The 124,292-nt window shown below is 32.6% G+C and overlaps 3 protein-coding genes across 3 annotated transcripts; 1 reads left to right on the forward strand and 2 right to left on the reverse strand.

Annotated features, from left to right (window-relative positions):
* Nucleotides 1-50,578: 50,578 nt before the first annotated feature.
* Nucleotides 50,579-89,093, reverse strand: LOC127706028 (DNA polymerase delta catalytic subunit-like). The gene is made up of 25 exons (XM_052210417.1): nucleotides 89,052-89,093; nucleotides 84,799-84,904; nucleotides 83,727-83,821; nucleotides 83,098-83,217; nucleotides 82,505-82,677; nucleotides 81,459-81,552; nucleotides 80,429-80,597; nucleotides 77,873-78,117; nucleotides 76,503-76,669; nucleotides 75,051-75,296; nucleotides 72,990-73,100; nucleotides 70,680-70,871; nucleotides 69,250-69,338; nucleotides 68,091-68,207; nucleotides 67,127-67,240; nucleotides 65,965-66,112; nucleotides 60,726-60,821; nucleotides 60,082-60,219; nucleotides 59,265-59,437; nucleotides 58,852-59,004; nucleotides 58,501-58,603; nucleotides 55,717-55,849; nucleotides 54,279-54,392; nucleotides 51,865-52,015; nucleotides 50,579-50,900 (listed from the first exon to the last, which is right to left on the reverse strand). Exons 2-25 carry the CDS (start codon nucleotides 84,849-84,851, stop codon nucleotides 50,804-50,806), a joined length of 3,291 nt encoding a protein of 1,096 aa, XP_052066377.1. The 5' UTR covers nucleotides 84,852-84,904; nucleotides 89,052-89,093; the 3' UTR covers nucleotides 50,579-50,803.
* A 13,796-nt stretch (nucleotides 89,094-102,889) lies between these two features.
* LOC127706033 (ADP-ribosylation factor-like protein 1) lies at nucleotides 102,890-111,902 on the reverse strand. The gene is made up of 6 exons (XM_052210426.1): nucleotides 111,819-111,902; nucleotides 108,407-108,541; nucleotides 107,512-107,593; nucleotides 106,112-106,223; nucleotides 104,882-105,057; nucleotides 102,890-104,313 (listed from the first exon to the last, which is right to left on the reverse strand). Exons 1-6 carry the CDS (start codon nucleotides 111,820-111,822, stop codon nucleotides 104,283-104,285), a joined length of 540 nt encoding a protein of 179 aa, XP_052066386.1. The 5' UTR covers nucleotides 111,823-111,902; the 3' UTR covers nucleotides 102,890-104,282.
* A 3,911-nt stretch (nucleotides 111,903-115,813) lies between these two features.
* Nucleotides 115,814-117,444, forward strand: LOC127706032 (complement C1q tumor necrosis factor-related protein 3-like). The gene is made up of 2 exons (XM_052210425.1): nucleotides 115,814-116,222; nucleotides 116,990-117,444. The coding sequence occupies exons 1-2, from the start codon at nucleotides 115,814-115,816 to the stop codon at nucleotides 117,442-117,444; spliced, it is 864 nt and encodes a 287-aa protein (XP_052066385.1).
* The last annotated feature ends 6,848 nt before the right edge of the window (nucleotides 117,445-124,292 follow it).

The following is a 124,292-nucleotide window of genomic DNA, read 5'->3' on the forward strand; positions in this document are numbered from 1 at the left end:
TGATTTAAAGACACAGAAATCATATTTACCGTTATCAGCAGTATAATAAACGTACATATCTTAAACACCCTTTAAAAGCTATACAACGTATTCGTATGTGATTTTTTTTCCAGTATATTTAAGGCACCAACCATTCACCACTCACACTAGTTCACGCGCAACTTCACATACCCTTAATTGTAGTACATTAATGAGTCATTCATTCACGTTCGTTTACTCCCTCTCTCGCTCACTCACTCACTGTCTGACTTCCTCGGTCACTCACTCTCACACTTAATACACTCACTCACTCACTAACTGTCTGTCTTCCACTACTCTAATTCTCATACGCACTCAATACACTCACTCACTCTGACTCACACTCTCACTCGCACGCTCTCATTGAGTCGGTCACTCACTATCATTATCATTCACTCTCACTTACTCACACTGTCACTCACTCATTCACTAGGTCGCTTGCTCACTCACTCTCATGCTTGATCACTCACTCACTCGGTCGCTCACTCACTCATTCACTTCCTCACTCACTCGCTTGCTCAATCTTATCTAATCACAGACTAGCACACGCTCCTTCTTCCTAACACGCCATTCGCACATGCTCACTCACTAACTCACTTGCGCTCGCTCACTCACTCACTTGCACACACAATATCCCTCGCAAAATAATATATTTGCCAGTAAATTGTCAGTATAACAGATAAACCTCTCCGTATTTTATACAACAAATTCAAATCGGCTATAACAGTAAATGGGTTGTACTCCTTCGGGAATGTGACAATCACATTCCAACAGGGGAACACTACAGCCTACTGTACGCTGTTTTTTCTGGCAAGCATTTGTAATCTTCCCTTCAGTTTTTCCTTCATTAGGTTAGAGTACAGTGAAAGAGAAATTTTAATAAAGACATTGTATTGCATAATTAATTATATAATTTGTGGTATTTCAACATTTTACATTTTGTAATTATATTTACAAAAAAAGAATTCACTTTATTTTTCGTTTCTTTTGCATTTCATATGTTTATTGGTCTATTGCTTTTCTTGTTTAGTTAGTCATTACATTGCTCTTATTTGTGTATCCTTAAAACAATTTAACGCGACGAAATAAAGGATGCTAACTGTGATAATCATTAAAGTTTATACTTCATTGTGATTCAAAACAAATAATGATAAATTATATGACTTTTAGCATATATATAAGTTCAATTCACTTACAATCAGTGAAGTTTAAAAATGTCATCATTGTTTCACACTGTAAATGATATAATAAAGATTTTTCTACCGGATTAAATAAAAGTATAATTTCAAGAAGAAAAGAATCTTTTTGAATCTCCATTTGTTAACGGTAACTCTTGCCCACAAGACATAATAAATAGATTTTCTCTGTTGATAAATAAAGAAAATGAAATAACTGCTAATATTGAACACATATTTAAAAATTTAATAAAACATCATCAACTTACTTGTTAAAAAAAAGCAACCATGATTGCAACAATGAACGTTAAGCAACAAAAAAACAAAAAACTAGAACATAACTGTCTCCTTGTCGTATTGTTATACATTTTCAGGGTTTATTAAAGATTGCATTTCTACTATGTTTAATGCTATATAATCTTCAATAGCTTGGTCTAATTTGGCGTCTTTTTAGGTTTACAGTTTACTATAACACACCCGCCCATATGTCCAAGTGAACTTAAGATTAAGGATCGGTACTACTAAATGCAGAAGGTCTGCTTCATATCTTGATATTTTCCTCGATATTGACAGAGAGGGCGACTTCAAGGTAGAATCTATGACAAACGTGATAATTTCAATTTTCCAATTGTCAACTTCCTATTTCTCAGCAGTAACATACCCTCGGACTCGTCATATGGCGTTTACATGTCTCAACTGATACGTTACGCTTGTGCATGTTTACACTATACGGACTTCATTAGCAAGGGTGTGCCTCTTACACAAAAACTGTTCCAACAGAGTTATGAGAAGAACGACTGAAAAAGAGATTCGAAGGATATCAAAGGGACATTCAAACTCTTAGTCGAAAATAAACTGACAACGCCATGGCTAAAAAAGAAAAAGACAAACAGACAAACAACAGTACACAAAACAACATAGAAAACAAAAGACTGAGCAACACGTACCCCACCAAAAAACTGGGGGTGATCTCAGGTGCTCTGGAAGGGTAAGCAGATCTTGCTCCACATGTGGCACCCGCCGTGTTGCTCATGTAAGTACACTGAAATCGACACTTCATAAGTTTTACGGTCACCATCATGAATTGGCTGACCGATACGATATGTCTCGACTCACTAGCGCCATGTTGTCGCAGTCTTTAATATCTATATATCAGCTAGAATAGTCGTCTAATGTGTAATTTTTCTGATGATGATATTTTACTGACTGTGGATTCGCATGGCGAGTGATGCATGCATAGTAGGAGTCGATAATCCTATCTACTCATCCGGTATCTCTCCTTTTGGAATTAATGCGATTCTCCATCAATTTATCAGATTTATTGAAATATTACTGTTGTCATCAGAACTTAATTAACAGTCATCGAATATGTGTGACACAGATGACGATTGAATGATACATAATCTCCTCATCATTTTCTCGTAATATGACATTCCCTAATGCGAATTGACCCTGGATATTTGCTTATCATGAACCATACAAAGGGTGTCACCTGTGAAGCATTAACTATATACCTTTCCGCAGTACTTGCGTACACAACGATTTTTCATTCGATTTAGGTTTAGTTTGCAATCTTTGCTTAGAGTTTTATGGATCTTTGTCCTTTGTCTTTTTTTCTTTTTTCTTTTGCTCGTGATGGTGTCTGTTTTTTATTCAACATATCGTTTTCGATTGCCTCTTTGGTATCAAAGAATTCGTAACCGTCTTACCAGAAAATGGACAGTAATTTGCCTAATTGCTGTTTATGAATAATTCATTAAATTTTAAAGTTTCATATTAACAAATAAAAATCGATGAAAACAAATTTGAAAAGGCAGTTGGCATCTGAAAGGAGCGTTACAGACAGACGGTCAGACGAACTGAGAAAAGATAAAACTGAGCAATAAAACCATCTATTTTTTGTTTATTAACTATAGTAAAAATATCATTATTTTGAAAATTTTGAGGAATGAATAAAACAAGCCTGAGAAATTTAATAACTGCAACAGTTGTCAATAAAATTTATTGACTCTTTTCATAAATCATTGATGCAGGTGATGTATAAAAGGAAACATTATATAATTTTATAGATTTTTGTTTCGTATAAATAATTACAGCCTTAAAACACTTAAATGTCTCTTATCCTAATAAAATTGGTTTATTGGTGTTGTATACTTTGCTTGGTTTTAAAGAAGAAGCATGATCGCTCATGCTTCCTGTTTTAATTTGTATCGAATGGCTCTCGCAAAGTCTAATCGTATCGCGTCATGCTATAACTACATAACAATTAACTTTGCATTTTCTTTCTGAGAAAAGTTTGATATTTTTCATATTTACATTAAGTGAAAATTTATTTCAAAATTCTTTTTTCCAGAACAAGTATTTGCGCAAAAGACGCAGCTCTTATAGAATAATATATAAATAACACATAGCTGAAATTGTTATAGAGCCGACTGTAATCGCGAGAAAACATTGTCAACCGAGGAGAAGACGGAAACGTAGAACTTGATCATTGTCTTTAAAATTATTGATGTAAATTCAATTCATTTTCCTTTTTTTGCACGAGAGGGTGACATTAAGAAAGTTTTCTCCTTCTGAGCCATGCGATAGAGATTAACACATCAAAATAAGAAGTATTATGAACAAAGTTATTCTATAAGAGCTTCGCCATATACGCAAAGATTTTTTCCGGAAAAAAAAATTAAAATCAATTTTCTAACAACTGTAACCGTTGCTAAAGATGTTCGCTCCTCTATTTAGAATAACAAACTTTTTAAAAGACTGTTATAAATTGATAGTATTTAAATAACAGAGCTTAAAAAGAAGAACAAATTACATGTCCGTGTCCTTGTTTTTGAGATATAACCAATTAAAAATTTGGCGGGATATAATTCTCTCTCTAGATTTTTATTAAATTTAACATGGGCACCTTTTTTCTTTAAAAAAAACTATGAAAAAATAACAAGAATCTAATAAGATTTTGAAAAATGTCTTTTTAAACAAATATGTAATAAAATTATGAAAAGAAAGGTAAGGGTTAGCGGGCAAAATTTTTATTGACACTACATGGATAAAACTAGAGGATTCCGAATATCTGACAAAAAGTATAAACAAGAGTAGCGAACATCCTTAAGTACATGACTCGCTACAGTTGACAAATGTTTTCTCGGTGTTACAATCTATTCTATCTATTTGAGAGTTGTGTTTGTGTTAACAGTCTCCGTTATATAAATTTGCTTAATTATGACGTATCTCACCTCGGGAAGATTTCACTCACAAGTTTATCCATATTTTTTCTTAGTCGGCATTTTTCATTGGCTTACATCTGTACTAATCTTCGTACCGAATGGGCCAGTATAGTACTAAATAAAACTTGACTGAATAAAATATGACTTCAGTTTTGCTTCTGCGGTGGGATGAAATATCATTCATACAATTATTTTCTGTAAATAATTGTTCATAAAATGTTAAAATCATTCGAAACAATTTGAGGTTTTTATACCCAAGTATATACGATCCTCGCCTTATTTTGGCATATTTTGGGAATAATTACACCATTTCGATGAATTCAATCAAAAATAAAATAATGTGTGCATTTAATACATCAATGAGACAGCAACCCAACGACAATAACCAAGAAACATCTAGAGATCGTTATACGATTATAAGGCTAGCTCGTCCCTAGAGCCTGAACAAATTTAACAGACATTACCAAAATCAAGCCATAACCCAAAAGAAACAAACAATGACGAGATTCCTCACTTGCACGGGAAAGGCATGCGAACATGTCATTATTTCATTTGCAAATAACAATATTATAAAAATCAGAAGATGTGGTAAGACTGCCAACGAGACAACTATTCATCATGGTATTTCAATGTCACATTTTGGATAAACAAGTTCACGGAACTGACCAACTTATCGCGAGAATTGTACGATACATACTTTATGAACACACCTTTATCTTCTTGTCACTGTCCGTTAAACAAACAAAAATCAAGCATTTACTGTAACATATCTACTTACCACTGTACGTGATTGAACTTGTTTGCTTAACATCTTGTTTCGTACATAATCAGGACAAATAAAAATATAAATCAAAATAAAAGCTCCACAAGTACTGTCATTTTAATATCCTGTAGAGAAATATACTTTGGCGTCAAAATATCGTTACCGTATGTCTGAAAAGGATTTGTGCCTGTTGTTTGTCTGTTGGTCTTTTTCTTTTTAAGCCATGGCGTTGTCAGTTTATTTTCGACTTATGAGTTTGAATGTCCCTTTGGAATCTTTCGCCTGTCTTTTATACATGCATGATGGAAATATTTAAATGAAAACGATACATGCAGTAAGTAAGTCATTTTGGTTCATCATACAGTATGATTTGAGATAAATTTAGAGTACATAATTCTCAAATCGTCCATTTATTATTTGCCGCTGGACGAGCAATCATCAAATTAATATCAGCCATGGTAGTTATATACCAGCAACAGATATGTGTGAATAATTAAACCATTAATTGTCAATTCACACAACAAGATGATAAACACGTTGGACTGGATCTGTATATAGAATTATACAACAGACGACGTTCGTGTACTTTCCATAAAACTCAAATATAATGTAGCACAAACATATTAGCATGTACTTTTACACTTTTCAAATCAAAATTATTAAAAGTGCATATTTGTTTAGGGGCCAGCTGAAGGACGCCTCCGGGTGTGGGACTTTCTCGTTGCATTGAAGACCCATTGGTTGCCTTCGTCTGTTGTCTGCTCTATGGTCGGGTTGTTGTCTCTTTGACACATTCCCCATTTCAATTCTCAATTTTATAATGGCGGAACATAATTTTTTTTTCGCTGACGCAAGTGAAATACCTTTTAAAGCAATTATTAGATAATTAAAAAAAATATATATGATTTATTACAGACATTTTCTCTGATAAGTTTTCATTTGAAGACGAAGACCTGACAGCTTGTTTGACGTACAACAAAACAAAATGTCTTCAAAAGTATTGTTGAAAAATTAACGCGATGAAAAATTTATATTTGAAATTTTACTTGAAAAAACTTATGAAACAGTAAATAACATCGAAGTATAAAAGAAATAACATACCAGGAAGGATATTCAATTGATTAATTGATGGTTGCTTAATGTCCAGTGAAAAATATTTCATGTATGTTCAGGGCAAAGGAAATTCAATTGAATAGTTGTGCATGATGACATTCTACCAAAACATTCTTATTCAATGATGTTATAGAAGTTTGTCAAGAAATTAATTATCAATTAATTTCCGTCCTCTTTTCCTCGAATATGATAACAACGAATGTGTACTTACATGCGCAACACGACGGATGCCACATGTGGAGCAGGATCGGCATACCATTCTAGGGCATCTTGTATCTTCTCCGGTTTTTGGTGGGTTTCGTGATGCTCAGTCTTAAGTTTTTTATGTTATGTTTTGTAGACAGTTGTTTGTCTTTTAATCGTTTTTACAATGGTGTTGTCAGTTTGTCTTAGACTCATGATTTTGAATATCGCGTTGATATCTTCCGCCTATCTTTTACTTCAAATATTTTGCCCCATAACACCCATTTTTCTTTTCATATAAGACTTCAATAGCTCATAAAATGGTCATCGCCAAAATTTAAGCAGATTTTAGATTTCTTTTCTTTCGATTTGAGACCCAAATACTACCAATGCAAATATAAGATAAAGTCCGAGTCAGCTTTTTCCCGCCATTTTTAAAAATCAAATATCTCGAAAAGGAGCTCCATAATCTATCAATATTTTTAGCTTATTTTGTTCGTTAACAAATGTTCTTCTGACTTATAGTATCAATTTAAAATTTTAAATTCTAGATTTTTTTATTTCACCTAAGTACATCCTTAAGTTGTTTTGCCGATTTTCTACTTACGTGCAGGTCTTCATAACGATCACGTGCTCAATTACTCGTTTAAGCAAATCAAATCACAAAAACTAGAGTCTTATAATAAGATATATTGAATGTTTATATTCAATTAACCCACTAAAGTTACGTTCACCGAGAAATTTAAAAATATATAATCTATATTTTATTAAAGAATTTTGTTCAAAAACTTAGAAATGAGATGAGGATGTTTGAATAATCCACTTCAAAGCTTTTACGGCATTTTCCTCTCTGGTGAAGCTACAAAGCACGCAATTCTATAACGAGCAGCTAATATTAAACCATTAAATTACAAAAAGGTTTTAGCTATAATTGATCATAATTGCATAAAAGGATTTAAAACTATTTATACAGTTTTAATTATATAAAACGGTGCATCACCTTTAAAACAACTTTAACCATTAATGGATAAAGCATCTGTTTCATATTGTTCAAATTAAATTGAGTATTTAATCTAATGTTGAATCAGTGTGTGATGGTCATAACAAGCAGAAGAATATAGATATTCAAATAAAGAACTCAAAATAATAATTGAGAGTCTGGATCGGTTGGTCCCTCATTACTTTATACTTCATTTTTTTAGAAAATTATTCTCTATTCCTTATATTTTTGGCTATTTTTCGCTATACTTTTCCCCCGTTTATTCTGCACTTTTTTTATCATTATTCTCTATTCTATAAACCCTATCCAGACCCTCATACATGGAACAAATTTGGATAAGACTACCAGTAACTTACAGGGGCGGATTCAGGCGGGGGCGTGGCGGGCGTGCGCTCCCCTAAAATTTGCAAAGCATGTGTTGTCTTCAGTTTAATTCAAGCTAATTTTATCACAAAATATTTCTCGCCACGCTTCGCTTGGCGAGATATCTACATTGCACCAACTCTAGAAGAATATTTGGATAATTGTACCTCAAAAAAATTCTCGCCTCGCTCCACTCGGCAAAAATTTAAGTTTGCGCCCCCCCCCCCCCCCCCCCTTAACCTAAAATCCTGGATCCTCCCCTGAATTATTAAAGTGGTCATGAAAATAGGGTTCATCAGAAACCTTCCTTTTTTAATGAATGATATTTTAATCTTGATTTGTTTCATTTTATTACAACTTAGACCTTTTCATTCAAGACATAAAACGGTACTTCGATTTCTATATATTTCCCGTTTTCCGATATTAAATCCACTATTTTATATATTTCTGTATTGAATAGATCAATGCAACTGATGTATATTAATCGAAACGACCCCAGGCAATTAACAATTTTCATAATTGCAACGTAACAATTGTAGTCATTTATCAGTTCAATTATTAGATAATTCAAGTCATATAAGGAAAGCAATTATCGAGTTTCAATTGAAGTAGAGAGTATTTCTGATGCTTGACAATGTTGACATTTCCTAATATGACAATAGAGCTCACGGAATACATGCCTGATTTGTAATTATGAATCTAATCAAACTTTGCAGTGATTAACAGACACTAAAATAGATTGGAACATGTAGTAAAGTAAAAGTACGTCCCAATTGAAACAAACCTCTTTTTGATCGAGTTAAGCCATTTCAATTTATATGTATAGTGTTTCTTTTTATGTTGTAATGTTACACTACTGCTTCATGTTAGGGTGAAGGTGGGCACCTGTTAAAGCGTATACATTGCATTTGTATGCACCTGTCCTAAGTCAGGAGCCTGTTGTTCGGTGATTGTCGTTTGTTGATGTGGTTCTTAAGTGTTTCTCGTTTCTCGTTTTTTTTATATAGATTAGACCGTTGGTTTTCCTGTTTGAATTGTTTTACACTAGTCATTTTGGGGCCCTTTATAGCTTGCTGTTCGGTGTGAGCCAAGGCTCCGTGTTGAAGACCGTACTTTGACCTATAATTGTTTACATTTTACACATTGTGACTTGGATGGAGAGTTGTCTAATTGACACTCATACCACATCTTCTTATTTATATATACTAACATGGAAACAAACGGGTTGCACAAATATCAAGCATGCAAAATTGGATTAAATGATTTGTTGTTGTTGTTTGCTCAACGTCCTGTGGCAAATATAGCATGCATATTCAGGACTAGAAAGAATATACAATAAATTCAATTACAGGGAGGTTTTCCAAAGGTCGTCCGGATTGTGCAGCGGGAAAGCGATATCACTGCAAAAAAAATAGCAAGATAGGTAGGTCAGACGTTTTGTCTGCATCCCAAAGAGTTGTTATAAGGGTTCCTTAACGTAAAGAGAGTGGCACTCTCAATACACAAGGTATTGGATTGAACGTCCCCATTACCACCGATTACGTATACATCCTGCCCAATAAAACAAACCGCCTCTCTTTTGAATGTTGTTTTTTGTTTTAATACCGGATGGCAGAAGTCATGGTGACCTTTTTGTCTATTCCAAAGTCAACACATGGATTATTATCGTATGCAAATTAGTGGGAGTATAAAGACTAAAATAGTTTTAATTTCGTATAACAAGATGGATCATAATTATTTTCACAATACATACGATATCAATTTAATCCAAGGTTCTGAATTATGAGTGTCTGGATAGGATTAACAGAATAGAGAGTAATGTGGAAAAACTAGAATAATAAAGGGCAAAAATAAAAATAGAGAAAAAAGTTAAAAAATAAATAGCCCCCCCCCCCCCTTTTTTTTTCTTCTGCTGTTAAATATGATTCTCTTGATAAAAAAAAAATCCCAATAGATTTTCCCAAGATTTTATTTTAAATTCACTGTTTATACAACCTCCTATCCTGTAAATTTATGAATGTCATTTTAAAAGATCAGAATGGTCAGATAATAAGTCAATTTGTTAACGAAAGAAATACTGAGCACTGTAAATTCCAATATCATTCAGATCTATCGCAACTCGCGTGTTTGTTATATAAGCACAGACAAATCTCAGATCTATACTTTAGATAGATTGTGTTATTTCGTGGTTGCCATTTAAAAAAAAAACAAAAAAAAACACATATACATATAAAACCAATAATACGTTAACGAGTAAAAGCACTGTTGATTCAAGATTTGAAAAAAAAACAGAAATGGATATAGAGGAAATCAATAAGTTGACAAGTAAAAACACTTTTTAGAAGGAAAAGTTTTAGCACACAAATTATTTCTAACATAGAAAGTATATACATTTTAACGAAAATACTTTTCAAGCAAAATTTTCACGGAAACGATTCTGAAAGAGAAACAAAATACAAAAAAACGGAGCAATAACAAAGTATTCGACGAAGAAAAACTTGAAACATCATAATCTAAAGAAAACTGGCCAATAGACAAATAACACTTCATATAAAACTAAATTAAAAACTAACTATTGAGCAACAAGTACCCAACCACAAACTGGGGTGAATTGTGGTTCTCGAAGGGTTTAGGCGTCACATGCACTTGTCTCTGATTTTTTAGCAATGTATCTTTATATGTGCTATATATATTAACGTATATAGGTAAAAAAAATATTCAGAAACAAGTGTTCCTGCTCAGCTAGTGAAACTGATGGATGTAAAAATTTACATCCAACCATCTACATGTATTATGCAATATTACTCCAAAGCAGTTTAAAGAAGCTAGGTAATTCAAATATTTGATTAGAGATTTGTTTAATTTTGCTACTTTTTTGAAGTATCCTTGACCTTTTTGGTTTTATAGTGAGGTGAACATATCTCAGGAATTGTGATTTATGTATAATTCGTGACTATATCAAAGTTATCGAAAGTAATGTTTTAGTTAACCTTCGTGTTTTTTCCCTTCTATACGATTAGCATATTTGTGAATCTCCGTTTCTCTTCGATCGATGTTTTTTTATCCTCCCTTTTTTGTAAATCTTCTCCCTCTATTTCTTACTTGATGGACCAGATATCACTTTGTAAGCAAAATGAGTTTTGTATCTTGCAATTGGTTTCATTATAACATTTACACTGAGGTTAAGCTGATGATAAAATGTTACGTCAAAAGGGTTGACAATTGAAAACATTGCTTTCATATGTAGAGACATTCCAGCAGTACCGGCATATGGAAAATATACATCTCTGTGTAGTTACGACACTCCAGAGTATGTGTTTCATATCAATGTTTGAGTTCTTTAGGAAAATTTTCTTAGAAGGAAGTTGATAATGAAGAGTTGTAATGTACTCGTTGCAATCGTTATTTTGAAATTAAATTATTTGTTGGTCGTTACGACATTCGGTATTATTGCAATTTGTTTTACTGTGCTATCGTGACAAAAGACTGATTAAACAAGAAAGCTTCCCGATTCAGATTATACGTGTTTGTATATCTTTTTATTGCAGGAAAATATATCATTGTTATGATTTTAATCTCGAGGAAATGTTACATTATTTTGTTATATTTGTTTTAATTGATTTGATTTAACTCCTTCGGATAGAAAAACGTGACAAATTGTCGTGATCAATAACAATTATACTTATAATAAGTATTTCAACACGTTTTTCCTTGGCTTTTCGATTTCATTGTACTAGTATAAGGCAAAACTTACAGACTGTAAGTTTAAAATCGACTTCATTGATTCTGATCTGATTTGTAAATCATCTTATTCGCTGAAAGTGATGCGCATATATTTATTTTCTGCATGCAAATGTATTGGTTCTTTTATTTAAGACAATGTGTTATCTTGTTCGTTTAAATGCATCATTCAGTGGTTTACTATGCAAAAGAATCACCATTTGTTGCAGGATCAAGCGATTAGGGGTTTTCTCATGACCACTTGATATATTTTTTTGAGAATTCAATATGAAAAAATATATAATTTAAAAATTATAAAAATGTTCAAAATTAATAAAATGCTACATATTTATTATGAATGATTTTTATATTTACCTGCGTTACCTGTAAAATGAATGCGCGCAAATGGAATACAAATATGCGCGCAATCGTAAAATGCAAATGTAATGCACTAATAATATTTGCTCTCAACATTCTGTTCAAACTTGACATGTTCATTGTTTAAATCTGGAAGTCAGATCATCAAAATTGATTTATTTAATATATCTTTTTTTTTCATCCTGCCATGCTGTGTCTACGCGATCATTCCGGATTTTAAGATAGTGCAGAATTCTAAATTGAAGAATTGTTATGTTTTATGACTTGCCGAATGTATAAATAGAATAGAAAATGGAAGTAGGAATGCAGAAAGTATGAATAAAACACCATTTTAATCATTCACTACAAACTTTTTACATGTAAAAGAAAAGGTCGAACAGCTACTAAATTTTAGATATACACTTGCATGTAGTTCCTTTGTAAATCAAAATCTACAAAATATTACTATTTATGAATTGATGTAAAAAGGTAAGGTATCAAATTTAAGCAGTAGATAAGAATTATGAAAGTATTTTATCAGTATCTTATTCTTGATTTAGTATTTGAATAAAATTTGTTACAAGCTGTGTATTACTATCAAAGTAGATTCCCACACCTTTATTTTAAATTCTATTGTTCCAATTCTTTCCTAAGGTGTCTGCCTCCCAAACAATGTAGCTAGGTTAGCCACTAAATTTATCCACATTGAAATATAGTTCCAAATACTTTTCATGTCTACTAAAAAATGCACAAATGGACTGTAATAGAATTAGGTTTTATCTTTAGAGCAGTTTGTACTAGTATTATATCTTAGTTTCATCTAAATACTGGCTAGTTTGGCCATTTTTAGTATTAGATAAGAGCACTGATCCAATGCTACGATGATTGACAACTGTCTTGATTTACAAACAATTACACTCGAATTTCAATTTTTTTCAGCACCTCATTACGTGATACCATGCTTAAATTTTGCTGTATGCCAGCAGACGCGCGTTTCGTCTACAAAAGACTCATCAGTGACACTCGAATCAAAAAAGTTAAAAAGGCAAAATAAAGTACGAAGTTGAAGAGCATTATTCCGAAAGGCTATAATAATACAGATCGAATGGAATCCCAGAGATAAACAAACTTTTGTTATGATAGATTGCTTTATACACAGAGGAATAATAATACGCCAACCAATATAGAATATTGCCATTAATAAATGTAGTACCGGTATTTATGATGATTTGTCCTTTTTATTATGTCAGTTAAATTAGAAAAACTTGACATTTTCCAACATACTGTTTGATTCGTACGCAAGTAATTTGATACATGAGGGTCTTCGTGGGGGATTCTTCAATCAATTGTGTATTCTTTTCTTTATTCTATATAAATTTTGCACTTTGTTTTCTATGTTTTATGTTTTAGCAGCCCATTATTCTGTATTCTTTATTTTTTTTTTTGTAATATATGCTTACAATCCCGGAAAATATATAATATATGGGTACTCGATACGAGAAAATAGGAAATAATCGGCCAGAATCGAGTCTCTTCCTGCTTGTCATGCTCGTTTGTTGCTGTATATCATATTTGTATTTCGTTCATTGTTTTATTTTACATAAATCAGGCCGTTAGTTTTCTCGTTTGAATTGCTTTACATTTTTCATTTCAGGGCCTTATATAGCTGACTATGCGATATTAGTTTTGCTCATGGTTGAAGGCCGTACGGGGACCTATATTTGTTAACTTATTTGTCATTTGGTCTCTGGTGGAGAGTTTTCTCATTGGCAATTATACCACATCTTCTTATTCTTATATCGTAAATATCAATTTCATATTTTAGATATATAGCTGCGTATGTGAAGTGATTACTGTAAAATAAATATGCATCGAGTGTGATACGATATTTATCCACTTGAGACAGTAAAATTTTCAAATTTAAAACGCGAGCGTTTTGATATTTGAAATTTAACTGTCGAGAGTGGATATATATCGTATTGCACGAGATTTGGTGGTGAGATCTGTTTCTCTAATGATTTTTAGACGATATGCAGACAATCTTAGTCCTTCTTTTCGAACGACCTGCAAAAAGATGTGTTCTTTCTACGTGACGTCATTATGCATGGTCGCCGTTTTTCATGACGTCACAATAGGAATTTCAAAGGAAAGTAAGAATATTTGACGTCATAATCGAATTTTGACCAATGAAGAACTGAGATCAAACGAACCACACGTTGATTAAATAAAAATAATCAACAGGTCAGGAAAGGGATAAATCGAGTAAGAATTAGAGAAATATAGATTTCATCACTGCAACAAGTGTGTTACGATATTTCTCCACTCGAGACAGATAAATTTTAGTATTTGGAGCGCGAGGCTTGCCGAGCTTTTTAAATAATTAAAATTTAACTGTTGAGAGTGGAGAAATATCGTAATACATGAGTTATAGTGGTGGAATCTGTTTCTCTAATGTTTATTATTCTTCAGAAAGTTGTGTTCTTTAAATGTGACGTCATCAGGCATGGTCTCCTTTTTTCATGACGTCACAATAGGAAATTCAGAAGAAACCAAGAAAATTTGACGTCATAATTAAATTTTACCAATAATTTGCCGAGAACAGATATTTCACTAGTGAGGAGAAGTATTTTTCTCACACCGATCAAGAAATATGAAAATAGCGCAAAAATTAGAGAAATGTATATACGTAGGACGCAAAAAAGTTTGCAATTACAATGTGACGTATTTTGTTTATGACCAAAAATAACAAACAGTTTCGACCTCTTTCTGCAGAAAACTCTTATGTGTTGACCACTGAACAATTAGTGACCAATAGTACAGCCATAATAGCTATCAGAGTCATTACTGTACAATTCCATCATGTAAATATATATTCCTTTTGGATCATGACTCGTAACATTTAAAGTGCATTTCATTTTTTTAAGCCACTGAAACCTAACCCGAATGTCATGACCGTATATTCCAATTACTAAGACCATTTAGGAATTGAATCAGGAAGACAGGTGCCGATAGTAGTATAGCTGTAACAATTTGAGATAGATAAAAACATGAAACGCTTGTAATATAATATACTTGGTAAAACACTTAAATTCCATATTAGTCTAACTTGTTGCAATTATCTGATAAACTGCTGAGCAGCTTCAACAGGGCAAGCTTATAGTACTAAACCATTATTTATGTAACATATCAGGTGCGTGTCTATCTTAGTCTGTACTATTTTGTTTTAGCCGTTTTGATTTTCTTAAATCAATGCAAAATTATATAACCGAAAGACTATTTAGATTCGTTTTCTGTTTTAAGGATGTTTGCTCACCTGTTTGAAAATAACAAGACTGTTTTGAATTGGTAGTATATAAATAACGGATCCTAAAAAGTAGGAAAAATTGACAGGTCCGTGTCCTTGTTTTTTTTTGGTTTTTTTTTTTTTAGATATAATTGATTAAAAATTTGGAGGGAAATGATTCTCTCTAGATTTTTAAAACATTTAACATTGGCACATTTTTTCTTTCAAAAACTATGAAAAATAACAAGGTTTTTATAAGATTTTCAAAAATGGCTTTTTAATCTATATAAATAAAATTATGAAAAGAAAAGTATGGATTAAATTCTAAGGACTTTCTCGGGTGTAAAATCGCTGTGGTCGCGAGAACAATATATTTTCCGATTTCAAAAGGGCACTAGTTTTAGTCAACCTGATATAAAAAGCGGATGCCGTCAAACGTTCGCTTGAAATGAAGTAAGGAAACAGGATTGTGCAACAGAAAAACAGCCCTAATGCATAAGCGGAATGGCCGAAGAATAATTTTTAAAAAGTGAAAGTTTGTAAGAGAAATTAAAATTTTAAATGTGTGCATTGTGCTGTACTTTTGGTACTGTAAAAATAAGTCTCTTCGTCGGATATTGTCTTTTTGCTTCCATAAACGGCATAAAACGTTACTCAGTACTCAGAAGTACAAATCCAGTATTTTGATTGGTTGATTTCAGAGTCTGCGTACGATATTCGTACTCAATTTTTTTTAGTACTGTAATGCTTGGATATCAGGAGTAACAAAAAATACAGCTAATGCGAAATGGCCTACATGATAAGGATCAAAGCCCATGCTGAGGATATGATATCTAACCATGTATACAAATAAAAGGAGATATTTGAAAAAGATTTCAACCTTTTTTCATTTATCTTAACTCTGGACAAACTGTCAATACACCTTATTTTTAAAATATGAGACCTTGTCATCATTGTCCATATGACCAACTTGTCTGTATTCAAAACGTATACATGTTCACATGTTCTTATATGACCGCTTTCGTACAATATATCCTCTAGTATTATTAAATGAATGATACCGAGACTACGATCATAGGAATGACTTTACAGTGTTATTAATGAATAATTCAGGATTCATATACTCTAAAGTAATCGGTTAATTACCATTAATGAGAAATGAAATAATGAAACCCAAGTACTAGGAATACAAACATTGCATGCATCATTAGCCAGGAAACAATATATAAATAACACATAGGCGAGAGGGTGATAGAGCAGATTGTTACCCCGAGAAAACATTGTCAACTGAGGCGAAGCCAAGGTTGACAATGTCTTTTCGAGGGGTAAAAATCTGCTCTATCACCCTCTCAGATATGTGTTATTTAATTCATTATACTGAATGTTCTGTTATTACTTTATATTAAATTTCAAATTCAAAGTAATAAACTATGTCGTTTTATACATAACAATCATCCGTATTTATTAAAGCGCACACTTGAGCAAGCGTCTCCGTGAAGGGTAATCGAGTATTTGCCATGGGATAGAGTAAATTATTATACTTCACGTCAAAATGCCAGATTTTGATTGGTTAATACGAGGGAGACAATTTACTCTATCCTATGGTAAATACTCTATTACCCTTCACGGAGACGCTTGATCAAGTGTGCGCTTTATTAAATACGGATGGTTGTTATGTACAAGTCGTCATAGTTTATTACTTTGAATTTGAAATATAATAGACAGTAATAACAGAACATTCAGTATAATAAATTAAATAACACATATCTGAGAGGGTGATAGAGCAGATTGTTACCCCTCAAAAAGACATTGTCAACCTTGGCTTCGCCTCAGTTGACAATGTTTTCTCGGGGTAACAATCTGCTCTATCACCCTCTCAGATATGTGTCATTTATATATTGTCTCCCTCGTATTAACCAATCAAAATCTGGCATTTTGACATGAAGTATAATAAATGCAAATAATATGACTTGAATTTGGTACTAAAGTACTTTGTCAAGCATAAACATCAACTATAATAATTCTTACTTTATACTGACTGTACATGGAAGATAAAATATTAAAAGGCATTCGTTTTGCCCTTCTATTCGAAAATCCAAAAGTATTATAAATCTATCAAATAATATCTCTCAAATGTTCTGACGTTGTTTAGTCTTGTAAGAGATCTTTTATTTTTAATTTGTCTTGTCTTATACCTATTTACTACATGACTTCAATTCTTTTGTTATAATGAAACTGTGAAAGCTGTCAATATAGCATTTTTAAGATTAAATTTATGTATAAGCCACAGCTTTGCACAAAAAATATTTTTTACAAAATGTCCTAAGTATACAAAGATGTTACTGTTGATAAAATATTTCATACTGTCATAAGGGTCTGGATGGGGTTTACTGAATAGAGAATAATGGGCTAAAAGGGCCAAAATTATACAGAATTGAGAAAAATAGGTTAAAAAATAAGAAAACCGAATAATGGGTCGCAAAAATATAAAGAATAGAGAATAAGGGTAAACAAATAAAGAATGGAGAAAAATGGTCTACAAATTAAAGAATTGAGAATTGAATTTCCCCCATCAAAACCCTCCTATATGTTATTCTTATCATTTATCATTAAAATTAACATAATTTTGAAAGGAATGAATATTGTTTTTTATTTTATAGGTCAAACATCCACTTTTTCCTCAGTGCTTTGTGTGTTTGAGAAGTCAAAAATGAGTAAAACGCACTGCGTTTACTAACAAGTATATATATACCATAAACATGAAAAATATCAGCTACTAGATTATTGGTGGTTAGCAAGCTACCTAGAGAGCTTTGATATACAGCTGATAAGAGTTTGGATGTGGTGTTTACAGAAAAAAGGTTTATTTAGTGAGAGCTGAAATATAAAGAATAGAGAATATTAGGGCATATAATTAATTCAGAGGAAGTTTCTCCTACCTCTTTTGTTATTTTTCCGGAAACAGAGGTTCCGACTCACTCTGACTCAGTTGATCTTAGATCGTTCTGTCTAAAAACAATTGCGTCAAATTGTGTGGCCATGTTTAGTTGATGTGCGATTTTCTTCCTGGCTGGATTGAAGGTTTATTGAAGATTTAAGAAAACGCAAAACAAAGGAAAAATAAACATGACCTTACCTCATATACTATAGAAATATTAAAATACAAGGTGGCCACTGATGCGAGTATTCCTTCCATACTGAGAATTCCAAGAAGGGCACGGTGACTGGCGCCATCCGAACCTGGAGAAAAGTCGTATGCACAGATGAAATTGTCGTCGTAATATTTGTACGGTGCAGCAGCAGTTCCAAAAAACGGGAACATCAACTGGAGTAGCGTTAGCGCTAATGTTGCATAAATTGCGATTTGTACTTTGAATGTCGTAATATGGGATCTGTAGTATAACGGTTTTACGGTAGCTAAGTAGCGCGTGACGGACATGACGATCACAATCCATGCCGACCAGACGACAGCGGTTGTGCTTAGCCAGCCCAAAATAGAGCACAAAGCTGGTGTCATCATGCATCCACATTTAATCCACCCTCCAATCCACATCACTGTAAAGATCAAAGTTGAAAATAAGTCATTGAGACTTATCGTTGTTACTAAGTAATGGTTGATTTTCTCACTCTTTTTTCGTATTTTGAATAATACAAATATGGCTACACTATTAAAAACTAATGTAAGTATCAAAAGAACCGGAAGTTCTGCTTTTGTTAGATCAACATGACAGTGATCGCAAATCTCTGGCACAGTTGAATTGTTCATTGCCGTATTCCTAAAAAATATCAAATCATACTGGCTAATTTTTATGATGTCATCGAAACGTTTTACATAAGTTTTTTTTGTATATATCTCTCCAACTTTCCTATGGCCTTGTTCCTCTGCTGCCTTTTCAATAAAATAAAACCAGTATTTAGTAAAATTCTGTCAAGAATGAGCGGAGTGTCATGTATTGGCGTTTCTGACAATTAAGCAGATGTGTCCTTATAATTAGAAGTATGTAGGTATAAAAGATCGATTTTTCGATTCGTGTGAAAAACATCTCTATTTTCAATAAATATATTTACATCTCGATTGACTGTGTCACTTCTGGAGAGTACTGATTGTCCAATATTGTTTTGAACCTGTAAATTAATTGACAATAATAAATTATTGACCTGACGTAATAACGATATCAGGATAATTTAGACTTAGAAACGGGGAAAAGGCTAGGCTCTGTAAATGGTTTAATGCTGGATTCAGCTGAAAAGGTGTTTGGATCGTTTAGTTACAAACAACATAAAAAGAAAAGTCGAAGAATATTTATTAAACCTTGATTAGACCATATGTTTGGGGAAAAGTTTGTGCGTTCGAATCGCAAAAAGGAAATATAAATACAATAAATAAAATTGAGAATGGAAATGGGGAATATGTCAAAGAGACAACAACCCGACCAAAGAGCAGACAACAGCTGAAGGCCACCAATGGGTCTTCAACGCAGCGAGAAAATCCCGCACCCGGAGGTGGTCCTCAGATGGCCCCTAAATAAAACTGTGTACTAGTTCAGTGAAAATGGACGTCATACTAAACTCCAAAACATATAAATGAACTAAAATTAAAAAAACATGCAAGACTAACAAAGGCCAGAGACTCCTGACTTGGGACAGGCGCAAAAATGCGGCGGGGTTAAACATGTTTTGTGAGATCTCAACCCTCCCCCTATACCTCTAGCCAATGTAGAATAAAGAAACACATAGCAATACGCACAGTAAAACTCAGTTTAAAAGAAGTCCGAGTCCGATGTCAGAATAGGTAACAAAAGAAACTTAGCAAAATGACAATGATACATAAATGAAAAAAGGACTACTAGCAGTTACTGACATCCCAGCTCCAGACCTCAATTTAACTGATTGAAAGATTATGTCTTCATCATATGAAAATCAAGTACAATCCCTCCCGTTAGGTGTTTAGTATCATAACATCATAAAATATATGAGAAGAACATAACCCGTATCAAGCCAACAACTGGTTTTCGAATAAATGTGTTTATTTCCGATGCAAAGACCCTATGAGTGAATCAATATTAATACCAAAATATGCAATCCTTAATGACTTGACAACAGTATCGTAACTATATCCTTTCCGAATAAGTCTGTTTAAAGTTTTGGTTAGCTTTTGAGGTGAATGCCGACATGTTTGTGCTTTGTAAAGAATATTACCATAAAACATTGGATGTGAAATACCTGAACGTATAAGATGTCTGCATGTTGATTTATATTTACGAATGATGTCCTTGTACCGATGATAAAATTTAGTAAATGTTTTGACTAATTTGTGATATCGAAAACCCTGATGTAATAATTTTTCAGTAATACAGAGATTTCTTTCGTTGAAATCAAATACGTTGTTACATACACGAGCGAATCGAACAAGTTGAGATATATAAACACCATAAGATGGCGACAAGGGAACGTCACCATCTAAAAATGGATAATTAACAATAGGAAATGAAAAATCTCTTTTATCATAAATTTTGGTATTAAGCTTCCCGTTAAAGATAAAGATATCAAGATCCAGGAAAGGGCAGTGTTCATTGTTAGTATTAGCTTTATTTAAAGTCAGTTCGGCAGGATAAATCTCTTTCGTGTACATACTGAAGTCGTCATTATTGAGAGCCAATATATCATCTAAATATCTAAAAGTGTTATTAAATTTTTGAATCAGATGTTGTTTCGATGGGTCTTTGCTGATTTTAGTCATAAATTGTAACTCATAACAATACAGAAACAGGTCCGCAATAAGTGGTGCACAGTTAGTCCCCATGGGAATTCCGATAACCTGACGATATACGGAATCTCCATAGCGAACAAAAATGTTATCTAGTAAAAATTCAAGGGCAGTTATAGTATCAAAGCAGGTCCAATTGACATACTAAGTAGTTCTTTTGTTTGTTGTTACTAAAAAATGACCTAAAAGAGTTTGAACATATATATTCGCATTCCGACTTTTTAAATGCCCATTTAATCAGGTGTGTGAATTTTTTCTTAATAAGATTATGAGGCAACGTGGTATATAGGGTAGAAAAATCAAAACTTTGAACAGATTCGAAATCACCAATATAAGCATGCAATTTATCAAGTACTTCCAACGAATTTTTGACACTCCAAAAGTAATTAATTCCACTATTTTCAAAGGCCTTATTTGAACAATTTATTACCAGGTTTTTGATTGTACCAAGTGTACTAGTAAGTAGAATAGATAGTTTAGTAGTGGAACAATGGCTTGAAGACGAAATAAATCTATATTTGTAAGGATTTTTGTGCAGCTTCGTAAGCCAGTACATAGTTGAAACTTTCATTGTATTTGGTTCTGCTTTTAAAGAGGTAGCTAAAAGTTTGTTTGTTACAGATGTCATTTTCCGAAAATGGAGTCAGTTGGAATGTTGGTGAATTCGTGATTTCTTTTTGTAGAACATCGATGTAAAATTTACGTCAAACAATAATGATATTGTTAGCAGCCTTATCAGCCGGGACAAAAATATATTCCTTGGCGAGTTCTTTTAGCTTATGTTTGATACGGGAAATTGGGCTATTATGGTTGTTGTTAGGAGTAAAATGATCTTTAAAATGTTGAATACGTATATCAACTATGTTCATTACCGAATTAAAAAAAGAATCTAATGATTTCTTGTCAGCTTTTTCTCGTTTTGTCCATTTAGAGTAGTAAGTACGGAGTGAGTCGTGGATTATGTTACGACACTCATTCCAATTAATAATTGACGGGGGACGATATTTAGGTCCTTTACTGAGGAACATGTTTAAAAAGAGTAGAGGTGAAGAAAACAACATGAATATAAGAGGAAAATGAACACTTATATAAATAGGCATAAAAAAACATGAGAAAAATAGGAATGTCTTAAAAATAGTAATTCTAAAGAATTTTGGAAGTTATTTAACTCGTATAAAGAGAAAAAGAACAAATATTCCTCTTGATATACTTTTTGAATTTTTCAAAAATGTAGATTCGTCAGATTCTGACGATAGTAAAGTAACTATTTCAGATGAGAATATCGAACTTAATTCATTGTTCATTCACCTGCCAGACGGACATGAACACCTTACAATAAATCCTTACACCAAATATAGTGGCCCTATTCCTAATGGTATCTGAGAAAAAGACCAGACCACAATAAACTTAACATTGTTCAATGAATCATAAAATTACGGTCAAGGTCAGATGAAACCTGCCAGTCGGACATGTACACATTACAATCATTCTATACACCAGCAGTTGACCTAATGCTTATAGTATCTGAGATACGGACTTGACCACGTAACTATAAACTTAATCACTGATCCATGAAATGAGGTCGAGGTCAGGTAAATCCTACCTGACGGACATGTAGACGTGGCAAGGAACCTATATACCAAATATAGTTATCCAATAGCTCATAATAAGTGAGTATTTCACTTGACAAAAAAAATTCAAGTAGTCACTAAACCATGAAAATGAAGTCAAAGACAATGGACATATGACAGACGGAAACTTCGTAACATAAGGTAAATTAAATTTTTTAGGCCATTCTTCTCTTTTCTTTATATGTTTTGCCCTTTATTCATTTTGACCATTATTCTCTATTCTTTATATTTCAGCTCCCTCGTTATTCTCTATTTTTATTTTTCTTGTCTATTTTTTTTTTCTATTCTTTATGTTTTTCACTCAATTTCTAATCTGTAATCTCCCATCCAGACCCTCATACTTAAACAAGGAAATAAAAGACTGAATATAATTTGGAGAAGCAGAGTTCTCGTTGTCCGAAAACCGATTGTAAATGACCGTCACAGTTTCTCAAATATTTAAAAATTTCACAAGCACTCTGGTAAAACGGAGAATAAGAGCTACAACCTCAAGAATTCAAAGCCTTGGTTATTTATATATTATGGTCTTTTCAAAATCGACTTTGGCTTAGCAATATATTTATTAAGATTCTCATTTGCAGATCGTAAAAATATTACTAAGCTGCGATGCTGCAACCTTAAAATACCAATAGATACAGGAAGATAGAGAATAAAGACAGCCTGTCATCTCTGCTCTTTGTCAATTGGAAATGAGTTTCACTACCTATTTCAGTGCCAGTCTGTTATTGTTAAAAATATAAGAATTAACCATATTTCAGAATATTACCACAGGTCTCCATGTGTCGAGAAAATAAAAGGGCTGCTTTCATTTTGCAATATTAAAGTTATGAAGAATTTTATCACTTTTCATTGACAAACTAGTTAAAACATTGTAATTATACTCTCTTGGATATATATATCTATATATTACTATCAAATACTTATTTCTGTGACTGCATCTTACGATCCTTTACGACGGATAATTCAGCTAATCTGCAATAAATTCCATCTTCATGCCTAATCATATCATGTACTGTGTTACAACTCTAGATTCTACTGACGAGGAAAGGTATCACTAGGCCACCGAAAGCTGAATTTATAGTTCAGTCTAGGTGGCCGAGTGATCTAGAACGCTGGAGACAATGCACAGAGGCGGATTTAGAGGGGGCCAGGGGGTCCGGGCCCCTTTTCTGGGAAAAATTTGGTTGATTATATAGAGAATCACTGAAGCATGACCGGAGCGGGTCCCCCTCTTAGGCAGTCAGTGGGCCCCCACTTATGAAAATTTCTGGATCCGCCACTGATGCAGGCGGTTTTGTCACGATATCCTAATAGCATTAGTTCGAATCCCGGCGAGGGAAGAGCAAATATTCGCAAATTCGCAGATTTAACATTGTTGTGCTGATATTTAGAGTAATTATATTTAAATATATGTATATATGATTATGTTAACATTGTTCTGCAGCAACCATAAATATGATTATGTAGTTTGCCTCTTGTTACACATGTATATGTGTCTGAGAGTTTCAAAATAAAGTATATTGTTATTAGTTAACAAAAGACGTAAACTGGAATGGACAATAAGGCACGTTGACAATACCATTTGATAATTGTAAAACTAGTGAAAACCAAAAACAAAGAACAATAAAAACTATAATATAATGTTGTTTTGAGAAGGGCTGGTCCATCTGTATCATAGTTCCAGATTGACTTGCATTCAATTCTGAAATGAAACGGCCGAATTTCGTAACAATCTATAAGATATATGTAGGATTTTATACTTATTTTAATTATCTTGTTTAGAGTTATTCTAGTAAATTCTAATATGTAAATGTTCTGTTAAAACAGTTATTTTAATCCCATATTTTTTTTCCCAGCCAGTATTTTAAGAATGTTGATGAAATAGACCAATGCGTTTTTCAGAATATTTGTATACAATTGCGTTATATATTTACATTGTCTCGTAAGTCAATTTGTTTGGCTGGGTATTGATTATTTCAAATACTGCGTATGTTTAATCGTATTTTGTTAAAATTTTAATCAATACGCGACATTTTAATATAACAATTTATTAATAATTATTGTTATAATTGAAATATGAATCATTTATCAAAACGTCATGGCATATTCTTTTTAATAAATTGTCATGAAATAATTAAATGAGTGTAGGGCTTCATCACTTAAAAGAACAAAAACAACAAAGTTAATTTTAACCATTTCCTTGCAAAAATAATTAGTCATTTCAAGTATACAAAATATAAATAAACTTTTGATAAGCATTCTTCTTTTGTATTTTCGGTCTGATTAATCATTAAAATCATAAAATAATCAATGTCATGATTACTGTATACACACACGCGAATCTATGGCTTCTTTGTTTATTTACGAATTTCTCAAAACTTTTCGCTTTTTTAACATCAAATAAAACAGTCTATATAAAATGAAAGCTTGCTATTCTTTATGTAAACGCTGCTACAAAGTTTTCAACGACAAACCATAGTGAAATTTGAGTGTTAGAGAAGAAAATAAACCAAAAGAACCTACAAATTACAGAAAGACGAGCAAGGTATGTCTTCTGAATCGATTTTAGTACACGTGAAGCATAACGTTTACTTTGAAAACAATTAATGTCGAATGGATTATTGTTTAATTATTTTTTTCTCCTCCCTCCTCCGTTTATTTATGTTTTTTTCCTTATGAAATGCATGATAAAGTGTGCTATCATTTAAGAAAAATACTGGCGATAAAAATGAAGGTGTTACATGTAGGTATCGCCAGTAGCACTGTTAAATTGAAAATGCTAACACGAGATTTTCTTTATATCTGCACCTTCTAAAATAAAAATCTAATCGTTTTTTTTAGCACCATGACTGGTTGGTTCTAGGGTTATTTATATTAATTTTTAACATCAAATTTATATTTTCTGTATTAATCTTACTAATAATTTAATGTTCTTATGTATTATTGTTCATTGATTGTTAAATGATGTGTAACATAATTGTCTGTGGGTGAAGACTATGTTACCTTCTATATGTCTTTTTGTTATTGGTTTCATTTGGGTTACTGTCTCACTAACGTATATCACACAATTCCTTTTATTCATAAATTAAGAATAATTCAAATAAGGAAGGGTGGAAAATTAAGACTATCGCTAGAAAAATGGGCATGTTGGACAGGGAATGGTTTTTACCTTGCAAATAAACTCATCATAGATACCAAGATAGAAAAATTTACGCCAGACGCACGTTTCGTCTACAAAAGACTCATCAGTGACGCTCGAATAAAAAAAAGTTAAAAAGGGCAAATATAGTACGAGGTTGAAGAGCATTGAGGACCAAAATTCCGAAAAGTTTTGTCAAATACAGCTTAGGTAATCTATTCCTGGGGTAGAAATTCCTTAATATTTCTAAAAAATTCAAAGGTTTATAATCAGTTAATTTATGATCATGACCATATAAATGATAATTCATGTCAACACAGAACTGCTGACTATTCCAAGGCTTACCTAGTGATACCCTCAACAGACCACCTATAAACCCCAAAAAGAGTTGTTTTAATGGTTCTTTTACATGCAGAAAATGTGTTCCCTCCCTTCACGAAGCTTCGGATTTAACGTCCCCATTTCGATCGCACGCGGCTAATTATCTATTAATCCCGTTGCTTGGTTTTACTGTCGAATGTGCATAGACTCCGTTATATTCCAATACGATATTTTGGATATGCATGGGTTATACATTGCTCCGATATCAAGCAGGTAACATCGAAATGCTGATTCTAATAGATTTCTCCATTTATTTTCTTATTCTTATAATTTAACAATATTGTAAAAAAATCTATTTAGTTTGTCCTTATTATTGTCCGAGGAAAATAAGTTCCAATGTTATCATAAACTCGAATTTCAAAGAAGAATGACTCGTAAACATGGTAAAAAACATTTATGGTCAAATATTCATTTAAGATACTAGTATCAAAATGTTCAAAGTCAGGATAATAAAATAATTACATATTGTTATTGAACGATAAACTGTTACTTCTGATCAGCTTTCATCAAGAAACCATGATTTGATCATATATTTAGTCTCATAAACAATATGTACAGTCACAGAGAGGATAGTATGACAATGACAAAAATTGATATCGGAGCCGATGTGAAAAACAAATGATTGATAAATAATAAAATAATTAATATTGGACAAAAGATTAATCAAATTATGGGTCTGTTATTTTTTGCGTTCAATTTACTAATTTGAAAATAGGTATTACATTTCCAATAAGCTAAGCCAAAGCCAAAATTCCTATACGATGATGGGGGTTATTAACGACCTTGACTGGCTATAAAGCCCTCGCACGGTCGGATTCCTATACCAAAGACTATATTAACAAATGTACATAAATTATATCTGTCATGTATATATATATACACTGAGAAAAAAATCCATTATTCATCAATTACTTGATCTTCACTCAAAGAGTATTTTTTAGCCGTTTTTCATGTATTTTGTTATTTTGTTCGCGAGTAATTATTCAATTCAAATTTTATATACATATGACTTGGAAATTTTTTTACAAACAAAAAACTGTAAGAGCCTTTTCACAGTTACAGAAGAAATAGAACATGAACTTGATGTATTTCTCAATATCATTTTATTATTATATGCAGATGATACTGTTTTGATGGCTGAAACACCACAAGATCTTCAAATACAGTTAGATTTTTTTAATGAATACTGTAACTACTGGAAATTAAAAGTAAATGTATCCAAAACCAAAATATTATGTTTTTCATATGGAAGATTACCAGACAATTTACACTTTGTTTTAGATGAGCAAGAAATAGAAATCGTTCAAGAGTTTAGTTATTTGGGTATTTTATTGACAAAAACGGGAAATTATAAAAAGGCAATTAAATCACAAGTTGAAAAAGGGACAAAAGCGATGTACGAGATACTAAAAAGGGGGAAATTTCATAGCCTATCAGTTTCTTGTCAGTTAGATCTTTTTGATAGAGTAGTCAAACCTGTTCTGTTATATGGATCAGAAATATGGGGATTCAGTAACTGTGATATTATCGAAAAGGTTCATCTAAAATTTTGTAAGTTGCTCCTAAATCTGAAATCTTCCACTCCCAACTGTATGATATACGGTGAGCTAGGACGTTTTCCACTTGCTATTGATGTAAAATTAAGGATGATATCCTACTGGTCTAAATTAATTATGGGAAAGCAGTCAAAGTATTCTTGTATTATTTATAAGCTACTGTACCGCTTGTATTGTACTAAAAACTTAGATTTTAGATGGTTAATATGTGTTAAAAATATATTTGATGAATGTAGATTTTCTTATATCTGGAACACACAGCTCTTTTTAAATGATGTATGGTTGAAATATAATATCAAAGTAAGATTGTGTGATCAATTCAAACAAACATGGAACGAGACTATTCAAAACTGTTCCAAAGCCTTGAATTATCGTATTTTTAAGAATTTATTGTTGTTGCGGAGACGATTTGAATTGTGCAGTGGAATAAATTGTTCATATAAAGTTCGACGATTTGGGATTTGGGAGTTCGACGATAATATTATACCAATAGCATTATTATATCCATAACATATAACTAACTCGAATGTTTGCTAATAACTACGTTTTAATCCAATATTTACAATATTTACAATCATTGCGCATTACAATTTCACAACATTGTTTTCGATGTTAACTTATCGCATGATAAAGACGATCTCTTTACGTCTGAACATTAGACATAAAATTTCACACTAATTTAACCTGATTCCCAGAGATGATCAAAACAAAGTAATTAAATCGCCACAACTGCATTTGCAGACGACTATTATTTGAACTCTAACTGACTAGACTGACCTACTGAAGGTGTCATAAAATTTAGGAATCCCGTTAAGATTAACAATAACTTTCTACACTGTAATAAATTCTTTGGAAAATACTGTTATCTTTAACTAATCTTAGCAGACGAAAATGTAACTTTATTTCAACATAATTATATTGAAAATTAACGATAAAAATAAACTTGCAAAAATATAAGTGCAATTAATAAAAACCGATTTCTACTCTATTAAAAATCATAACTAAAAAACAATCATACTAATAAAAACTAAAAAAACTATTGTCTTCAATCCATTCTCCCCCTCTTGATTGCTCTAAGCCAATCAAACAAAACAATAATTAAACAATATAAAACTGTCTCTGATCTAAGTTCAAATTTTCAAATCTAAAACTATTTCAAAATATTTAACTGTCTAGATTAAAATGAAACTATATGTCCACATTACTTCAATTATTTATCACTGTCATTTTCGGAGGTTTCGATGTCTAACGGACACAGTTTTGTTATTGGTCTTATTAATACAGTTTGTCCAAGTGAAACTTTTGCAACACGAACATGTCCATCTTTTCCGGGGAAAACTTCGATTATTCTGCCAAGCGGCCAATGTCCTCTCGGAACGTTCGGATTCATCACAAGCACAATATCATCGGTTTTCATGTCCCTTTTCGTTTTAGTCCACTTGTCACGTTTATTTAGTCCCGGCAACCATTCTCTAATCCAACGTTTCCAAAAATGTCTTATTAATTCCTGTATTCTTCTCCAGCGTTTTCTCGGGTTAAAATCAGTATTATCAACGGTTTCTGGAGCGAAATGACCACCTAATTGTCCGTGTAAGAAGTGATTCGGTGTTAAAGGTGTATCATCTTTCGGATCGGCTGACTGGTACGTAAGCGGTCTCGAATTGATCAGCGCTTCAGCTCCGGTAAATGCTGTTAAAAGTTCTTCATCATTAATATCTGCATTTCCTAATATTGCATAAATAGCCCTTTTTGCGGATTTTATCATTGTTTCGTGAATACCACCAAAATGCGGTGCAAGCGGTGGATTAAAATGCCACTTAATCCCTTGGTTACTTATTGAATTCTGTATTTTATCATTGTCTAAAAGCGCAACTAGTTCTTTCAGTTCTCTATTTGCTCCAACAAAATTAGTTCCATTGTCTGAAATTATCTCTTTAGGAAGACCTCTCCTATTCACCATCCGATAAAATGCGTTAAGAAATGAGTCCGTATCTAATCCAAATGCTACTTCCAAATGCACTGCGCGTGACGCTAAACATGTAAATAGACATAAGTATCTTTTCTGACGTCGTTTTCCTCTCCCCTGAACTGTTATGAACGGTCCTCCAAAATCAACTGCAGTACGAGCGAAAGCATGTAACGGTGTTTTGAAACGAATTTCCGGTAACGGAGCCATAACTTGCTCGGCAACTTTAGCTTTCCTCTTACGGCACGTAAAACACTCATGTTCATATTCTCTTATTTCTTCTCTCCCTGAAATAATCCAAAAGCGTGACGATAATGCTGAAAATATTTGATTTGTCCCACTAACATGTTTACCAAGTTCATGATAGCGTTTCACAATAAGCTTCGTGACCCAATGTTTTCGTGGTAATATAATCGGATACCGAGCATCGAATGATAGAAAATCGGCGTACTCTAAACGTCCATCACATCTGATTAATCCATTTTCATCAATTCGCGGTTGTAATCCTAATAATTTGCTAGTTTTCGGTAAATCTTTACTTTTTATTAGAGCGTTATATTCGTCTGAAAATGCCTCCCTTTGTGCATTTTTAATTATTTCCAGTTCGGCATCTGCATATTCGACGGTAGATAAACTTCCTTGACGACGTTGTTCTTGCTTTAGTCTGCAATTGTCAATAAATCTGTATACATACGCATGTACACGAACTAGTCTGATAAAACTTGAATAACGTACGGGATCTAAACGCCAATCTGAATCACTAGTGTGAATACTTTTCAGTGTAGTACAGTTAGTTAATTTATCGCTTGTTTTCTTTTGACACTTAAGTTCGGTATCACGTACGTTTTCTATCAGAATATTAGTTTCCGGCCATTGCGGTTCTTCTTCTTGTAGAAATTCCGGTCCATTCCACCAAATTACGTCCGACTGTAATTGTTCAATTTTCCTACCTCTAGATACTAAATCTGCTGGGTTAACCTTTGTTGGCACATGTCGCCATTGTTTAGGGTGCGATGAAGTGTGAATTTCTCCGATTCGATTCGCTACAAACGGCTTGTACTCTCTACTCCTACCTCTTATCCAATACAAAACGTTCATACTGTCTGACCAGAATGTCATGTTATCCTCAGGTACTTCTAATGCGTGTTTAACTGAAAGTGCTAATCTTAATCCCAAAACTGCGGCCATCAACTCAAGTCGTGGAATGCTGACTGAAGTTAACGGAGCAACTCTCGATTTCGCTGCTATTAATCTCGTAGATATCGTGCCACTCTTATACTCGTGTCTAGCATATATAACTGAACCATAAGCCTCCTGAGAAGCGTCGCTGAATGTATGAAGACTCGTTGAAACAATGTCAACGTCTAACTGCAAACATCTCGGTATTTTAATACAACATAGTTCATCAAGTTCACGGAACCACTCTCTTGATTTGTCAACAAGTATTTCGTCTAACTGGTCGTCCCAGTCTAGTCCTGCTGTCCACATCTCTTGTAGTAGTAGTTTTCCTCTTATTGTGTACGGCGCAATAAATCCCAACGGGTCGAATAACGTAGCAACTTTGCTTAGAATGTTTCGTTTAGTAAATTTAAAATCATCTGCCGGTGGGTTAGCTTTAAATGTGAATATGTCATTGTCTGCCTGCCATATAACTCCTAGAGTTTTCACGGACGGTAAATATCCCTCATCGAGATCGACTTGTGACGCACGATCTTCTTCTGGAATACATTGCAAAACTGCCTTTGAATTTGAAAGCCATTTTCGTGCATACATTCCTGCTTTTTCCCATAACTGTGATAGCTGATTATAAAGTTCGATGCCTTGTTCATCGTTGATTACAGAGTCCATACTGTCGTCCATGTATGTAGATTTGAGAACTGTTTCGGCGGCTCGCGGATATAAATCTTTCGTCATTTCGGCATGTTTTCTAGAAACAAACTGAGCTTGAAATGGAGACGAATTTACTCCAAAAACAACACTATTGAATTCATATTCCTCTGGTACATGTTCAGTTTTCATTGCGCGCCATAAAAATCTGTGAAACGGTCTGTCGTCTGGTGCAATTTTTATTCTCAAATACATTTCGGCTATGTCACAAACAAGTGCAACTGGATTCTTTCTGAAGCGTAATAGTACATCAAATAAATCCTGTTGTAACTTTGGTCCTTGATGAATAGTGTCATTTAGCGAAATCCCCTGAAACTTTGCAGACGCATCAAATACAATCCTCGTTTTAGTAGTTTCCTTGTCCGGTCTAATCACCGGAAAATGCGGCAAATACCATTTTCCTGGTACGGTCTCCTCCTTTGCCGACACTTTTCGAACATATCCTTTTTCAATGTATTTCTCTATGGTTTGTGTGTAATCTTTTGCAATACTCGGGTCTTTCTTTAATCTTTTTTCTGTGTTTTCTAATCTATGCAAAGCCATGTTGTAATTGTTCGGTAACAATGGTGTGTCGTCTTTCCACGGTACTTTAACTTCGTAGTGTCCGTCCTTAAATTCCAAAGATTGCTCTACAATAGACAATGCCTTTCGCTCATCACTATTTAGAAATACGTTATCGCTTGGTGTTTTGACATTTTCGATTTCCCAAAACTTCCTTACAATGTTATCTAAATCATTTCGATTCTCATGTCCACGAGCAAAATACGTTCGGTTAAATAGTGTCTGCTCCTGTCCGCTATTCGGATCTCCGATGCACGTCCAACCTAACGGTGTTAGTCTAGCAATTGGTTCTCCAGGTTTACCACGTATATCTCTATAAGAATAATGTAGATCCGGATAGTCCAGCCCAATCAACATATCAACGGTAGGTCTTTGTCCTAGATTCGGAAATTTAATCCCTGCAAGATGCTCCCATTTCCGAGCGTGTTGTTTCCAATCAACTGGTTGTAAACTTCCGGTTACACGGTTAGTAGTGAATGCGACTATCTTGGCGTCTGTTTGACCATTATGACTTTGAAGTCTAACCTCGACTGGCATAGTTTCAAATGTTTCGACATTGTCATTTAACACATTAACTGTCACTTTCTGAACTTGTCCCTGAAGTCCCAATTCAGCGGCAACATCAGCGTTGATATACGTTTTCGTACTTGCGTCATCCAGTAATGCATTAACGCTTACGGTACGGTTTCCATTTTTCAATATTACGGGTACTGTTCTAAGCGTAACGAAGTTTGATTTTCTGTCTAGGCCGATCATTGTGCGATTCTGACTCTCCCCCTCAGTGGCGGCGGCTGTATCTTCCTTCTTTTCAGTAGCATAGTTCTGTTTTGTTTTCGATTCGGTTCTCACTGGAACCTTTGGCTCACTGAACGATTGTTTATCCCTATGTAAAAGTCTGTTATGCACTTCTTTGCATCCACCCAAGTTACACGCTCTACTTCTCGGACACTGTCTGCCAACGTGATCATGTCCTAAGCAACGATAACACAACTGAAGTCGTTTTGCGGTTTCCCATCTCTTGTGAACGGTTAATTTCCGAAATTCATTACATCTCCAGACTCCATGATGACCGTTACAACACTTGCACAAATGTTTTATTGATTCCCTATTTCCGATGTTCTCTTTATTTTGCGATTCTCCAAAAAATGTTCTAAATCCATCCCTACGATTTCCTTTATAATTCCGCTGTGAATTGCTGCTGGTGTTCGCACTTAATCCGTGTATAGTTTCTGATGCTATAGTTTGAAACTCTGCTTCCTGTAAAATCCATTCACGTAGACATTCAACTGACTCTATTTTTCCGCTTTCAAATATCCAACGATGATACCTCGACAACATAGATTCTGTCATCTTTCGCTGCAATTTGTTGTATAAAGAACCATTCTTTAACTCCTCAAAACGACCTGCTTCTTTCAAGTTCACAACTGCTATATCCAGTAAATCTGCAAAATTTTCTATGTCTTTAGCGAATCCTTCTCTCATAGGTTTAAAGTTTTCAAGTTCTTCGATATACAATGTTATTTGTCTTCTTTGTCCTCCATACTTTCTTTCTAAACGCTCCTTTGCAGCATCGTAAGCAACTGCTGAATGTCCTAAATTTTCTATAACTTGCAAAGCTTCACCTTCCACATATTGTCTCAGTTGTAATAATTTATATTCCTTTGTTGCCGGTGCTTGGTCAATACATGCTAAGAATGCAGCTTTCCAGCTCTGATAATTCCTTTTATTTCCTGTGAAAACCGGTATTGAAACTCTTTTCAACTGTTTCCACATATCCTGTCCTAATTCTGAACTAAATTTCGTTTCATTTAATTGCTTGTCGTTATTTTCTTCTTTCGTAGTTTGTTCAAATTCTGGTTTAACTTCCTTTTCTTTATTTATAGGTTTACTTTCCACTTTATTTCCGGAATTCACATTAGCCCGTTTCGATATTCTCGATACACTAGAACCAACGCTTGACCCAACCTTACTCTCGATCAAATAATCACGACACTCATTTTCTGCGTCCGTAAATTCCTCTTCCATTTTTTCCATCTCTTTTGTTGTTTTCTTCATATTTAGTATATCATTCCTGTGCTTATATTCATCACAAATATTCCCCATAATATCCATCGCTTTTTCTTCCGCATTTATCAGTTTCTCTTGAAATACTTTTATTTCTTCACGATCCGGAAAATCTTCTTCAAGAATTTGTAGTAATGAATGTCTAGTTTTTGTGAATGTCGATTTTGCTTTCGCTTTTTCCTTCTTTAGATCTTCTAATCGTACACTTTCGTCCGGTTTAGCAATTACGGTTTCGTCCATTTTGTCTCCTTCGCTTGCCTCTGCTTCTATTTCCAAATCCCAATTACTCATTTTCTCACAATACGATTACGATTACAGTTCATTGAACCACGCTCTGCTACCAAAATGTTGCGGAGACGATTTGAATTGTGCAGTGGAATAAATTGTTCATATAAAGTTCGACGATTTGGGATTTGGGAGTTCGACGATAATATTATACCAATAGCATTATTATATCCATAACATATAACTAACTCGAATGTTTGCTAATAACTACGTTTTAATCCAATATTTACAATATTTACAATCATTGCGCATTACAATTTCACAACATTGTTTTCGATGTTAACTTATCGCATGATAAAGACGATCTCTTTACGTCTGAACATTAGACATAAAATTTAACACTAATTTAACCTGATTCCCAGAGATGATCAAAACAAAGTAATTAAATCGCCACAACTGCATTTGCAGACGACTATTATTTGAACTCTAACTGACTAGACTGACCTACTGAAGGTGTCATAAAATTTAGGAATCCCGTTAAGATTAACAATAACTTTCTACACTGTAATAAATTCTTTGGAAAATACTGTTATCTTTAACTAATCTTAGCAGACGAAAATGTAACTTTATTTCAACATAATTATATTGAAAATTAACGATAAAAATAAACTTGCAAAAATATAAGTGCAATTAATAAAAACCGATTTCTACTCTATTAAAAATCATAACTAAAAAACAATCATACTAATAAAAACTAAAAAAACTATTGTCTTCAATCCAATTGTGTTTTGAAGAATATTTTAATATTTTAGACGAAAAAGATTTTTTAACATTATGTAAATTTAGAATATGTAACCATAAACTTCCAGTCGAACTTGGAAGATGGTACAATATAGAAAGGGAAAAAAGAAAGTGTAATTTATGTAAGCTAGATATTGGAGATGAATTCCATTACATTATTAATTGCTCACATTTTAGAGAAGAGAGAAATAAATTTATAAATCGAAATTTTAGTATAAGGCCAAATATTATATTATTTACTGAAATTATGTCGTCTACAAATAGGACAGATCTCATAAATTTATGTAAGTTTATACGAATTTTAAACAAGCGAGTGTGTCCTCCTGAATAATTTCTTTTTGTCTTTGTTGTTGTTGTATATATTGTATATTTATGTTTATGTATTTAATGTACTGTATTACATGCATGTCTTCTCTGTACCTATGTACTTGGTGATGAGAATAAAGATATATATATACGGTCAGAATTAATGTAATTTTCTATAAAAAAAATCATTTTCGACCTGGATTTGATTTGTTATTTTTATAGTCATTAAAAAAACTGTTACGATTTTACTATGTTGATGTAGTGATTGTTGGGACAAACTTCAGTTTGAGTCACGGGCGTTAATTCTGGACAAAAATATAAAAAGAATATCCCAAATAACATTGCAGCTATTTATATTTATTCAATTTTTTTCCAAGCTTTTTTATGTCTAATTTAAATGTTTACTTTTGCATGGTTATTTTTGAAATATCACGAAAAGAATGAAATAGTAAAGGTCTTCTTAAATTAAAGGAAAGAAGAAGAAAATGATGCTACAACGCAACAATTAATGAGGGTATTGATGTGGTTTAAGGAATAGAAAACACTAGGCAAAAAGTATAGAATAAAGGACCACAAAAATAAAGAAAAAGAGAACAATCGTGTGGTAAAATATAAGGAATAGAGAATGATGGGTAGAAAAATTATAGAACAGAGAATAATAGGCAAAAAATATAAAGAATACAGAAAAATGGCTTATAAAAAAGTTGACCCCAAAATGCTTTATGTCTACATTAAATATTTAGTTTTACATGGTTATTTTTAAATTATCACGAAAAGAATAAAATAAGTATATGGCTTCTTCGATTATAATACAAAAAACAATTAATGCGTTACCATGCAACAATTAATCCTTTTTTAATGTATTTCAATCTTATATAATAAATATGGGACTATTGTATTGTTGTACTAACGTTAGTATAAAAGTCCCAGAATATATAAACTCTTGTGAAAACTTCCTTCATTTGTCTTTTCGGTTCGGTTAATCATTTAATGATGTATGTTATGTCAGTAACTATGTATACACAGGCAAATCTATCGCTTCCCTGTTTTCTTAACAATTTCTCAAACTTTGAGCACTTTGAACAACAAACGGCCACAGTTTATATAATTTAAAGCGCAAATTTTCGTTCTTTATTTGAACACTGCTATTAAAAGTCTTTAACGACAAACCAAAGAACCTATACCATTTAGAAAGACCAGGTAGGTCCAATGAATCAATTTGAGTACACTTAAAAATAACTTTAAGGGTGTACTTAGGTGAGGTTTTGGAATTTGTGTTAAATGTTCGGACTCCTCGATTTTTTTCCATACAAAATAAGGTAAAATATTTTGCCCCATAACACCTATTTATCTTTTAACATAAGAATTAATAGCTCATAAAAGGTCATTTGACAAAAGTTTAGCGGATTCTTGATTTTCTTTCTTCTGATTTGAGACCCAAATAATACCAATGCAAATATAAGGTAAAAGTCAGAGTCAGCCTTTTCCCGCCATATTTCATAAATCAAATATCTCGAAAAGGAGCTCCATGACCTATCAATACTTTAAGCTTATTTTGATCCTTAACTAATACTCTTCCATCTTAAAGTATCAATTTTGAATTTTTGATTTATTTAATTTTACCTTAGATCACCTAAGTACATCCTTAAATGGAAATGATGTCGAATGTATTATTGATTAATAATGTTGTCCTCCCTTCTCCATAATATGTATACAAACAAGTGGGTTTAGGGTCTCTTCAGACGTTTATGATTTGCTCATATGTTTAGAATGAAGTCAAAATGGTATAGTTAATCAAGTTTAATTGACCTTACCCCCTAACGAATTCGAAGTACTGCCGAAACACTACATTTAGCATAATCTTTGTTGTCGTAAGTTTTTTTAGGCACACTAGATTATTTCATTTTCATGTAAAATTTCATGTATTGAAATTCACCATAAAAAATTGAAGGAGGAAGGGGACAAAATAATTAAACAGTAATGAATTTATGTTTCAATTAAAAATGCTACTTAACAACGTGTCTTATATTTTATATAAACGCCTTCTCAAATTGTTAATGTTTCTGTCTCTATTCCGGCACTCGCACTATTTGGAACTGGGATAATTTATCTTATCTTATCTATATAACATTTTATCAACAAACTTAAATATTAGGTATTAATCTTACTAATAACTTAATGTACTCATTCTAATGTGTTAATGTTTATTTACTGTTAAATAGTTATCTGTAATATATTTGCATAAAAAGAAGTTTGAGGAAGTTTGGAATATCTGTAGAAAGTTAACGCTAATAATTTAGCTTTATATGAATCAGACTCTGACTTTTCAATATTTTCATAAGTAAAATTAACAACAGGGCAGTAATTATGAATAAAAAGAGATATATGGGGTATATATCAGACAGCTACCGGCAAAAGAAAGGAATTTCAAAACAGATGATCAACAATAGACAGGTGTCTATACAATCTCTAAAGGTCTCAATCGTCCCGAGTTGGTTAATCGAATACTATTAGTTATTAAACAAGAATTGATCCATAGTCAGTCAAGATTCTACTGCGTCAGAATTATCTCCCCATTACGCAACCTATTTTTTTTCAATCGTAATAATAGAAGCCATATTATTGATGCCGCGTTGTCAAATTAGCTCTTGAAAACTGATAAATGTATATAAATAGCATCATTAATTTTCGATCCTTTCATTACAGTTGTATTTTAAAAGACAAATGTGTCTACTAACTATAAGCATCATTAAATGACCATGTGAGAACATTTTTTTTAAATCGTGACTATCAATGATAACCCTTCCCTCAAAGTTTGCGCAGTGTCGCTGTCTGATATTTGACCAACATGACTGTAGCACTTTTGAATACACGTCAAATGATTGAATGTTAAGAAAACACAAACTTGAAAGATCAGTTGATATTTTGTTTCACTTTCAGTCAGTCGTTGTGTTGTTGAACTTTTTTTTAGTAATATTTATGAATTGTATTCTGAATAAAAACAGCATGTTCACCTGAAGAAAATTGATATTCACCGCTCTAAACGTCACGTGCTTTACATGTTTTGAAAAAAAAATTAAAATTTGAAATGGAACAAAATATGATTAATTGAGTGGTATAGAAGACTCCAATTAATAGATTTTTCGGAATATTCAAGCATAGCGCTTATTTGACTCGTGTTAATTAACGTTGCTGTTATCAGGGACACTAATATAATCTTGAAGATGTCGGATTATGTCAACGAGACAGCACACATAACAACATAAATAACCAAAGTTATGTAAATCTACTGAAATTTCAATGACAAAAATACAGAAAAGGTATATGTGCCTTTGTAAAATGACACTGAAGTGGGTTTTTGTTTTTTTTTTGTTTGTTTTATTTATACCTGGATGTCCAATTACTCCGACATTACAATGTGACATTTAGAACATAACACAATAAACACCCCAAAATGTGTAAATCTACTGACATTTCATTGAAAAAAATACTGAAAAAGGGATATGTGCCTTTGTAAAAAGACACTGAAGAAGGTTTTTTTTTTATTTATACCCGGATGTCTAATTGCTCCGAAATTACAATGTGACATTAAGAACACAACCAAAGATATGTAAATCTACTGAAATTTCAATGACAAAAATACAGAAACAGTTACATGTGCCTCTAGCTGTAAAAAGACAATGAGGTGTTCTTTTTTTCTTCTTTTTATACCCGGATGTCCAGGGTTAATCGTTCATATGCAATTCGATGTTTTATCAGGATATTCTATATTCGCATTGAACAAGATTTTATTTTGGCTCTCTTACGAATACGTGTTCGCACAGTTGGTGAGACTGTCTATAACTATGGTTGCTAACTTGATAATATTTTTCAATAACAAATGTTTTATGAGCACTACAACAGTTGTGACTAGTGAAACAAGCAATGCTTGTCCTTCATGAGCACATAGTCACACCTATTTTTGGTTGGGGTTTTTTTGCCATGGTGTGGTTCGTTTCATTGTATGGCATGCCTACGAAAGAAGAAAACAATGATCTCCGGTTTTTCCGTCCGTTCTTCCTTCCTTCTATCAGGTTAAGTTTGGGTTTAATGTTGTTTACTATGAAGTTGTGCTCACAGCATCTATTACATGACTACACATGTATATTCTCTTCTGAACTTTTATAATATATGCAAATTTAAGGTTGTGACCTTAATTTCGCGGTTCTCTTTAATCTATATTCCGATTGAAAAATTATATCTTTAACCAACTTAAAATTTCACGTAACACAAAGTATTGACATGACATAGTTATGCAACTATAGTGAACAGAAATCAGCAGTATACATCTGTGGATACGATATAAAAAAATAAGTGTGTACATCTTTTAAATATATATGGAAATCACAAACAAGGGTAAAACTATGTCCTTGCATTCCACTAAGTGACTACTGAAAAAATAATCGTAACTGGAGCAATTCTAATTGTGCGTTTCATTTTTTTATTTTTGACAAACGTAAACGAGAACGAGACGACTATTTATTCAAGACGGTTCAATTTTGTGATTTTTTTTCAAAATGTAATTTTCTTTGTTTTCCAGGAATATCCATGGATTTCTCGAATAACGATATCACTATGTGTAATCACTTCATGGTTGATGACTTTAATCCATTATACAACAAAGAATGGTCGCCGACGTTTCAAAACAACAGCCAAGCTAAGAACGACATCCCGTCTTCTGCAGGACCAGTCATTCTTCAGATACCACGGAGCAAGGACAATGACTTCTTACTATCGCCAATGGAAACGTCGCCTAATTCTGACAAGACTTGTGGTGGTGCTTTCCAGAATATTCTACAAGACACGTTCATTACTATGGAAACGGAGAGCAGTGTTGTCAAATTTTCCACAACAAAATACCAATACCAAAATGACATTGACGAATTGAATCGTTGTTTCAACTCTAAAAAGATAACCGGGTCTAACGCAGTCGGTGACCTCACCAAAGATCTGATCTTCATTGACCCGCCAGTTTTATCTACTGAACAGTTTTCTTATTTCATAGTTGTTCAGCAATCCTCTGTTTCGAATTGTGACCACGTGTTTAATGACAAACGACGATCAAGAAAGTGTTTGTTCCAATCACCAACTTCATTCAAAGACAAGGAATCGGACTTTTTCGAATGTTTTCGACCAGTTTAGACTCTGAGAATTATGATATTGTATGTTCATCATCCATTTAGATATCTACTACAAACTTACAAGTATCTTTTCGTCATATATTTCAATATAAAATCATACTGAATAGTTCTTAAGCAAAAATTCCACCTAAGACGCGATTTTGTACGAAACAACTTTCATAATCTAAATAATTGAGGATAATTGAATTGTCCGCAAAACAAAAAGGAAAGTAACGCTACGCCATTGTTTATTATTCACGACGTTGTAAGTATCACAATGGTGTACGCTTTTGAAAATGTATCAGATTCTGAAATCATTGCGAATTGTTCATATCGATTTTCTGGTGTGCGCTATTGACAATGTATTAGATTCTGAAAGCATTGCGAATTGCTTTTATATCAATGTTTTGGTGTACGCTTTTGACATGAATGTATTAGATTCAGAAATTATTGCTAATTGTTAATATATACCATAGTATGCCAAAACGTTTAACTGACAAAAAATTAGTTTTGTAGTCCGCTATATTACAGCTAATAAAATATAAGAGCTTAACCACAATATAAACTTATTTATATGAGGGGATGGCCATCTGATATTCTAAGGGGCGAGGGTTGTGATTTGGAAGTGTATAATTATTCTGATCTGATAATAACTGAAAATAAATCTGTAAGTAAGTAATTTTTTCTTATTCGGCATATATGTACTGTCAACAATACACACGAGAATGTCAAACCGGCAAAATGTAGGTCAATGCAGGAAAATAGTTGAGTAAAGGATCATTCGGCGATGAGGACTTAAATTAGAAGTTTTAACAATGTTCAAATCTCATACATATTTAAAGAAGATAAAAATTACTTTAAACAAACACTAAGGGAATCTCCAACTCCCAAGCAAGGACCGACGCTCATAAACTCGGCAGGACTTCGACAAAGTTCGGAGAGCTGACAACCTTGCTTCGGAAGTTAAGGGAATCTCTTGAACTCCGAAAGAAATGAGACCGGTGCGTCAATAAGGGTTAGTTGACATGGGGGTTAAGGGACATGCAACTTTCCGAAAACTTTTGGAAGAATAAAGAAAATATTCAGAAGCACATCATCCCTCTACCTGGAAACCAAAATGTTAGCCAATTTTTAGTCTTTTCATTGCTATTATCACCCTGACCCTTCGACCTTATGACCTTAAATCAAGGACGTATATCTAACTCGTATATCGCGATATTTCACGGATGTTAACAAGGCGGTATAGGGACTTTCCTATCCTTCTAATATACGCCTCGCCTTAAATACAATGCTTTTTTCCTCTCTTGGACTGATTGATTGGTGTTTAACGCCATTTCAGCACTTGTGTGCATCTCTTGAAGAAACATTACTCATGTCAGTTTGATAAAAACTCTAATTACTGGCTCAAAAGATTTTGCATGAAACAAAGCTTGCTATTCAGAAGAGGTGCAGTGGTGAAATATCTTTGAAAATAGTCATAATATAACGTACCATACGTTTCCGAGATATTTTCCACTAAAAAAATCTCTACCAGAGGGACATTGTCAAACTAAATACAAAAATCAAATTTAGTCTATTAATTGCTGATCTAAGTGCGACCTAGACGTTTGGCCAAGTGACTACATAATCAGCTAGGGCAATTTCACTTTAGGGTGCATTATCCACCCACGATTGGCAAAGATCTAATTTATGCCAAATTGCTCAAAGGTTGATGTCCAGAAGCGCCACTTTTTATAAATAAAAGTATGGTTTTTCAAAAGACCTATGACATAGACCTATGGCCCACTTAAATTCATTACACCATATCCCGAAGCAAAAGAAAAGCGCACCTTTTCCCGTTTTTTATTATGGAAAAATAACCCTTGTTCATTCAGATAGAATGAATGCTTTTCTCTCGGAGCGTCTTTTTACCACAGAACACCACAGAATACCACAGAACACTCAAAATATACCACAGAACTACACACATTACAATAAAACTACTGTAATATACCACAGAACATTAGAATTACTTTATAAAATGCAAATCTAATAATTCAGAATTACATTATTTCTTTAATTCGGGTTACACCAATGACATGACGATTGACTGGATGAGATAAAAAATGATCATATAACTTTTTTGTTTTTTGGCATATTTTTACATATGGAGACCTTTGAGACACTAAACTAATGCATTATAATAATGAAAATCTAAAATAAACATTTAAAAAAATGGTTTTGAGCAAAAAAAAATTTACCGCACGATTAATATGATCCAATATACGCTTTGAATATATTGAACTGATCGATAAAAAGTGTTAAAATCTCTTTTGTTTTACAATATTTTTTCGTGAAATTAAGAAATCTGCGATTTTATTAAATATGTTGTTTAACAATAAAAACTTCATATAAATAAAACATGTTTTTCTACAAAAAAAGTTGATCTGACGGATTTTACCTGCGAATATTACGCTACGAATAATATTGATCTGATCGACAGAAAGTGCTAATATGCTAATATCGCTTTTTATTTTAACATTTTTTCATTAAATTAAGAAATCTGCGAGATTAATGAATATTTTATATGAAAACATAACCTTTATAGTAAAAAAACATTTTCTTCAAAAAAAGTTGACCTGACGGATTTTACCGTCGCGAATCACGCAATGAATAATATTGACTTGATTGGCAGGAAGAGTTAATATTTCTCATATGTAACTTTTTTCTGTGAAATTAATAAACCTATAAGACAATAATTTAATTTTTCAACTAAAATGATGGTGATCATCGGCTCACATTTTAATCATGAATTTTTATTATTATAAAATTGTATTCTTGAAATTACTTGACAATAGTTATATATCATTTTATTCTGGTATCACCTAAGTTGAACAAAGGTATACAGAAAAACATATTAATTTACATTACATTGCATTGTACATTTGTTGAGGAAGCATTAAATATGAGTTATTTTACAACGGTATGATCAGTATAGCCGACAGGTTATCATCAGAGAGAATCCAGTTTGTCATTTATAATTCTAATGAATTGGCACAATTTTCGAAGTTTAGATTTCTGTTTTTGGTTCATAATAGCATTAAATTTTAAAACATTACAGTTCGTTAGTTAAAACAGGAAGACTGCTATCAACATTCTATTTAATATAATATTTATATCATTAATAATGGAATATTTACAAAATTCTTCATTGTTTGGATTATGCCACCTGATTATATAAGGTAATTCAATTAAATTTATTTGATGTCTCAGGTGTGAAAACTTAAATGACATGTTAATTGGCTTGATTGGTGATTACGACAAGTGTCAAAATTGGTTAATCTAATTAAATTTTGGTACTTTAATTGTGTCGGTGAACTTACTAAGGTCGACAATAATTATGGACTCAAAAGTATAGAATCCATATGTAAATGCTACATATACATGCACCAGTTTTTCGATATAAAGTTTCAGTTCAACGATTTCTAAATGCATACAAAATGTGGTAAAAATCCGAAATATTGTCAAATGATTGGAGAAGATACACACACAACATAGGAATCCAAAAACAGTCATCGAACTTGAACTTTTTGACATTTAAAAAAACACACTTATAATATGTTATTAGTCAACTCAAATATTACTGTCCTACAACAACTTCAGATATCTTTTTGAAAGTATTTGGTAGCCCTTAACCCAGGATTGTTTTATATATAACTCTAATGGAGAAAACTTTGATGTGCAAACATTAGCCAAGTTTAAATAATTGTTTGAAACAACTCTTGATATCAGCTTAACTAATTACTTTAATCACTTTAATAAAGTTGAATTATTTGTTGACAACAAATTTAATTAAATGTCACATTAACCATTTTGATTATTTATTGTATCAACTCTTAACATAACATTAATAAAAAAAAAGTGACCAAAAAAACTGATAAACAAAATAAATTTAACAAATAATTACGTAATGCATCTAAACATTTTCAAAAATGATTTAAAATTACAAAAAAGATTAAAATGTATTTAAAATATAAATGTCACAAATATAAATAATTTTTGTATATTATGGTTTTAATAGCTAGGGGTTTTTGGTCCCAATTATTGGCCATTCAGTTGGGGGCGTAGCGATAGTGAGTCGACCCTAAAAAGAAAAATTAAATTTATTTGAATAATAAATGTCAAATTACAAAAAGAATGAACAATAACACGGTAATAATGTCTGAAGTATTAATATTTCGAAGTTCTGTGGTAAATTTTGGGTGTTCTGTGGTGTTCTGTGGTGTTATGTGGTAAAAAGACGCTCCCCTTTTCTCTGACTGTTAATGACATCTTTACGCTAAGTCCATTGGATGTTGTATGTGTACTGATTGATATTTTAGTCTTAGATACATGACTTTATTTTATTAGTTATTGGCTTTGAACTTGCTGTCAGTAACTGCTTTTTATAGCCGACTATAAGGTATGGGTTTTTCTCAATGTTGAAAGCAATACTGTTGCTTATATTTGCTATAATGGCGATGATGATGATGATGGATGGCTGCATAACGTCCAGCAGCAAATTAATATGCATATTAAGGTTGAGAACATGTTAATGTAACATGAATATTTACCCTGCTTTGTACTAGACTGACACACTAAGCCAGATTTTAAACGTGCAAGTTTACAAGGTAACAGGAAGACATGTCACCTTACCCAGACATATTATTCTGACTCCGAGCCAACCAGTCTTTGCTCTTACTGTTGCCGCGTGCTTATCGGAGAAGCAGCAAATACCAAGTTTAAAGTCTTTGGTTTGACCCGGCCAGGGTTCAAACCCACGACCTCTCGCACTCGAGGTGAACACGCTTCCACGAGACCACCTAGGCGGTTTAATTTATTTGAACTTTGGTGGAGAGATGTCTCATTGGCAATCATACCACATCTTATTTTTATATTAATATTTTATTGTTGTTTTCAAAATGTCCCTTGGTAAATAATATGGAGATATTCATAAGGTGACAATTTTATATTAAAGGGCATAAAATTTATCATGTCCATTTCAACTATATTATGAATTAGGGGTATATACCGTATATTGGGTTATTTTCGCGAGGTGTAAATTTTCGCAAAGAGAACAAGATTGCCAAAAAAAAAAAATTTCCGCCAATTTAAAAAGGCAATGGTATTGTGTAAACGTTTTGAATCCGCCAAAATATTTTGTATACCTTATTCAAAGAAAATCGCGAAATTTTAAACCAGCGAAAATAATCCGCCATACAGTATCAAGCAAACAGCAAATCGACTAAAATGTAATAAAAGCAGGCTATCTGGACAATCTGTTGTTCTGTGTTGTTTGCATGTTTATTTTTTTGGCGGAGGCAGTTGTTGCTGGCTGGCTGGTGTGATGTGTTGTGCTGTGAATTATTTTTGGTAGTCACTGTTATCTTTTTAGTGTATCATTGTATAAAAGCTTAAAACAAGAATGTGTCCATAGTACACAAATGCCCCACTCGCACTATTATTTTCTATGTTCAGTGGACCGTTAATTTGGCATTAAAATTAGAAAGATCATATCGTATCATAGGGAACATGTGTACTAAGTTTCAAGTTGATTGGACTTCAACTTCATCAAAAACTACCTTGACCAAAAACTTTTAACCTGAAGCGGGACAGACGACGCACTGACCAGAAAACATAATGCCCCTACTACTATCTTAGGTGGGGCATAAAAACAAAGAATTTTTTTAATCTGGAATAATTTTGAATTCTAGATAATTGATTTGAAATGTATGATGAAAACTAACCCAATGCATGCATGGCTAATTAACCCACCAAAGTTGGATTTTCCAAAACTCAAAATTATTCCAGATTCAAATAATTCCTTGTTAAAAGATAACCTACTGTGATCCCCAGTGGCGGATCCAGAGGGGGGCGTAGAGGGCGTACGCCCCCCTTTTGCTTGAACTTTTTTTTTTTTTTTTTTGTAAAATGATGAATCAGACTAGACTTCGTGAACTTGACCATTTCCCGGTCGTGTATTTAATTTTTATGCGACAATTCTTTACTTATAAAGATATTTTTCGTTCGTATTTACTGTAATATATTATTGATTATGTCAGTCATGTGTTTCGCTACGGTGGAGTTGATCAGTACGTTTGAAACGTCACTCAGTCATTTTGAAATTCAAATTACAGTAACACATTGCTTAGGCGGAGGATGACAAGCATGACGCCTTCAAAGCGACAAAGGATTGAGCAAGAACGTATTGACTTCTATTTCATATGTCCACTCAACAGAAAGTAATACTCTATTACACTCTCATGAAAAAAAAAGTTCCACGGCAGTATTATTTACCTACGAAAATATGTTTAACCCCACACGCCCCAGCCAATTAATAACATTGCTGAATAATGATCCCCAGTCAGTAAGCTCTAGATATATTTAAAGTCTAAGGTACGGACCATTTGATTTGATAGGGCAGTCTGAGATATTTTAGAGAAAAAAATCTGACCCTGATTTTTGCCTTAAACAAAAATTCTGGCCGTATCTGTAATGAAAACAATTATCGTGCCCCCTTTTTTGCTATAAGAAAAAAAATCCAACAGAATTATTCAGTATTAAATGAACATGGTGAATAAAAAACGGGCGTAATTTTTTTTTTTTTTCAATCGCCGAACTGATATACTGAATACTTTTTTCAAGGCCCAACTGCAACCTGCCTGCTGGGTGTGGCCTTTATGTATCCATTTGTCGACCGTCATTCACAACTTCGTTGTCATTTGATTTTCAGACTCATTCGTAGCCGTTGGTTGATTTGGAACCCCTCACTTCCCTTGTTGAGTGAAACATTTCAACAAAACATTTGGATAAAGTTTGCTTGTTTGTCTTTGTTCGTGTTGGTCGTATAATAAACTTCATTGAATAGCCTTATATCATGTTTACAACAAGTAATCTGTGAGGTTATGCTAACTAACCATACAACAAACGAGAATTTTCCATGTCCATTTTTTACTGACAAATCCCACATCAAATATATTAGTACAAAGCTTTAGATCCATTCAATCATTTTATAATAGACAACTAATGGGGAGAATGAGGCATCAAAAATGTCCATCCGAAGCTTACACTTTAACTATAAACTATACATACTCCACGTTAGGAACCGTCACTAAAAATGTGCATTTTACACTTATTTTATGTTTTGTAGCCCAAAAAAGGTCAAAAAAATTTTTCGCCTATGCTCGCCGATTTTACATACTACGCCCCCCCTTTCCAAAATCCTGGATCCGCCCCTGATCCCAAACATCTTAAATAGTATTTTTGTATGGGAAATTTCTTATTTTTTGTAAAGCCTTTTCTTCGCATCCCTTTGACTATCAATCCAGCTGGGTATTTTTTTCTTGTAATGAATTTTAATCAACTTCTTCTGAAAGCTGCAGAATGACAGACACTGATAAAATACTACCTAAATTTCATAACAACTGCTATAAAAGAATATTTTACCGTTTTATTTCAAATCATAAGAGTATTATTCTTTAAAATTTGATTTATATGGCAGCTACAAGATTTTGTGTTCTTTTGACTGTTAATGCATGATATCTTTTCACTAAATCCATTGGAAGTATACTAATTGATATAATAGTCTAAAGTACATGAATTTTTTTAGTTGTTATAAGCTTTGATCTAGCTTTCAGAAACATAAATCAGGCCATTAGTTTGCTGGTTACATTGGTCATATTGCGTGCCTTTCATAGCTTGCTATGCTGTATGGATTTTGCTCATTGTTGAAGGCTTACAGACAAACTGCAAAGCAAAAATAAATTGACAGAAACTGTAAACAGCAAAATAGATCAGTAATACACAAAAATATTTATATGACTGAAGCAATCCTTTGTTCCCTATCTAAGTGATTGTTCTTAAATTATGCTTTTTGAAAAAAAAATTGTATCAGAAAAATAATTGAATCATAATTTCCTGTCAAAATGCACATCTACATAGTATGTCCTTATTATCTACACAGTTTCATGAAATTCTGTTGTGTGGTTTGAGAGGAGTTGCGATGACAAAAGGTTGCAGTAGTATATTGGGCAAATAAGTTCAAAGGGGCGTAACTCCTGGAAAAAAAATTGAATCGTAATTTCCTGTCAATATGCACATCTACATAGTATGTCCTTATTATCTGAAAAGGTTTCATAAAATTCTGTTGTGTGGTTTGAGAGGAGTTGCGATGACAAACTGTTGCAGTAGTACATTAAAGTAAATAAGTTCAAAGGGGCGTAACTCCTAAAAAAAAATTGAATCGTAATTTCCTGTCGATATGCACAACTACATAGTATGTCCTTATTATCTAAAAAGGTTGCGTGAAATTCTGTTGTGTGGTTTGAGAGGAGTTGCGATGACAAGAAATAGGACTGACAGACTGACGGACTGAGGGACAGACGGACGGGTCAAAAACATTATACCCTCCGCAACTCGTTGCGTGGGGTATAAAAATAGTCCCTAGTAAAACATATTTGATAATGGCAGCAATCTTTGATGGAAACATGGATGGAAGGTAGTTTTAATGTCCAGTGGCAAACTAAATGCATATTCAAGACAAGAACCTGTTGATGTGATATGAATATGGACCCTGCTTTGTAATAGACCAACACCCTATGTCAGATTTCTTACTTGCTAGTTCATAATATAACAGTCCGTAGGAAGACATGTCACCTATTATATTAACCTTTGACCTGACTAGTAATTGCTCTTACTCCTAAATACCATGTGCTATTAAAGGGTAGGAAGCAGCAAATACCCATTTTAAAGTCTTTGGTTTAATGCCAGAAGGGAATAAGAGAAGGAGATTATGTTACTTGTATACATCTGCAGAAAAGGATATTTTTTGTAGCCATTTTACTTTCGTGATTTTCAAAGTCTTCGGTTTAATGCCAGAGGGAATAAGACAAGGTCATTATGTTAATTGTATACATCTGCAGAAAAGGATGTTTTTTTGTAGCCATTTTGCTATCATGATCTTTACTATTATTACTTTTGATTCTATTCTATTCATATTTAATCTGTTTCGTTAGTGGAACTGTCATTCCATCCTAACAGTTAAAGTGATTGTGGGAACAGGAAAAAATTGGAAAAAAAACATTATGAAATGAACTAGGTCATGTGTTCAAATGGGCATAATTATGAGAAATCTGAAGACAGAGGAACATAGCATTCCCATCTCATCAATATACAAAGATATTACAGTATATCTGTTTTATTTTTGCCATAAATTAAACATTTTACAACATTAATAAAAATCACAATGTTCAAAATTGTATATTTTCATTTATTTAGCACTTTTTTATAACACTGGTTCATTGTTTTCATTGTTGCTATAAACATATCATAACATTTATCTAAATCAAAATCACAATGTTCATAATTGTTAATTTTTATTTAACTATGATTATACCACATCTGCTTCAAATATGTACATCTGCTACCTATACACAAGTTCATCATAAATTAAACAACAAACAAATTCATATAATGCAAATCAATACATTTTCTTCTCAAGATCCAATGGTTTTTTTTAACACCTACAACTGTTTTAATTTATATAAATACCTTTCTGTAATGATCTTCAACATATAAACTTACATATATCATAATTATATCTTTGTAGGTATACAGACAATAATTGACATTGATTTTTATTTTAAGAACAGCAATATATGCAAAAAAATGTCAGGACTTCAGCATTCAATAGATCACTTCAGAAACACCATCATTCACAAAGTAAACTCCTTGGAGGATTTCTGTACGTTTTTAATCTTTTTCCTACCCGACACATCACATTTGTACAAAATAACTAGTAGTTGATTAATTTTTTTCAAACATTATAAATATTTTACCGCTATTCTTTTTATGGTGTAAATACCATAGTATGGATCATGATTGGTACATTTTTATGGAAAATATTTACAAACAACTAACAATCCATTATGAAATTTGAATGGGAATAGGTAGCTCTTAATCAAGATAATTTAAATTCATTCATCACTTTCACATTTTATAGAATCAATGATTAGCATTCCAATCACAGGATGTAGTATTAAGAGAACTGCCTCATTCATAGGATGTAGAATTAGAAATGAGCATTACTATTTTCGAGCTGCAAAATTTATTTCTTTAATAGCAAGTTGAATTATTGTCTTGTCACCATTCTGGATCACCAAACCTAGCTATTACTTTGCCATGATCCTCTAAATCTTTCTGAACTTTCTTCCGCATGTAGAAAATTGGACAATCTCGACTACAATAGAAAAAAAATTAAATTCAACTTTCTATTTATAAATAATACAAAAAGTGTTCAATGTCATGATTAGTATTTTACCAGTTATGTCAGTCAACAACCACATATGGTATCAGATATTTTCTTACCTACTGAATTAGACTTATTACTGGGTTTGTGCTAACATGATCAACACAACGGGTGCCACATGTGGAGCAGGGTTTGCTTACCCTTCCAAAGCACCTGAGATCATCCTGAGTTTCTGGTGGGGTACATGTTGTTCAGTCATTAGTTTTTTATGTTAGTGTTTTGTGTACTATTGATTGTCTGTTGGTCTTTTTCATTTTTAGCCATGGAGTTGTCAGTTTTTTTTTTTGACATACGAGTTTGAATGTCCCCTTGGTATCTTTCGCCTCTCTTTTACATTGGAAACCCAATGTAAACTTCTAAAAGACAAATGGATTCTTCGCAATTTTAATATACAACTGTATATATGTTTGGGTAAATGAATGAAGCATTTAAAAAAGGTTTGACAGTGCAGGTAAGAAAAATCAAGCCTGTATATAATTTATCAGGACTCAATAAAAATGTGTGTACATATAACAGCTTGCCCGTCCATAAAGTTTAGGACTGAACATAACTTTTTGGTAACTTTTGACAGTCCTAAATTATCCGAATCAAACACATGTATACGTTTCTTTTCAACCACTAGCTCTTTTTAAATGGCAATTATGAAATTAAGGTCAAAATTAATATTCTGACATAGTCTTATACATCAAAAAGTCATTGGTTTTAAAAGTTTTAATTCTTCAACTGTTTATGGCTTTTTCTGAGTCATGGTGTTTATTTTTTAACTTTTGTTTCAGATAAAAGATTACTACAGCTTACCCAAAAAATGTCAAAGCTTATTCAGGATAGATCAAACAAATATTATCAGGTCTGGCCTTGATACATATTCAATAAATACAAACATATCTTTTCCTACCTTGTACAAAGCACATCTTCATGCAGACTTCCCTGACATCTTTGACACTGTGTCCAGAGACGAGAAAATTTCTCTTCCAAAACATTTAAATGTGAGATCTCTTTCTGATATATCTGGGACTCTCTTGATTTACAATAATTACACACAGCACCTGTTTAATAAAAAATCATAAAATATAAAGCTAACAAGAATGTGTCCATAGTACACGGATGCCCCTCCCGCACTATCATTTTCTATGTTCAGTGGACCATGAATTTAGGGTAAAAACTTTAATTTGGCAGTAAAAATTAGAAAGATCATATCACAGGGAACATGTGTACTAAGTTTCAAGTTGATTGGACTTCAAATTCATTAAAAACTACATTGACCAAAAATTTTAACCTCAAGCGGGACAGACGGACGAATGAACAGACGCACAAACCGAAAAACATAATGCCCCTAAGTGGGACATAAAAATCAACATATATTGTGAAATCTTATTTTATTTTAAATCATAAAAATTTGGGTTCATTTCATATCTCTTCTTGAGAAATAATTCAATGGTCTGGACTTTGCTATACTAAGTCCTTGAAGAGGTGAAGTTACAAAATTAGGGGGGAAATAATCATATCAAAGCTCACTGGTTCCGCTGTTTATATGCTACAATCACAGTATAAGAAAATACCATAACAACCAGTAAATTCTCTCATCTGTTTTAATCTGGAATCTGGTGCTAATTAATGCCTGCATGGCAAGAAATATTTACCCTATCAAGGCATTTAATTGATTAATTGATTGGTGGTGTTAATACCTCATTCAGCACCCTTGACATATCACGGTGACCAATTTTTTTATTGGTGGAGGAAGGCTAAGTGCCCAGAAAGATCCACAACCATTGATGCAAAAAATGGCAATTCTAGTCCATTAGGATCTACAAGCTAGGTTCAAACTCACAACCTGAGTGTTTTTTTATATTTTTTTTTTATCCAACATATATAATATACAACAGTACAGTTTATATCAAATAGCAAGTTCATATATATAAATGTAATATAATACAACTCATCAGAAAATGTATAGTACTTGAACTTGAAAATAAAACTTTGTTGGGATTTTATAACGGTATTCCTTATTAAATAGGACAAAAAAAGTATAGAGAATAAAAAAAAATAATAATAATAATAAAAGATGATTAAGAAAAAAATCTAAACAAATATAGTAAATTTAACAAAAAAAACCCCAAAATAACAAAAAATTTATATATAATAGTTTCATGTCTGTTAATTTTGTAGTTGCTAATCCATCAAATTATCCTAAAGCCTCCTGATAAATGTGCCAAGCTTCGTTAAACTTATCAAAACATTTATTTTTAATTGATATCTTCTTCTCCAAAAAATAATGATGCTTTATTTTTTCAATCAATGCTTTAAACTTAGTTCTCCTTTAAAATATTTTGTATTATATATATATTGTTTAATCCAGAGAAAAATATTTTTTTGAGGGTCACCTTTGTACATTCTTGATAAATTTCCGAACAAAAAAATATCGTGGAGAAACCACATTTCAGTTTGCTCAATAAATTGTTGTACATAATATCAGTCTCAAAGTATTTGTTCAATTGATTCCAGTTCAGTCTCACAAGAAGTACAATATGGGTTTTGAACTAACCCTATTTTGTTTAAAAACTTATTTGTTGCCAGAATTTTATGATTTATTCTATACTGAAGCCATTGTAGCTTAGTATTTTTTGTTATAGCAAATGGTAGTTGAAAAATCTTTTTCCAGTTCTGATTTTCTAAAACTAATGTTGCTTCCCATCTTTTTTACTCCTGTAGGAACAATGTTGTTTTTGTTAAGCTCCAAATACATATCTTTAGATCCCTTTTTGCTTTTGAGAATGGTCTTTATAACTGATGGTATGAAAGGAGAAACTAATTTATAATCTCCCTTATTAAATTTTTTGGAAGTCTTAGTAAGCACAACCTGAGTGTTGACTGGCTAATGATCACTGTAGATGAACTACTTAAACAACTTGGCCACCAATGCTCCATCATAGCATATGATACCCCCAACCATGAAGGTCTATGAGCTTGTTGGTTGTGCTCACTTGATATAAAGATTCACATTGTGACTTGTAGCTGATATATTACAATATCAATATACAAAAAAACTCATAGTTGAATGGTAAATTTTCAGGAAAAACTTATTTTTGCTTATTTTGTAATTACATGTATAACAAAATCACCCCAAAAAAAATGCCTTCATGCAAATTTGTTCTTAATAGCAGATCAGAATCATGGGCAAGGAAAATAATAAAAATAAAACCTTGCAACCAGGGTTTGAAATTGAAGTCACTGAATTTTAAAGCTGCCAAAATAATATTCTTTCCAGCATTTGAAACATATTACCAACTACCTCTTTGTTATCTCATTTACCTTCTCTGTCTAAAACAGCTCTACAACCCACACAGGTCTCTCTTTTCTTTGTGAATGCAGACAGTCCACCAACTTTAGATGTTACAAATGTTTTTGTTCTTGTGTGGTCACCCTCTAAAATAAAAGTAAATCCTTTACTGATGTTTACGACTCGCTGATTTCAACTGGTAAATTCAGTTTTTTAACAAAATTCTTTTATATGACAAACTCTTACAATATGGCTTGGAATCAGACTTAAATATGCAGAGACGTGTGTGATGAACGGTATTGAACCTCAACATTTAGTTTCTCATTATATTGTTCTATAACATAAAGTATTGTTTTTATCTTGTCAAATACGACCTGGCCTGTTTTTTTCTGGTTTTTCCCGTATGTCTGTTCCTTTAACGTCATGTTAACCAACCAAATGATACTGTTTGACACAAATTATTCCTATAGTATGAGATATTGAACAGCAAACCATCACATTTGTATATGTAAGGTATTTTATGCCTATTTATAATCTCCATACAGATGTTACTGGCGTCCTATAAGAGGCCATGTTTTCCTATATAATAATTCTGACATGCATTATAGAGGGGGGTTATGAAGGGGTATATAATAATTCTGACATACATTATAGAGGGGGGTTATGAAGGGGTATATAATAATTCTGACATGCATTATAGAGGGGGGTTATGAAGGGGTATATAATAATTCTGGCATGCATTATAGAGGGGGGTTATGAAGGGTATATAATAATTCTGACATGCATTATAGAGGGGGGTTATGATGGGGTATATAATAATTCTGACATGCATTATAGAGGGGGGTTATGAAGGGGTGTATAATAATTCTGACATGCATTATAGAGGGGGGTTATGAAGGGGTATATAATAATTCTGACATGCATTATAGAGGGGGGTTATGAAGGGGTATATAATAATTCTGACATGCATTATAGAGGGGGGTTATGAAGGGGTATATAATAATTCTGACATGCATTATAGAGGGGGTTATGAAGGGTATATAATAATTCTGACATGCATTATAGAGGGGGGTTATGAAGGGGTGTATAATAATTCTGACATGCATAATAGAGGGGGGTTATGAAGGGGTGTATAATAATTCTGACATGCATTATAGAGGGGGGTTATGAAGGGGTATATAATAATTCTGACATGCATTATAGAGGGGGGTTATGAAGGGGTATATAATAATTCTGACATTCATTATAGAGGGGGGTTATGAAGGGGTGTCATCCCCAATTCCGAGAGCAATTAACGCTGAATACCAAATTTTTGAAAAAATGAAACATTCTGTCCAGAATCCAAAACATAAATCATTAATTCCTGAATCCTGAAATTTCAAAAAATAATGGCCCAATCCATGTTCCAAGAAAAAGGCCCTTCATCACTCACTATATGATGTATCAAATATAAATATAAGCTTAACTTACTGAGAAGTACCGATTCTGCTTTCTTCTCTCCCAAGATTGGTTCAAATATCCTGAGTAAAGGTTTAGATAACTGATTATCAAGGTAATATGATGTGTCTATAGGAATGTTGTTCTCCAACACATATATAGGATCCTAAATAAACAAAAAATATATAAGTAAGTTAAAGTTACTGCTCAAACCTCAGATTTTTCTTGATAAAATGTTATTAAATACAGATTTTAATGGATACTGTGGATTCATTATTATTCGTTGGATACCAATTTTCGTGGATTTTGTGGGTATAGGTGCACATGAAAACAAATTTTCAATGAATCACACATTTTCTATTAGGCTTGTATGCAGACTTCGGAAAAACCATGAAAATAAATATCCATGAACATGCAAGTTTTCCATAATCCACGAAAATTGGTACCCACGAAAATAAATGAATCCACAGTAATTTTATTTTCCTGTCCCTTTCCAGCAACCTTGTCAGTGGTTGTATAATGTTATCACTTGTTTTTTGTTAATTCTTTTTTTCAATTTGAAGAATTTTGTGTTGATGGTTCTCCTTTCGACTGTTTTCAGTTTAGTGGACGATTTGAAGCCTGTTTATTGTATAGATTTTGGTTATTTGTGTTGTATGGTTGCTGTCCCATTGATGATAACTTTTATTTATAATCCAGACTTTTCTTAAAACTTTCTTGGAACTGGTCTGTTCTTTTAAATTTGATCAACAACTGTTCAGAGAACTGCTAGAAATTTTTATCAATATTCCTAATTTCACAAACAGCTGTATTTAAGTGACTTTATGTTGTAGTTAGCCTAGTTCTGACTAACTAAGCAATTTTGATTCAGCTTCATCACATTTTCTTCTTTAAATCAGATATTTTTGTATGATTTCATCCTGCGATAGGGAAAATTATTTTTAGGAATGAAAAACAGTAGAAACGTTTGCAGTTGAAGTACTGCGGATTCATAGTATTCGTGGAATACCAATTTTTGTGGATTTCGTGTGTATAGGTGAACAATGAATTTAAATATTCAACTAAATTCAAATTGTGTATAGGCTTGAATGGAGAATTTGGCAAAACCACAAATTCTAACATCCATTAAGAAACACTTTTTCTTCAATCCACGAAAATAAATGAATCCACAGTATAACAAAAGAGTTATAAACTAGATTCTCAGTTCACAGCTGTCGTTTAACCCTATGAACCTAATCCTTCAGCTTTAAAAAGTGTGAAATACGAAAGAAAAAACATTACCGTATTTTCCGGATTAAAAAGCGCACCCCTAAATAAGGCGCACGGCCGTTTTTGGGGGTGAGGATTGTTTTTTTCCTTACATAAAACGCACCTGCATATAAAGCGCACCCTGAAGAAAACGTACATGCATTCTACTGACCTTAGCGTAATGAATGTTCACTCCTTCTTGTAACTCACTCCGTAACATGTTTCATTTTTATTTTCAGATTGTTGAGAAAGTTGAAAGACATTTTGTATATATTTATTTGTTTCATATTAAAATAAATAAATGTTAATAAAATTATTATAATTTTCTTATTGTTTTAATCATGCCAGATTCATTAGTTGTTTTTTGTCAACAATGGCCATGTGTTGACAGCTTGGGTGTCCATTGAACCTTGTTGTTTTGATTAAAATTAGTTCGGTGTTGATTGCTCATTTATTGTTTGAATTGGAATCAAGGATTTTAATTAATCTTGAAAAGGTATTCATTAAAAGTTGCCCAAGCCATAAAACTGCCATTGTTTACCTTGATTATGACCTACTTAATTACCTGTACCCACGTGTGAAAACTGTTCACCCATAAGTCAGGAAAAAAAATTATTAAATTAAATCTATAGAATTTTATTGTTGTTTATAAAATAAAAGTTTAAGTTTTATAAGTAACAAACATTTTTCAATTTAAACTTGGTTGAAAACTACAACAAAACCATTCAGTTTCTGCAAGTCATTGTCTATTTTTAACTGAAAGTGAGATGGGCCACGGAAAGGGGAATTCAAATAAGATGGCAATATATAAATGTCTTAGCATATTGAATTATGAAAATTAATATTCATTTTTTTTATTTCTTACACCAATATGTGGCTACAATATTTCATAAAGATGTTTCATTTTGAAACAATAAAACAATAAACAGTTACTCCTCAATAGTATATCCTGTATGGTACCTCTTTTCAAACACGCTTATCTTTCTTTGTTTATGAAACACTTTAAAGGGTTCATTTCAGCACATGGTTATCACCATCGTCATTAAAAGAGACTTGAAATATTGGAAAGAAACACAATCACTACCTTTATTATTTCTAAAGAAGATTTTATTTAAAAACACATTACAACAACAAACAATTACATATCTATTGTAAATACACAATTAATATCCTGTATGGTACCTCTTTCAAACACGGTTATCTTTCTTTGTTTATGTAATAAACACATGGTTATCAACTTCGTAAGCCAACAATGAAATAAAGAACAAATGATAAAGTATATATATTTTTATTCATAACAAAATATGCCACATGAACAATTTATCAAGTCACTGCAAGCACTTGACAATCTGACGGTCTCCATAAAAAAAAAATCCAGATATATATTTTTTTCACGCTTGCCCTGAAACTGAAAAAAATACATACACAAAGCGCACCTGAGTATAACACGCAGGGACAATGACAGAGAAAAAAACCTGCGGCTTATTTAACGAATTTAACGGTACATTCTAAAAATAACTCTTTTACTTCAAGGAAACAACATTAAAGATTATTAACAAATGCAAATACCTCTGATTTCATGAAGGCAGGAGTTTTCTTGCTAGCAGCTATAATGACATATGGTACTCTGTCTCCTAACTGTGGAGCACTACCTGGATCTCTTCTCTTTATCCTACAACAGTTGTGTTTTTATTAACAACTACCTTATATAAATACAGTAGACTCAACCTAATCGGATATGGGCTAAACGAATAAATCGGCTATTGTAATATTATTTCAAAACACCAAACCATTCCCTATATGTTTAATGTTAATTTTATCGTGTAATCGAATATCGGATAAAAGAATATATCGGCTAATCAGATAAGAATATTCAGGAAATCTTGTTCAAAACCAAAAACTTGTGGCCAAATAGTATACCTGTTTGCTAATTCTACATGAGCCTGTTTTCCTACATACTCATCATCAGTTTTAGACAATTCTTTGGTAATGACGAGTTGTGATATGTCTATACGGTTACACAGTAAATCTGATATGGTCTGCTTGGCATATTCTGTAGCACCATCAGGATCCCTTCATAATGCAGAATTATCAAATAGTGATCATTTATCATGTAGACAACATAGAAAGATTTAAAACAGTACTGTAACATAAAATTTAAGTGTTTATCTATGCAAGCATGAAGAGTCTTCTTGAAAAAACTGTTAAATATGATACATTGTTCGATAAAAATGCGTTATAATGCAAACCATAAAAAATCCTTGATAGAGAAAAAGAAAAGAAAAGAAGAATGAGTCTAAGGACACAAAATCATCTGTAAGTAATAAACCTACCTGTCTATTAAGATCATTTGTAAACACATGTTGATCAGATTAGCTACCAGTGGACTGTTGTCACGCCTGACTGTTTCTATCCCTTTACAGTCCATCTTGTCATACTTGACTGGATTTGTCCAGTACAAACCAGCATATCTTTTCTTGTTGATTAATAAGTATGGGAAATATACCTGAAAAACCCAATTTATAATTTACAGTAAGAAATGCTAGAACTAACAGTATTGGAAAATTGTGCAACACAAGCATTGTTCTTTCTTAAATCTTTCTACTTTCAGAAAACTCAGACAGTAAATTCCGGAATATTTGCAGTTCTTATTGAGATAGGATAGGGTTTTCTGCGTTTTGAAGGTAACCATTGTTGAACTTACTTGGGCAGCTAGTACAAATGAAATTAAATGTTGGCACTTTCAGGGTTGTTTGACCATCACATCCTGTGCCTATTTTCCAATTTATCAAGGATCACATGTCTTGAATGGTAAAAGTGAATATTTTCAATATCTAATTACACCTCCATTTTTTCATCAGTACCAACATATCAAAATTTGAAAAGCATTGGTTGAACAGTTCATAAGTTATTGCACAGAAGCCAGTGACAGCCAATCACCATATTTCACCATTTTAATAACCTGATTTTTCCTTTGGAAAACCCAGTTAAAAATACTGGAAGTTATCAATTAATTGGTGAGGTCTATATACAAAAAGGGTTGTTTATTTATGAACAACAAAGAAGTATTATAACACATAAGGAAATGCAACTGTCATAAGTGACAGCTATTCCCATATGCTATGTTCAACCATTAAAAATTTGACTCACTTTTTCAAATTCCAATTTGATTGGTTTGACAAACTTTTCAGAAATAAATTCGGCAGCTTCCTGTCCCAGTTTCATGGCCTCCTCTACTGATTCCACACCGAACTTACACATCACAGAGTCTGTGTCACCATAAATAACCTACAATATTAAGTTATTTTAGGAACAATTAAATTGCTTTGAAAAAGGGAAAAGATTTTGGATTCATCAAACAGAATTTTATAACTGCTATAAATTATTTACTGGAGCATCATGACTGTAACCATGAGTGACTGTATTTACTTAAGCATCATTATTATTACCACAGGTGTATTTACCTTTAATTGCATTGTGACTGTAACCATTAGTGACTGTATTTACTAAAGCATGATGATAGATACCACAGATGTTTTTATGTATTTACCAGAACATCATGACTGTAACAATAGGTGACTGTATTTACTTTAGCATAATGGTTGTAACAAAATACTGTATGTTTGTATTTTATCATTAGCAATATGACTATAACAATTGGTGACTGTGTATTTAGTAATGAATCATGATTGTTACTACAGATGTTTATTTACCTAAGAATTATGACTGTAACCATATATAGTGACTGTGTATTTATTTTTAAAAGCATCATTCAAATATGTTTGTATATTTACCTTAGCATCATGTTTGTAACCATTGGCGATTGTGTATGTCTCTTCTACACAACATTTAGTCTGTTCTATCATCATTCTTCCAAATGCTGTTACACTCTGTTGAACATAAGTTACAAATCTACACCTGTTTTAATTGTGTTTACAAATCATATCAAATATCAATTTGCATAAATAATCTATAAATCCAATCAAATGATCCCATGCTTAATGTAGGGAAAGTGTCATGTTCACTGCATTTTAAGAACTACAACTCTTTTAACATGTTTAAGTGATGAAAATGTAAGACTTGGAAATGAATCAAAGGGAAATGTAGGGTTAAGGTCAATGAGACAGCAACAGAACAAAACACATTAAACAAAGTAATCAAAAATAGACAAGTGTATATATATACCATATGTCAAGCTCTGACTTGTCCTAAGTCTTAACAAGTTGTTACTAAATTCAACACACAAAATTCCAAAAAACTATGGTACAAACAATTAAATTTTCCCGTGTTTCAAAGAAAAGTATTAACGATGTGTATTTAGTCACGTGAAAATTTGCGGGAAAATATTTTGAAAGCCTTCACTTTCTACCCAACAGTTTTAGGGTCAAGATGGACCCTGGTTTAGATTCTCCAATTAGAGAAGCCATTGCAAATGAGGTTAAAAGTGTCATCACTAGTTCTCAGCAGGACATGTTGAACAATATGACCCTAATGATGGATTCCAGATTGAACCGTTATTAATCCAATATTCAACAATCATAGTTTGAGATTTCAAATGCACAGATCACTAAAATCGAGGAAAGTGTATCAGACAATTTCAAATCTCAGAGAAAAGGGAATGAAAATCAGTTTCGGCACAGTTTGCAAGTCATGTCCAAGATAACTGAGGCCCGATCCTTGCTTGATATGCCTGATGTTAGCATTTCCAAAGTGGTTGCGGCAAAAGGAAAGATAACAGAAGGTATAGACTTAGTTCAAGGGACCAAAAGCTAATTAAGTTAGCGGATTCTTCCAAGTTAGGATGGCGTGTAGTACAAGAATACATTTCAAATCCGATAGCAGACGATTCTGAGGTCGAGAAACGTACGAATAGAGCCCAATCATGAGCTGAGAGAAAGTTAAAAGCAGAAAAGGCAAACAAGCAACAAGCGCTCAAGACCTGTTCCATATAACAAAGATAGGAGCGCTGAAAACAAGAACTCAACCTACAAGCCTGGTAGATGTTTTACATGTGGAAAGAGAGGTCGTTAGAGTGACAATTGTCCAGAAAATAAGGAAGTCCAAGATAAGTACATTCAATTTATTACTTTTAAAAAACAATTTGTTATCATCTAAAACAAAGATAGAAAATAATCTTTTTGAACATACACATACTATTTTACCTTCTGTTTCAGTAACTAGCAAAAACAAATCAGAAATCAAGAATGTAACGACTGAACAGTTCTCACATGAAACTGTCTTATACTTACCTGTTACACCTGTAGGTAGATTAAAGTAAATTGAAATTGTTAATTGATAATCAATACATACTTGATGTAATCCAGCACGGTTACAAAATACTGTTTAAAACAGAACCTGACTGTATACATATTAGAAATAACAAATCATCATTACACTACAAAAAACTAGACAAAGCGATGCCCCAACTGATTTGTAACAGTCAATGTAGGACTTTCTTTGAGATATTATTGTGTCTGGGAGACACAAGTGATGCCCCTACAGATGCAGTGTTATTTCAAAATACACAAAGTTGAGCATGGGAGCACATAGGTCTATGGTTCACTGAAGGAGGAGTTATCTGGAAACACTATGCACCTCTTATGCAAGTATATACTCCAAAAATGACAAAGTTCAACTATCTCCCAACAGAGCAAATATCCACAAAAATGAAAACCCTGACCACATGCACACCTTCAATATATATGTACAAACAGCCAGCAAAGTGAAAACTTCCTAGCATTCAAACTGTAGGAGGAGTTATCCAGAAACGCTATGAGGAATTATCTGGAATAACTATATACCCATAATGGGACGGACGGACAGGGGTAAAGCAATATGCCCCCCCCCCCCCCCCCCCAACTTTCAGTTGTGGGGGAATAATAAAAAGATTTTGTTTCATCAGAAATTCTAAACCTGTTGAAAAAAGGTTGTATTAAAGAATTTAGCACTAAACCGTTAGTAGTTAACCCTCTTAGAGTAGCATTCAACAAATTGAGTAAACCTAAGCTCGTAATTGACAGCCATCCTGTAAACCCACATTTATTTAAATACAAATTTAAATATGAAGATTGTAAAGTGGCTAGAGAGTTGTTTAATGAAAACGATTTTATTTTTAGTTATGATTTAAAATCAGCATATCATCATATCAAGATATTTTAAGAACATCAGCAGTATTTAGGTTTTTCATAGCTTTTTGATAATACATTAAAAAATATTATGTGTTTGCTGTTTTGCCCTTTGGAATATCAACTGCAGGATATCTTTTCAAAATTTTAGAGAAGTTGTTAAAGATTTTAGATCTCAAGGCAAGAGAATCATTATGATTTTAAACGACGGCTTAGCGGGCGAAAAAGATTTTGCCACTAAAGCAGTGTAGTAAACAAGTTAAAGTTCAATTAGAAGACTTGGGATTTTTAATAGCACATGAAAAATCGCGATGGTTTCCTTGTCAAAAATTAGATTGGCTCGGTTTCACATGGGATACCAAAATTGGTAACATATTTGTCAAGGAAGAAATAATAAAGAAACTTGAAAAATATTTGAGTTTTGTATTGCTCCAAGTGACCAATGAAAATATTTTGTTTACAGCTAGATTTCTAGCCAGTATTATTGGGCAGCTTATTTCCATACATGCTGTTTTTGGCAATGATGTACGTAGAAACACAAGATTTCTTTATGATTGTGTTATGTCAAAAGCCAGTTGGCAAGCTTGAATGAAATAAATGCATAACACTTTAAATGAATTGATGTATTGGAATCTACACTGTAGAAATATGAATACAGTGGGTGCTAAGATAAGCATGGTGACAGTCAATACTTTGTTTCACTTTGACATTTTTTGCGATGCCTCAGATGTGGGCTTTGGTGGTTATATTGCACCATTTGCTGAGTCTCATTTTGAGAATATTGAAACATTTGGTTATTGGACCGAATCTGAAATGGGTGCAAGTTCTACATGGAGAGAGTTAGAATGTGTAAGGAGGGTATAAAAAACATTTAAAAATTTCACTGAAAACAAATAGATTAGAGTTAATTCAGATAATAAGAATGTTGAGCATATCTTAAAGGTAGGCAGTAAGAAATTGAAATTACTTTCAATTTCTACTTCAATTCTTGATTTTTGTGCTAAGTACAATAAATTAACTCAACACCTAATTGGAAACTAAGACCTGAAAATAACAATGCAGATTATTTGAGCAGAGTCATGGATCATGATGATTGGGGTATAGAACCTTCGATTTATCATTATTTGTGCAATTTATGGGACAATTGTACTGTAGACAGATTTGCAATACACTATAACTCTCAATGTGAGAGATTCAATTCTTAAGTATAGTGTCCAGGGACAGAAACTGTAAACGCTTTCACTCAGTTTTGGGAAGTGATGTAAACTGGCTTCTACCGCCACCTATCTCAATTACTAAAACTCTGAATAAATTAAAACAAGACAAAGCAAAACAAACACTGATTGTTCCTGAATGGACCTTCGCCCCATATTGGCCTATTTTACTAAGAAATGGTGATTTTTTTAATTTCCTGAGAAATATTTATTATTTACCTCAGAAAAATTGTATTGTCCAGGGGGCAGGGAAAAATTGTGTTTTCAAGAGAGTGTTGCTAAAATTCAGACTGATAGCTTTGAAGTTAGTGTTTTGATTTAGTCATTCTATTTTGCAGGAATTAGATTGAGACAGAATGTAGAAGCAGCTGTGGAAGCGAGTGGAGTTTCTAATGACCATATTCTACATGATTTAACTGGAAAGATGTCTTCTTTTCTCCTTGATTCAAGAAGTAACAATACAAACAAGATGTGTTTTTTAAAATTCAACAGAGGGAGTACATTTATCAAAGAGCATGATGGTTTTAATAATTTACCGGCCGATCCTATTCACGTTGCATTGTACACAACTAATTTAATAGACAAAAACTATTCTCCAAATGTTATTAATAGTGCTATTTATTCTTTAAAATGGGTAGATGAGCTGAATGGTTTTAATGACCCTACTGATAATTTTTTTGTTAAGTCACTACAAGAATTGGCCAAAAGGTTAAACGGAAAACCTGTCAACAAGAAAGAACCTGTTAGTATTGACATGATTATTGAACTATGTACAAGATTCGTAGATTCTAATAATTTATTAGTTGTAAGGGATTCAGCTATAGGCAGTCAGTTCAGAAGTTAATGAAAGATACATTAAAAGGCACAGCAGATGGAAGTTTGACTTCAGCAAAGTCGGCTATATTGCTGACACTTTAGAAAAGAGACTTTCTGTATCTCAGAGTCTTGGATTATAGACGTTTATACTCGTATTTCAACCCTTTCTTTGGTATGTCTTCACTTTCTACTCAAACAGTTGTAGCGTCAAGTTCCTTTTTACATATTTAAGATATGTAATATTTCTCGTTTTGATTCATAATTTTGCATATGATCAGTTGTGTTTTGTTTTGAATAATTATGCATTTTGTTTATACATTGTCCAAAGTATACCTCCTGAGACGGTCTTCCGAGCATTGGGTTTTGGACAGAAGATTCTAACATTTTTTCGACTACATATTCAGTTTTAATGTAGTTTGACAGAGTTAATTCGTTTTAGTTGGTTGTTCCTGGCCGGCGGGATCTTCGATGATAGAGATTTTGTCATTATTTGGTATTTAATTTAAAATTACAGCATATCAGCATTTCATCATTTATAATTGTAATGATTTTCTTGTGTATTTATGCTTATGAGTTGTATTCATGCATATTGTTTTGATAATTATTAAAATCTGGTGTCCTTCAAGCTGTCTGGTTATCGCCAATATGAATATATTGTTTGTTTTATTTAAGCCTATATATTTAAGGGTTAGAAGTTGAAGGTAATATGGACACCTGTTGACGGGAGGTTACTGACTTAAACATCCACATTTAAACTTTTGTTTACTCAACTGTTTAATCCAAATTAGGTCTTACTTTTCTTTTATAACAACTCTTTCTGCCCAAAAATTCAACTTGACAGAATTTTAACTTTAGGACTGCTAGGATATCATATATACCTGTGAAATTTCCAGACAAGGCAATTTGCCTACTTGAGCTCCTGTAAACCCATACACAGAGTTAGCACTGATCTTTAGAGCCAGCTGTCTTCCATCTAACACCTGCTTTTTAAATGGGTCAGTTTCTTTCTTGAGATCTGCCTTCGCTCTAAAAGTATAAATATGAGTTGTACAGAGGAGGTTCTGTTTCATTACTTAATGAACTTAGTCTGCATTTTTTCTAAAGATAGTTAACATTGGTATAAGGAAAAATATCAACAAGAATACACATCCATAGAACCAGGAAATCTTGATCAAAATACTGTATCATCCAGTTCACTTCGTAATGAGCATAAGGAACTACATTTGTAATTTCCTGGCTTTATATAGCTATGCGGTATGGGTTTTGCTCATTGTTGAAGGCTGTACAGTGACCTATAGTTGTTAAAACTTTTTATCAAAAACTGTATCCTCTAGCTTGTCCACCCTGCATACCCTATCTAGTGAACATTTGTGTTTCTTTTGTTTAATGAAAAGACTAACAAGTACACTCCATTTATATAAAAAGATAGTCATTCTGGTTAAAAAGACATTCAAGAAAAATACTACAATATTATTAAAGAATTGAAAGCTTCTTTTTGTAAATTTATTGGGGTGTAAAAGTGTTGACCGAATGACATTTTGTATGAAGTGCGGAAGTGCTTCATTCTAAAAATGTGTGCACGGTCAACGCTTTTACACCCCTATAAAATTAATTACTTAAAGAAGCATTAAATACTTATAAAATTTTACATTTTTTTCCAGGATCATGAAAACACGATTTCTAATAAGTTTTTCTTTAATTTACCTGTGCACTTTATTGTGGAAGCTCGTGTCATCATGAATGTTACATTTCATTTTGAAATGAAGGTTAATTTCAGAATGACGCGAGATTGCAAAACAAAGTATTATAATGAAACATACATGTAATGTAATCATTAATTTTTGTGTTCTCCTCGAAATGTGTGATGAATAGTTCTCAAAAAATTTCAATGAGAGTAAAATACACAAAAGAATATCATCAAATGGCTAAATTAAATTCCCTCACTTGACAAATACCAACACAATAATCTACCTGTTTCATAGTGTGAATAATTCCAATTGTCCAGTCTTTACTAATAGAAATTTTATTGGAAAATCTTACTGTTTTCTTGCACCTAGCAAGTGTTCAAGGATTTCTGGTAATAAACCTTTTCTCATTGTGGATTTTATAAATAAATTTCCTGACGGTGTCTTGATGAACTGATCTGGTGTCAATCTGAAAAATACCAAAAGAACAATTACATGATGATTTTATTTATTTTTGAAGAAAAACAAATTCTGTAAAATATTTTACTTTAGCTGAATTTATATTTCACAATTCAATTTTACTTATTTAGTCAATAATCTTTATCAATTTTAAATAACAATTTTATGAGAGGGATATCTTTATCTCTACTGTGAAATTAGTTAAATTTTCCTCTTTACAGAAAACAGGAAAAAGTTTAAGCATCTGAGAAGTGAAATTCAATATCAAACAAAGCTAATGAATTGTATTATAAAGTCAAAGGGTTTAATTAGCTCATAGATTCCCAAAAAATCTGAAAACTTCATTCAATCTAAAAAGCGGTGTCTAAGATGGTAGGCTCAGAAATGTTAGATTCCTTTGGTTTCTGAAAGTTATTAATTAACTGTAAAACCAACTAAAGATTTATCTATGTGACTTTCTACAGTAGAAAGTTTACATGTTAAATTGTCGCCTATATGTCAAACTTGGATCTTTGCTCTTATGATTGGTTTCAAAAAAAATAAACACTGGCAATTCAAATTTTGATAGCATTATTTATATGCAGCTATTCCTGAAATAATTAAACTGACATTTATGTTAATTGTTCAACAACGGCAATAATAAATGCACAAAGAACTTTAATACAATACACCTTTCATTCACTATATTTGACATCCAAATTCTATGGCTTTGACTTACAATATAAACCTTTCATTCACTATATTTGACATCCAAATTCACTTCTCAAATGCTGAGATATTTTCTTTTTGGGAATTTACAGTATCTGGTTACATTTTGATTAACCTCCATTATACATTTGATAACATTTCTTCATACTTACCCTTCTTTCTGTATGGTATTCTGGTTGAGTAGTGTTGTGTAGCATAGATTGTGAGCCATCATAATGGACGGATACAGTGATGAGAAATCTAGCGTAGCTATTGGCATATTATAATACCTGAAAATAAAATAAAAGTCTTGCAAGGATACAGGCATTTCTAAAAACATGTATAAAAAGAGAAACAGATAAGAAATTCTTTTTTTTTCCAGGTTATATTGGTATATTTTTGTTGTTGCATTGATACTTTACTCAGCGCTGATTAATCATCCATTTTTTTTGGCGTTGATCTTTTACTCAGCGCTAATTAATTATTCAGTTGTTTTAAAACTTAATTTGAAATACACAAGGCACAGTTGATCAACAGTATTGGCTATTCTATAAATGCTTTTTTGCTTTGATGCTCTAAAATGTTCTATATTATTTGGCTTCCCAACTTTTGATCCAGTGTAGGTGTAGGTTATTTAATAAATTAGTTTATATTTATATCATCAGCTCAGAAGTCAGTGCTTAGGTACTAACATGATTTAGAACATATTTTTCTTAAATTTAGAAATTATAAAGAAATTAAGGTTCAGACTCCCTAAGGCAAGTAAACCGTAGATGAATTTTGCAATTCCATTTAGGTCTCTTTAGGTCATATAGTGACTCATGTATTCATATATTTGTACCTCCTAGTCTTTCAATTTTTTGCATTTGAGTGTCCTGATAGAAAAGCTCTTCAGACGCACCTCATTTGAAAAGTGCTTTTTTTTTTCATGTTCCACACTCTTAAGACTGCTTTGTCTTTTTTAAAAGCTCATTAACCAGTTTTGTATGTAACTACCAATTTTCACCAAACATATAATATTTTCATCTAGTACAGGAGGTCATGGGTTCAATCTCCAGCCAAGTCAAACCAAAGACTTGTAGATTTGTATTTACTTATTACACTGTATTTAGGAGTTAGGCAAAGACTCGTCAGCTCTGAGTCAGAATAATGTGTCCACCTGCAGACTATAACTTTGTGAACTAGCACATTAAAAACCTTATTCAACGTGTCCGTCTATTACATATCAAGGTTCATATACATATCGTATTAACACGTCCTAAATATGCATTTAACTTGCCACTGGACTTAAAACAGCCACCAATCATCATCATTGAAATAATTGACCCATACCCTTTATTTGGTTCTATAACTGTTGCTCCTTCATACTCATCACCAGGATCTACCCTGTGGGTTGGTAATACTAAGTCTTGTTCTTTTGCCTATAATATTAAAAGGAAATGGTCCATTTTAATCAGGGCAGTTCCAGAATTAAAGCATAGGGGCAGGGGAGGCACTTGACCCCCCATAAATTAAAAATTTTCATTTTACTTCAAGTTCTTAAAAATTTCTTAGAAAATGCAACCCCCCACACTTATTATATTTGAAAGCCTCACATCCTTCAAGATCAGATAATTTTTGGAACAGCCCTTTGAAATACAAGAGTGCACACGCTGAAATGTCTTGCCTTCTTTACTAATCATTGATATTATGTTGATAGTCCTAAATATAAAGCTTTATCACAACTGTCACATAAACTTAACATTAACCAAGTAAACTAAACATTAACCAATGAACCATGAAAATGAGGTGAAGGTCAAATGAACCATGCTAGGCAGGCATGTACAGCTAACAATTCTTCCATACAACAAATATAGTTGACCTATTGCTTATAGTTTAAGAAAAACAGACCAAAACACAAAAACTTAACACTGAGCAATGAACCTTGCAAATTAGGTCAAGGTCAAATAAAACCTGCGTGACTGACAAATAGATCATAAAATATTTCCATACACCAAATATAGTTGAACTATTGCATATAGTATAAGAAAAACAGACCAAAACAAAAAAACTTTACTATAACCACTGAACCATGAAAATGAGGTCAAGGTCAGATGACACCTGCCAGTTGGACATGTACACTTTACAGTCCTTCTATACACCGAATATACTAGACCTATTGCTTATAGGATCTGAGATATGGACTTGACCACCAAAACTTAACCTTGTTCACTGATCCATGAAATGAGGTCGAGGTCAAGTGAAAACTGTCTGACAGGCATGAGGACCTTGCAAGGTACGCACATACCAAATATAGTATAAATCCTATTACTTATAATAAGAGAGAATTTAACATTACAAAAAATCTTAACTTTTTTTTCAAGTAGTCACTGAACCATGAAAATAAGGTCAAGGACATCGGACATTTGACTGACGGAAACTTCGTAACATGAAGCATCCATATACAAAGTATGAAGCATCCAGACCTTCCACCTTCTAAAATATAAAGCTTTTAAGAAGTTAGCTAACGCCGCCGCCGCCGGATCACTATCCCTATGTCGAGCTTTCTGCAACAAAAGTCGCAGGCTCGACAAAAATTACCTTCTTCTTAACATGACCCCTTAAATACAAATTAAATTATTGTTTATGGACAATATACATTTAAAATATCATAAACTTTAAGACAGCAGATATACAAGAAGCACAACTGTTAACCTTCACTTGTCGATTACTTATCTTGGTATCTGAGAACTTCACCAGATACCCATACCAGTCAAACTTACCTTTCTCAGTAACTGTGAAATGACTTTTATCTGTTGACCTCGAGACAAAAGGTATGGCAGAGGCACACCAGTTACCCTTGCCATTTCCATATAATTAATGACACACATTAATTTACCCAGCAGACGTAATGGTAAAATGGCATCTTTTAAACAATAAACCGCTAGACGTCTTCTTGTCTGGTCTGTACCATTCTATAGTAAAATTATATTAATTAAAGTCATATGAAACAAGTTTCTTGTAATTATAATGTTAAGGAAATAATTTAATCAATATATACATATATAATAACTAAGTCCTCTATGCACATTTTTTACATTTATTTCAAACCCATAACATATTATCGACAAAAAATATTTCAAACTTTAGCTGCTAATTAACTTCCGAGTTTGTTGCCTAAGTTTACCAGATTGTGACCATGGTAAACAATCAACAAAGAAACAAAGAAACATTGACCACGTGAAAAAAACATGAGTTCATAAAACGATGTGAATTTTTTTTTTAATAATTTTCATGTGTTTCCATTTGTAAATTAAACTTTGCCATAACAGTTGGTAAATGGTTTGATGTATTGAATTGTTCTTTTAGAATCAATTAACACTATTTACTGTGCACTTTTGTTTACATTCTTTTTCACGGGCTTTCCCTTGCACTGGTGCTGTGTGGTTGAGAAGTTCTAACAAAAGGTCTTGTGGATAAGGCCACTGCATACGGAAAGCTATAGGTGAATTAAAGTACAGGAAGACAATAATTCAAAAGCAGTACGTTTCTAGGATTTTGATAAGGTTAAGGATTTTCTTTTACAAGAAAGTCAATATACACGTGTTTTATAGTAAAACTTTGCCAATCAAGTAAATAAAACATATTCAACTTTGTTTTTAAATTTGAAATTTCATATGACTTTAAAAGTAGCCTCTTCTAAAATTTCCAAAATATCAATAATTTTTCTATTTATACTTGTTTTCACCAATTTTTCTTGTTCATTTTTACCAAAAGAACTGTCAATTTTGCCAAAAGTGGTCATAAAATCAAATTAAAAACTTGCCGCTGTATTTCCTGAATTTTTACCTTCATGTTTTTATTTGTGGTAAAGTGTTCTCTATCTTTAAGTATGCTATCTATTTCTGACCCCACAAATATTGTAATTAAATTTGAGATATATGTCTATCTAAAAAAAAATTCTAATGAGAAAATCTTTGATATTGTTAATTTACAATTCAATGAATTTTTAATGTTTATGTATCCTTGACCACCAACAATATCTCATGACAAAATAATGAGATTTTAATTCATTTGCTGTTAAAGAATATATTATAAACAAAAAACAAAAATTGTGATATGTTATGTTTGTGCTGTTTACTCCTTCCTATCTTTTTTTTCTTAACAACAATCATGAAAATAGCATTTAATCTATTTCTGAATTTACAAAAACTACTTCACTAACAGATTATTTCATGCAGGCAATGCTTTACATATCTCTATATCAGTAGAATTTTTTGGGGGTAAAGTAGACCTAAGATTTAAGGCAATACTTCACGTATCTGTAAAAAATATTGTAGCTTATTATATTACTTTTATAGCTTGTGATTCAAATGATACATCATTGTACATGATTTTGTATGTAAATTTTCAGTTCACCAACAAAATCATGTAATTGGGCTAAAACTATGGTAGCATCTTCATCAGGCATAGTTAACCTTCAACAATTTGGCTGTTCTGTTTAAACCCTTCTGGCTTTTGTGCAATATTTTAGACTTTCCAAACTTGTGTGGTCTGAATCAAAGGTGATCATGATGATAAAGATTATTGCTGTATGTGTAAACATTTTATTAAGAAATAATTCATTATTTCGATTCTAATAGGACAAATACGGCAATTGTTTTGGATCGATGGGCTCTAGATGAAGGCATTAAATAAACGCACTATCAAACTGACGTAAAAGATCGGAGCAAACTGAATAAATGACATGCGTAAACTCTTTACAATAACATATTTAGATAGGTTTGGATGAATCTAAATGATAATTGTACTTATATGTCTTATATGTATACAAAAAAAAGGCTTATATAACACATTTTAGCATCGTTTGTTTACGTTTCCTTGTTGTGATGATTTTCGGTTTCACATGCTTGTATTTTCCCGTAAAATGCTTATATTCTTACGTCATCGTTCTATGACGTCGGGTAGCTCATTCATAAAAAAGCATATGACGCGGGAGTACGATCGGAACAGCCTAAACAATATATTCATATTTTACCACGGGTGTGTACTCAAAGCGTTTGAAGAACGTCATGTTAGAATACACCTTTTACCTGTAAATCTGTAATGATAGAATGCTGTACATCTTCTTTTTGTTCTTGTAAGAAATGGAATGACACTGCATTCAATGTGTATGATCTCAACTTGTAATCTCTTAATAAAATCTGCAATATAAAAAAAGTGGGTTTTATGATATGATCTAGGTTGTAATGTTTATGTCACATACAAATGTTTGTGAACTGGCAGTTCTATTAGATTATAAAACAAGTGTCTGGAAAAATACTTTCCAAAGAAATCATCAAAGTGGAATTCTGATGGTGTTTTTTACATTATAGTTTCCACTTCCTTGATACAATAATAAAAACATTTAAAATTTGATAAATCAAAATTTTTTTTAAAATATTAAGCAAAAACTTAGTATTACCAGATACCACTAATGAAACTAAAATAACTACAAAATATTGAATCATGTATCTTCCAATGTTATTTCATAGTGTTAATCTTTGTAAAAAATACATTCTAAGGAAACTACAGTGTAAGTTAATTATAAACCATACAAACAATCTATGATAATTGGAAGGTGTTTTAAAATCTTTGACAGACTTTTTATGGAAATAAAAATCCATTTATTTTGCCTATAATTATGAAAGAATCTTTTCATCTTTAGAAGTGCAGTTGAAGTGTAATAGATCATATAGCAAAGAATTTTCCTTCATCTGATGCTAGGGGTCATTTTGGAACTTGTGATGCAGTGTGAGCACTTGCTGCATGTTTAAGACCTCACTGTGATCTTGAGATGAAGAAAATTTGTAAGGGTTCCACGGAACCCAGTGTCTCGCCTACTTTTGCTGTTAGTCGCAGGTTCAACAAAAATGGGGAAAAAATTATTAAAAATTTTCCTCTAGATACTATCTTTTGATTGTAAGAAGCTTCTATTTAAATTTGGTAAAAATCCAGGATGGTTTATGAATCTAATAAATGTTTTTAAAACTTTAACTGCAGACTCTATGTAATGTTAACTGGAAGAAAAACTAAGACCATTTATAAGTAATATACGGAAAAACAGGAAATAAATTTTTACAAAATTTTCTTCTATATACTAGCTTTTGATCATAAACAAGCTAAGTCTGTCCAAGTTTGGTACAAACCCAGGATAGTTATTAAAATTAAAAAAAGTTATTAAAATTTTAAAAACTTTAACCACAGAGTGAATGTAATGTTAACTGGCAGAAAAACTAAGTCCATTTATAAGTAAAATACGGATAAACAGGACTCTTTTTTTTACCAAATTTACTTCTGGATACTATCTTATGATCATAAACAAGCTTCTGTCCAAGTTTGGTAGAAATCCAGGATAATTTAAGAAAGTTATTTAAATTTCAAAAACTTTAACCAGAGTGAATATTCGTGGACGCCGCCGCCGGAATGTAGGATCGCTATGTCTCGCTTTTGCGACAAAAGTCACAGGCTTGACAAAAAGCAATAAAAACGCCATTCTATTGCTTTGGGTTTTTTCAAATCCATGTAGGATTTTCTTTTCATTATGTTAATACACTGTATCCCTTCTTATCCATTATGTTAATACACTGTATCCCTTCTTATCCATTATGTTAATACACTGTATCCCTTCTTATCCATTATGTTAATACACTGTATCCCTTCTTATCCATTATGTTAATACACTGTATCCCTTCTTATCCATTATGTTAATACACTGTATCCCTTCTTATCCATTATGTTAATACACTGTATCCCTTCTTATCCATTATGTTAATACACTGTATCCCTTCTTATCCATTATGTTAATACACTGTATCCCTTCTTATCCATTATGTTAATACACTGTATCCCTTCTTATCCATTATGTTAATACACTGTATCCTTTCTTATCCATTATGTTAATACACTGTATCCTTTCTTATCCATTATTGTGGATTCAATTATTTTCGTATTTACAAAACTGTGGATTGAGGAAAAATTGTACTTTTTGTGTAAATTCATGGTTTTGCATACAGCCTAAAGAAAATTTGTACTGAACATTCAAATTTGTGATACCCAGCTAATAATAATGAATCCACAGTACTTTTAAAGAATCCAAATATTCTACACTGTACCTGTAATAAGTCAAATTGCACTCTTCCTTCCATATTTATAATTTTATTTTCCCTTCTTCCCATTTGTTTGCTCTGTATCATTGCCTCTTTTATAACAGACTGGATACCACTGATTCTACCAAGATATGGGAAATCCTTGACTTTTAAAGTTAAAGCTCTGTTTATTAGGTATGGGAAATCAAAGTTCTGTATGTTATATCCTGTTATGAGGTCTGGATCTACTGCTCTTACAAACTCAGACCATTTCTGAAACATATAACCAAGTTTCAATCTGATTGAAAATACAGATCCTTTACACTTCGCTTACAGATATCTGACAACACTCCATTCTACTTTCTGTTCTTTTAATAATTACATCAGGCAATGAAATGTCAGCCTTCAAATTTTTGAAGTTTGTATTATTAGGATGAAACCAGAGGATCCCGAAAGGTCTTTGAAACAGAAAGTAGAACTAAGCTTGGTCAGATCCTTGCAAGCTAAGCATGGATACAGATCTGTATTTCAATTGTGTTGTGTAAGTTTAGTGATACCAAAAGATGTTGCAAGTGTTGTAATGCTAAGCATTCTCCCACTCACAATTCAAAGAATCTGCAAACAGGAAGTATGTGCCTGACAGATCCCTCACACATTACAACTCATCATGTCAAGCTGCTGATCTAATATGAAGTCATTGTTTATTAGTATTTGAGAAATGTGTAATGAAAATATTAAGTCCTTTCAACAAATTGAAAACTTAAGATATCAGCAAACAGTTTGTATTGCTCAGTGTAGTTTTCTATGTTGTGTTTTGCATACTGTTGTTGGTCTTTTTGTGTTTTTTGTCTTTTTTGCCATGGAAATTGTCAGTTTGTTTTTCTTTTTGACTTATGAGTTTGAATATCCTTTTGGTATCTTTCACATCTCTTTTTCTGGTCTTTTGGACACTTAAAAGAATCTCTTACAGGAAATGAGAGAAAGTCTGACAAAAACTTTTGAATTACAACTAGAATGAGAGATCAAGATACACTGTTATCACAAAGGCATGTCCTGCCTGTGGATCCTAATCACAAACTTAAAAATTGTTGACGCCACCAATGATGCCAGAAACAGCACTATCATCTCAGGCAAGACAAAAATTGAAATCTAATGTTTTACTTTAGCCCCTTAAAAATTTACCACTTGAGAGTGAATTTGCTTGGATTTTCAGGTGTTAATACATATGACAACACTAGGAGCACATACTGAAAACCAACTTATTTATACATTATTTTGCTTTAGGGTCTTTCTAGCCAACTTCACGGCAATTTGTTTTCACCATCTTCTCATTCTCACGATATATTTATATAAACGAAAGTTTCACATATTCACGAAGAATTATATTCACGTTAATTTTCTCCCTGCGAAAAAGGCTAAATAAATAAATCGCTCACATAATTAGTTGGTTTACAGTAGTGAATACTGTAAACTCATTACCTTCAACAAATCAAACTCTTTTTTATGTGAGAGAACTTGTGAGCCCACTACAGAAGCACATGTGTTGAGTGTGAACACATTTCTGATGAACGGTTCAGATTCTCCTTGTTTCTGTACCATGTTGGCTATTTGTATAACTGGGTCTTTTTCTGCCTCAGGAAATATACCTAGAAAAGAAAAGTTACCTTGCACATGAATTAAAGTCTATCAAGTATATTATATGCATTATATCCAGTAATACAATTTTTTAATTTTAAATTGTTAGATGTAAATTGGTATCATGAAACTTCTATATTCCAAGTATATTTAGTTATTACAAATTCCAATGAAACAAGTGAATCTGTGAGCAACTGCTCACTAATGATACTCCTGCCCCGCTAAAAGTATAAGGTAAACAGGAAGTTGTTGAGTGATGAATCTGAAAACGCATCACACGGTATAGCTGACTCATATAAACCCTGAAACCTAATTTCAGAAATCCTTGTAATGTAGTTCCTGAGAAAGATGTGACGAAAAATATTCATGGGACGACTGGACGGACAGACAGAGGTAAAACAGTATACCCCCCCCCCCCCCCCCCTTTTTTAAAGCAGGGGTATAAAATTTTGTGAAGCAAGCAATTCTTTCAAACAGCAGTTACATTGTCACTGACCAACAGTTACAGTTAAGCTGAGATTTCTAATCAGTAAAAGCCTGCTCTATGAAGATATTTTTACTGTACTTAGTTTTGTGTTGAAAACAAGTATCAAGTAACAGTTCATCTTTTACCCCATTTTACAATATATAATCAATCCATTTCTCAACATGCTCAGGTAAGAAATGTAAAACTGACTTAATATTTCATACATATAAAACTCAAATTTCTTCCTTGCCAATGCATATGTATGAGCTATATGAATGGAAGCCACTTTATATAAAAAATAAATAAATAGAGAATGTGTCCATGAGACACAGATGATGCCCCTGCTTGCGTTTAACGTTATAAAGGGGCATTACTCGAGAACGGTAAAAGTGACACCACCCAAATTCGAAATTCATTTGTGTTTTGTGGTAATCAGCATTGTGTATAAGTTTAATAACATTTGGTTGAGGCAAACTAAAGTTAAACGGAAACCAATTTTGGGACATATGTACAAACGTACGGACAGACAAGGGTAACACTTAATGCCCCGTTCAGTGACAGAGGGGATGTAAAAAAGAAAAGTTACTTTTTAATATAGATGCTGGCTTTGTGATGAAAATGCTATGGCAGAAAGTAGAAATGGATATAACTTTGTACACCTCACAATAAAATACATCTTGTACATTGTGAACTTCCATGTACGTAGTATGGTAGGAAGGATAATTATATCAGAATTTACAGTAAATACCTTTCCTTCCTGCACATTCAATATCAAGACTAAGTATTCTAAAGGGAGCAACTTTTGACCACTCTCCTTCTGGCTGGTGTGCAATAAACTCCTCCCACGATACATCTAATTCTATCTGACATCGTGATATGGATGGAGGATTTATAGCATCATCTTTATTTTTATGGCTTTTATGTCTTAGATGGTATTTTCCTGCAGGAATTTCTATCCAACTACAGCCAACAACATTACTGTCAACCATAAACCTAGAAATGATTGATAGAGGGTTTAATACCACATAAGAACACTTGAGGTATGTCTGGAATTAAATAGGACTAAGTATTGTATAGGATTTATAATACTGTGGATTTATTATTATTTGTTTACATGAAACAGAAATTTAAATTTCAACTAAGAACAAATTTTCTATTTATAAGCTTGTATATGCCAACTTCAGAAAAAGCATGAAATCAAATATACTAAAAAAAAATAATTGTTCCTCAATCCATGAAAATTGGTATGCATGAAAACAAATGAATTCACAGTACACTATAATGTACTATTGTGCGTTCACCGAGTCCGATTCCAGTATTATACACTGCCCTACCGGAAGTTCACCATTTTCTGTGTGTTTGGTTGTAAAATAAACAGACATGTTACGTTTTTAGTTAATTTTGTTGCATTCTGTTAAAAATTTGTTGCATTTTTAGCCGTAGTGGATACTTCTGATGGAAATTTAGATGAGAAGAAGTCTGTGAATTTAATTATTGAAATTCACATTCCACAAAATGGGAATGTTCAAAATTTATTTTTCAGAAATGGATAAAAAAGTTCTAGGGTTGGTGGGGTAACTGGAACCACACATATATTTTTATTTGGCCTCATTCAACACTGTGTTTGTCAACTGTATCAGTATTTACATATCTTTTGTGATTCTTCTGATTGAGATAATGGCCAAAGGTTTATTTCCCTCTTTATTAGTTCATTATATCCACACTTTATATATTTGTACTTGGATGAATGCATGTTGCTCTCAAAATTGTTCCACTTGCTATTATACCAGGAATAAATGTATATTCAAATCAATCAAAATTTAATGCATGCACAAATTCACTGCCTTGCATGTGATGTGTAATATCATAAAGAGTTATCTTTCTTACATTCAATTTCTAATAAGGGTTACTGCATGAACATATGAACCTCCTGACGGGAGTACAATATTCCCGTTTTCAGGGGTCTCCTCCCGTCCTCCCGTTGAAGAGAAAAAAATCCAGTGTATAAAAAATTCATGAATGAAAATTTGCAGGTGCCATTTTTTACACTACGATGTTTACAAATGTTTATCATTGGATACGTAAAAACCCGAGTGTATCGAACATACATGTATCCGGTGTATCTAACATTACCTGATTACGCAATATGTGTAGATTTTGACCTGGCCAGCGGCTTATTAACAAGAGATAATAGTTTGATTGAACAATAAACAGGTGATAGGGTATCAATTACTCCATCTGTCTTCTGTTTATGGCACACACCAAGAATGATTAAAAGTAAATACCGGCAATGTGAATGATAAAAAAGTGGAATGTTGTTTTCAAAAGACAAAACATCGATCAGAAGGTTTTGATGCCTATAAAACATTTAATAAACTTTCAACTCTATCAGCAAAGATAATCTAGCTATTTCACACTCCAATGCGGAAGATAAAGGACCTTCAGCATGCAAAAAAAAAAAATCCAAACTCACAGCAGAAAAACATTGACTCAAAGACAATTTACAGCCTTCTCAGTGTTGAGATTAACAACTACACAAACTGCTACCAGGATCAGGATAACTTTAGTATAGAGTCAATTGTATTAAAGGCAGCCAAGTCAGCTTGTACTTATTACATGACATGGTGTTCCAAGACTAGTGCATCAGTTATTAAATAATATAGACTTCTTTTAATAGCTAATATATTTTACAGTGTTTGAAACAATGAGTTTTAAGTTTTCTAGCAAAATTACTTTTTAATGCTTTCAAACTATCATCTATTCATCATGTTATAAATGTATAGCATATTTCTTTGCCAATGACATTGAATACAAATAAAAGAGATGAGGGGCATGAATAAATCAATATACTTTAATTTTCTCTTATAATTAGTACTCAAAGGTAATCATAGTACAAAAAATGAACTTTATTTATGGGCAGTCAACAATCAAAAACAAAGCAAGAAACAGAATCTTCTAAATATTTCTTTCAAATGATATATCATTCAAACAGAAAGGCTACTAGGGTACCTGAAACAAATTACATTCAGATGGAAGATTGAAGAAAAAAACACTTTAAAAGACAAGTTTTACATCAGACTGTTACTTTATCGACACAATTTATGTCGATAAAAAACCTCCTGATCTGAGGTCTAAACTCCTGACCAAAATTTCCCAATCTCCTGATCTGAGTTTTACAGATCACCACATGTATGCATGAATACCAATCAATATCTTCCATACATAAAATCAACTTCACTTAAAACTTTAACTCAATCAATATGAATACAAAGTGAAATCATCAATTGTTTTTCATAAATATTACCTTATTTCAAAATCTATATTACTTTCATAAGACTGGTACCCATAATTGGTGTAACCAGGACATGTAAATCCTTGCTCTAACAGTCGCTTGGAAGGAGCAATCAGTCGCTGAATGGCAACAGTGATCTTCAGAAAAGGCAATTTTCTGTTTCCATGGTATCCATATATACCTGAAAATGAAAATATATAATCAATATAAAGATAAGGGGATGTTGTATGATTATGAATGAGACAACCATTCATTTAAGACCAAAGTTCAAAGATGTGACCTGTAATTGGTCACCTTACTGCCTTTAACTATGAGAAAAATCATCTTTAAAGTAGCCTATTGAAGGCCTCATAATGAAAAAATGTAATACAATTCAGAAGAAATAACTAAAAACCATTTCAAAGGAAACAACAATTCTCAAAACTGGTCCTTTTGGAATACACCATTTTAAAATTTCAAAAGCATGAAACTTTAGCTCTAAAGCTTAATCTGGAGCTACAAATGCACATTCATGCATGCATACATGCTTGAGTAAAAATATAAATCTAATGATGCTTTTAGTATATATATATATATATATATTAGTTAGATATGATGGACTTGTTCAACTGAGAGTCTGACCTATCTATAAGAATACAAGATTCCAGATGCTGACAGTGGTAAAATTTCTGATATTTTGAATCCCTCATTTTTTATGATTTTACAATAGTTATGCAAATGACATATAAATAATCTTGATACATAAAATTTTCATCAAAACCCAAGAACCTAATGCACTAACATACTTCTTTTAAGTATGGTTTAACAACATGATCGATGTTTAACTGGTTGCATACTGTAAATTCAGCATTTATTATTGCAATTTTTTAAGAATGGACAAACATGCAAAATTAATTATTGCGATTTCAGGCAAATCTTCATACAGATATATTTTCAGATAAGAGAATGCAGGTTCTTATTATTGCGATACTTATATATTATTCGCATTAATATAAACCTTGCAATAATTTCTGAATTTACAGTATCTTACAGTTCTACTCACTTTCCCTGGTGACTAGCTCTACACCTAACACAGCATGCTGTATCCCTTCTCTGTTTGACCTCATGTCTTTCTTAACTGCATCATCTAAGGCAGTCTGTAATAAAAAATAAAACAACTTTTGGGACTCTAGTCTTTTATCTTTCATTTGTTTTTCAATAATTAGGATTTAACATTCTCCCATACACTACCACCTGACAAGGGCATCAAGGGGTTAAATATAGAAAAATAATGCAGTATACAATATGTATCACTGACTAACTGATTTTTACAATAAGAATATTTAAGTTTTAATATAAATTTTATTTGATTAATCTCTCTCTCTCCGTGACATTCTCTCATACAATACTTATACTTTTCACTCAACTGTTTTGCTACAATATGTATCATGACTTACTTATTAAAACAATTATTTCAAAGATAAGCATAACTCTAGACTGCATTTTTATTTCTGTAAAATAATCTTATATTGTGTAGTTTTATAGTGTTTCATGTTGGGTACACACAGACTTTAAAAATATATACCAAATTTCTTAAATGACAAAAGCATTAAGCTATAATATCGGTACTAATTGATTTTTGTCACAGATTAATGTTTTTCGTCATTTAAGGAATTTGGTACTGATAATAGATTTCAAACGTCTGTGTTACATCTATTTCCAACTTTCCTAGACTTAAAGTTTAACACATATGTAAAGACATTTGTTTATTGATTAAGACCATAAAATTACATGACGAAGCTTTTGGTTTTTTGTGGTGTGGGTTGCTGTTTCCTTGACATACCGCTATATCTGCTGGTTATATTTCATGCCACTTTTATGACTAGCAAAGTGTATTTGTGTAAGGGAAAATAGTCTGTTAAAAAAAAGATGATTTTTCCTTTAAAAGAAAATTCAGCAAACCCACAGTTAGATAGTTTACATGAATGTGTGGGTCTAGACAGACTTCATATATGTAAATAGAAATGATCAAGATAATCAGTTTGTCCATTTTAATCAAGTGATCTCTTTGTACCTCATATCAAAACAAAAACAATTTTTATTAAGTACCCTAAATGCATTACAACTCTCTGCTTTAAAGCCAGGTTGTGCAGGAACAAAGAAATATGGAGCAAAGCCATGAATGTGTGCTAACACACTGTTTCCATCCATTGTGACACCAAACATTCTGACTATAGGTACAGGTCCACTTGATGCCCCTGGCATATTAGGCATATGCTTCCCTGAAAAAAAAAACCAAAGTTTAAAATCTAATTCAAACAAACTCAATTTCAATTTAAAGAGCAGTAATGCAAATATAAGGATTGTGAGGAAACTTTTCATTTGTCTAACAGAAAGGACTTCTGTAATTTTAGAAGTTATTGCGACCTCCATCAAAAATACTAGGTTTTTTTTTGCAATCCGCCAACATCCAAAATTTGTTTAAAAAGTTTTATAGTAAATAAATTTTGGTTTTTTTTTGTTAATAATAATGCGAAATGATGTGGACAATTAAAAACTTTTGTAGAAGATCTGAATGCATTTTTATGCAACAAATATATATTGTGAAGCCAGTTATGCAAAAGAAGTAATTGATTGTCTGTTTCCCTTGGGAACATATTTTCTAAAATATCCAAAGATCTTTGATGTATAATGTATATTACCAATATAATGATCCACATCAATCTGCTGAAAGACCACCTTATCCTTATGAACATTCAGATCAGGCGGTGGTGGGCGTATCCATTTAGCACATGCTTCTGCATCTTGCGGTCCCATTCCACCTATAATACACAAAATATATATATATATACAAATACATAACATTACTTAATTTCTTTAAAAAAAAAAAATGTTCACCACACAGACAAAAGATAACAACAAATATCCAAATCAATTAATAAGAGTCAGTAGAAAATTATATTAAGACAAAAAAAAATGTCCATTGTTTGCGCTAACTCTAGACCTACCATTTAGACTTTTCTACTTTGGTTAGATGTATAATGGGAGGGTTGAGATCTCATAAAACATGTTTAACCTCCGCCGCATTTTTGCGCCTGTCCCAAGTCAGGAACCTCTGACCTTTGTTAGTCTTGTATGTTTTTTTTAATTTTGGTTCATTTTTATGTTTTGGAGTTTAGTGTGATGTCCCATTTTCTCTGAACCAGTATACATTGTTGTTTAGGAGTCAGCTTTTTCCATGTTTACCCATGACATCCATGAAAATTGGTATCTCACGAATAATACTGAATCCACAGTATCATGCAATTGAAATAATTTCAACTAAGAATACCATCCAAATCTTGATGTGTTTCACTTTCCATTTCATCCAGCATGGCCAGTTCTTCTTCAAAAGCTGATGGATCTTCTTCATCATCAAAATTATATCTATAAATATACACAGATATTTTATCAGTTATGATTTTTATACTCGTCTTTTTGACTTTGAGCTAGCTTTTCACTCACAATTGCTTACTTGCATTCTTTAAAACTTCTTCAATAAGGTATTTTATTTTAAAGTGTTGGTTTCATGGCTTTGTTATATTGCTATGTATTAACAGGTGTTCTGTTTGCTTGCCTTGAACATTAAGGTTTCATAATGAGCAAGAATTGGATATCGATGATATCAACTCTCGTTATTCAATTTCAATGTAAGAATAAACGAGATTTTAGTGAGTTTATTATGACTATTTAAATTCAATAACGAGAGTTGGTATCATGCAGTATTTCAATTATCACAAGTTGTTTCTGTATTTAGTAAATGTTCTCTTTGAGAAAATTTTGCGACTAGTTGATCTAGTTTTTTGCACATACCAGTATGACATCAAAATGTCTTGCATCAAACTTTATCATCAAACATTTGAACTTTTTGTACGCTTCAGAACATAAAATTTTATAAAAATAAGAATTTCAAGTGCAAAGTGTCATTGTTTTGCATATGATGCAAGAAATCATATATCTCCAATGCTATGGAGGAAATGAACATTATTTTGAACTTTGAAAGCTATCAATGACAAAATGAATTGCCAATGGAAATGTTGCAATTCTGTTTCATGATGCTGGATATGCCAATCTAATTATCACATCTTCATATCACACTCTGTGCAATGTGATAAGATAAAGAGATAACAGACCACATGGTAAGAGAATATCACATTCAGTTCACACAAAGTGATTCCCCCTTTTTATTGATATTCACTTAATGCATGCAAACTTGATTTAAACATAACCACTTTGTATGTACTTTTTTCCAATATGTATGTTTTACTAAACTTTTATTTTCAAAATTGTAAGAAACTCATAGAAAGCATGATATAAAATCATTTAAGAATGCATCATCATGTTTGAAAATTATTTTAAAATACCTTGCTTTTTTAGATGGTGGGACTCCATTTTGACTTGATGGTTTCTTGTTCATTTTAAATATATTCTGTTCTTAGTTGCACTGCTTTGAATATCAACAACATAGGTCTAGAAAACAATAAAAAAAACATTGTACATAATCTTATATAGCTTGCAAACTTCCAAGTCAGTTCAAAACAGGAAGTTTATTTCAAGAAACATCATCTCGATTTTTCCATACATCAGATTATAAACTTTAGATACTGTGGATTCATTTTTATTCGTTGGATACCAATTTTCATTGATTTCATTGGTAAAGGTGTACCATGAATTTAAATGTTCAATGAAGTACAAACTTTCTATAGACATGATAGACTTGTAAGCAGACTTCGGCAAAACCACAAAATCAAGTATCCATGAAAATACAAATTTTCCTCCATTCATGAAAATTGGTATCCTTCGAAAATAAATGAATTCACAGTATTATATTGCCCTCATTACCTGTGTTTTTACTCTTAAGTTACAAATGATCTACCATTTTAACTTTTTTGATTCGAGCTTCACTTCAGAGTCTTTTGTAGACAAAACGTGTCTGGTGTACAAAACTTTAATCCTGGTATCTATGATGAGTTTATATGTATACTGGTATAAAATGTAGTTTTTTTAAAACATACATGTGTACAAAAACAAACATTTGTCCGAAACTATTCACTGTCTCCTTCACTTAAAAATTTCTTTTAAAAACGGTATCAAGCATCTGACTTCAATGTAAACATTAATTTATGCAGTTGAGACTGAATACACTTGTAATAATAATGAGCAGTTGCAATCAACCTATTGACAAATTAATAACCTGAAATGACTAAAAAAGAACATCTGGTACTGAATAAAAATAAGGAGGTAAGGTATGATTGCCAATGAGACAACTGTCCACCTGTCACGGAATAGAAGTTCCTTCATAATATAAGTTCCAAATGGAAACAATATTCTGGAATATTATTTCCACTGGAATAAATATTACAGTAATTGTTCCTAACGGAATAAATGGTATAGAATATTTGTTCCAACAGGAACAGATATTATGACATTGTTTATAACAAAGTTTCCGGTGGAACTTCTGTTAGGCGGAACAAATATACGTTGACACACCAAAGTTCAAATAAAGTGGATGCAAGCAATTATAGGCAACCATACAGCATTCAACAAATGAGAAAAACCCATACTGTATAGTCAGCTATAAAAGGCTGACATGTCAGAAAAATATGAAAATTCAATTGAGAAAACAAATGGCCTAATTTATAACAAAACAATTTACGAAAAACAAAAACATGTGCATGTAATGTCTTAAAAGTTCTTACTTTCAAAGCATCAAGAATCAATCAATCTCTACTAGACAACTGATCATGGAAGTCTTGAAAGTACCATTAGGCAGGCCTCTACAATAACTTTTTTTCCAACTTGTCGCATAGGACAAGTACATACCAAAACTTACTTGTCCGAATGAAATTGTAACTTGTCCAACAAAAATCTTAATAATAACCTTTTTTGCATTTTAAGTTGATTCAAGGAACAAAATGAATTAAAACAATAGAACAGAATTTGATTTATTTCTTATGAACATATGTTGAAATACCTTTTAAAAATATGAGTCGAGAATAACTGAATCTAGTCATGTCACAGGACTTGTGTTCTAGTTTTCATCAATGCCACAGTCTCATCAGACTCTACACATGATAGGCCTGTCATAGGCCTGTCAATTTCCACTCATTGGATTTGTATCCTGGCTTTTTAAGTTGAAAAAAGTTTATTCAAATTCAATCAATAAAAAAAAAAGAAGATGAGGTATGATTGCCAATGAGACAACTCTCTGCAAGAGACCAAATGACACAGAAATTAATAACTATAGGTCACCGTATTGCAAGTATTGTTTTTTTCTTCTATATATGATCAAATATGATTTGGGAATTTTATGATAAATGATTTCTTTATTTTTATTTAAAAAATATTTTTGTTAAAAAAATTACGGTATGGTATTTATTATAAAGCAACAGAATAAGGTAGGAAAACGAGGTACTGATTTGTCTTGGTCCCGAAATGTCTCCTGTCTCCTGCGTTGCCAAACTGTCTATTAATCATGTCTATTAAATATGTTTCCTACGGTGCCAAACTGTATATTAAACTTGGAGCCGAATCGTTTCCGAGCTGGTGACGAACTGTCTTGTAAAGTTAACTTATCTACAAAGCGCATCGCTGATTCGGATCAGTAAGACTGGTTTCCGAGAATAGTATGCCTTTTACCTGTTAAAAAGTACATGACAAAGAACCAGTTTTAAATTATCGATTGCAAGTAAACATGTCAAATTAATACTTGTGTTTATCTTCTTTTCTTGTTTTTTGTTTATAATTACTTTGTTCATCAAAGTTGGATTAAATTTATTTTCTGCATAATAATTTAACTTGTCCCGTCGGACAAGCTTGATATAGCTTTTACTTGTCCGACCTTTTTTCCTCTGGTACCGGACAATCGGACAAGCGTTATTGTCGAGCCCTGTTAGGCCAAAAATAAATATATGTTTGTTTACAGTTACCTGACTGATCCTACTTTTGAGCACTGACGAAGTTAGAGTTGCCATAAAAGAAATCAATTGCCTGATACATCCTAATGTTCACAATCGTGAAAATGACAGCTGTTTTAATGAAATTCGCGACTCGATTGATGATATAAACACTTTGCCGCCATTTTTTTCCAATCAATAACAAAGGGAAATAATTTAATCATCAAAAATACGGGTAAACTCACCCCATGGACAACTCGGACCACAGCACGACTCATAATCATGTCGCAAAATGGAAATACCAACCTACCTACCCTATTTCTTTTAATGATGTAACTTTAAACATATATTTTTTTGGGGCTTTAAACAAGTGACACAATCAAACTCTAACAACTGATCATGGAAGTCATGAAAGTACAATGTACCATTAAACAAGTGTGACGCAATCAACAGTCAGAGGAATTACTTAAATGAGTGATTTCTTAAATCACTTCTTAAAGTAACATTTTGTCCAGAAATGTTGCAAGTAATCAAGAGTAGTCTTTCTTTAATGAACACCTATTTAAGTAGTACAAAAAAATCACTAGACTAAGTATTTTTATTTCATTGTACATCCTGGAACTAATTAAGATGCTAAAATTATTAGAACCAACATCCATGTTTATAGGATGACCAGTCATGCCAGGTGATGACCCTGTACTGAATTTAGGATAATGATTTCAGTTTGGCCTGTGCATGTATGTATATTCCTTGGTTATTTGAAGCACCCCTCGAGGGCCCAAGTACATTTTCAATTAGTAGTATGTATGTACAGTCTTCTGTTTTTCAGAACACCGCTCCAGAGCTGTGAGGATACAGTGGAATCTTGTTTACACTCCCTATTATGATCATTGGAGATGTGGCACCAACTTATATACAACTTCTATACTTTTAACTTATTATACACCACAGGTTCAGACAAACGGACGAGAAATCTGCAGTTTAGTCTCCAGGTCCATGTCAGGGACCACTTTGACCAACCGAGGCCCCAAAGTACCCATTCTAGTTTAAACTTCAGCATGTTCAGTCTTGGTACCCACACATCTGGGGCACCACCAGAAAGTCACCATACTGATGTTCTATCGTCCTGAGTCGGGATAAAATCCTAGAACTTCAGCAACATAGCCATGAGTCTTTGCCACTAGGTCACAAATCCACGCATATACAATCTAATCAAAAATTTAAAATACATACAAGCAATGCCAATGGCCTTGTTATCGACTTTTAATGATTTCAGACAAAGCTTGTCCATGTCAGGTTTATTGTTTCATTTGCATCGTTCCATTGAGATTTATTTACGAGTTTCAATCTTCTCTTATTATATTTGTTTACTTTTCTTTGCATATATCATGTATATAGATAATTTTAGATCAGACAACTGTGAAAAATCACTGCCACTGGGAGACTTTTGTTCAATCTCTCTCAAATACAGATCGGGAGGAATTACTTTTTCTATTCTATTTGTAAAGAAGATAATGGTTATACTTCACGTAGTGCATGTTGCTAAATTGAAAGTTGCCACTTATCAGTTTGAGAGATGTCAGTTTCCTTGTTCATCGTCTGGTCCTATAAACTAAAAATTTTACAACCGAACTGAAATGACATCTTCAATGTCTAAACATATCATCACAAATATGCTTCAACAAGATATAATAATTCAAACAAAATTAAATTTAAGTTACCCGTCGTCATCAAAAAACAAAAATAAAGCGGGAAATGAAAACCGGAAGTAAATAAGTTGAGATACAGTTTAAGACCACAAATCCAACTTAAAAATAAAACAGACAGGAATGGTCAAGTTTCATCTTACAACGCAATTAATATTAGGCCAAATACAAGTTCGCTGACCAACTAACTTTTCTGCACTATCTGAAAATTGTAATTTTCGGAGGGACTGAGGAGTATGTTTGAATTTTAACCTTGTGTCTGAAAGAGGAGATCGTGAAACTGACATAGGGCATAGGGAACTGTGTGATAACCCATCTTTTTTGTATATATATATATATATATATATTTTTTTTTATGTTTTATTTTTTCTTTTAGTTAATATTACTTCATACATTAAGGATTTTTCACTTAAGTTATGTGTTCTTGCTCTTATCCATTCTATTTTACAATAATACTAGTAGTAGTTTTTATTTTCTACAAGCCTGGGGTACATTCCCCGGCCCGGCAAGCGCATGTAAGCTGGGCCTGATACATCTACCCATCTTTTGGTCATAGATAACATTGACCTAATATTTCAGAATTAGACAACGGCTATTCATTAACTGTAGGGGTATTGGTTTTTCGGGACAGGCCACTATTTTTTCGCCTTTGATAAAAACAGATTTTATCAGTATTCAGCTTTTTTTTTAATAATTTCAATAGAAACAAATTGTTTTTTCTTCTTTTTTATCTCTCAGAAACACGTTGTTTTTTCATGAAATTTAGAATCTAATACCATGGAGAGCATGGTCTATATATTAACTGAGGTGGGTACGAATTTAAAATCATTACATTGCCTAAAAGTTTCAAACGATTCAGTAATATTGTTCGGTCGAGGCATTCCGATTGTTTGTTGCTAAACGTCCAGCGGCAAATATTTCATGCATGTTCTGCACGATACCCTATAAGATCCAATATTAGAATACTGCAAGGAACAGAAGTGTGCACAACATTATCATTCAATATTCGTTAGATAAAAGTGATATAGTAATCAATTTTAGCGCAAGATTAAAATCTTCCAACAGCTAGATACACGTACATGATCCAAAAACCTCCCAATCAATTTGAATAGAATAGAATAGAATAGAATATTTTTATTTCCCAAATTACAGGGCCCATAAAGGGCATAAAATCAGATACAATTGATTTACATAATTGGTAACAACAACAATAATAGTCACTTGAAAATATATATTTAGTATATAAGCATTGGTCAGAATCAGAGCCAAAAACCACATATATATTGTGAATAAAAGAATAAAATTACATTATATGCATTCATTCTCAAATCATTTACTTGACTTAGTGTCAATATGCATATACCTGATCTCCTTAATTCAAAACAGTCACAAATATAACAGCCCAGTTTTTCCATAAGAGTTACATTTTCTTGAGTCAAGAGCCATAAAAATTTAGAAGATTTATTTAAATTTTTAAAATTATAACAATTGTCAGATATGTATTGAAAAAAGTCTTCCCTTTGAGTATCATAAAGAGGACATTCTAACAAAAAATGAAGCTCATCTTCAACTTTACCAAGTGAGCAATTTGAGCAAAGACGCTCAGATCTTTCTATATATTTTTTTGAATATCTGTCTGTCTCAATTTTTAAAGAGTGAGCACTTATTCTTAATTTACAAATTGACTGCCTTTTTTTAAAATCCTGTAGTTCTAAATATTTTTCTTTTTTAAAACATTTTTTTATAGAAAAATAAGTACCAAGCTTCCCTTTTTCAGAGTTAATTGTTTGATACTTCAGTCTATTCCAAAATGTTAAATAACTTTCACATAGTTTATTTTTAACATACTGACAAAAAGAACCAATTGATTGGTCAAAATTTGGTAAATCAATCTCTCTCTGAATATAATCTATACTAGAGTACCATGTTTTTACATTAGAAATATGTAATTGTTTACAACATATGAATGCATCAAATAATAATCCTTCTTTCAAACCTTCCAGTCTATGACAATATTTTAACATTGTTAAAATTATAGTAAAATAAATAGGAAATCTACCAAGCTCTGACATCACAGCTATGTTACTGGACTTTCTGTTTACACCAAGAATATATTTCATAAATTTGTTATGAGCTTTTTCAGAGGAATCCTGACCAAAAACTTTTTCCAATATATAATCATTATCTTTTTTACATGCAGCTGAATCAGTACGAAACATTCCCCATATTTCACTGCCATATAATAGTATGGGTTTAATTGTATGATCATAAAGATGTAAAAAAGTGGCAATACTAGGGTTAGATGATGACAAGCATCTCTGTAGCTTAAAACATGCTTTTAAAGATTTGTTGTATAATTGATTGTTCCTTAGTTTAAACATTTTTATTTGCTAAATTAGAGCATAATGGATGAGACAGAAGTAAATAGATCGTATGAAGTCTTCTCCAGAAAACAAAATGAATATATACAATAATAATAATATAATGAGCATGCATGTAAAGCAAACAGTTTATTGAATATTATCCGGCTATTTTACATTGAATATTATCCGGCTATTTTACATTGAATATTATCCGGCTATTTTACGAAATTTTCCTTTGATCTTACTGACTAATAATTTCCTTTCTCAGCACAGTAGAGTGATATGAAAAATTATCGCTAGAAACTAAGGGCGCACGTGCCATTGTCAATGAAATTAACAACGTCGTCATATGTAAAATAGCGATAAACCGATTATCATTGGTCATCTCAACTCATTACTTTTCTCACTTTTGCCGTACCGGCTCAAGCGAGAAAATCAATCTCGTTGAGATGACCAACGATAATCTATAATTATACGAGCTGTCGATGAAAAAGAAAACAAAAAATAAGTAGCATGCAGCAAAGATTGAGAAGTCATACAACTCTGATGATGGTCCGTGTCAGTATCAATAACATTTCATGAAGGTACAAGAAATATGTTTGACCTTTTGATGAAATTTTGAACATGTTCGGATATTTTGTTCATTCGAAAGGTTTTTGTGTCCAGTGTCAAATTTTGATGCACATTTAGCAAGATAGGAAAAAAAAATAACAATGTATCCGTGCAATTGGTAGATTCTACCAGGCGGGTCGACCGGAATGATGTCTGTTGGTCCATATATTTTTTTTTATTTATGGCTATAGCATCTCGGAAGGGGGTACTTCGATCTTTGTTCTAGTAGGAACAAACAGCTGATACATCCAGTAATCTGGTAGGGATGAACAGCTGAGACATCCAGTAATCTGGTAGGGATGAACAGCTGAGACATCCAGTAATCTGGTAGGGATGAACAGCTGAGACATCCAGTAATCTGGTAGGGATGAACAGCTGAGACATCCAGTAATCTGGTAGGGAAGAACAGCTGAGACATCTAGTAATCTGGTAGGGATGAACAGCTGAGACATCCAGTAATCTGGTAGGGATGAACAGCTGATACATCCAGTAATCTGGTAGGGACGAACAGCTGAGACATCCAGTAATCTGGTAGGGAAGAACAGCTGAGACATCCAGTAATCTGGTAGGGATGAACAGCTGAGACATCCAGTAATCTGGTAGGGATGAACAGCTGAGACATCCAGTAATCTGGTAGGGATGAACAGCTGAGACATCAAGTTACCTACCCTTTTCATATATTTTTTATTTTCAAAAAGTATATACCGTATTACTTATGTTTTATTTACGACAGTGGTTTAAAATCGCATCTGTGAAAATAATCGAAACCTTTATATCACCAACCTTATCCAATATTTCCTCTTACAACGACCTCAAAAATCAAGAGCAAGAGAAAAATGGTAGACAGACAACAAAACAATTTCCTGATTGTATCAAATAGCATTGTAAACACTATCAAAAAGTAATGTAGAATAACATCTTTTGCATTTAATCCAGTCTGATCACGTGGAGAAAATCTGTGACTGAAAAAGTCGATGTGACTTTCCACAATCCGGTCCTCTTTTCCTAGAATGTGGCCTACCGAATTGAATGTATCAACAGGGTTGTAGTTATACGAGCAACACGACGGGTGCCACATGTGGAGCAGGATCGTCTTAACCTTCCGAAGCACTTGAAATCACTCCCAGTTTTTGGTAGGGTTCGTAATTCTGTGTTGCAGACTGTTCTTTGTCTTTTGGTCGTTTCTCGTTTTTTTTTCACCATGGCATTGTCGGTTCGTTTTAGAATTATGACATGTATCAGTTTGACTATTGCATAAAGTAAAATGTAGCCAAATGTTTGAGGAACGTATTGGAAGAACATTTTAGTATTGTTATACAAAAAGGGACCATACGGGGGCTCGGATTCTGAAGTGTTCCGTGCGTTCAGTATGGTGTTGTTAGAACCTTCAAGTACCCAATGAAGCTTCTGTACTGTTCGTTACTGTTGATAAAACTGTTGTCTATTTTTTCTCTCTTTCCTGTACTGTATCATCTGTATTTCTTTATTTGTATGCTTGAAGATTCACATCTCCTTATAAATAAAATGCTTCGCCGAGCGCAGCTGGATACGACCGCAGAGGTCCAACCCTGAACAGTTGGGGCAAAAATGGACACAATATTCGTGCTTGATACAGGTCAGAATTTGGATTGAAATTAAATGTTTGACAATAATAGGTTTCTGAGACAGAATAACTGTAGTCAAAGAACTTAGAATTGGTTACATAATTTGAATTTATATTCAATTTTTTTGCTTTTGTGCAATACACTATGCTATTGCGAATTGACCCCCCCCCCAAAAAAAAAAATTAACCCCCCCCTTTTTTTTGCTTTTGTGGAATACACTATGCTGTTGCGAATTGACCCCCCCCCCCCCCAAAAAAAAATAAAATTAACCCCCACTTTTTTTTTGCTTTTTGTGGAATACACTATGCTGTGGCGAATTGACCCCCCCCCCAACAAAAAAAAATTTCAACCCCCTTTTTTTTTGGCAAAAAAAATTTGTTTCACCCCACCCCTTTTTTTTACAAAAAAAAATATTTGAAGAGATTTTCTTTTTAATTTCTGAAATCTGTAATGAGAAAAAAAAAATTGTTCCCCCCCCCCACAATTTCTTTTTCACCCCCCTCAATTTTTTTCACCTCCCCCTCCCCTTTTTCCAAAAAAAAAATGTCTTTCCCTCATGATATGGTCATTATCTCAATTAAAATTTCCAATGGAGTTTGCAACCATAATTACCCATTTAATTACATCATAAAAGTCTTAAAATAGAAAATGACATACATAATCATGTCTAAAAATAACATATCTTTAATCAGCAATTTTATTAGTAACTTCTAAAAATAAATTGACAGCTTATCACCTCAAGACAAATGTATTTATCAAAGTTGTACAAAAATCGAACATGTAAAAATGTTGTTTGTTTATAGTTGACTAGTGTTTGGTTAATTATTGTAAGGTCGGTTCGATTGGGATATTGAGTTCATGCACTAGTGAACTCGGGTGGTTTAAAGTCATTAGAGCCATTGCAGTCAAAGTGTACAGTAGCATTTTGCCTAATAAATAATATTATTAATTATATTATTTATTTTCAGATTTGTAGACCACTAGTATGGGGAAACCAGTACATGTACAAGCTGCCTAATACCTGTGTATTTATATGAACTTTCCACAATATTATAATCATATTTATAATAAAATGTGCGCTTGTCTCTGCAAGTGGCGTCTCCCATGTAAGAGTTTGTGGTTATTTGATAAATATTTTATGTTCGTTTGAGTTTACGAATTAGAATTTAATACAAAATTTCTTTATACATAATTTTAAAGCAGTGTAAGGGAGGTAATTCAAATTTAACATTGTGCTTAAAAGTGATTGTCCATTAACTAGGAAACCCTTGTTTTTTCCCCCAAATTCCTAAACGGTTTGAGCCATTACCCCCAAAGCCAACTCTAACCATCCCTTTGTGGTATGGAAACTTGTTGTACAATTTCAGAGAGATCCATAAACCGTTCCACAAGTTATTGTCTGAAAACTAGAAAAATGCTTATTTGGGCCCCTTTTTTGGCCCCTTATTCCTTAACTGTTAGGACCATAACCCCCAAAATCAATCCCAACCTTCCTTTTGTGGTTATTAACCTTATGGTAAAATTTCATAGATTTCTTTTAACTGATACTAAAGTTATTGTCCGGAAACCAAGTGTCTTTGGACGACGACGACGAAGTAATACCAATATACGATTTGCGGTCGTATAAAAACTCTCCTAGTCACAATTTTTCAAAATATTTTAATATTCTCCCTCAACGAAGGTAGCAGGGGGATAATTGTCAGTTCTTCCCTCCAACAATTAAAAGTTTTGTCATAAACTCACGAAAGTTCAGATCTAAGCGTTTACATATCATATAGATTGATTATAAATGTTGCTAGAATAACATCCAGTAGCAAATATTTCATGCATATTCAGGACAACACATGAATGATTTTGTTAGTTGATACACTCTTCTAAGTGACGAAGAAACAGAATATAGTAAGGTAATCTTGACCTACATTTTAAACAGGAATGACTTTAACATAAGTGTGAAATCTACAAAGCATTATCGAAAAAATGATTTTTTTGCACATCAGCTAAAACGTCTAAAAGGGACTTTTGAAGATTTTTTTTTATAAATTATGTTACTGATGACAACTTTGCATTTGTGTTTTTTTTCATTTGCTCTTACACATAGGAATTTTATAATGTACTGTAACATGAAGATTGTTTTTTCATATGACAAAAAAATCTCCGGAGTAACTAGATATCATTGAGATGGGAGCCATCTCTGTGGGCCCCGCTGTGAATTATGTGTGGTAAAAAATTTGTATCTTTATCATTGGACATGGGGTTGTCAACTGAAACCGAAGTTTATGACCTTGACCTTTGACCTAGGAAGTTGTACATTAATTATGACACACCCTCTGGTGTTGGTTTATATACATGTCAAGTATAAACTTTGAAATCATAACGGTTCTCAAGATATAGAGCGGACACGATCTTTACCATAGGACATGGGGTTGTCAACTAAAACCAAAGTTTTTGACCTTGACCTTTGACCTAGGAAGTTGTACATACATTATGACACACCCTCTGGTGTTGGTTTATATACATGTCAAGTATAAACTTTGAAACCATAACGGTTCTCAAGATATAGAGCGGACACGATCTTTACCATAGGACATGGGGTTGTCAACTAAAACCAAAGTTTTTGACCTTGACCTTTGACCTAGAAAGTTGTACATACATTATGACATACCCTCTGGTGTTGGTTTATATACATGCCAAGTATAAACTTTGAATCCTAACGGTTCTCTAGATATAGAGCGGACACAATTTGTTAAGGACGGACGGACAGACAGACGGACGGACTGATCACTTTAGGGCGTCCGCCATTCGGCGGGGCCTTAATTAAAGGACCTTTAAAAACAGCCTCACACTTTTTTAGTTTCCATTTTTTTTAAAGAAACAACCTTTAGGACCTCATGGCATTATGCCAATCTTAACTGCAAGAAGTAATGCATTAGTCATGGCCATGTTAAAACATATATTGTAGTTAACAAGAAATGATTGTAACAGGATGCTGTTACGAAGTCTCCCAAACGAAGCTCCCATAATTCGTAATTCCCAGGGTCGACTGACATTGGGCAACGTCCAGTGAAAATTGGTTTGGTCCAGTAAAGTTATATGCATTAGTGATGCCTGGGGACTAACCTTGTATATCATTCAAATCATCTTGGTATGACAAACCAGAATATATATGGTTTAGGGGTGGGGATCTCGACCATTTACAAGATACTAGAGCATTGGGGGTGGGGAGGAACCCCTGGGGACTGGCCCTATACGTCATTCAAATGTTCATTACATGACGAACAGGAATATATATGGTTTAGGGGTGGGGATCTCAACCATTTACAATATATTAGAACATTGGGGGTGGGGGGAACCCCTGGGGACTGACCGTATTCGTCATTCAAATGTTCGAGACATGACAAATAGGAATATATATGGTTTAGGGGTGGGGATCTCAACAATTTACAAGATATTAGAACTTTCTCAAATGGCAGGGGGTCGGGATGACCCCTGGGGACTAACCCTGTTTATCATTCAAACCATCTTCGCATGACAAACCAGAATATATATGGTTTAAGGGTGGGGATCTTGACCACTTAGAAGATATTAGAACTTTCTTAAATGGCAGGGGGTGGGGGTGACCCCTGGGGACTAACCCTGTATTTCATTTGATGTGCTTTATCATGGCAAACCAGAATATATATGGTTTAGGGGTGGGGAATTCGACCATTTACAAGATATTAGAACTTTCTCAAATGGCAGGGGGGTCGGGATGACCCCTGGGGACTAACCCTGTATATCATTCAAACCATCTTAGCATGACAAACCAGAATATATATGGTTTAGGGGTGGGGATCTTGACCACTTACAAGATATTAGAACTTTCTTAAATGGCAGGGGGTGGGGGTGACCCCTGGGGACTAACACTGTATTTCATTTGATGTGCTTTATCATGACAAACCAGAATATATATGGTTTAGGGGTGGGGATCTCGACCATTTACAAGATATAAGAACTTTCTCAAATGGCAGGGGGTAGGGATGACCCCTGGGGACTAACCCTGTATATCATTCAAACCATCTTAGCATGACATCCCAGACTATATATGGTTTAGAGGTGGGGATCTTGACCACTTACAAGATATTAGAACTTTCTTAAATGGCAGGGGGTGGGGGTGACCCCTGGGGACTAACCCTGTATTTCATTTGATGTGCTTTATCATGACAAACCAGAATATATATGGTTTAGGGGTGGGGATCTCGACCATTTACAAGATATTAGAACTTTCTCAAATGGCAGGGGGTCGGGATGACACCTGGGGACTAACGCTGTATATCATTCAAACCATCTTAGCATGACAAACCAGAATATATATGGTTCAGGGGTGGGGATCTTGACCACTTAGAAGATATTAGAACTTTCTTAAATGGCAGGGGGTGGGGGTGACCCCTGGGGACTAACCCTGTATAACATTTGATGTGCTTTATCATCACAAACCAGAATATATATGGTTTAGGGGTGGGGATCTCGACCATTTACAAGATATTAAAACTTTCTCAAATGGCAGGGGGTCAGGATGACTCCTGGGGACTAATCCTGTATATCATTCAAACCATCTTAGCATAACAAACCAAAATATATATGGTTTAGGGGTGGGGATCTTGACCACTTACAAGGTATTAGAACTTTCTTAAATGGCAGGGGGTGGGGGTGACCCCTGGGGACTAACCCTGTATTTCATTTAATGGGCTTTATCATTTAGAACATTTTCAATTAAAAAGATTGTGTCTATCACAAACGGTTTTCAATTTATAATCATTTGAAAATTTTAAAAAATAAAATCCCATAGGGTTCTATAGTAAAACCCTCTTTTCTTTTTGCCCCTCAAAGTACCCCTTTATAAACCCCATTGCACAAACAAAACCCTGATTGCACCACTAGACATGTTAGTCTAACATATTGTGAAACCCTAAGTTAATCTGACAAGCGGTTTTGGAGAACGGGTGCGGACAAGTTCAAATCTAAAAGCGGCGGAAGAAGAAGAAGAAGAAGAAGAATAATAATAAGAACTGAGCAAAAACAATAAGTCTTCCCAAACTTCGTTTGGGAGACTTAAATATAAAATAAAATGCTTCGCTGGGCGCAGCTTGATACGACCGCAGAGGTCGAACACTGAACAGTTGGGGCAAGTATGGACACAACATTCAAGCTTGATACAGCTCTGAATTTGTATTGTGATTAAATATTTGACACAGCATAGGTTTCTGACACAGAAAGAATGTGGTCTAAGAACTTGAATTTTTTTAATTTACCTATTATGGTCCAATGTCCAAAATCAAAATACATGGTTAGATTCAGCATATCAAAGAACCCCATATATTCAATTTTTGTTGAAATCAAACAAAGTTAAATTTTGGACCCCACTTGGACAAACTTGAAAACTGGGCCCATAATCAAAAATCTAAACACATGTTTAGATTCAGCATATCAAAGAACCCCAAGAATTCAATTTTTGTTAAAATCAAACTAAGTTTAATTTTGGACCCTTTGGACCTTAATGTAGACCAATTTAAAAAACGGGACCCAAAATTAAAAATCTAAAAACACGGTTAGATTTGGCATATCAAAGAACCCCAATAATTCAATTTTTGATGAAATCAAACAAAGTTTAATTTTGAACCCTTTTGACCTCAATATGAACCAATTTGATAGCGGGCCCACAAATAAAAAATCTAAATACATGGTTAGATTCAGCATATCAAAGAACCCCACATATTCAATTTTTGTTGAAATCAAACAAAGTTTAATTTTGGACCCCAATTTGGACCAACCTGAAAACTGGGCCAAAAATCAAAAATCTAAATACATGTTTAGATTCAGCATATCAAAGAACCCCATATATTCAATTTTTGTTAAAATCAAACAAAGTTTAATTTTGGACCCTTTGGACCTTAATGTAGACCAATTTGAAAACTGGACCCAAAATAAAAAATCTAAATACACGGTTAGATTCCGCATAACAAATAAATAAATGTGGTCAAAGATTTTACAAATCTAATGCGCCATACTGTGCAATTTAAGATTACTTCTTGAAATTTTTCAATATTTGAAATTTGAAAAAAAAATAATATTTGAAGAATAATTCTTTTTAATTTCTGAAATCTGAAATGAGAAAAAATTGACCCCCACAATTTCTTTTTAACCCCCCCCCCCTTTTTTTTCCCACAAAAAATTCTTTCCCTCAAGATATGATCATAATCTCAATTCAAATTTCCAATGGAGTTTGCAACCATAATTATCTATTTAAATTTACCATAGTGCTAACTTAATCTATTTTATAATAGAATTTAAAATATAGTGTAAAATCTTTCATATGGATTTTTTTGTAAAAAAAAAAGATGCAACATTTGCAGATATTTTTACTGGTCTTCCTTTATAAATATGCATTTCTTTAAACATAATTTAAAAGCAGTGTAAGGGAAGTAACCAAAATGTTGTATTTGGATTACCTCCCTTACACTGTTTAAAATTATCTTAATTGTTCATTAACAATTACTTTATACATAATTTAAAAGCAGTGTAAAGGAGATAATTTCAATGATGTATTTGATTTATCTCCCTTACACTGCTTTAAATTATGTTTTGTACTAAAGTATTAACCAGGACAACCTTGTTTTTCCCCCTTTTTTGCCCCTAATTCCTAAACGGTTTGAGCCATAACCCCCCAAAGCAAATCCTAACCATCCCTTTGTGGTATGGAAACTAGTAGTATAATTTCAGAGAGATCCATACACCGTTCCACAGTTATTGTCTGGAAACTAGAAAATGCTTATTTTTGGCCCCTTTTTGGCCCCTAATTCCTAATTCCTTAACTGTTGGTACCATAACCCCCAAAATCAATCCCCACCTTCCTTTTGTGGTATTGAACCTTATGGTAAAATTTCAAAGAGATCCATTCACTTAAACTAAAGTTACAGTGCGAAAAAACCAATGTGTTTTCGGACGATGATGCCGGACGACGACGACGACATACCAATATACGACTGCAAAAATTTTTTGCGGTCGTATAAAAAGGAACTGATCGGAAATGTACTTGAAATTTTGCTGATCTGTTTAAAAAACAAACAATACTAAACAGCCTCTATTTAAAATGATAGTTATTTGCTTATTTAGTGCAACTCTTTGTTGATACTTTTCATAAATTGTATAACATTTTCAGCCTTCAGTTGCAGCAAAGCATAACTTCTGTACCACTTCCAACCATTCTATTAGATTGGACACTTCAATGAGCTATAACTGGAAAAACAAATTTACTCATTTACACAGGAGGAAAACTGCACTTCCAATATAAATAAATAGCAAGTTATCTTCAGTCAACAGACAGGAGTATGCTGTTAACCATTTTGATTTTAATCAAGAAGCAAAGAAAATATTCAATATATTAATAAGGTATTGCATTGTAGCAATTTTCTATTGAGATATTTTGTTAATGTGTGAGGATACAGGTGTCACTAGAAATGTCACCAAAGCTGGTCTTCTTGTGAACATGAAATAATATACATGTACAGATAAAGACGTAGGAACACTTTCTTCTGAATTGATTTCACACTAGAACAATTTTCTTGAAGTTCTTCATTTTTTTCTAAGATTAATAGTATCATGGATTCAAATTGGTAAAATTTAACAACAGTTTGATGTATTTTTGAACATATGACTGCCTGAAGAAGATTCTTAACTGCAATTTTGACAGAATTTTGGTAATTTCGAGTAATATCATAAATAGTATAAGGAATCAATGATCCATGAAAATGAGGACAAGGACATATCACAGACTGAAACTTCATAACATAAGGCAATTCATTGTTAATCATACCATAACTCCTTATTTGAAACATCTAGGTCTTCTACCTTCTGAAAATTTAAAGCTTTATACAAATAGTTTCTATAGCTGCCAGCTAGTTATCCCTATGTCTCACATTCTGCTACTTAGTTGCAGGGATACAAAAACCAGAATTCCATGTGAAACAGAGCAATATGTATTATCCTTTGAATACAAATTTAATTCATTTCTGTTAGACTTCCTTTGATATAAACTTTTCAATTTAATTGAAACATGTGAAATTGTTGATAATTTGTGTGAGAATATTATATACTCTTGATTTGGAATACTAGTAGGTTTTAAGTGAGCGCTCGCAAACATGTTTAACCCCACCATATTCTATATGTGCCTGTCCCAAGTCAGGAGCTTGTAGTTCAGTGGTTGTCATTGTTTCATGTCTGTCGAATTGTTTTGTTATAAATTAGGCTGTTAGTTTTCTCATTTAAATTGTTTCATATTTTTTATGTCAGGGCCTTTTATAGTCGACCATACGGGATGGGTTTTTCTCAATGTTGAAGGCCGTACGGTTGTCTATAATTGCTTACATCCACTTCATTTGAATTTTGGTGGATAGTTGTCTCATTGGCAATCATACCACATCTCCTTATTTTTATATTTAAACGCTTTTTCTTATTGATTGTTGTTTGCTTTACATCCAGTGGCAAATACTTCATGCATGTTAGGGAGGAAACTATCAATACTATATGTACGTGTAGCTCCTGCAATATGGGGTCATAGGTGGCCTGATAGAAGGCTAAATTTCTGTTGCTATCCAAAACAATAATTTATACATCCCGCACAGCCAAACAGATGCTCCACTTTGGCATCGGTTGGGAAGAAGATTTAAGAATGGTTATATTTCTATACCACAGTCAACCCTTTGGGTTTAAAGACTTAGACCATTTTAATGGAACAAGTGAAGGGGAAATTAGTCATATTTGGCCAACAAGTAATATCTGTAAGGAAGTACTATGTTGTAGTGATAAAGTTGAAAAATTCTCATTATTTTTATAAAAAAAAAAAAAAAAACACACTGAATGGAGCATAAATCAAATATCAAGCTTACTCAAGCTATTTTTTATACAGGTAGACAATTGGAAATTTTAACCAGAAAGGAAAAAGGCAGATTTGTTTTTTCAAAATGATATTTTTTTATTGTCAACTACCAAAGTTACCCTTGCTGTATCTATTATCCAGGGGATTCATAAATCAATTATGGGTACTTTTCCAATTTGTAGGTTACATATCTATAAATTTCAAAAATACCCCTTTAAGAATATTCTCAATTCTGATGGTACTTTTGACTAATTTGAAAGGGTACATATACTTGGTTATAGCCATTGATGAACTAATGGCCTATTAATCTGACAAAAAATTGAAAAGATCAATACATCTGTGAGTGAATGAAAATAATAAGCATTAGACTTGTCATATTTTAATATTTTCTTTTCGTAATGTATAATTATAAAATAAAACTTTTTCTCAATAAACAATAATAAATAACCTCACAAAAACAAGCAAAAGACATACACAAATACACTCCACTTAGTCACTTGTGTGTTCGTGACAATAGATTGAAAATCATTATATGAACAACATCAATAATCTATGTAAAAACAATTTTAGACATTCACCCTCCCCCTTTATCAAAATTCGTTTAATGGAAAACTTTATTAATCTATACATGTAAAAAATAATTTAGACGGAAACCCTTCCCCATAAACTGAAGAGGGAGAGTTCAGTGAAAATGGACGTCACACTTAACTCCAAACATATAAATGAACTAAAATTAAAAAAACATACAAGACTAACAAAGGCCAGAGGCTCCTGACTTGGGACAGGCACAAAAATGCGGAATACATTTTTTGTAATTTACAATGAAATATTTATATATTTTAAATGAAGAAAAACCATAACAATTTGTGAGAAAAAATGATTTAGCATTTGTCACATGGTCAAAGAAAACAGTTTACTGTAAATGTAAATTCAGAAATTTTTGCGAAAACTACGACAGGATTGGTTTTACAAAAAAAATTAAAAACTCCTATTTTAAAATTTGGCAGGTATTATTTGTATGCAGCATTTCCCGAAATCGCAAAAATTAATCTGGCATTTTAGTCCATTGTTCAACAATTGCAATAATAAGAGCATGCAATAATTTCTTAATTTCCAATATATTCAGAAATTTGATAGAACATTAAATTTACATCTCAATTACTGGTATTCAGTACTCAGGAATATCATTTAAAAAACATGACAATCAACTACAAAATCTAAATTATAAAATACCCACAACTTTAATCCAAAGTCTACTAGTGTTCAAAGCAGCCATCAATTTCACAAAAAAACTTACAAGAAAAAACACTCTTAAGTCATGAACTTTTCAGTAGAAGTTACGATCAACTTTTATCGTAAGAATTTTTGTGAAAAAAGCCTGATAAACATAAGTTACTCAATACCATAGATCAATTTGACTGGAGACCATGACCATTTATAGACAACCTTTTCATCATGGTTTAAAGGTGACAATACCATGGCAATGGAAATTTAAAGTTCTTATTTATCAATGGTTGAATATTTATATCAAGCGGATGTGACATTTAAAACAATTTCTTTAATGTTGTCATCTCAGAACCATCAAGTAAAATAATGGTTTTCGAATACAATATCGATTTATAATATTTCAATTTTACAATGTACTGGTTTTTTTTATCTGTTAGCACTACTACTTGACCATCATCAGTATTTTTTCTCATCACACTTGTTGGTCACATTATTACTCCAATAAATATAGTCTTTGTTCTTATGTTCTTCACTTTTGTTGTGTTAGTGTATTTGCAGTCCTGAAATAAACAAAATATACATTTAATTTAATGATTGATTGTTAGTTTTTAACTCCATTTTCTGAACAATTGGCTATATCCTGGTAATAAGTTTTTATTGTTGGAGGAAGCCAGAATGCCCTGAATGAGAACCATGGAATTAAGATTGGAGTTGAAACCACTTGCCAAGTGCAGATTTCAAATCCACCAGTGTTGACAAGATTGTATTACAGTAGATGAACCACTTAAGACCATTTAACCACGAGGCTTCTTATTTAATTTATTAAAGAAATATAAATAGTAAAGTTACTTAGTTTTTATAGACTTCATTTGATAAATCTGTGTATACTGTTGGTTCGTAATTACTTTTGAAGTATTAATTTTTGGTCATTTCATTGGTAAAGGAAAACTAATGGATCTTTGTGAATAATTGATACAACAAATCTTAAACCTATCAAATTACAAATTTTCCATTTTAATATGCAAAATATGAAACCACTAATTCTATAACCAACAAATCAATGTTGTTTTTTGTGGACAAAACACAAACGTTTGAAACCATGAATAAATGTATTTTACAGTAACCAACCATTCCATTGCTTCATTTAGTCCTTCCCCTTTGATTGCTGATGTTTTAAATATCTGATATTTATGTTTAATTGCTGTAAGTCCTAATGCATTAGCTACTTCACTTGGTGTCATAGCGCCCTCTATATCCTGTTTATTAGCAAATATTACAAGGACAGCTTTCCTTAATTCATCTTCCTGTAAAAATAAAACAAATACAATATGAAGAAGTTTTGTCATAAATAAGTATTAGTTAAGTATTTGATGCCCATTCTATCATAACTATAATTTTTGCAACAATCCAGACAACCAAAACATAATGATAGTTTGTATGCATGTTGCACCAGAAAGATATCAATTATTTTCTATACAAAGCCAAATCAAAATGAATTTTTTTACTATTTGTTGGTACTGAAAAGAGATGTTCTAAGAAATGACATAACTAATCCTGAACTAAATAGGAAATAGAACATACAAAATGTAGTTCAAATTGGGTTATTTCCGGTTTATCAGGAAACAAAACTGAATTAAAGAAATAGATTAAATGTAAACCATAATAAATGCATTACATGTGTGATATATCAGAAACTGTAAATTAAAAAATGTCACTGTGCATTTATTTATACTGTCGTTGTGGACAATGGGCAATTATTACGATTTCAGGAAATGCTGCATACAAATATTTTAATCTTAGATACAAGATTTTTTTATTAGTTGTTATGGGCCTTGAACTAGCTTTAAGTAACTGTGAGTACTCTCAGATCTGTACGTTGTGACTTTTATTTTTTTTCTGCTTTGTATCAATCTGATGAGTTAAGCCCTTTTCAACTGTTTTCTTATTGTTTGTTCTAATGTTGTGCTGTTACACTACTGTCCCAGGTTAGTTGGAGGGTTTGGTGCCAGCACACGTTTAAACCCTGCCACATTCTGTATGTGCCTGTAATTCAGTGGTTGTTGTTTGTTGCTGTATATCATATTTGTTTTTAATTTATTGTTTTGTTCATAAATCAGGTCATTAGTTTTCTTGTTTGAAATGTTTTATATCATTGTTGAAGGTCTTACAGTGATCTATAGTTGTTATCTTCTACGTCATTTGGTCTCTGGTGGAGAGTTGTCTCATTGGCAGTCATACCACATCTTCTTATTTTGATATGTATCATTATACATTCTTAAATCTACCTTGTTGACAACTGGTTCAAGATTGAGCCTTTCTACCAACAAGCAGAATGCATCCGCTTTCATTTTTTCTTACCTCTAACATAGAGAATAATTCCTGTTTTGAGATACCCATTCTTTCCCTATCCATACTATCTACTACATATATAATGGCATCTGTGTTACTATAGTAACATCTCCAATATGGTCTGAAATTTTAAAGTTAAACCTTGGTTATTTAATTGTCAATATACATGATATACGATTAAAATTTAATGATAAAATATATCTATTTGAGTTTGTACAAGGAACAATGAAGTAGAGTCTGCCCGTCTCCTAATTATATATCGGTATATATATCTATTTACACTATATATAAATTTACAAAGATTTCATGGTTCATCTAATTCAGAAGACACAGGGGAAATGACAGGATATTGAGGGAATCAAACTTGAAAACCATTGCATTAACAGTATGACAGTTTATAGGGGTAATACTTATACAAGTCATATTTATTTACTTGAAGATGTAAGTATTGTTTAGGTGTAAGATTTTAATTTTCATTTCAAGATTTTAATAATCTCCCCATACTCTTAAACTTTACTGATACAAGAAATGTTTTTTTACACCACCTTAAATTCTGAAGTTTTGGTAGGAAAATCATCCCCACACAATTTTTTCTAGTTTGCTAATATTTTTTTAATTATAGTTCAACCTTTTATCTCAAGAACTAAACAAAAGAATTCTAATGCACATAGATGTTAAGTAACTGTGCAAGGACTTCACAAATTGCTCCCTTGAGAAAAGTGTTTTGAAGATAACAGACAAATGAGATTTTCATTGTCAATGAAATTATACATTTGCTCAGTCTTTGGTTTTCTGTGTTGTGTTTTGTGTACAGTTGTTTGTCTATTGGTCTTTTTCTTTCTTAGCCATTGTGTTGTCAATTTATTTTCGACTTATGAGTTTGAATGTCCCTTAGGTATCTTTCGCCTCTTTCATGAATATTAAAACATCTATTAATGACAGACAACTGAAAACTCATTTACAGCAATGTAGTCAAAAGAAATTCAAGAAAAGAGGAAAATATGACTTTCTTCATATACAATTTGAAATTTGAATGTCTAAGGGACATGACTGCACCTCCAAAATAATTCACCTGTACAAGTAAAAAAAACCAACACTTGTAAAATTATGACCCTTACTGTATGAACTGTAAATAAACAATAAAATAGTTTAGCAGTATTGATCAAAATCTATTCTACATTACTAATATTAGTATGATTATCATGTTTTTTGCATACAGTTATAAGAGTATTAGGATTGAAATGTATAAATTGTAAGGTTTTTTTTTTGGAGAGTCAGCAATACAATGCATATTGCATGTACATTGTATATATTGTGACATTTTTCTATAACATTAAACACAGCTTATCATATACTGTACTTGTGTAGCAAATCTTACTCTTTTGAACAATTGTCAAGCAAGACCTTACCTTATACTTGTTTGTCCACCAAGATCCCATACTTGAAATTTTAAATTTTTAAACTGAACTGTTTCAACATTAAAACCAATTGCTGAAAAAGACAAAAATATGTTTAATACAGGAAAATGATCGGTAAACACAACAATGAATTGTTATTCAAATATAGTACATTCCTTGCATGGGGTCACAAATTCCATCCATTTAACTTGTTGCATTTATATTTGTTTACCCTTTTTTGTACAACACAAATTTAAAGTATCTATTGATATACCAGATATAGTATCATTAATAATTTTTATCATTCATAATTGAGGAAAAAATACTAATGTCAAACATTTTTGGTTAGATGAATGTAAACAAAGTCGGGAATTTTTTTTCTCTGTAGTGTTGGACCCACTCCTGGTTGCAAAGACTTAGATGTTAGGAAATCATATGATGAACTCAAAATTACAAACCATAAGAGAAATAGTTTTCCATCATACATAGATAATACATATTCCCGTTTAAATGGTTTTACACTAGTAATTTTTGGGACCCTTTATAGCTTGCTGTTAGGTGTGAGCCAAGGCTCCTTGTTGAAGACCGTACTGTGACCTATAATGGTTTACTTTTATAAATTTTGACTTGGATGGAGAGTTGTCTCATTGGCACTCACACCACATCTTCTTATATCTATCATTTACACATTAACATATTTAAAATAGGAATTGGATTCTTTTTTGAAGTGCAATGGATCACAGGCTTATTTCAAGGAAATCTTTCATTGAACTTTAAATCTTGGTATAGTTGTTTCAAAAAGGAGAAATGAAATCGTCGAAAGAACCATTTATTTTGTCTGTCTGTTTGTTTGTAGGTCTGTAAGAAATTTATGCCATGTACATTGTAAGTATGGAATATGGCATACTTGGAATAGTTGTCACAACTTCACCAACTTGTAGTCTGTATAATATTGTGGTTTTTCCTGCACCATCTAAACCAAGTATCAAAATTCTTCTCTCTTTTGTACCAAATAAGCCAGAAAAATAGCTCCAAATTCCACCTGAAAAAGAAAAAGTTTAACATATTTTTTTACATTGAACATGTTGAAGACATTGAACAATGTTTGGAACCATTAAAGAGGTATTTAACTAATCATACATGTATATCTATCCTGTGGGAATAAGAGTTCATCAGGTATTACATCATGTACATGTACATGAAGCTCAAGTTTGAGACACAACAGCTGTTTTGTTTTAGTCTTATTAGTTTACTACATGTAACAAAATGCTGAAAATAAAATTCATGTGCCAGAAAATCATGAAAATACTGAAGCTAGATGTCTGTGACGTCAAATGCCCATCTACAACATCATAATTCAGAGTTATCGAAAAGTGGTGGTCCGTAGGTTTTGACCACCAAAATTTTGCAAAGGACCAACACAATTTTGGTATTTTGCAATAGAAAAAATAGTGAGGACCAGCAGATTTTCTTCAAGTGCCACCATGGAATAAAAGATTTTGAAAACTCTGTCCATTCAATATACAATGTATGACGTCACGCCCTAATGCGTTACACTGGAGAGTGGACTCAGTGGAGATCCATTGAAGAGAAATATTATATTGTTTAATTTTCCATGAATTATTTTGAAAGAGATACAGTAATAAACTGGAGTTAGCATAATTTAAAATATGGACATATGTCATATGTGTCCATCCAACAGCAAGAGGGTTACTTATATATAAACATGTTTTAAAAAATGTAATTTAAGCCCATCAGCATATTTTAAGCAATAATTGCCTGAGTCATACATGTATGCTGTTACCGAAAAAAATGATAGGTTTTATCTCACACCAGAGTGATCTTCATGATCGCGGCATGATAATTCCTTTTCGATAGTTGTTGATCCTTCAAAGTGACATGCATTGGTTAAAATAGTGCTGATGGTAGTTTCAAACTAATATATATGAAGTAAGGTCAAAAAGGCAGGGTTCTCGTTAAGACGCGTATAGCGTCCTGGACGCATGAAAATCGAGCTGGACGCGTCATTTTTGAAACCCGTGAGTCCCGGGGACACGTCCTTGTTGTATCCGCTGAGTCCCAAACACATCTTTTTGCCAAGAAAATTCACGATTGACAGGACACTAAACTGGAAGTCGATGTTGAAAAATTTATGTAATGCGTAGATGGATATTTTTGTTGACTGATAACTATTTTTTAAAATTAAATGTCTTTCATCCTAAAATATATAACTCTGTTCAAACTGATTAATGAATATGTAATAGTTACCAATTTTTTGTTTAAATTTACGAGCATTTGAAAAGATTTAATATTTCCACGTGTTGAACATCACGTATTTATCAATCAGTTAGGGGTACTACTTGTACAAGTAATCTTTATTTACTTGAAGAAGTAAAAAAAATATTCTTATATAAGTTAATTATATTGTTTCAATAATCTCCCCTTAATTTTCTCAAAAATTTACTTGTTTTTTTTTTTTACAATCCCACAAAAATTCTCAAGTTTTGAGATGTAAAAACATGCCTTGAACAATTTTTCTCAGATTAGCTCATAATTTTTTATTAGAGTTCAATGTTTCATCCCCTTGATTCAACAAAGAAACTGATTGTGCAAAGATCTTAACTATTTGGCAAGGCCTCCAAAAATTGCTCCTTGGGGGCTTGTAAATGAGAAGTGTTCTAAAGATAACAGACAAATGAGATTTTCATTGTCCATGAAATTACACTTAAATGATTAGTAAAGACATCTGCAAAGGACAGACAATTAAAAATTCTATTAGAGCAAAGAAGTCTTATGAAATTCAAGAAAAGAAGATAGGATGACTTTTTTACTTGTATAAGTAAAAAAATCTGAATGTCTAAGGATCATAACTAAGCCAAAAAATTATTTACCTACACAAGTAAATAAAATACACTTGTATAAGTATCCTACAAATTTACTTATATAAGTATATTAATATTTACTTCTTCAAGTACAAGTAGTACCCTGACTGTCAAATGAACCAGTAAAATATTTTGAGAACTTGAAATGAAATGATATAATATTTCATAACTGTTGCTACTATGCATAAAATAGATCGTAGAAAAAAGTTGATTTGAAATTTTACGGATAAGAATAATTCTACTGGTCTTCGAATGATTTAACATTTTTCTCGTATTGTGTGCATGTTGAACATCGCGATCGTAAACAAGGTGAAAAATGTTTTGAATGATTGAAACAAATCCGATTAAGAAATGATTAAAGAATAATTACTATTTAGCCAATCTCAATATTTTGAACAGTGTTCACTTTAGATTTGCTTGTTTTTATATACATGAAATGCATGTATCTCTTTTTATTGTGTAAAAAAATTATACCAATGTATCAAGGGACTTGTAATAAGAATATTTTTTAATTTATTGCCCTGTATTATATATTTAACCTGTAAATGGCTGTTTTTGGGGGCTATGTTCAAACATTGGTCTACTATCTTTCTAACTCCTTTTATGTTTGCCTTTTGATATTGATAAAAATTATGACTTGAAGAGGAATAGTTGTAGGGTGCCATAGGGTTACTTAATTTTTCAGTTGTTATTCTGGTGTCCAAAGTTGGATTGATTGATTGATTGACTGGTGTTTTAACACCACTTTCAGTACTGTTGTGTTATTTCGTGATCACATGTTGGTGATATAATAAAAACTACAAATCAAACATGCATCTTTTAGTTTTAATTCATCATATTTCATCATATTATAAGACACAAAAAATTACACGCATCCTGGACTCATCAAAATCTATTGGGACTCACCATTTCTAAAAGTGAAGAGTCCCAGGACTCACCATGAAAAATTCCTAGTGAGAACCCTGATAGGTGGTTGCTTATTTTGTTAAAATATATTTGGGAAATCGACTGGGGGAATGAAAAGTGGTCATTTACAGCAGTTGGTCATTCAATGCAGGTGATCGTTTAGGTGGGTTTTACTGTATTCTGTAAATTTATTGTAACTGTAAGGCTACAAATACACTGCAGGCTTCAAACTTGAATACTACAGCACTTCTGCTCAAGTCAGGAAAAGAAGCATACAATATGCAAAAGTATCGTCTAACCCTAGAGATGCCTTTCTAAGTGAATCACAAAGTCATCCTGATCCTGATACAGGCATATCATCGCCAAGAGTGACTGTAGCTTGAAGTTGAATCACTGAGCGTGGATGAGAATCACGACGACAGTCTTCTGTAGTGTAGAGACTTTCACATGCAAGCAGATATCTTATTGCCATGGCATGAGTAGGTAACTGTCGAAATGTTTGCCTGAAATTGATTTTGGTGAATAACGTACCCATTTTCTTTATATTTGGACAAAGTTTTTGCAGAGTCTATTCCTAATTTTGCCGATAACCGGAAGTTTACACGTGTATTTGTAGTACGCAAGCGCAGAATCCAATATTCATTACCACAAGTTCGGTATAACAAAATCCGGGATTTTAAAAATGACGTTCCTGGTTCTCTTGCGAACATCAAATCCATGTTTTGATTCCAATAGAACAAGAGGTGCACGTGATTGATGTCATTATTAAAATTACAACGTCACTTGTATTTTGAACAACGCCGGAGATGCGCGCTTGGGGAATTGACCCCCCTTTTTTCAAAATTTTTATTGTTAAACTTTGTGTTTTTTTTTAATATATAAATGATAAGCCTGTTACTTTTTATGCCAAATACTGTCCCACGAGCGATGTGGAAACTATGTGCTTTTATATGTTTTATTCTGCCAACATCTGCAATGTCGTTTTAGTGAAAAGAAAGTGTATTTTGTAATACTGATTAATTTAAATATTTTTTGTTTAAGTAAATGTACTATTATTCATACATTGATTATTTAAAGTAAGAAATGTCACATATATGTCAGGTGTGTCTGCCATTAACTTCAAATATACAGAATATTGTAAAGAGATTTTTTTGTTGTTAATGGGAACATTAATTTTTCAATAAATTAAACATAATAACTATAATAATATCTTTGTCTCGTAAATTGTCACATTTACCAAGTTTAACTTTGTAAAATGTTGAGTGATTTGTTTAAATAAAATCCGAGTTGATTTCTTTTACCAAGCAACAAGGAAATAGTATGTATTTTGAACAATTTAATAAACCATGTTTCATGAATGTTATGATAAACTGAAATAGTATTAATATATAATTATTATTTATCCCTGAATTCTTAAAAAAATGAACGTAATTAGAATAGGTAAATGCGCTTGTTAATATAAATATACAAAATCATTATTATTCTGTGGCACTAATCAAATATGAACACTTCAGTGATGGCACTCATATATAATTCATTCACGGATCATACTTTATGGGTTTATTTTAACTGTACAAAAAAACTATTTGCTACAACACATTGGTGTTACAATATTCTTCGTTTAATGTTTTTTCTTCTGTTTCTGTCCGGTTGATGTCTGAAATAATTTCTTAATTTAAATATTGTAAGTAAAGTATATTATAATATACATTTTTTAGATAATCTTACTGTACTATTTTTATAGTGGCTCTTGCAAGTTTTATGTCTATGTAAGTATGTTTTATTACTATTTGTATGTTTTATAAAACAGAAAACTTGATAAAGTATATTGTCTTGTCAGTATAATAATGTATTTATTACTAGCAAATTATTATATAAGTCAGGGATTTCGTCACCACAAATTACTTAAAGCCTTAACTTTAAAATTCTTCCATAGATGCAAGTTTGGCTGTACCTGTAGAAAACTAATTCGTTCCGGGTAAACTTATCAATCCTTTATAAATATAATTATTCTTAAATAGGTTATCAATTCAACACTGTAGTTAAATCTTTGAATATTGTTTTTATTGGTATAAATATTGATTTTGTTATCTGTAAATTAAAACCATACCAAATATTATTGTAATACACATATGTACTTTCACAGTACGCCGATCTGTCGATACCTATATTTTAGCATTGCACACTGAAATCATGTTTTTCTCTGACTGTTAATGACGTCTTTACACTAAATCCAATGGATGTTGGATGGGTACTGATTGATATTTTAGTCTTAGGAACATGATTTTTTATTAGTTGTTATTGGCTTTGAACTAGCTGTCAAGTAACTGCGAGTACTCTCATATCTGTACTTAGTGTTCAGTTGTTGTTGCTGGTTCATGTCTGTCATGTTCGTAAATTGTTTTGTTTTAAATTGGGCCTTAGTTTTCCCAATTAAATTGTTTCATATTTTTCATGTCGGGGACTTTTACAGCGGACTATACGGTATGTCTTTTCTTATTCATTTGAACTTCGGTGGATATAGTTGTCTCATTGGCAATCATACCACATCTCCTTATTTTTATATTTACTTATTTTTGGTATGCATTGGATGTAAGAAAACCTCGTTGGGGAACCGCAGTATCGAAATTGGTTCCATCCTTTTCAAATATCTGTTTGATGGTGTTCAGAATGTAAAAGATGTATATATACGTAGCCATATGATTTACAACATTTTATAGATATGCACGTATAGACGAAAACGGGCTATTTATCTGACCTGTATAGACAAGTCCTTATGACGAGCGCCTGTCCCGCCCCATCCTAAAGTCGAAAGAAAGTATAGCTTTGTTTGGCATGAAGTACGCTAATAAAATTTTGCCTCGCTCCTTTCAACAGAATTGTTAGGGCTACGCCCGCTTTTGCCGCATGCAAACCCTGAATCCGCATCTGCTATTAAGTTACGTATAGATTCACTGACCAGTTATCAGATGATGTGTATATGTTACAGTGAATTTGTAAAATCGGGGATTTTGTAAAACCCCTGGAATTTCAGGGATTTGTATAATCACTGACCTGATTAGTAATTTTACAAAATCCCTGATTTTGACTAGGGATTTTACAAAATCCCTGAAATAATGAAGACCCTTTTTACAGATTCCCTGATTAAATTCAGGGAATTTGTATAATAATTTGATTCTTTTTATTAAAAAGTTCTTTAAAAAAAGAGAGAAAGTTTTACTTTTTTTATATATAGTACTTCTGTAGTTCCTGAAAAGTATAAAACCAATTACATATAATTTTATAATTTTATAATCAAATATAAAGACAGTACTTTGGAGTGATTGTCGTCATACGGGGAGAAAAACACACATGGAAAGAGTAAGACATTGATTGGTTTAGGCTATGTGATCCAGTGGCATATATATGCTTACCATTTTAAAACGACTCTGGCTGAGCAAACAGCAACCTCAAATAAATCACTGGAGATATGATTTTCTTCAGTGCTGATTCAGAAATAAATATTTGTTATGATTGTATGATATTTGTCTTTATTTTTTCATTGAAATATTCCATAATTATCCTATTTGTCATCTCTAATTTGAAACGACAGCAGAGACTTTATTAACAAAATATATCACATAAGTAAAAAAAAAAATACATTTAAAAAAAGATGAGCCACTATAAAAAGAATTATTCAAAAAGTGGGACAATCTTGAAGACACTGAAAAAACATCTTCTTTTAAAAAGTACTTCATGGCAGATTTTGACATTAAAATAAAAAAAAAATCAACTAATTGCGACACAAAAAAAAAACAAAACTTTATTACACCAGTTCCCATTTCGACATAGTTAATTCTTTTGTACCTGAAAATTTGTACTAAGGCGAAATGGGATTAATTTTATATAATGATTTTGATAGCTAAGGCGAAATGAGAATAAGCCTGTCGTTAGTTGATGACCATTTGTTATCATGGCTGTTTATAGGGAGGGGTGGTTGCGGGAAGCGGACGACTACTAGTATTCATTTTTACGTGTTTCTAGGCATTTGTTTTATGCTTTGTACACAATCAAATCCTGTCCATCAATACTGCACAATTATCATTTTATCCTGTCTTGGTCAAGATTTTTTATCAGGCTAGTTTTCTGGTTGATTATTTTTTACATTTGTCATTCGGGGCCTTTTTTAGTATACAATGCGGTATGGATTTTGCTTATTCTAGAATGCTGTACGGTGATCCATAATTGTTTAAACTTATACGTCATTTGATCTCTGGTGAAGAGTTTTCTCATGTGCAATCATACCACATGTATAATGCATAAATTTAGACAAGTATCACTCCAACCGCTGACTTGCCAGCCCCCTTTTTTCAAAATCCATGATCTGCAGCCGATGATGCGTTAAACATGAAAAATAGTTGCGCAAATTGAATGATAATATACAAGTTTAGTCGTCTCATAAAGTTTTAACATATGTTCGTTTTGACTCTTATCTTTAATTTTCACAAACGTAGTGCAGTTTGTTATCTCTTAAATCTGTCGACAAAATGGAGACTTTCTACTGTGTAATGCTTTTATTGCCTGGCCTTATGGCAGCAGTTGACATGCAAAAAGAAATCTCAGAAATACGTAATATACTTCAACAACAGGAATCGCAAATAATAAGTCTCCGTGATGAAAACCAGGCTATTCGGAAAGATGTTAGTCGACTAGATATGGAAAAACAGTCACTGAAAACGGAGGTTCGTTCCCTTCGGAAACACGTCGATCGACTAGATTTTGAGAACCTGGCACTTAAGAAGGAAGTTGACAGTCTTGGGCTGATAATGTCGTCCAAAGGAGTCAAGAGAACAAATGGTACCCATCATCAAATAGAACATAATAAAGAGGTTTCTAGAATTGGGGTTATGAAGGACAAAAAAGGGATAAGGAATCGTTACCCAAAAACAAGAAGAGGTTAGTTAGCTATATACCACTTTAATTTTCGTGATTTTACGAAAATAGAGGAAATCGATGCCCCCTCCCGGCACATAATTATATCTGTCCAAAGTAAGGAACCACCCAAGTGGCTATCATTTGTCAAATCATGGTGTATATTTAGTTGGAGAAATTGGTGTTGATGACCAATCTTGCGACTAGTTTCTATATATAAAATATGTGTATCGTCCCGATTTACAGCTTAAAATATTGACACCTTTCTACTTTTGAAAGCTGTGTGTTGACGTCTTTTCGATCATGTTTTTGATATTAGATAATTGTTGGGTTTGCGTCTCATTTCCTCATATTACACCCGTAGCATTTCCTTTTATTCATAATCATCTGATTTTTAATCATACAAGTTCGCGCAAACTTATTGAAAACTTTGAAAATGTACGTTTTATGTGCTAAAAAGTTACTTTAAACTTTTGTGTTTATAAAATGCACCATGCATGCAGTTCTTAAACTGGCTTTATTTAATAACGTTCTGATGATATAGCAATAATATGCATCTGCGAAACAACAGTTGATTTATCCCTTTACATCTCCCCAAAAGGACATTTCAAAGAAAACATGCTGTTGTCTGTTCTATGGTCGGGTTGTTGTCTCTTTGACACATTCCCCATTTCCATTCTCAATTTTATACATCTTTTTATTCATTAATAATAATCACAAATGAATTTCAATACTAATAAAAAAAACATATATAATTTTAATGAGTTTTGTGTTTTTTGTTTTGTTTTCAGAGCAACTGAAAGCTAAACGTTTGATTGGCACAGGCCAGGTAAACACACAGACCATCACGGCATTTTATGCTTATATGACTACGAATGAACCACATCCAAGCACCCATCATCAACTGATATTCGATGAAGTAAAAACGAACCTTGGTAATGGTTACAGCAAATTCACCGGAACCTTCACCGTTCCGACTGCAGGGGTGTATGTCTTTACGTACAAGTTATACACTGGTAATCATGGTGCTATCCATTTTGACTTACTTGTAAATGATGCTATATACGATAGCACATATGGTGAAACTGACGATGTCAGTGCTGACTTCGACTCCGATTCTGGGACTATTGTGGTAGCAGTCAACCAAGGTGATAATGTATACCTGCGATCATACGAAGACTGTACTGGGACTGTACTAGGTTATAGAAAGGCAAAATCCACATTTGCAGGATGGAAATTGAACTAAGTCTTAGTTTATTCAATAAATCATAAAACGTTTTCTATCTCCATGCGTTGAAAGGGATATATATTATAAAACAAAATGAGGCGACTAATTTTGTGTGTTGGTTCTCCAGATTGTAAATTATTTGTGACAGAAAATAATTACCTATCACATGTCCATGTTAGATTAAAAAAAAAAACCCATTATTTCCAAGTAACGGTTTACTAAAGAAAGGGTTACATAAACATGCAACTTAAATGATGAAGGAACTTACCTAAAATAATCAATACTTCAATATAAATCGGTAATAATAGATCATGATAATGATGACGATTAGCAAGGATGGATTTCTAATGAATAATACAAGAAGAAAATCATATCTCCAGTTGTTTATTTGAGGTTGCTATTTGCTCAGCCAGAGTCAATTTAAAATGGTAAGCATTCAAGGTTAACACATGAAACCTAACTGAAAGATGCATAACAAGATCTAGTCATTTAAACAGAACTAAGACCACACAAAACCAATTATATTTGCAAATAAAAATAAAAACTAATTAGAGGACTTGTGTATGTCCCTAGTGCCTAGGCTCAACGAAAAAAGAATGGATAATCCGATTCTAGTTATATGAAGACATTCTTAACTTTATTAAATTATTAAATCTTAGTGGGAGAGATAATTTTAAAAGCTAACACTAATAAAATATAGGCATCGCACCAACAAACAAAATTCTAGAAAATAATTCTCATTTGAGTACAATTTCATCCTTGGTCTAATCAAAGTGCGAGTTTGCAAATAATTCTATTTCAGCACACTTGATATAAGTGCGCGGAGAATACAGTGGTATTTTGATCATAAGAATCCTGTTTTGAGGACAAAAGAGGACAACATATCAAGCACAAAATTCCAGAATCAGCCCTATGCATTATGGATTATATCAACTCATATATCTGAATGTTGAATCTCATTATTGTAGAGCTAATTCATCTCGTAAATACTTAGAACCAACGTTGTCTTTTCAAATATGTATCAGCTGTATAAGGAAAAATGTCGGTCAAAGTCCATTAGAGTTGAGAAAAGTCATATCTATCGAAGTAGTTTTAACACTGAATTCAATTTAGGATTTCACATTCCTAAAAAAAGATATGTGTGATCAATGTGAAGAATTTAAATCCAGTTCGAGAGGCAATATTTTAACTGATGAATCGAAGAAAAAAATACGAAAATCACATTGAAAAATAAAAATAACGCTAAAGTAGAACGAGACCATGACAGACATGGTATCAAGCCTGTTGTTTGCTTTGATATGCAAAATGTAATCACATGTCCTCGTACTAATATTTCAAATTTCTTTTATAAAAGAAAACTTAACATGTACAATCTTATTGCTCACTTTTCTCTGAATAAGTGTGCATACAATGTTATACTTTGGCTGAACAAAGGAGGAAATGAAATTGCAAGTGCCCTTACTGTTATTCTGAAAAATATTTTGGCTAAATTTAAAACATTAGATACAATTACCTTTTGGTCATATTCATGTGTACCAGAAAACAGAAGATTCATGTGTACCACAGAACAGAAATTCATTAATGTTATCAGCTTTAAAAAATTTGCTATATACGACCCCAACTCTGACAACGAAAGACTAAATATTTTCAGGCCGGACACTCCCTATTCAAGAGGTTGGTAATGTACATAGCCATATTGAGAAGACACTTCACATGAATGAACTATGTAGTCCTGTCAGCTGCATGAGAGTACTTACTAATGTATGGAAAAGAAGCATAAAATTATTCAGATGAAGGAGTCGGACTTTATGAATTCCAAAAGGCCAGTTTGTCTTGTGCTTTTTCTGAAGTTACATTTACTAAAGTTAGCTGAAAATTGATTCATCCATGCCATGTCATGTGAAATACAAAAAAGCTTATGGAGATGAAAGTTACACAGAGGTTTCTGTTAGAAAACAAACAAGGAAGGGGAGTGGTGGTAATTCAAGTAGTTTTGCTCCACCTAGAATTGTTAAACTTGGGAAGACTCCCACGTTGTCGAAAGAAAAGATTGCCGATATCAAGACAATGTAAAAATATATGCCAGTTAACGACAGTAACTACATTGAAAAAGTATTGAGGTAAATTTGATGAAGCACACCTGGAATTGAAACGAGTTTTTTTCTGATTTTTGTGATAATTTTTGTTTTAACAGAATTTTGTGATTAACATTGAGAAGGATATTTTTTAGATTGTTTTTTTTATTTTCACGTAGGTGGTATTCTTTGTTTATGCCTTTCAAAACCAAAAGTTATGATATTTGCTCGTGCTATATTCAGAGGGTTAGATGAGAAATGGAATTGAACAATGAGTTTTCTAATAATATAATAATACTATAATACTATGGTTATTGATATCGACAATTTTTTTTTTTTTTTTTTTAAATATTTTTATTTTTATTTTACATTCGTTATTTTTTTAATGATTTTCCTATTTCCAAGAAGGATGCAATTTTATTTTTAGTTGTTGGAAACCGTAGTTGTTGATATTGAGTTTTATATTCGAAACTATTTAATAGGTATGATAGTTTATGTGATGTTTTTGTTTTTGAAATAAACATTAAAAAAATTCATGTGGTTTTTTGATAATAAAAAAGAGGTCAATATCAGAGGAATTCATTATGTGAGCAGTATGCTTATATAAGTTATTGTTTAGAATTATACTGTTTTATATCCAATATCAGTATAAGATTTAACTTTTTCATTCTTTCTTGGTCATACAATGTTCTATATCCAATATCTGATTTCAATTTCTATTCAATTGATAAAATTATAAGATCATGTAAAGCACTTATAATACACATAGGACCTGCATAAGCAAAGCATCTTTTTAATTTAAAGCTTGAGTTTAATATGAAATAGACATTGGCTTAAACTTCAAGTCTTATTTTTTCCAAAGTGACAATATTGGACATAGACCAGTATATTTCCAAGGTGACGACTTGTTTCAAGTAACGTATATTTTAGATATAACATATATCTATCACGACCTTACCTGTTTACTACCTAGAGTTAACTAAAGGTGTTAAGCTTCCTGGTTGCCATTTTGTTGAATGTACTGTTTTTGCAGAGTAAGTTACAATTCTTTAGCTTGAAAGTCATTTAAAGTCTAAAAAACGATCATTTAGGCATTCATATTTCAGCGTATTTCCAAGCAGCCTCTTTAGTCGACATCAACGGACTTTCTAATCACACAGGCTCTAGACGTTCTATCAATAATAATAAAATATGGGCGATGGGACGAAAAGAGTTTCCATGTATTTTTTTATATTCTATTTTCTCCGATGCTCCGGAAGGGTAAGCAGATCCTGCCCCACATGTGGCACCCGTCGTGTTGCTCATGTTAGTACAAACCCGGTAAATAGTCTAATTCGGTAGGTCACATTCGTGAAAAGGGAACGGGATTGTAGTTACGTTACTAGGAACATATCCGCTATCATCTGTGAAACGGATATTTCATAACGGTCAACCAACTCATGATGGCGTCCGTAAAATTTACGAAGGGATGACTTCAACTTCACCATTTGGAACTCTTGGTTTAATAGCTTCCTTGTGAGCAGCAGCTCTCTATCAAGGAAATCATGATAGAAAATACAAGCCCGGGAATATCGTATCAATTGGGAGATATATACTCCGTATGCAGGCGCTGCTGGAATGTTGCTACATAGAAATGGAAAGTTCCCCACAATTGGGAAGCTGAAATCATCTCTTTTGTCGTAAAGTTTTGTTTTCAACCGACCCTCATTGTCAATTTCTAGATGTAAGTCAAGATATGAGGCAGACTTAACTGTATCTGTTGTATCCTTTATCTCTAGTTCGATGGGATAGATGCGTTCAACGTAGTCACCAAATTTTGAATTATTTAGTGAGATAACATCATCTATATAGCGGAAAGTAAAGTTAAAGGATACTGCTAACTTCTTTTCTTTCTTCCTAAGAAGTTCCTGTATGAAGTCAGCCTCATAAGAATAAAGGAACAAGTCGGCAAGAAGAGGGGCACAGTTGGTTTCCATGGGAATGCCGATAGATTGTTGAAAAACACGTCCTCCAAACGTTACAAATATGTTGTCAATCAAGAAATCAAGCATCTTGATAATGTCAGTTTCAGAGAATTTTTGTTTGAATCAGAGTGATTTTTTTACAAAATAGGATTTATCCCTCCGTTAGACAAGATACTTGTATCTACGTTGGCCATTCTTTTTTATGAAACAAAGCAATACCAACTCCTTCAATTTGTCTTTTAGTTTGGAATGGGGAATACTTGTGTAAAGTGTAGAACAGTCAAATGTTTTAATACTATTGCAAGATGAAAGAGTCTTAGATTGTAATACTATGTACTCTAAAAGATCTTTGGAATTTTTTAGTATCCACATCTGATTCACGCCACCTCTAGAATAGGCAGTTTCACAATAACTTTGAAGCCCGGCTTTGATTGTTGATAAAATTGATGTTAATAAATTAAAAAGAGGTTTCGTGGAGCACTTGGAAGGCCCAGCAATATACCGTTGTTTGTAAGGACACTTATGTAGTTTAGGTATCCAATACAGTGATGGAAGATCCAGTTCTTCATCTTTGGTTGAAATTCCAAAGGAACATAGAACAGACCTATGATTATCCAGGATTTCCTCTTTAGTAAGTGTCGTGGGGGTATATGTTGAGTTTCCAAGTGAATTATCAATACCTAATTCATTTATCAAGCAGTTTATGTAATGTGATTTACACACAAAAACGATGTTGTTTGGGGCTTTATCTGCAGGGACAACAACATATTTGTCATGGAAGTAGGACAAGTGTTTTGCAACATTTGGGTCTTTAAAGATTGACGTAGCATGGGTATTGTTAGACCCATTCAGTTTCTTAACTCTGATTAGTCAATATCGATGAACATGGTGAAATCTTCAATCGAATGTTTTGTTCATTTTTGCTTTTTGACCCACACAGTTTCCATTCAATACAAATGTTCTTATTGCATTGTATCAGTTTTATTTTTAAAAAAATCCTGATGAGCAATACAGCTGATTAGAGCATATAGTTTTCGTGTAGCATCAACTTGTAAGAATTGAATATAATTCAACGAAAATTTAAAGTTTTATACTGCAACTAGTTGTGTTTATTTCCTAAATATAGTAACACAGCTATATTTTGTGCAATGTCAATTTCATCATGGAACACTTTTTTCCACAATCAGGAGGTCAGTAAGGGATGAAAATAAGTTTGAAATTTGCGTTGCAATTTAAAAAACTATCGATGTATTAATTTAAGTTGCAGTATAAAAACAATATTAGGTCAATGTCATAAAAATATAAACTTTTTTTTATTCAGCACAAAACTGGGGAAGGGCTCGGTAAAACCTCGCCCTTTCCCAGTTTCTCAACTGCCTCATACAAAAAAGTTTAATATTTTTCTGACATTGACTTAATATTGTATATTAACTTTGCAAAACAAACCATTGATAAGTTTTTATTTTCGTATCTTTTTAAAGAATAAACACTTAAGTTAAACATATATACACTATATAAAATGCAAATAATGAAGATAACATAACGCTTATAAACTTGTTGCGTCAAAAACTCTTTTTCTATACAAACCTTCATTAGGAACCCCCATACCGTAAAAATTGAAAGCCATGAATGTATATATATATATATATCTATAACTTTGACTGAAGGAGTTTTAACTTAAAAGCTTTTAAATAACTTCTCGATCAACAGAGAATTTAATTGCAAAAGTAAATTACTAATCATTCAGTATTGGATAAATTATCTACCAAAATGATATACACACACTGAAAAGCGCTTCTGAAGCATCAACAGAGAATTTAATTGCAAAAGTATATTACTAATCATGTCAGTACTGGATAAATGATCTACCAAAATGATATACAAACACTGCAGTTTGAAGGAACGACAACGAAAATTGATGACACAAAAGGAGATACTTTACACAGGTGTAGACTAGTGTGTTGAAAAGTAGTGATTTCGGAAAAATGCATGTATTTTAGGATTGTTTAGAACAGTCGGTACTGACATGATTTGTAACAAACCTTTCTACAATTTTCCGTTAATAAATTTTGAAATTATAAGAAACTAAGGTTTCAACTCCCTCAGGCAAAGTTGACCTTATATAAATTTGGCTAATTTTAGGTCCTTTTTAGTCATATACCTCGTCAACTGTTTAGGTTGTTATACATTTTTGGCTTTCAGATATTCGGCTTTAAGCGTTCCTGAGTCCAGAAAAGCGCTTCTGAAGCATAAAATTTATAACGTGTTGTTTTCATATTTTTCAGAAATGATTGTATAAATTGAATTAGTGGACGATTTTGAAACAGTCAAACATGATTGTATAAATTGAATTAGAGGACGGATTTGGCTTTAATTTTGTAATTTTTTTTGGTTTTATCGGGGTTGCGTTCAATATCGTAGCGGCTACGTAGTGCTACGTAGATTTATGACTATTGAACGAGTAGCTAGCCTAGCTGCTATCACTATCTATGTAGCAGCTAGGCTAGCTACACGTTCAATAGTCATAAATCTACGTAGCCCTATGAAGCCGCTACGATATTGAACGCAACCCTGCTCTTCAACATTTGTATTAGGTTTTGGACATTCAAATGTTTTGGCCGCATGCATCACTGAAGTAGCATGAATTGTCGAAATGCGTATCTGATGCGGTACAATTAGTACCGTGTATGTTATTAGCAATTGTTAAGCAGTTGCGCATTTATACTTAAATTATAAAATTTCATAATTAATTTCAAAGAATCTATGATTAAGTTTGATTAGTGAGGTTACCGGTCAATCTATTTATTTAGAATTTAGATCTATCGGT

This window comes from Mytilus californianus, unplaced genomic scaffold, assembly GCF_021869535.1.
Source record: "Mytilus californianus isolate M0D057914Y unplaced genomic scaffold, xbMytCali1.0.p SCAF_6, whole genome shotgun sequence".
NCBI classification, from domain to species: Eukaryota; Metazoa; Mollusca; class Bivalvia; order Mytilida; family Mytilidae; genus Mytilus; species Mytilus californianus.

Excerpts from the sequence above, each read along its gene's own strand:
- LOC127706028 (XM_052210417.1), bottom strand. The coding sequence starts at position 84,851 with ATGAACAAGAAACCATCAAGTCAAAATGGAGTCCCACCATCTAAAAAA. Across the intron at positions 78,118-80,428 it reads AATATAGATTTTGAAATAAG|GTTTATGGTTGACAGTAATG; the intron begins GTAATATTTATG and ends AATCATTTCTAG. Across the intron at positions 75,297-76,502 it reads AAGAGTTTGATTTGTTGAAG|AAATGGTCTGAGTTTGTAAG; the intron begins GTAATGAGTTTA and ends TATATGTTTCAG.
- LOC127706033 (XM_052210426.1), bottom strand. Across the intron at positions 106,224-107,511 it reads GGTGGACAAACAAGTATAAG|ACCATATTGGAGATGTTACT; the intron begins GTAAGGTCTTGC and ends TTAAAATTTCAG. Across the intron at positions 104,314-104,881 it reads CTAAATGAAGCAATGGAATG|GACTGCAAATACACTAACAC; the intron begins GTTGGTTACTGT and ends TGTTTATTTCAG.
- LOC127706032 (XM_052210425.1), top strand. The coding sequence starts at position 115,814 with ATGGAGACTTTCTACTGTGTAATGCTTTTATTGCCTGGCCTTATGGCA. Across the intron at positions 116,223-116,989 it reads TTACCCAAAAACAAGAAGAG|AGCAACTGAAAGCTAAACGT; the intron begins GTTAGTTAGCTA and ends TTTTGTTTTCAG.